This window comes from Gambusia affinis, linkage group LG05, assembly GCF_019740435.1.
Source record: "Gambusia affinis linkage group LG05, SWU_Gaff_1.0, whole genome shotgun sequence".
In the NCBI taxonomy this organism is placed as follows: Eukaryota; Metazoa; Chordata; class Actinopteri; order Cyprinodontiformes; family Poeciliidae; genus Gambusia; species Gambusia affinis.
Window position 1 is genome coordinate 25,699,075 of NC_057872.1, and position 142,046 is coordinate 25,841,120.

The following is a 142,046-nucleotide window of genomic DNA, read 5'->3' on the forward strand; positions in this document are numbered from 1 at the left end:
GGCACTGCAAAAACACAAAAACTCACCAAGTATTTTGTCTGGTTTCAAGTGCAAATTATCTTGGTACACTTGAAGTAAGATAAGCTAACTCAAAAGAAACTTTTAAGCAAGACACAGAAGCTTGCTTCAGCTTTTTTTAGTTAACATTAAGGAATTATTGACTTAATACTAGTTCATGTATCTTGCTGAAAAGTTACTTATAAGTTAGTTTTGTCTTATTTCAAGTGTACTAAGACATTTGCATAGAAACTTAAAAACTAAACTAAAAATATGTCTTGTGTTTTTGCAATGCATCATTACCTGATGAAACCCATTTGTGATTTCATCAAATGCAGTGAAAAACATCTTGTACATTTACTGCTGTTTATTTATGATACAATTTGACAACATAAAAAGCAACTCCATGACCCAAGCAAGTCTGTTTGGATGACAAAAAAAAAAAAAGATCTTTCAGAATATCCCATAAATTGGATTACCATATGGTTTCTCTTGTGAGCTGCATATAATGTCAAGGCTATTGAAAATACAGGACCTGGTTCAGAATTTCACAACAGGATGAATCCATGTCAAATCCCACATTAGTTCTAAACTCAGTTGTACCTCAGTCTGCATGTACATCAAAACCTGTAAATCACCCTCCATCTCCTGCAAAACTCATTTTCAGTTATGCTTGTTTTGGGTTAAAAGGTCCACTGAAAAAGGCTGGACCTCCTCTAAAAGAAAAAGAGAGAAAAACTTGCTTTTTAATTTTTTGTGAAAGAGTTCTGGAGTTCAAATGTGAATCACTATTTGGATCTACCACTGTTTGGATCTACTTGAGACAGCAGTGGAGTATGTTTCTAAGCAAATGTCCAAATATAAACAGTAAAAAATCTGAATTAAATGTCATTTGAAAATAATGCACAGTATGTTTTGATGGAAAAACATTTTTTATGTTTAGTAATAGTCCATTCTCTAGAATACTGTCTTCTAAGATTTTCTGTCTTCGATCTGTTTAAAAAAAAAATGTCCATTGACTTTTATTCTGAGAACTCCTCTTAAGAGTATTTTGGAGAAATCCAACCACTAATGAACAATTTTTTTCTTTTTATAAGCAAAGGTAAAAAATTATAATACAGCAAAAATACAAAATACCTTTTCTTATAAAATGTTTTGTTATTGTTTCTGTACTCTTCTGCAGCCGTATCCAAAATATTAAAAACCCATGACTTTCAGGCACTGTTGTGAAAATAATTGACATTAGAAAAATGAATTATTCAAAGATACTGATTTGCATGGAAATCGATATAAACTGAAACCTTCACATTTGCCCAAATTATCGCCTTTTCTCTGACAGCAACACTGTAATAACAGTCCCTCACATCCCTGATGACCTCTTGGTGAAAGTTTTAAACTTTGCTAACATGTTGAGAATATCCAGAACAAAACAGATGCAACCTGTTTTAATCAACAAGCAACAGAAAGGAAATACAGGAAGGCACCAAAGGATTTCACTTGCTAGCTGCAGTATTCACTGGTAGCACTGGAAATAAGATGAGACTAATTTGAGAGGAACTTAAAAACGTTTGATTCCTTTAATGCTCTGTCTTGCTGCGGTGCAAGTTAACAGAGGAAATATCAGTTTACAGCCTGATGCTAAACAGGAGACAACAAAACGAACCAGTGGTAACTATCCTGCTCCTGCTGGAATTCGTCTGCCGGGAGCAGATTCTTGTTTACATCGTAAAAAAAAAAAAAAAAAGAAAAATATTTTGCATGTTCCAGATTTCTGTTTTGAAACAATTTATTCCAGTATAGAATGATCCTTTATTTGTTCTTCAGTGATAAAATTCATTTTTATTAACAGCAAATTGACAAACAAATGCAAGCACACACTAAAGATAATGAGATATAATAAAATAAAATTACTTCACGGCTGACTCACAGGTACACTCTTCTATAAAAGAAAATAGAATACAATAAAATAGAATGGAATAGAAATAGCCCAGTTGGGAAATGAAGGTGTGCCAGCAGTAGTTTGAAGATACATGGAAGCTGGCATATTAAATATAAGATTAAAACAATATAAAAACAGAATATGAGACTATGCAGTCTCACAATTTAAAACAAAAGAAAAGTAAAATTACTCAATCTTAGTTTATGTTTTCTGCAAGTGCCACAGATTCTAACAATAAAACTACCGACAGCTAAAATTTGTCTTATCCATTGATCTGTTCTGTCTCTGTCCACCCTAGGGTGACTTTTCCAAAGAGTGATAAGTGAAATCTGACATATGTAAAATTATGCAGCACCTGGCAGTAATCCCCATGTGTTGAGTGTACCTGTCTGGCACATAGCTCCATTGGATGCTCTTTGGATACTCATGCATTGCAACAGTTCTACATTTAAATGAGAGCCCTGCTTTGTACAATTTGAATTCTGCTGGCAAGTAGACAACTTCCTGTAGTGCACTGCACATTTACATGCAAGCATACACTTGCATGTAAATGCAAGTGTATAGACCACTTTTTAAGTATAGACCATTTTATATTGTGTTTAATTAGATTTTTAGGCATATATATGGCACTGATATTTAACAAAGTACTAAACTCTGTCTCACGATGTTGATTGGGACATCAAAATTGGAAGAATTTTAAGAAGAGCTAAGTGTTAGTGGATTACACTTCATCAGTTTCTTTAAGGGAAAAAGAATTTCTTTTGGCAAGTCACTGGTTGTCAGAGATCACTCAGTAAAACTGGTTAATGGAAGATTGTTTTCAGCAGCTGTAAATCCAGCTGCACTATTATACCTGTCAAATGCAAGAAGTGTTTACGGTCATTATATTTTAGGATTCAATATACAGTTCATTCTGTTACATCCTTTCTCATCCAACAATTTCCCCATATAAAGGTTCCTATTTGGCTGTAAAGTGAAAAGACGCTCGCTATGCCACCAATCTTTGCACTGTCCTGTAGAGTAACCACAAATGTCAGGTTATCGGACACCTCGGACACCTCTCCTGTGTCTCTCCCATCTTTTCCTCTTCGTTGTCAACACAGCAGACCCAACTAAGCCTGAGAAGATGAACATGTAGGCATGACAGCTGCCTGTGCCCCAGAGGGGCTCCATGACCCCTGCCTGGAACCTATTATCACCTTCTTGATGTTTCTAGTGTCAGCAAGAAGGCTAGAAAGGTGGGAACTAAAGAACATTTTGTGGATTCAGAAGATTTATCATGAACTCAAATTATGTAACAGGATGAGACGTCTTCAGTAGGAAAATGAAGAAAGATAAAAAGTTCTCAAGCATAAGCTTGGACAGTGCTTGTCTGGCGATTGCCTTCTTGCACAGTTCCGCTCGATAAAATCAGACTACCCAGCTTAGACTGGACTTGCTCCATTGTCTTGGATTGAAATTTCTACAATCAGCAAACAGACAGAAAAGGGTTGCTTTTTTTTCTGCACTGTTTTAGAACTGCAGTCCACCTGCAGTTTTAGCAATGGCAACAGAAGAAGTGAACAAAGATTTCAGTCCGTGTTGGCCACACTTACAAATATTGAATTAACATTAACAGTCACTTTGTTCAGCTTGTCGCTTCTCTCTTTGCAGTGGAGGAAGGTTGTTTAGATCAGGTAATTTCCAGTAAGCTTCATAGTGTCAAAATAGCACAATACAGAGATAATAGGCAAACATTAGTGACTGGATAAAATTTAAAACCTCAAATGCAAGCAATACCTTCTCAATAGTCAAGAGGCCAGACCAACTGAGCAAAGCAAAAAGCATAAAACAAGGCACTGGTTTTTACCAGGCTATGTCAGTGCTGAAATGGTTGAAATCTGGCCGCTCCTACATTACAGGCAGGTGCAGTAATGGTTGTAGATTTCTCCCAGTTGAAGAAATTAGGATATTTCATACAGATGCATCTAAATAAAGTAAAGTTTTAATGAAAACTGCATTTATTTCAGGAATTGAAACTAATAAATTATACAGTCCTGGGACAAAGACAGACATATTTTAACTTTGTTTCCCTTTTGCCCCACAATTTGGAAGGCTGAGGTGATTGGCCACTTTAAATTGGGGAGGCAGGCTTTAACCTGTATATAGTTGGATGCTGGATTTAGGAGGACTGATATGAGGGCTGACATTTGGGAAATTTGTTGTGTTGCACCAGACTTAATAAACCATCCTTGATTGCTGTACAGCCAAAAATTGACTGACTTCCACACCAGACCTCTCTGCATAACAACCAGGTTCACATCAGAATAGAAAAGAATAGAATAGAATAGAATAGAATAGAATAGAATAGAATAGAATAGAATAGAATAGAATAGAATAGAATAGAATAGAATAGAATAGAATAGAATAGAATAGAATAGAATAGACTTTCTTGATCCCCAAGGAAATTGCTTATTTGTTGAAACCTACTCCATCTTTGGTAATAAATACAAAGTTTGTAAAATATATATTTATATATATACCTAAGAGCGATAAGTACAAAATGACTACATATAAACAAACAAATAAATAAATAACAAGCAATCACATGTAGTATATTAATCAATAAATAACCTATAAATGAGTGCAGAAAAAAATTGAATCCATTAGCACAGACTTGGGCATTGTAAAGTTTGATATATATATATATATATATATATATATATATATATATATATATATATATATATATATATAAAGATATAAATATATATATATATATATATATACAAACTTATATATATATATATATATATATATATATATATATATATATATATATATATATATATATATATATATATATATATATATATATATATATATATATATATATATATATATATATATGCAGGCTGAAACCATCCCATTTTTTTATTCATATGAAAAAGAGCAGCAGTCTCAAAAGGAAGATGGACTCTTCCTGTCTGTTTCTCATTCATGCAGCCCAGTTGCACACTTAGATGAGGTTACATCTAAGAGCATCCTGTGTCACAAGGGAGATCATTGGTCAGGTTTCCAATAATTTGGTTTTGATGAATCAGTACCTGGGGGATTTGGAAAGTTTTGTGCTAAAAATGAGAGCCAAATGGATGAGAGGCATGAACTGCCAAACAAGCTATTTTGAAAATAGTGGGCTGGCTGGTGGTTGGTGCCAGTTTTCTATCTCTAATGGGAATTGATTTATCGCAGCTTCATTTGTAACTTAACTCCACAGCAGGGGACAGCAGGTGGTAGAGCCATGCAAACAACCAGAGGTGGCAGGAAGTAAACTGGTTTAAGGTCACATAATGCTAACACATGTCATCTTCCATAACATTTCATAGACTAGAGAACAGGATTTGAGCCAAACCTGACTGACTAAATTAACAGCAGGTTCAAATCATCAGATCAAAAACAGGATCTTATTTTCTTAACGTGGTAATGTGTTTTCTTTAATCACCTCTAAGGAATTAAAAACAGGTCCTCTACTTGCATTTTCCAGATTTGGATCTGCAAGCTCATGAATCATGCACAGGGTATTTCTGGTCCACATTAAACAAACAACCAAAAAAAAACACACACTAACCTCATTGAAGTTTCACCTTCTCAAATCCACAGGAAGTGTCCCTGAGGACAAAAAGATGCTCAAAGGATGGTTTGCATGAAAGAGAGCAGCTGAGGCTGCCACTCTCCTCTGAGCCATCTGCACCTTGGCTTGGTCCCACTGAGGGGCAGTTCGTCATGTTGTTACTTCAGAAAAAAAATAAAAATAATCCAATCTCACCTCACTCTACCTACACTCCACAAACCTGTGCATGTCAGAGGAGAAAGAAAGAAAGACTTTCATCAAATAAACGGAAAATAAAACATACTACAGGTGAAGTGTCATCACCATGCCTTCTATGTGCATTTGTAAATTTAGCATGCAGCAGTGTCTTATCTTTCTTAGATGTCACTCAGTACTACAGGCTGTTGACAGTTTTGCTTACAGTTAGCATTCCCATAGGCCATTGGAAACATAAGATCTGGGTTTCTCACTCCTGTTTATGTTCTTATTATAAAGCGTGCATACATGTGTGGTAGTATGTGCAATACTGTTTATGTTTTAGTGTTAATTTATTACCACCAGCTGTATTTCTCCTTGGGGAAAACAAACATACCCCAAGCTTTGACCTTGGTGTCCTCATGCCTTGTTCAAACCCAGCAGTAACATCTCAGGAAAGTATATCATTATTATTTATTGTGCATAGTGCATCACACTACCCAAACTGATAAATTGTGATACACAGTATCAATACATTTCTATATTTTTAAAAGAGTATGGAGGACATTTGCAGAAATTAAACTTTGGGGTTTTTTGCTAATTATTTGGAGCCAGGACAAAATAAAACAACTGGGATTGTTGTACAGAAATTAAAGCAACAGATGAAACTGACATTAAAACATTTTTTTTCCCCAAGACTTTGCTTGGTTTAAGTATGTATGTTTATTACTGACCCCTATAGCGAAATTTATTCATGCCATGTAATCCTCCTGCTGTGTTCAATTAGTAAGATCAAAGAATCTTGTAGTTGCTTTTTGCTTTTTCAAATGTTGCACAACCCACTGCATGAAAACAGCTGCCCCTCACCCTTTGGAGTTTGGAAGCAATGCAAATGAATCTTAAATCTTTCTAAACAAAGGCAGATGCTACTGGTGCAGGTCTTCACTTTAACTAGCTCCATGAAAGTACTTCGAGATGATGTAGAGGTTTTTATGAAGGACAATGGTATCAAACATCAGGCATGCAAAAACTTGACAACAAAACAAAAATGTTCACCCAATTACATAAAAAAATCTTCAGAATAAACTTGTTCCTTCTCCATTTAGCATCCCCTGCAAACAGGCTATGAGTAAGTGGAGGGATAAAAGATTGCTTTTGAACTTCCAAAATGAGTGAATTTGTGAAAAAAGAAACTAGCTTGCATGCTAATTATGTTTGTAATTATTTCATATTTCTTACACTGTTTAGCATGAAAGAACACGCTAAACAGAAAAAGCAGGTCTAACACCGGAGATGGTCATAGAGTACAATGTCTGAGCTGATGCGGTCCATTGAGTTCACCTTCAGCCCTAAAGCTGGACGTTACTTCTGGCCAAAAAATTTAGACTTTTTGACAGCGAGACATTTTTAGTAGTGTATGATTCCCCAGACTTTGTCTGGAGAATGTAGTTACTTTTGCAGGTGCAAACATCATCAGTTTTAGTGTCTGGTACTTTGGTTTCAGGACTTGAATGTTTTTCTAATACAACACGCAGTTCAGTGCTTGAAGTCTCGCTTAAGTCAATATCATCTAAACAAGTTACTTTTTCCATTTATCATCAAGACAGGAGTATTTGGTTATTAGAGCTTGTGCTAAAAAAATCCATAATGAAGAGCTGGAACATACAGACAATGTTTGCTGACAAAGAAAAACAGTTGGAAACAAAATGATAGTTTGAAGTATCTAGTTTTTCAACATTTAACAGGCATTGAAGATGTATCTTGTTAACCAATTAAAACTTACAACATTTTGTTTAGTTGATGCTTCATGTGTTTTAACAGAGAAAGAACAGTTTGACACTTGCATGCTTTTAATCCAAATCTCCTCAGAGACAGTCAAATAAGAGGGATAATTATCAAAAACACGATCATGCTCTAAAGATAATGCTGACTACATTTGTTTAAAAGGTAGGTAAAGGCACACACACACACACACACACATCCCTTCACCCCTACACGCATGCATCCACTCACGCACACAGAGAGGAGGGGAAATAAGCAATGAACATTGTAACATTCTTCTAAAAAATATACTTGTAAAAGAGGATTTGACATGAATTCATGGTTTGACATTTGTTTTGAATTGGAGCAATATAAATAAACCCAATTGAAATGACACTGAATTGAATGTTTGCTACATCCCAAAAAAATCCTTATAATTTGTACTTATAAGTTACTCTTATTAGTTAAAAGACAACAACAGTATTTCACTGTGACAGCTATGAAAACAAAGTGATGAAGTTGAATACCTCGATACAAATACATTCACAATTAAAAATGTTGATATATTCAGTGTCCTTCACCACAGACCTATGTAGATACTTTCCAATTACTTTTACTTCCCTTTGAATTTTGCTATAGTGGCTTTACAGTTTATAACTGTAAAATATAAGTATTTGCTTAAAACGCCTCTGTTTCATTTATAGATGCTGACAGATTTCCAGGTAGGTCCACCCTTAACTTAACCACTTCCCTTTTCACAGGTTAAGATTAAATTAGTTTGCTTAGTTCATCAAAGCAATATTTTAAATGGCATTCATTGTTGGAGCTCATTTTCATTTATTTGTCAATTAATATAAGAAATAAGGTGCACAATTTCCTTGACTTTCTGTTCAAAGTGCAGCCACTTTAGTGTACTGCTTTTAATAACATTCTCACCGCAGGAGCTCAAAGCGAAAGGTGTTGGTGCTCCTGGTTTGACTTTACGGAGGCCAGAAATCAAAGTCAGAAATAACAACATGTTCTCTTTTGTGCCTGCTAATATTCAGCTGGACTCACTCCCCTGCTCTCACACAGCAACAGTTGTACCAGGCTGCAAAAACAACTCGGTATAAAAGGTTTCGACAGTTAGGACACAAACCTTCAGTTTTATCTACTTGTAAAGCAAGAGAAGAGGCACATATATATTTTCACCAGCAGGTCAACAAAAAGGTAGATGTATGTGCATAATGGCCAGGACTACACCTAGATATAATGTTGCAAATTGTTTAGGCTTTAAGAAGTAAAAGTTTTTCTCAGGGTTTCTGTTTAGCGATAATAAGATCAGTGCTCGGTTAAAATTCATCATGTAAAAACTAACGTTGTCAGTTCAAACTTCTCAAAAAAAGGGTCATGGCACTAATGAAAACAATGCTATTGAACACATTTATGCACAGCAACAATTCTTACCATTGCTCTTTTACTTAAATCAGTGGCATGAACATTAGCTTTGAGGTGAGCACTTAACCTGACCACCTTTCCAGTAAATAAAACAAAATTGACATAAATAAAAAATTTACAGGTTGTAAATGCTCAGTGTGACTGATGCTTGCCGTGTTTTGAGGAAAACTTACTCTACACAGGTACTTCTTTCAATTCAAGTCCTATTTGAAAATATTTAATAATAAAATTAAAGTCAAGCTCTGTGCCACAGCCTCTGCCTTTGACAGTTTCCTGTTTAACAGCTGTGGCAGAACAGTAAAGCTCTCTTCTTAAAGGCATGTGAGCACATGTCAACAGTAGCTGGTGTAGAAACGGAAAATCTTGCTCATTCTCATTTCTTCCCAGACATTTACAGCCAATCGAAAGATCCAGCACCCAGATGCTCGCAAACCCACATGTAGGGTCTAATGGGATGGAGGGAGATCTGCTGAACTATGCAGGAGCAAAAGTTGCAACTGGGGTGAAAGTAACATCAGCTCTTATTGACTCAAAGAGTTGAAAGAGCCAGCCTCAAGACATATTTGTAAAATGGACTATAAACATCACATCAGTGCTGGAAGTTCTTCATTACTATCAAAACCTTATAAATTTGCGAAACTAATTTCTAGGTTCATTAGAAAAAGACAAAGAAAAACCACAATAAATTATTAAAAGTAGATTTTCAGTTGTGTAGGATAAAGATGTACACTCCAGACACCACTTTAGCAATAAACTGAAGATGAAGACTGGATGGAGAAACAAACAAAACAATCATCTTTTTAGTCAACATAGAAAATAAAATCTGTTCTGAATAAACTGCTTGTTTGAGGTCTGCCAGATTGGATCTTTTGTGAAAAATAAACTGCAGCATTGAATCCCCATACAGTATATTCTCAACAGTCTTTTACTCTCATAAAAATAGCATTCAATATTCTTCAGTGCCAGGAACTATTCACCTCCCTCAGTCCCTTCAGATTAGTCGTTTTGACCTCATATAGCCTCGAATTGGACGCTGATGACTGAAATCTCTGCAAGGCTTCAGCTGCAGCTTGTAGGAGTAAAACACACTTTAATTGTTGTCATATGGCTGCATGAAGCAAGCGCTGCTCTCCAGAATTTGAGGTGCTGGATCCTTTTGCTATGGAAGCATGTCAAACCATTATTTTGGTTAATTGTTTCATATTACATTCAATATGTAACTCCAAATGCTATGCATACATATTTTTCTTCTGTCTCATACAGACATAAAGCCATCTGGATTATTTCTGTGGTTATGATACCAGTTGTTAAAATGATTGTCTTTGTGTGCTGTCAATGCATAATATTAATAGGAGGCTCTTTGCTTGTGGTCCACAAGAAAACCCCACATGACAAAACACACTAAAAGTGATTCTTGTTGTTGCCAGTTTCGTAAAAGAACAAATTCTCAGAGAAACTAAAATCATTTAACTGAGCACAAAAATATTCTAATTAGTGTGTCTGTCACACGTGATAGAGTGTGGTACAAATGCGGAACGTACCTTCTGCAATGTATGTTGTGGTCATTGTTGTTTGTTCCTGTACGTTCAGGAAAGGAGAAACCTTCATACTAATTTTGACCTTTATCCTTTTTTCCCTCTTCTATTCTTTGTCTTTGTCTTTTGCAGCAGTATCTTTGTTTTGTGGATGTAATGATGGACTGATTAGTTCAGTTTCTGTCACTGTAAAGTTTTTTTCCTCTGTGTGTGACCCTTTGAGTCAAAGACTTCTCCATGCTCCTGATTACCATTACATTATGCATGTAAACAAATCAATACACAAATGCCAGTTACGACCTAACATGCATTGCCTCATTGCTCAATAATTTAGACTGTATACAACAAATTTCAATACTAAATAATTATTAAAAAGTCAGAAGGCTTGGATATTTTTCCCCCCCAACCTGTTTCTGTGATTAATCAGTCAGCTGTGTATGGGGCCTGAAAGAGGCTAAATGTGAAAACAAATATAACTTTATATTCTCCAAACAAATCCATCAGTAAAATAAAAACATACAGTCGCCATTTCACAGTTTTATGAAAATTCTGTTTTGAAGCAAACATGATTAACAACATTGTGAAAACTAGCTCATGTTTGCAGCTAACAAATATTAATGCTCATTCAAAGCTTAGTGAGCTTTGATATTTGTTAGCTGCAAGTAACAAAGCAAAGACTACTCATGTATATCATTGAGTAACCTTTGCTTTATTGTTTTTGCAAATTTGTTGCATATTTCAACTTATATAGGCACAAGTTGTCATCATGAAATAAGGAAAAAAGCACTTTACTGCTACTTTCTCTTGCACTACTTGAATAACATCATAAACGTTGATCATAGCAAAAATTGTAAGCAGTTTAAATTTCATTTTGATACAATGCAATATTTAGTTAGATGTAATTAGGACGATACTTAAAATATAAAACAAGTTAAACAAAGCTACAAAAACAACTTGCCTTTAACTCCCAACATTTAGAATGAGGAACAAAAAATTTAGCAGCTTTAAAACTTCCAGTAGTTCACAAACAGCAGCGGATTGGAAGTTGTGAGCACCAAACATAGCACTAGAACAAGAATAGACTTGCACCATTAAGTAAAGTCCCTCTAGGTGAATGACAGTGCTTAGAGCTAACTTTTAATTAGTCTGCAGGGAAATCTTTGAGTTTATCAAATTATTAGTCACACAAACATCAAGTGCATGCAACAGCAGGAAGGCTGAATTAATTACTGTGGACACTCAATGTCTCTGTTGTTTTTGGAAAATGGCTGTTTTGGTAAATGTGCTTTTTCCAGTGTTTTTGTTCTTCATAATCTTTCTTGGTTGATCTGTGTCTGGGCATGGGCAGTTTATTCATTCATCATGAGCGTGAATTTTCTATTGATTTTGAATCTTTAATGATGCATTCAGAAACTTCAATGATACTTTTTTAGATCAAGAATTGGTCATACAAACCTGCATTTTATTTTCAATAGGCTTTATCTAAACATCCTCAGTCAAAATTACATAGAGGCTGAAATTCAGAAGTACACTGCCTATATTTTTCCTTCAACAATAATTTTATCTGGAAATGTTGACCACTTTTCTTTCAGTGTCATTTGTGTTGCCTTAGCGTATAAAGTTGAAAATGTTTGCCTGCCTTAAACAAAGTGGTCAAGTGTGTGAATTGAACTCTGTCAAAATGACGGATGTCTTTCAGATTTTCTTTCAGAGTTTTAAAAAAATGTCAGAGATGGTAAGTATTCTGTTAGTGAGACCTCTTGCGATGCCAAAGAACTGGTTTTGAAATACAGCAGTTACTGCCAATTTTTTCAGACTGATCTGACATTAAATAGTATTTTGAACTGGCAAGTTTCTCATTTGAGCTTTCATCACTGTTCGGAAAATAGTAATCTCAGAATGCTTAAAATACCCAAACGTCAGACTTATCTTTTGATGCAGAGCATTAAAAGATAAGATATTTTTGGAGTCCTCTTTTTTATTTTTTTTTATTTTATGAAATAGGAAGGTTTCCAAAATGCCACAGGATTTTGGTCAAATAAGGACCGCTATTTGAATGTTTATAAAAGGAACAAATGAAACGTTTAAGAGCAAGGATGATAACAATCAGTACTTCAACCTGATAAATGGCATTAATGGAAGCTACCTCTAATTGAGAACAGGCAAAAATGTTGTGAGTTGTAAACAAAGAAAAACTCTGTTTGGTGATCACGTCTTTTTCCTGGCTTTCCTCCCATCTACATTGAATGTGCCAGAAACCCATCTGGGTTTGATTCCCACTCACTTTGCTGAGGATAATAATTTCTGAGAGATCTGCTCTTAATGCAAAGTATATTCAAATAATATTTTGCATGAGATGAGAAGGATTTCGAAAGCCTGTCTCATGTAACATCTATGAAGGTAGAATGGGATCACCAATAATTCACTTTCAAATATTACTATATTTTCTGCTCTTACTTGTTTTCTGAATACCTAAGTTGCAGGTTTATATTTCTTTATGAAATGAGAGATTTACTCTTTTATAAAAAAAAAGAAAATCATAATGTTTATTAAAGCTTTTTAAAGGATAGCCTCAAGCTAATGGTTTCCTTTCCATTTAGTTGTCTGATTAAAACATTAGGTCTTGCCTGTTTTGTTTATCCACAGTGAGCCCACATTGGTAATCTCACACTTGTGAGTTTTCATAATAAGAGAAACCTGCTGGCTCAATGTTAGCTATAACTAACCAACTAACTGTGATGCTGTATCAATATTTTTACTAGTGATTCTAATACTGCTGTATGACAGAGAAACAAAACATGGAAACTGACTTTTTGACTTTTTTTTAAGAAAGTTTCTGTAGAGAGATTATTAGCTCTCAGTGTCAAACATTTTTCACACAGCTGTCAAAATTGTTTTACAGTTAAACAAAACACAAAGCTGAGGAAAAGGTTGACAATCTGACAGAATAATCATGCAAATGCTGATAATTCCAGCTCTAAAGCCCATTTTTTTATTTTATAAAATAAGCACCTTCAGGCTTATTTATTAAGGACTGTCAGAGTGGGGTTCTTCTAAGCTTCATTGTTCCGTGACTTTAAACATGAGGTTTTACTGAAGCAAAGATAATAAACGACCCTTCTATTATAAAATGACTCACTGTAAGTCAGTCAACAATTTGTTATTCAAAGCACTGTGAGAAAATTTTTTGTTTAACCAAAATCCGACTGTTTCTAAAACTACTATCAAAGTGTGTTTGTAGTTAATATAGTGTGGTTTTCCCCAACCTCAACTTTATGTGTTTTCTTTGTACTGAAGATTTTTGCAGAATGAATTTGTTTGTTTTGTTGTTTGGGTTTTTGAAAGCAGTCCAACTCTGTCAAATATTTACATGGTCAGTACTAGAGCAAGAAACTAAATGTGACAGAAGAAAGACTGAGTTAAAAGTCTGACTTTATTCTTTCAATGTGTCTCAGGTGATGGAAACCTCACCAGTTTCCTCCAGAAATAAGACGAAGCAACTCTACTTGGAAAATCTGAGCCCCTGTCAGCTTTAATCCAAACAATTTTGCTTTTAGTACTTTATGGTAATACTATTATTTTTTTTAGAAATATCAAACTATTAGGTAAAAGGATCCTTACTGCTTTTGTTAAAAAAAAAAAAAAAAAAAGAAAATTCCATTTTCTTCTACTTTCACATTTTTGATGCAATAAATATAGTCTCATTTTACACCCTCTCTAGACACAGACAAGGAAAAAAAGGAGACTGCTTTGAATGGAACCACTGTTCTGTTCTGTTCTGTCCTGTTCAGTCTTCACAGATTCAACAATGCTGGATTCAAAGCTCGTTTTGTGCCTTTGGTGGAACTCCAAGGTTTGGTTAAGCAGTATTTCCCCCTTTCCCTCCCCTTCTCTCCTTCTGATCTGTGCTGCAGACACATGCATGGCCTGTCCCTGCACATAATGCAATGAGCAGACATGTTGTGAGACATGGTTCTGTCACTTCCTTTCATATGTACTGACACACACGCAGCATTATCCAGTTCACAAACACACAACAGAGCATTTCCTCAGTGACTGCTGCTGTAGAGTGGAGTGAAATCACTGTTGAGGGGCAGAGGAAGTGTGTGAGCGTCATGTCAGCATTGCATCCAAGGCTGTGGGGTTCAGAAAGGTTCAGGAATAGCAATAAGGAAACACAACACCTTTGTAAACTCGTGAGGCACTCTGAGATTGGTCCCCTCATAAACATCTACTAGCTCTAAACGATGAAATCAACAGATTTGTTGAAAGGACACAAACTTCTTTTTTTGTGATCTTTTTCGTGCAGCTACTTAAGGTATACAGTCAAATGTTGCTGGAGTTTCTTTAGGCTTCATAAGTAAAGTGCTTGTCCAATAGCTTTTTTTGGCTATCTCCAATAAATATTCACAGTTGGTATAATTGCATTTGGGAAAGAAGACTCATAATGTGAAACAGTAATCTCCTCTGTGAAACATCTTATAAATGTGCTGCAGTGAGAGACTGTGTCGACATTTCTGTCTTGCCATGGATGCAGATCAATAATATTCTGGTTCTCCTCCAGTTCTCAAGCGTGAACCGTTCTCCCAGGGCTCTACTGAAACCTGAGATGCTGCCCAAGTTGGACATCCTGTCTGAGCCGTTTAAAGTGTTTTGCATGATTTCTCTCCTGGAAATCGTTTTTTTATGATCAATGCGTGCAAAAAAAGCTCACCCCTTTAAGGGAACTCTGTACTAAAGAAGCACCCTGGCACTGAACCTGTAGGTTTCCGTTTCCATGATGCACTTTGCTTTTTTCATCCTCCCACGACTCCTTTGGCTTTTGGGATCTTCTTCAGACTGATGATTTAGTGCCTCTTTCACACCAGATGAAGACCACATGTTGAGGAATGTTTCTCAATTTGATTCTTCTTTTTAGTAAAAAAACTGAAAATATATTTTATCCAACTATAAGCAAAAAAACAAAAAAAATTGAATTTTGATAGCTTCTTCTGTATTATTAAACAATCATGTGATGTAGTTTGTGGCTCAGAATCAGGTCCGTGGAAACTGTCTGGAAAAAGGGCAGAAACTTTCAGAAAATTCTTGGCGAGGGATTAGATGAATCATTTGTCTGCTACTGTCTTCTACCAGCCTGTTCACTTGGCAAATCATGTTTAAAGAGAATAAAAACATCTTTCCAACTCAGAACAAAAACAAGTATTATTTAACTCTCTAAGCCTGCCAGTATTGTGCAACAATCATATATTCAATCAACTCCGGTCTTGAACAAATGTAAGTTTTAATGATTACAAAATGGCTCACTGCCGAGGGCAACACATTTGAAGGGGCTGTCTTGAGTTAAAAAAGCAGTATCAAAATTAGTTTGTTTTGCAAAACTGCAATGGGAACACTTTTTTTGCATTACACAAGTCATATGATCAACAGCCAGATGTTGCCATCGGCACAAACCAACAAGGAAGAAAATGACAGGAAGTAGTTGGAGGATCAAAGAATTGCATATTTTTAATGACTTATGTGAAAAAACTTATTCATATGTAATTTTAATTGGAGTTTTTATTTAATGGAAACACCACAGTTGCAAAGTTGTGTTTTTTTGACATTAGCAAAATAATGACAACGTTTTGCATGCATTTGTACGGAAATGTAGCTACTGAGGAAGAAATAGGCACCAAAAGAGTGGGGCAAGTTGAGCAACTGCTTCCTTTAATTTCCAAAGGTTTTATAAAGACTTTAAAAAAATCTGAAAGTAGAAATTGAAAATAATTGTGTGATTTAAGGACAATCCTCATGAAGCTATTAAGTTCAACTCACTATGTGATCCACTGTCTGATTTGATTTTAGTTACATCCCCTACTTTCATTCTTCATCTTGTAACAAAAGACATGATACTAAAAGATCAAATATTGAATTACAGGATATCAAATTGCACGTGTTAAGTACTTCACAAAGTTTCACTGACTCACTGCGAGCATGAATGCAAATGTTTTTAGTGGTTTTTGTAAATGGAAATAATGTCTCAGTGTTTCACTCTGTTTAAAGCTTTACGAAAAGCTTCAACCTTATGCTTGCTTTTCTGTTCTGCAAGACATTAGTGACATATGGTAGCAAATCATGCTGCTCTAGTCTACCGTAATATGCGCAATCAACATAAAAATTGTTGACAGGCACTTTGCACATTATCTTCCTCCCCCTATTTTTTTTTTTTTTTTTGACAAACCAATTATAATTGGAATTTACCTTGGATCTGTTTCTAAGGTACATTTGAATATGTTTGTGTAGATAATGTGGGTAGAAGGAGCAGCCCATTGGCTCAAAGCAGCCTGTCTTGGCTGCATGGTTGTTTTTTTTGAGTTATGCAAGTTTGCAAAGTAATTCAAGACCAGCGTCATTTTTCACTAACCAAGACCAGCTTACACATTCCATGCCAGCTTCTCTCCCTTATTAAAGCTAACCATATTTCCTTGTTTGGTAATACTAGGGCAAAAACACAAACCTCTGCAGGACTCATTAAAACTAAGCAGGCTGGGAAACCTAAGTTGGTTATGTAATATACTACTTCAGTTTGCTTTGTTTTACAGCTTAAGCAGAATGCTGAAGGTTTAAAAGTGATGGAGTAGAGGAGACAGACTTTTTAAGGCATTGGGTCAGCTGCCATACTGATGAGCCTTTGAAATGAGAATCTTCACAGGAAGACGGGATGACAGAAGCAGGGAGCAAATAGATGACCTGGTCAGGAGCCTGCTGTGAGGCTCCATCCATGGAGATACTGTTCTTTACCGAATTACTTTCAAATGCAAAAAGAGGTTGAAACCGATCTTGTAACCATGAGAGTGTATGCAGCTGTAGCTTATTTTTAAATTAGTGCTGGTCTGAAGGGACGAAGAGGAAAATACTCTGGGTTTTAGCAGGTTTTTTAGCCCACCTGAGAGTTTTTCACAGAAGCAGATGGTGAGCTCCCTAAAAAGATTGTTTCTAAGGTTTGTCAGAAAATAAAACGATAACCAGAACACTTTGTTATTTCTCAGTGATGGTAAATACGGACTTTCAAAAGTGAAACTTAAAGCTGAAGTATGGAACTCTTTCTTTTTACAGACTTATAATTTTCACTATGTTGTGAGAGTATGACATGAGACGCTTTGAAAAAATTAAGCTCCCCTGCTTCCTCTTAGTGGCTCTACTGCTGTCTGCAGAAATGCACCGCTCCCAGTCAGAAACAACCAGTCAGAGCCGGGAGGAAGGTCTTGGTTCTGTCAATCATGCTTGAGTACGTGCTGCTTAATATGCTAATGGTGGAAAAAACTACTTACCCTCACCAGAAAAACTGCTTACCCATCGTCATCAGTGGCCATGCTAATTTGCCCGAGGTTGGTTTCATTGTGGTGAATCAGCTGCTGCCTACCAACGATGATTCACTAGTACGATGATTTTTTAATTAAGACCAGTTTGGAGCTGCAGGTTCTGCAAACCTTGAAGTCATTGTGCTGATCATGACCATCTACCTTTGAAGTGTGAATACATCAGCTGACAGTTTGCTTTAAAAAAAAAGTACTTCTGACCATAATCATACATACAACAGAATAACAAAGAAAAGAATTAAGTTGTGGCAATAACTCAGCCAAAATCCAGAATTTATTGAAATCTGGCATCTGGGCTTCAAGACAACTGCACACAAAACAAATGCCTTCAAACCTCAATAAACTCAGAATATGCAGAAGGTCAGAATGTCTCCTCCGTGATGTGTGAAAGTAATTGCATACAGAAGATAATTGAAAGTTCTTGCTTTTTAATGTGGTTGTCTGCTGCTGAATCACTGGGTGGTCTCACAAGTGACCATGGTTCTTGCTTTAGTTTTTGATCATTTTAAGACACAGACAAGATATGATCTTTTTTTTTTTTTTTTTTTCTGTAGAAGCCTTTGACTTAAAGTCAGCCTTTTAAATTTTCATGCCTCTTTATATCTGTTGCCCAGCTAAAATGAATGGAGAAAGCAAGCACTCTAAAGGGTTCTGTTTTTCTAAAAGAGCCCTTGACAACCAGGAAATAAAACACACACAAAGGACTCTTGGCAGAAAAAATGAAGCCACATCACACCCAGCAGCGCCAAACTGAGGACCAAGACAGCTGACACTGACTTCAAGCTCACTTCCTCTTTGCTAATGGGGGAAAAGGGAGGGAGAAACTAAAAACTAAAAGATGAGCACAAAAAAGCTCATACAGTGATTTTCCATTTTCTCTGGATGAGATCCAGCTTGACCCCAGGACTCTACTAGTTAAATTATAACTTCTTAGATCAGTCAGCTATAGAAAATTCAAACACCAATCTCTTTTCCTTTATAATTAATGTCACAGACAATTTTAACACTAAATATGTTCAATAAGTCCTTTGCATCGTCTTGTTTGTTGTTTTTTATGGAAATGTAGGACGATTTGTCTAAGTGCCTTTCCAAATGTTAGCGCTTAATATACAAATGATAATAAACACCAATAAAGAACAAAGCAGATGGGATTGTAGTGTGAATGTTCTACAAAATGTGCATCCATTTTTATCAGTATTACAATTCCTGTTATTTTCTTTTAAAGTTGGTTTGAAGGATGACTTCTTTACCCCTTCCACTGAACTATCCCAGTCTGAGGTCAAGCTTGTTTGGAGCAAGCTTTCATTCAGGACAATTCTGCATATTGTTGAATTCATTTTTCCCTCTGTCATGCCTAATCTGCCACTTCCTGCTGTTGCAAAACATTCCCATAGCATGATGTTGCCACCACCATGCTTCTCTGTAGGGATGGTATTTGCCTGACTATGGTCCATGATTGGTTTCCTCTTAACATGACACCTGGTATTCAAACCCAAGGTTTGAACTTGTTTTAGGATTCTTTAGTTAACTCTATGGTCTGTCTCATCAAATCAGATCCTTTTGTTTCTTTTCATCTGATAATCCTCCAGGTGCCTTCTTGGTGAACTCCAGATGGGTTGCCCTGTGCCTTTTATTAAGGAGTTGATTTCATCTGGCCACTCTTCCATACAAGCCTGATTAGGTGATTACTGCAGGGATGTTTGTCCTTCTATAAGATTGTCTTCTCTCCACAAACATATGTTGAAGCTATGACAGAGAAGCAGTTGGGTTTTTGGTCATCTCCCTGACTAAAGCCCATCTCCCTGATTGTTCAGTTTAGACATTTGACAAGATCTACAACAAACCCTATTGGTTCCAAATTTCTACATTTACCAATGATGGAGCCCATTGAGCTCATTCCTTCTAAACAGCTGACATTCTTCTGGATCCTTCCCTAGATTTGTGTCTCAAGGCAATTCTGTCTCTGAGGTCTGCAGAGAATTTCTCTGTGTTTGACCTCTGACATGCACTGGCAACTGCAGGGCCTGACATAGACAGGTGTGTGGCTTTCCAAATCAAGTAAAATCAACTGAATTTAAAACAGATGGACTCTATTTGAGTTGCAGAAACATCTCAAGGACGATAAGTGGAAGCAGATAATTTTTTTAGCGCCATAGCGAAGGCTGTGAATACTATTGTAAATGTGATTTTTTGGTTTTCTATTTTTAATACATTTGCGAAAGTCTCAAAAACAATTTTCCACATTGTGATAATCGGATATTTGTGTGTAGAATTTTGGGGGGATTAATTTACAACAATTTTGAATAAGACTGTAACATGAAGTGCTCTGACTTCTTTCTGGACAGACAATGTGCAAATATGCATGATATGAATTTACGCACACTGACTTCTAAATATTCATCAGAGAGACAGACTGGAGGAAGAAGCTGCTTCTGTGGCAGATGGTTCCTGTAAATAGCGCTCTGTGGCTCCGACCTGAAGGTGAAGATTCTAACCGCTCATGTCTAGGATGTGTGAGGTCTGCAAAGATCTGTGCAAGTCCTAGATGGAGAGAATGTCACCCTTGATGATCCTCTCAGTAGACTTGATTGTTTGATGTCATGAGAGCCAAACCACACAAACTCAGAACAGACTGAGTAACTGGAACATAGATGATGACCAGCGGCTTCTGTAGCAGGACGTTCTTGAGTTGATGCTGGAAGTGCTGTCTACTGTGTTTGAAGGAACCAGAAGTGATCCACAGTAGATACAATGTTGCTGAGGATGATGAGGGAAGGCAGGAGTGGGTGTGATCTCCAAAGGTCCACCATCATCTCCACAGTCTTGAGCTGGTTTTGACCCCAACAGTGGACCAGCTGATCCTCCTCCAGTCTGCATGCAGACTGTCCTTAACCAGACCAGTGACACCAGGTTCATCTGCAAACCTCAGGAGTTTCACAGTCTGATTCCCTGAAGTGCAGTCATGAGTGCACAGCGTTTACAGTAAACAGATGGAAATAATTTTGGTAATCCTAACTGGCCAAAACCATAAAGTTTAGTTTAGTCAAAAACATGAACAAAGAAAATTAAAAGGTTGTCTTTTTACAGAGTGTATGCATATATCTGGTTTCAACTGCATTTTGCAAGATACAAAAAATCACAGTGGTGCAGTAGCTCAAGGATTATTGTTACTGATCATTTTAACAGCAGTAATTCACGAATATTGTGAAGTGATATCTAGTTTCACCCAGATGTACTTTAGTTACCTACCAGTAATAATGAGAACAAACAACATAAGTCTAGCAGGAATGATACTAAGCCACCATTCATGACTGAAACCCAAGTGTTTTATGTAAATATCTCAACATTTCAGTCTCTGTTTCATGTACTGCCTCACACCAGGTATGAGTGTGCTTGACATTTTTCCCTTGTGAAATGCATCAGATGTTTTTCTTTCCCTCCTCTACCTGAAGGCTCTCTCTCTCTCTCTCTTTCTCTGACTGACTGCGCTGACATCTCAGGGTCATTGTTGCATGGCAGACAGCAGTTTCGCACCCCCACTCCCTCACCTACTTTTTTTTTCTCAGCTCACTCTCTGTTCTCCAGGGTCCCAACGGCTGTTCTCATATATCACACAAACACAACGCTTCTTTTTTTTTATGCCCGTCCATGTTTAACGTCCCTAAAGTTCAGCAAGAATGCAAAAAGCTAGGAATGCATTTGTATTTCATTCATTTCCTCTTTTTTTTTTCTTTTCCAAATGTACATATACCCTAAATATTATAAGAGTGCTCAAGCAGTACAACATAAATTTGACTTAACTTTGCCTCATGTATAGCCGTGTTGTGATTTTAAAACAACCTTATGTTCTTTTTATGGCGTCATAAATTTGTACACAACAGGAAAATATTTGCCTGGGATTTGAACATCATGCTGTGATATTCCAGTGAGTTTCAGCCATCAAGGAATGACATATAAGCACAGTGAGGGGCTACTTACCTACAGTCGGTCCAAGATTGAAAGAACGTATGCAGCCATCAAGCATTGCTGAGTCAATAACATAATGTATTGAAAAAAAGTTAAGCTGAAACTTCAGATGTACTTTCATCTGGCATTTTCTTTTACCTTCTAAGGGCTCCATTTTTGGAGTTTTCTTTGAAACGGAACAAGAAAAGTGAGCGATCCAAATGGTTGTAAGGAAGCTGGCAGGGTGCAACCATCAGGGTCTCATTTCCAGTTACCCCTCCACCCCAACTAAAATAGCCAAGCTTGTGAGCTGGAAGCAAATTAGGCTGCGTTGAAATCCACAGGTGTGTTGACGATGGCAGCATTCCTAATGGAGGAAAGTATTTCTGTTGTGCGGCCTGCATCATTGTCACAGTGTATGGTTGCACTAAAAGAAACCACTGTGATCCTGTTCACCAGAAATCTGCTGTTCTGTGCCAAGTCAAGTATTTCTTCAGTAAAAAGCATCTGAGAATTTTTAATAGCTTCTTATTTTTGTTTTTATTTTAACCCAAGTGCTCTGATCATTTTTTATGTGGTCTATTGGCATGCATGTAATTTCTGATACGGTACTTAAAAAAAGATGCTGTAACATACAAAACTGCTGAGTCATGCCCCTAATTCTCAATTTTCCAAGGAGACTGACTTTTTTACAACATTTTAAAGTATGAAGTGGTTTCTATGTGATTTCTTAAAGATTTTCCAACTCATGGAGATGTAGAAGTGCAGTGTGTACTTATAACAGATAACAGAGAAAGAGTTACACCAAAAGGCTCTAGCAACCTTGTAACAGACATGCAACTTGCTTTAGGATTCTTTAGTTAACTCTATGAAATGCAGCACAGATGATGCAATAGCCTATAACAAACTGAACATTATGTCTTAGTGTCCACAAAGTAATGCTTAAAGAATCATAAGCAAAAACAATGCAAATGCTGTTTTATTTCATACCACAGCAATGGTTTAATACTGTTTTCCATTCCTTTTTATTCAACAAGGACATTCAAACAAAAGCAAGAAATCTAAATCATATTTCTGCCCTATTCTGATGCTTCATTAGATTTCCAACAAGTTGTCGTTATAACAAATCATTTTGAATACATTGAATTCCTGCCATGTTAATGTTTGGTTTGACATTTCTGTTAACCACAAATTAAATATGTGCACTTAGTAAAGTAGCTAGTGTGTGCAAAGAGAAATGTCAAATTTCTCTTGTCCAGCAGATATCAAGGCACAAATATCTTCCTTTGGGTGTATGAGATCAAACGGCAGTATGGAGTTGAGCAACACCTTTTGGTGGCCAAGCAATGAGGGAATTTGCTCAGGAAATTCTTAACCATCAATGTCAGCCTGCTGGGCTAAAACAGTGCTTTCAAATTGGAGTCCTCGAGGGCCAGCGTACCGCAACTACACGCTTGAATTGAATGGCTAAACTGCCTCATTAACAAACAGTTAAGCTTTGCTAATGAGCTAATATTGGAGCCAGGTGTGCTGAAGCAGAGAGACAACTAAAAGTTGCAAGACTTTTAAGTCTGAAATTTAAGACCACTGGCCTAAAACCAGTGTCTCTATGGTAATCAACTGTGTTCTGGCTAATGGCACCAGTGGGGCCCAGCACTTTGCCTTTAACACTGTTAACCTCTTTTCACTCAGATATGCTCAACAGCATCAGGATCTAGAAGCATGTTAGCTGCCATAACTGCCCCCTCAGTTGGAGTCAGAGCCGTTGCTATGGCGAGGTTTCAACACACAGCACACTTTTATTTGAGGGTGTATGTGTAATCCATCTTCTTTCCAGGGGATGAATATCAGTAGTAAATATTTCATATGGGTCAGCTTTAATCTGTATTTGACTATCGGCTGTTCTGCCTCCAAGAACACTGTACTCTGTGCAACCTTACTTAGTCAGATCCAAGCTCACAGATACTCTTTCCTTTCATTTTTTTTCCATAACAACTCTATGTTCACTGATATTTTTAATGCCATGATTTGTAAGTCATTTGCAATTGCATTGAACAGACTTATACCCAGGATGTCCCAATTCCAAAATAATGTTTCAGAATGAATGCTGGCTAACTTGTTATGTGTAGTATCATAAATAAATAAATCCTGGACAATTTGAGGTTTTTTGCTTTTGAAAAGTCAGTAAAAACTTATATGCACTGCTTTTAGATTAGATGATTCTTTTTTTTTTTATAGCAATGCACAAATCAGGTTTAAAGGGATGATGCTAATTTTCAGTTTTAAAGTCTGGATTCAAATTCAATTAAAAAAAAGGTAGCAAATACTGACGATTAGAGCATCAAGTTTCATGACATTTCAAAAGGATCTGTATCCATTAGTATCTATTTATGCATCAAGGAGTATACCCTCAACCTTTAAGTGCCTCCACAAATATAATGTTGGTTGCAAAGGTGCTTATAGACCTGTGGCTCGCTAGTAGCAGGTATCCATAAAAAGAATTGATTTCAACAAATGGCCAGTTGATTAGTCCATTGCTAACTTCAAAGGACTTTAACAGCATCAACTGTTGACTGTTAGCATCACAGATATTTGGACATGTGCTTTATTAGCTGTTAAGAATCTCAGACAGTGAGGATGAAAAGCAAATGCACTCATAAACTAAATTAACTGTCCAATAAATGTCTTTCCTCTTTATCTATGCTTGTTTTAATTTACATTAAATACCATCAGTTTACAATGAGAAGAGTGTGGAAAGCATAAGAGAGGCCACCAACTCCTTAAATACTCAAGGTTTAGTGAAACATTATACACTCCAGGGAAAGGCTTAGTAAAAGAGCAGCTGTATCCAGTAGATGGTATAAATAATCTAACCTGAGGGGTTTCTGGTCACTCTCTAATCAGGCCATCTCTTGTCACAATAGCTGAGAGGTTGCCTTGCTTAGATAGCGTACCAGGATTTACTGAGCGTGCCGTCCATTCTCTGGCCTTTCATTAACGCGCTGCCATCTGAGAGTAGCTTTGACAAGAGCCTGTTGCTGAGCAGATAAAGACGGGAGTGAGACTAAACACTGAGCAGAGGTCGAGCTTTGATGGCTGTGATAGAGGCTCAATTGTAGCAGTGTTGGTCTTATCTGGAGTGGGAGGTTTGACCCCCACATGTTGGTCCCCTTAGTTGTGTTTTAAAAGGTAGCTGATCAGACACTGCTGCTGCTTTTCTGAAACATTTGCAGGATTTCTCATAGTCCTCACATGCAGAGATTTATGACAGGAATGGCACTGAGCACGTGTTCCAGAGGAGGCTGGCTGGAAATACAAAAGCACAGTTCTGACATTCAGAGAAGTAAAAGAAATTATTTCCCTTTCTTTGTGTCATTTTATTTCAACTTCAACAGGCAAATCTTCTCCTGGTGTGGGGTGAAGTAAAAATGGAGAACCTTCTTGGTTCTTTGCATGCTGAGGACAGAATGCACACATAAATCAAAGCAGAGGGAACACAGCAGGCGATGTTAATGGGAGAAGACTAGGGAGGCAAGAATACCAGGGAGTCTGGCCACTCCTAACCAGCATAAATCTCCTTTATTTAGTTAGCATTGGTGTGTTTTGGATCTCTTTTCCGGCCTACTTTTGATTTCACCTCTTTTTGTGAGAACTTATTTTAAAACCCTGGCACTACTCGACCTGTAATTGTGCACTGCCATGCAACACTTCCCTAAAAATAGTGTCCACTAATCCCTTAACCCCCTCTGAGAAGTGCTACACATTACCAGGGATTGACAAGAACCCTCTTCTAGCAAAGAAGAAGGTTCACCTTTTTTTTTATGAATTATTTCAATGAATTATGTAAATTCTGTGACGTGGACAATTAAACGTGTGCACATATCAGATGCAAAGAACTTTAGAGGTATAATCCAGAAAAGTTCAACTACATCCCCTGCATTGATGCAGTGCAACACCCTCTTGTGGGGTGAAGCTGATAGATCACGTTGTTGAAACTCTCTTGTCAGTAAGAGCTTACATCATGCTCAAGGAAATTGCTTTCTATAATTAGCTGTCTTTTAATCTTTCAATGAAACTGATCATTGTACACAAAGATTTCAGATCATATTTCACCAGAAAAACTTAATTCATTTAAATGCACTTATTTGCAACAAATTCTCCTCAAATCTGCCAAATTTGGGCTAATTTCGCTACATCTGATATTACCAAGTTATTCCATTTAAAAATGATCTAGTTAGACAGCATTTAGCAAAAGGATTCGCACTGTTTGGCTGTTTTCATATTTTGTTATATTATAACCAAAATGCACTGTATGTTATTGAGCCTTTATAATGGATTGACACAAAGTGGTAAAAAGTGTAAGGAAAATGATTTGTTTTTCAAATATTTTATTAGTCAAGTCTTTTAAAAATAAAAACCAGAAAGGTGTGAAAGCCATTAATTCAGCTACTTTTAGCCTAATACTCTTAAGTAAACTCCAGTGCAACCCGTTGAATTATTCAACAGTATAGTATAGTAGGTGAGATTCTAAAATAATATCCCAAACCTTAGACATCATATGGATAATTTCAAAGCCAACAATGGAAAAAGTTTAGACCTACCTAGCAGATCTACCAAGATAAAGTCCCCATAAACAAAAAAGATGAGTAGGATGTGCATTAATGAAAAAAACAGCCAAGAGGCCCACTGCAACTCTGGAGAAGCTGGGGAGATTAACAAGGTAGGTGGGAGAATCTGTCAAGAAGAGAACTAAACGCTGTGCTCAAAATAAATGTGGCCTTTATGAAGGAGTGGCAGGAAAAAGGCTTTTTGTGAAGGGCAAGAATTTTAAAATTTGGCACAAGCCATGAAGGCAGCAGAGCAAATGTGGAAGAACAGACTGTTCAGAAAAGAGCAGAACGAAATAAAAACATATTCATTAGATTCATTACTTTTTTTTTCAGGTTTTTTTCAGTTTTATTTGTAATATCAACTGATGTTCAAATCAAATGAGAAAGGAAAACAAAAGGAGCTGATCAGAGTTGGATGGAGCTAAATATGGCATAATGCAGGAAAAAAGGAAAAAACTGAGGGAACAAAGAGAAGTTTCACCTTCCAGCAGGAAAACAGTCCTAAACATACCAATGTGGTTCTTCTAAAACATTCAATGTCCAGTTTTAAAACCAACTCAGAATCTGTGGCATGATATTCACAGACACTCTCCATCTAACGTGACTGAGCTTGATCTACTTTGAATAGAAGAATGACGTAAAGCAAACAACTTGCAGTTTTCATAACAGCAACATGTGGATCTCCTGGGGCACCAAAGAGAAATTAATGCCATAGTTTCTGGATTTTTATTTATTCAGTAATTTAAACCCACATATTGTGCAACATTTTGTGCTTTTCTATAAACTCAAATCCCAGTAATGTCACGTTTTTGATTAGGAAAATGTCCTAGGGATATGAATATTTTAGCAAGGCATTGAAAAAGGAGTTAAGGCACCATCCTCACATGACAAACTGTGAACAAGCTTTGGTCCTCTAATCGAGTGGGCAACACCACGGTGATATTTCACAGCCGCTTTAAGACATTCAAATCATGTGAGTTCTACATGATTATCAGCGTGAGATGTGTTCGCGATTGCATGAAGGGGAACATAAATCATGTCGTCAGCTGTCTAGCAAGCTGGAAGCTTTGTGCCAGGCTTGCCAGTGGCCACAAAAATAAAGTGGAATGGGAAGGGCAGAGCTGCAGCACCACATTCCCCCGTGAAGATTTTGAAAAAGGAGACCCAAAGTGAAATGAACAGCTGAGCCAATGCACTTACAATGTTCATGAAGTTTAGCAGCATTTGATTTTGTGTGGTGTTCAAGGTCCCTCCGCAATGAATCCAAGTGGTAACTCTTCAAATACAAACTACTCACTGATCAGAAATAGACCAAAGTACACCAATACCTCTGTCAAATTGGTAACACATGATCCATGTCAGCTTGTTTTCCAAATTGCTCAATTTCAGAAACAGTCAACAGCAGAATATTTTTAGTTCACACAACTAATCCTTCAGGCATCAGAAGCATATTTTAGAATAAAGCTCAAACTTTCCAGGCCACCAACCCAGTTGAGATTGTTATTCATCAGACATCAATCTCCCTTATTTACAAACTATGTGGAGAAATTTCAGTTTTTCCGACACAAAAAATGTCTAAATGGGGAAAACGGCAAACTGTTTCATTTCGTGCGCTGTTTGAGATCTAGTCCTTAATTTGGGATAATTCGTTATTTTGTAATTACAATTCCTAATACTTAAGCTTTTAGTTTAAACTCAAATTTGCTTGGATCTTGGCTGTGGCAGTAATGAGGCCAGTCTTACTCAAATGTTCTGGTCGTGGTTTTGAAAGGTGGTTTCCACACCTAAAACCAATCTTACAAATATGGAAATGTTACGTTACAGTTTACAAAAGTAGAGAATAAGCCACAAAAGGCCATTCAAAAACATAGTGGCTCTTCAGGGGGCTGTTTTGAATCATTAAGGAAAAGTTGAATGGGAGGAAAAGGCTTGACAGAAAAAGTTGCACAGGCAACAGGGATTAGTGGAGTATTTCATTTCCTTGTGGATGACCCCAGTGGGCTGTCGGCTGAACAGCTGACCAGTCAGCAGTCTTTTTAATGACAAGGTGATAATATAGGTGCAACATGTTATACCTATATTTATCAGTAAATAAAACATTTATGTCTAAATTTCCAAAATGTTTTATTTATGACATTTATGATTTATTATCTTTTCAATATTAATGCCTTTGGTTTTCCGTTTGTCCTCTCGGAATCAGATTGGTTCTTTCGCGACATTTTTCAAATCTTAAGCTCAGCAGCATTTGATTTTTTTTCCCACATGGGCTTCATCATCTGGCTTCCTTCAGTCATGTCCAAGTGGCTGGGGAGAGTGAAACCCAGGCTTCTCTGCTGCCTATGCAGAAGATAAATGGATGGAGTTTCGGATCCCTTTTGGATGCAGATGAGGGCTTATTTTATTTTTGTTGCAAGTTTAATAGTTAACCAGAAAAATAGCAGAAAAGAAAGATGAGACTCCAGAGTAGACTGTCTGTCTTTATTAAGACTTCGGATACTCCCACTGACCTTACAACACGGCAAAATCAGAGCGTTTACAGATTTCAAAAACACCTACAAGTTCAGTGAATCTCAATGCAAATGAGAGAAAACTGTCATGCTTGAACAAGTGTGGGAGGACACAAAACTACAGCAGGAGAAACTCCTTCTGTAGGAAAACAACTGTTTTACAGCAACAGAGATGGATACTTCATTAGTACATCCAGGGTTTGCATACAATCATTGAAAGCTAGTAGACAGTGAGAAGCAGTTTCTCATCAGCTTGCGCTTGAAAATGTTTTTCCTTTTAACGTTACAAAACTGTTACATGTAGCTTTATAAAAACCAGGCTGCAGAACAGCTGGGTTTTAATGAGACTCCCTTTTGTAGAGCTTTAAAATCCTCTGTGGTTCCTCCTTCCTCTGACACAAAGTTCATGTACAGTATTCACAAAGACATGGCCAGTCCTTTATATACTTCTTTCAGTTAAATATCTAGAGAACAAATAAAACATTATTCTGTAAAATAATTAGTCAGCTGGAAGGATGATGCTGAATGCTGAAAAGTCCTAAATCAGTGGCATGAGGATCTGATGCATCATGCGATGCTTCATCCCGTGTCATCTTTGTTCCCCTGATGGGTTATCATCTGTGGTACCCTTCATCTTCACAGAGGCATGTTTACGTTTGAGAGCTGGATGAAGATTTATGATTGGCACAGGTCACAGGGCTCGCTGTGCGAGCGTTGGCAGGGTTCAGGACAATCTTAGGCGTCATGATCACTCCAACAGGGAGAAGTCACAGGACCTCTGGAAGAGAGGAATAAAAAAAGCTATTCTGTAAATACCAATGTCTAAAACATAGGATATCATGGGAAAGCTGGTTTCAGTTATTCGATTCAAATGTGAAACTCATTAAGACTCAGCACATAGTGACATTTCAAGTGTTTATGTCTTATATTTCAAGATTATAAAGTACAACTAAAAATCTAATATAGTTTAATTTAGAATATTTCAAAAGTAAGTAAAATATATTTTTTACTTCGAAAAGGTTATGTTACAGTGTTGGCCTGACGGCTACACTTGAGGATAGTTGTAGCAAAGCATTTTAGTGGAAAGGTAAGTAGAAGGAAAATGTAGAAAAAAGTGGAGAATTATCACAGATAACCACAACTTCAAAAGAAATTTAAGGATTTTATCCAAGCTAAGATGATCTCTGGAGTAATTTTACAAGGAATCAAACATTTTTGCACAAACTTCAGCTGCAGCTCTCGGCTGGTAAATCTTCTCCTAATTCTTGAAAATGAACAGAAATAGGTGCTTGAGACATTCAACTCTACGTCTAGTGGATATGCTTCACTTTTTAACCTACTAAAATAAATGATTATATTTGTTGATGATACTTAAGTTCGTTTAGATGCAACTTTTTATCATCATATTAACAGAAAAGAGATTCCAATCGGTAGCCACTGTTCAGTGATACTCTGTTGGTATCACTGAACAGGGTAACGATGTGGTGCACAAACCTCTGACCCATTGACAATACTAACTGCAAAAGGATGCTAACCATGCCGCAGGGGGCAGGTTCCCAATAAATCTTTACTGTCTTGTTTACAAGGATCAAATGAAAAGGCAGCAGGACTCCAAACTTAGACACATTACAGAGAAAAGCAACCAACATGTGAAACACAGGACACATTGTTTTAGAGATATTTAAGACGTGGGGTCAAGATCTGGTCAGATTTAAACCTTCACTTTAAGTTCAGGTCTGAATATAAACTGCCCTCATGTAGTGTTACATTGTGGCTTTAGATCAGCCTGGTGCATTAGTCCTGCTAAGACAGTCATCTCACATATCCAGATTTACGAGTGAAGACGAGAAGCCAAATATGTTTAGGTTTTATGACGGAGTTAACAGAAAGAGATATGCGGGACCGAGAATGAGAGAACGGGAACTGATTGAGATGGTACCAAAGAAAGTCATGATCCATTTTCCAATTATGATTTCTGGCTTGTACTTTGGTAACAGGTGAGAGTTAAAATTCAGGAGATATATGGGGGGGAGGAGGCTGCTGACGTTCCTCCTGGGAGGGAAACGAGCGCAGCATTGCACGGTGCTTAATTGCTACGGAGTCGTGTTTCTAACTACCGGTGGCGCAGCACTTGTGGATTGGGGCTCCTCGTCGCCTCTGGAATTCCTTTCTGGGCCCCGGTCCGAGTCAGTCGAGCTGGTGAATAAAAGCTGTCAACGGGATAAAGATACCCCCACTTCTCTTCGACTTTTCCTTCAGCACTGCTTCCATATCCCATCTCCACCTTTTTTTAGTGTAAGTGAACTCTTCGTGCCACACCTTCCTTTTCTCGGGGGTCTTCTCGCTTTCACTGGGGTGATGAACTGCATGTTTGATTGAGAGCAGTTTCACTGCAGGGACAGTTCACTCATTTCAAATACAAATCAGTCAAGCTACAATGGGTTTTCTAGAACAACTGAATTCTACGTTAATATTCTACATAATATCTTGTAGAAAGAGTGAGCTAGTTCTACTGAATCCTGCTTTTCGGGGCCAAATATTTATACATTGGAGACTGCTTCCACTGATAAGAAGTGAAGGAGCGGCTGTTCCACATCATTACACTGCCTCCACCGTGCTCAACTCGCATGTTGGTTTCCCTTTCCAAAATGGCACTAATTGAGAAAAAATATCCAGGCTTTAAAACTACGTCACCTGTTCATTTTTTGTCTGTGTGTCGTAAAACGTTTTCCAAACTGTGTACCTGCAACATGCTGCGGTTTCATGGGGCCGGCTTTCTTCATGAAAGACTCCTCGCTTTCGAAAGCGAGGATGGGCTCAGCGGACGTGCCGGTCTCGGAGTTGTCCCGGGCTCCATTGGACGCGTTGTCCTGGTTTGTGAGGTGGATGAAGTCTTCGAAGTGGCCAGCGTCTCCTTTAGAGGACAGACCGTTTTCGTGCCTCACCGGCTGGAGCCCATTAACCACTGGGAGGCTACGGAGAGGGAAACATGGAGAACAGCTCGGTTAGCCAACATGACTCAGATCAGAGTGAGTCATTTTGCCATTGCTGAAGAAAACGAGGAAATCAGTTCATTCTTCAACTATTAACACTGTTTACTGACAGCCTGATCCTTGTGGCTTTCTGCTTACCAATAAAACCAACAAATTTCCTGCAAGTGTTTGGTAGTAACGTTCCACCTTTGTTTCCTGGCAAGCTCCGCTCGTGGTGCTTTGCAAGCAAAAAGAATTGAGCCTTACCTTTCTTTGAAGTTACTCTGTCCATTCTCTGCCTTGTTATTGGGCAGGCTTTCCTCCAGTTTCGCCTGATTGTCAGCAGATACTAAAGTGACACAAAGTAAATAGTAGTGGTTACAGCTGACCCACATTTTCTACTGAAGTTCAACATAAAACAACAGATTTTAGGTTCATTTCAAGCCGTGCTGTTATTTTGGTTCTTGTTGCTTGTTTTGCTCAATGTTCTTCTGAGACTGTGTACATTGTTTTCCTACGTGTTACAGAACCTTTTTACCATTACCATTTTAATAACATGGATTAAACCATGTTATTAAAATTGTTTAATAACTTGCGGTAAAAATTTTACAAATTATTTTATAGTACATCATAAATTTCCACTATTAAGGTACATCTACGCAAGTTGAAATATATATTTCAAGTGTTTATTTCCAGTAATTTAGATGTCTATGGCTAACAGTTTATAAAAAGGACAATCTGTGTTTCATAAAATTATATTAATATATCAGACAAGTAAAGAATCAGCCTGTGGTTCAGCTGAAGCGTTTAGCAAGTCCAGGATGCTTTAGCAGCCTTCACCATTTCTACATTAGGTCCAGTAAAAGCCAGCACACCAGCCTCATCCCACACCTGGTAAAGCTTTTTCCTACCACACTTTTTCCTTCTGTTCAACTTTCCATTAGTATGCTTTGGTGGAGCACTGAGCAGTCATGTTTTTAGTCATGACCTTTTATAGCAGTCTATTGGATAACTGTAGAATGAGCTATCTTACAAATGATTGTGTGTAGACCATAACATTACAATTTTGGTTTTTAAAATCTTTTTTATTAGTCCTGTGTAATTGTAATATTGTAATATTTTAATTGATTGAAAAACAGAAGTTGGTTTTTTCCCATTATCAGCATCAAAATTAATTGAATATCTTGAAATATAACATGAATGTAATATGTTGCTATGAACTAAAATGTTTTAATTTCTGAACCATACTCAATGGTATTCTAATTTACTTTAATAATAGAACTTCAGAACAAATACCATTATAAACATAAGTAAATAATGAAAGGCTTAATTTTGTTCAGGCATCTTTCGTAAGGACTCAGGGACCCCCCAATCTGAGCTTCTTAAGCATTTGGTTGTGGCCAACACAAAGCATCAGCCAACCCTGATTAAAGTGGATCCCTGCTTGCCAGACCTCCAACCACATCAGTTCCTGGCTAACGATTTCCTCATTCAGACAAGACTGGAACCAGCAGCCTTTCTCTGATAACTCACCGCATCCAACTCAATTCTTACATAACAGAAGCTGCTAATAATACTTTCAGATAACGTTTATCAAGAACACATTTTTCCACCTTAGATCATGATTGACACAAAAATGTCATGCATCAAAAATAGGTGTAAAACTGCAGCAGGTTGTTGCCATTAGCCCACTCTTACTCCTATCCCTCAGGCTAAGGGATTCAACAAGCAGTGAGCACACATGGGTCCCATTGTGCTGGGTAAAACAAGCCCGACTGCAGCTGCACAGGATATGAGGCAGAGATATCATCTAAAAATCCTTTAATACGACAAGCTTCACGGTGAATCCGACTCAGATGGGAGTACACACTGAAGATGCAGGAGATATTTGTGCTTTTGTTTAGTGACACACAAAGAGGAAAGGAACATCTGTTCAAGGGTACTGCTTAATAAAAAAAATAATAAAATCAGTTAACTTGCAATAAGAGGAGTCAGAGAACATTTTACTGGAATTAACTGAGGTCGTAAACATCTTCTAGTGGACTCTGAAAACCATCCCAAAGTGTTCACTTAAATTTAAGTCTTTGTCTTAATGTTACGTCCAAAAGGATCTGAAAGGTTGATGGGGAAGCAATGTTTTATTTTAAATGATAAATGACCGTCTTTAAAAGTCAGAGTAATCCAATTCAATGTTCTGCTTACCTTTGCTGGTCTCTCCCTGCACGTCATTGGAGAAACCGACTGTAGCGGACTTGGTCTCTTTCTGCAAAGGAGGAACTTGCTCACTTACTGGACACCAAGGGTTTTTGCTTCTTGTTTTAGTAAAAAAAGTTAAAGTTTACATCTACCTTTTCACCCCCATCAGTCTTGCGTGTCCTCTTCATGATCTCTTCCAGACGCTGACAAAAAAAAACAAAAAACAGAAGGAATAACTCCGGGAAAATTTACATTTTGATCCAGTTTTTTAATTTGCAGAATATTCTTTACTTTAACATTTTGTATTTTACAGCAATGCATAACAGTATAGAAATAGTTGTCCTTGTATAGCTGGGATACCAGTTTCAGTTCTATGAATAGTCTGATGTAGGCAAGTTAATAATCAACACTAGCAAAGATTTCCTGTCATTCTGATAAGATGGCTAAGTGATATATTTTGATTTTTTCTGGCTGGTGAACTGGTTGAAACAAAGTGCTTACACATTTCCTCAGCTTAAAAACACAAAAAGGCAAGTTCAACTGTTTGGAAGTAAGTCTGGCAGTGAAACACTCAGACAATCATGGCATGGAAACAAAGGGTGCCACCCATCACTGTTTTTACAGTGAAACCGTTTCCACAGCAGGTCGTCTACTGGAGTAGACTGACTATTACACCAGCTAATATCAGCTTATTTTTATGCCACTCTCTGTAGCAACTGATTAAAAAAAATCTGTCATTTTAAATATAAGACCAAAAAATGCTTTAACTTGTCAAATAGTAATAAAGTTTTTGAACACCATAAAACTTATCACAAGTACATGACCACTGTTCTCTCTGAACAGTACTACAATTCTCCAATATTACAAATCCAGAAATAGTGCAACAAATAATAAAAATGACAAATTTGCCATTCATTATACCAGGAAACTGCACTAACAGCTTCTTTCCCAATACAGTTCTAAATATGATTTGTTTTGCCGGCGTGATTACATTGTTAAAGATTTTATTTTGAATGCTGGTTATGCTTGTTTGGCATTTAAAATGTCAAAAATGATTACAGTATTGGCTGTTACACTCTGAATAGAAGAATGACAAAATGGCACAAAAACAAATTGAAAGCTAAACTTTGTGTTTATTTTGCATTTATGCTTATGCATCAAAGTAACATTTTTTTCATGGATAATTTTAGAACAGTCAACATGATGTTACTTCAGCAGGAGCAAAACAAGAATAATTGTTGCTTTTCTGCTTTAATGAACATATAAAACTGGCTGCTACGCTCTGACCAGAAGAATGAAAGCATTGTACAAACAGCTTGAAAGCTAGTAAACTTTATAGCGAGGCATCAAAGTAAAATTTATAGCTAATTTTAGAATAGTCAATATGATGTTCTTTCAGCAGGAGCAACACGCGAGTAATTTTGCTTTTCCGCTTTAAAGAAAACATGACTGCTACACTCTGAACAGAATGATAGCATGGTACAAAAACACCCTGAAAGCTAGTAAACTGTGTGTTCTACAATTATAGTTATGTAAAGTAACTAATTTTGTCAAAGAAATGTTACTTCAGTAGAGGCAAAATTGTTGCTTTTCTTGTTTAAAGAAATTACCATTATGCATTTTTGTTTCAGGGTTTTGCGTAAATACCCCGAGTCTGATGATGGTTCCTACCTTAGTGTCTAGTACTTGGTTGGAAACTTGACAAGAATAGTCTACAAAACTCAAGCAATCAGAGCTTTGGACTGTTCAATTTACAATTTCCGTGTCCCATTTCATTTTCTATTTATTATTTCTATGTCATAATAGTTATCTAATTGTGTAACTTTAATACTTAACTAGTAATTAGTAAGACAACTTATTAATAGATTGTCCTATTGTCACTCGGTTTTGAGTGATGATGAGGTGTAACTTGTGTAATTAGCAAAAAATAAAACAAGTATTGGTTGAATTTTGCACAGTGGGGTGATGGTGTGGCTGTGCTTTAACCCGTCTGCTTTTCACATATATATGCACTGAAGTTAGACACAAGATCTGACCTTCATCTGACGTAGTTAGACCATAACTGCAGCTGCCGCTCATAAACGATAGGCATTTTTAAGATCCGGGATTATTTCACACACAGCTCAGACACTCATAGCTTTGGTATCTAGTTTAGCTGCAAAACGTGCTTCCACACGGTAGATTTCTGATGTCCCAATAAGTTGCTGATGCTGTTGTGTGAACCCCCAGGGTATTTCAACCACCTGTGTGTTTTATGAAGCCAGTCTAAACAGAGCGGATAAGGACAGCATCTTTGTTATGGAGGACGAGATGTTCCTGTGGGCTCAGTCCTGTTGATTTAGTAACGCCTGGCAGAACTAGGTCTGCTGAGAAGAGGCAGCATGCTTACAAAACTCTTTTGAGATAATGGAGGAGGAACTATTAAGACCAAACAAATATAAATATGTCGTATAAGGGATGACATTGTCTTGTGTCAGCTTTGCAAAAGTATGGATACATTTCAAGCTTTACTACATTTTTCACATCACAATCAGATTTTTTCAATGAATTTAAGAACTTCAAAATTTTTTAAAATATAAAACATCGGATTTTTGTTTCTTGAAGACGTTGACTGTTCTCATCCAAAGGGTTTCTCCAGGTTCGAACATGGATGGGATATGTCACGCTTCTACAGTCAGATCATAAATGCAGACATTAAGGTCACTTGTTTGATCCTTTATCCTATTCAATGTTTAGGGTAATGAGTAGTGTTGGTTCCGATCCACACAAATCTGACCTTTTGTCGTCTCAGTGGGACTAAAATTATGTTCTCTTTGATCAGAGAGCCATATAACTGCTGGTCTTTACCCTGTAGTCTTTTCATTGTTGTTTTTTTTTTTTTATTGCCCTTATTGTGGTCTGAACAGTGTGTTTATTTTTATTTATCCTCATGTTTTGTATATATATATTACATGTTGGATTTAATATTACTGTATGTTTCTGGGACTATAGGTGTAAATCAGCATTTGTAGCTATAACCTAGTACAGCACATCTCTCCTTCAGTGGCTGATGTATGTTGTACACTGTCCCATTTTAAATAAATTTATTTCACATGTTGGATGTGCTTCCTATATGACATGTTGAAAGCTATAAGAACGATTCTTATACATTTTCCTCTAAAACGGCTCCTCTTTTGGCACTCTTCCGTAAAAGCAACATTATTGGAGTGCACCACTAATAGTAGACATATCAACACATTCTCCTTCCATAGTTATAGATCTCTGGAGATTTTCAAAACCGCCATGGGGCTCATGGTTGTCTTAATTAATGGTTTCCTTTGCCAGCTTTTAAATTTTGGCAAATCCCCATCTACATAGGTTTGAAGTTGTGCCATATCTTCTAAATTTTCAAGTTTAAATGAAAAGGGTCCAGTAAAATCTTTAAAGCTGGAAACACACACTGTTTTATTTATGGACACTCTGGTGTGTTCCTTTGTTCTTCAAGAGGCTGTTTGATCACTTATGTTGACTAAAAACCTGTTGGATCAGAAGTGGGGTTGTACTGCACACAGGTGGGCTCTATAAAGTAAATTGGTGCTTTCTGAAAGGCAGTTTGCCACACCGGGGTTGAATAAAAATGGACGCCATGCTTTTTTAGATTTGTGAACAGGTTTGAAAACATCTTTCACTTCATAATTTATACCCATATTTTCCTTTACGCTGTTTTGTACTGCAGCAGTAACAAGCAAAAAAAAAAAAAAACACTGTTAAGAGAGGAATTTGTGTTTGTTGTCCCCAAATGCTTCACTTTAATTACCATTCCGTCCTCCCTCTGGTCTTACGGTTGAGGGCTGTTGAGCAGCTATCCTGCCAATATTAGGACTTATATATAGAAACGCACTCTAAAACACAGAGGCACTCCAAGGCCTATTAAATCATGGCATTCAGACAGCCCCTCCAGGAGAAGCCAAAAACATCATTCGTATTGGTTTCAGGGACTCGGCTTTCCAGCCTGATTTTTGTTGTGTCAGAGGCCAGGCCTCAGAGCGAACATAACCCAAAATATAATTGCACTACTCATGGGGGAGTGAAGGAGATTTTGCATCAGCTAATTTGTTTCTTAACTTGTACTATCTTTTGCTTCAATGAATAATGGATTTGGATGCATGCTTGCCTTTAAAGCCATAATGGAGAATATCTTGTTTGAACTTGAGTTATAATCCAGTGGAGAGAACAGCGGTGGGAGAGTAGATGTACAGCCCTACCTTTTTCCTCTCCAGTCTCTCCTGCTCCTCCTTCTGGAAGTGTTTCTCCCTTTCGAGACGCTGCTTCTCCGCCTCCTCCCGAGCTCTCGCCTCAGTCTCTTCTTTCTGAAACACAAACACATGAAAATCCAACCACAACTTCTTTGCAGGCAAATGAAGGGGGGAAAAAAACACTGCAGCCAAAAAAACATGGCTTTTTTTTTCTTGACGCAACAAGGGTGTGGTTGTTCCCTACTGTTACTGTTTACAACCACAAACGGGATATTTTCCTGTACAAAAAAAAAAAAAAAAAGAGATCCTTTTTGGACTTTTCCTGTCCTCATGAGGACAATACAGTCAAAAAAAAAAGAAAAAAAAAAAGAAAGAAGTTATCAAAACAATGGGCTCTGTGTTTGAATGCTGGATCATGTTGGAAATGACCACAAGAGGGCAGTAAAGTGTTAGAGCTCATGACACCACAGTGGAATCATGTTATGTGTCTACAAAATATAAAAATCAATTGAGAAGTGCATTTTCTGGCTGATTTCAGTTTGTTTCTAGCTGAACACACTTCCTCTCTAGCTTCAGCCACACAAACTCCAGCAGGGTCCTTCTAACCAGTTTATCCAAATGACCTGTTTCTGTAAGCGCAGGTTCTCCTCCTGCTCAGCCTTGGCTTTCTCCTCCGCCTCCCTCTCCTCCTGCAGCCGCTTCTCTTCGTCCCTCCTCCGCTGCTCCTCGGCCATGGCTCTCGCCTCCTCTTCCCTGCGCTGTCTCTCCTCTGCCTCTCTTGCTATTCGCTCCTCTCTCAGGATCCTGGATCATATCAGGACAAAACAGGACTTAAAATTACATCAGTACTTTCCCTCTTAAATATGTTTGATCACAACTCTGACTGATCCACATGGAAGCTTTAAATCAGTTTCAGAGATACAAATGACTTTAGATCTGTAATTTGACAGGGCTGTCCTAACACAAATATATTTTTAACTAAATTATGTTGTAGTCCTTTCTGTTCCTGCTGAAATAAAAACATCCCCACATCTCGGTGCTGCCACTACCATGTGTCACTGCGAGGACGGTATGTTCAGAGGGATTTGCAGTGTTTCTGGTTTATTAGTCTTGCACATGAACCAAAAAGTTCTATTTTTATGCCTTATCTGATTAGTGTAAATTCTAATTTATATTGCATGTGGCAAATAGAAAACAGAACATCTTATCTTATTGTTTCAACATTGTCTTCTTCTGAGTCTTTTTTAAAAGGTCACACTTGGGGAGTATATGGCTAATAGGCACTGCAACAACACAATACCTTACCAAATATTTTTAGTCTGGTTTCTCATACAAAAATCTAAGCACTTATAAGAAACTTTTCAGCAAGATGCATGTGTCAAGTCAATTATCTAATAATATTGATGAAGAAGAACTAACTCGATTGGCAGATTATTTTACTTGTGACATGGGAAAAAAGTCTTGTTATAAAGAAAATAATCTGCCAGTGGAACTGATACTTTTTAATCAACATTTAGGAAATTGTGACTTAAAACAAGCGCATATTTGTTGCTAAAGAGTTACTTGTAAGTTAGCTGCGTGCCATTTCCAGTGTACCAAGATATTTGCACTACAAATTAGACCAAGAAAACTTGGTAAGATTTTGTGTTTTTGCAGGGCTATACTGACATTAAATACCACACAGAGGGAATGTGTTAACTAATTATTTGTCTTCTAAAGGCAATCTGGTTGCAGTGCATTTTAAAGTACATATTTGACAGATGTGTCAAATCCATAAAAAAACAAAAAAACAAAAGTAAAGGCTTACTACCATTCTATAAATCAAACCATTTGCACATCTACTCTCCTCAGACCGACTGACCTCTCTTTCTCCTCTTGTTCGCGCCGCTCTTGCTCCTCCCTCTCTCTCTGCTCCCGGGCCTGGCGGCGTTTTTCTGCCAGGATGCGGGCCGCCTCTTCAGGGTCGTTGGTGCCAGCCATGGGCTTGGCTGACGGAGAAGGTGAAGGCGACACAGCGCGGGCAGACTGGGTCGAAGCCGCTGGCTCAGGCTGGGAAGGAGTGGAAGCGGGACTGGGCATCCTTGGAGTTTGAGGCGTGGAAGCAGCAGAAGAAACTGTGATGGCAGGAGCCACAGGAGAACCTGAAACACAAGTATTTTAAAACGAGAACCATCAGTTTTAATTGTGTAATCTTTGGATATTTTCAGCTACTTTTTCTTCCAAAAAATATTTTTAAACATTTTTGCATAAAAATGGACTGAATGGCCAGGTTAATCAGCAGTCTATCTTAAGAAATGCAGCATTTTTCCAGCTTTAGTTACTCACTCCTCCGTCTCTCTGGAGTGGTGGGCCTGCGTGGCTCCTTCACTCTCTCCAGTGGAGCAGGGGAAGCGGTCCGGTGGTCTATCCTGGCCGGGGTGCTGGCTCGTTTCGGCCGGGCTTTGGGAGTGGCTGGGGTGCCACGGGTTGACGGGGGCTTTGGGGAGGCAGCAGGGCTTGGAGAGGCATTTCTGCCCTTAGGTGTGGCTGGGGACGCTGGTCGCTGTCTAGATAAAGGACTTGGACTGGAAGAGAGAGACGAGGGGGAAAATATGAAACATGAAGGAAATTATTGCAACACAGAAAACTAAAAACACAAAATAGCTTGTTTAGATAAAAATTATTCTGAATAAATGAAGTCTCACTGCAAAACAAACACTTGGCAGTGAACCATTCCTGTCCTTAAAATGTTTGCCCCCTCCAAGCTTGTGCTCAAGGATTTTGATTTATTTTCCCCTTTTACTCCATCCATCCGTTATAGAAGTGACTTATTGTGTGGTCTGGGGAAATGGAGAGGAATCTCTGAATGTCCCTCATAATGCAACGCCATCAGTTATGAAAGCAGGTTAATGAAAGGTCAGACCAGCACAGACACAAAAACTCAGTCAGTATGCAGAAACAAGCCGGAGGGCATCATGGTTCAATTATTCTAGAGTACAGCATCATTGAATGTTTCTTTAAAGGTTTTAAAAGAGCAGATTATTGTTCCAGCTCGGAAAGCTTATTGGTTTTTGGTCTCACTCTGGCAGTCAGGTAAAGTTTAAACAGAACAATTTTTTTTTTTTTGTATGAAGAAATATTCTATTTTAACAGTCATAACCACATATTTTAAGCTGAGAATATTACAAATACATCACATACCTTGGATCAGGTCGGTGTCTCATGCTGGGTAGGGATTGCCTCTTCTTCAGCACCTTCTCTTTACTGATGGCCTTTTTCTCCTTCTCATTCTCCCGTTCTTTGTCTCTTTTTTCCTTCTTGTTTTTATCCATCTGAAATAAAAAGATTTTTAATCAAAATTAGCATTCATTTTGCTTAAAAAAAATTTTTTATTATAGAAATAAAGCTGAAAAGTTTAGAAAAAACTGTTTGCAGATCAGGATACATTTTAATTCAAAGTGTGTTAAAAATCCCAAACACTGGATCTAAGCCACAATTGAGGCTTTTCCAGCTGCATTCATCAGCCCCCCTGACTAAACTTGATTCCAGATACTCAGCACTTGTCAGCTTTCTGGGATTTTATGTCAGCTGCAACTCTATAAACAAACATGAGCGTGTTTGTATAGCCAGATGCTATATTGTCTGCTGCAAAAAAACAAACTGTCACATCACCTGGTCTTTGTTCTCAAAAATCCTCTCAACAGAACTGGGGCACGTCCAGAGAAGTTGAAACACTACTCATACGATTTATGAAGTTCAAAGTAATAGGAAACCATTTTATGTTTTGTCAGCACTTGATTAACTGAGTCCCATCAAAGCAGATGACAAAGATGTTTGATTTAGCAAAGCACTTCAGTAACAAAATCCTGACAAAGAGTTCTTGGTAGTTTCAATTTCACCTATTATTTATTTATCAGGTCTAGTAAAATGTGTCTACTGCTTTTAACTTACAGGTGTGGAGCTTCGTCTGTGCTGCCGCTGAGTGATGTCTGGTGTGCTAGATGTCACCCTCCAGCGGTCAGAGCAGCGGTGGTGTGGCTGGTGGGCGCACAGGGTGAGGGGGCTGGCTGAAGCCGAACGAGGGCACAGAGAAGAGTCTATGGATGAGAGTTAAGAGATTTATGAATTTATAAAAACTCATGTGTTCTAATGAAACCCAACTTACGTCCATCTTTTCCATTACTCAGGACACTAGCAGCACTGCGGCTGCGAGCGAGGAATGACAGGGTGGGCGTCATCAGTCGGTCGACTATACTGCTCTCCCATGGAGTCAGTGCAAGGCTACGAGCTGCAAGAAAAACAATATATAAGTTTGGTTCACAATGAGCCTCAGAACTACATCTTTCCTTAACCCAACACAACAGAGATCCCACAATTATGAAATAAAGGATTCAGCTGGAAAATACTTTAAAAGATGTATTATACAATCAATCAGTGTAATTACTTATTCATTTGAAAGGTATTGTGTTTGCTATTGATCACTCTTTGTTGGGGTAAAATGGAAAGATAGGATTTTTTTTCCATGAACACTGAAGAGGAATATTTCTGATAAGATGAACAATAAAAAAATTACTGAAACATTTTGCTTTTAACATTTTGCATCACTTCTTAAACCTCAGCAGATCTTTTAAACATCAATAAAAAGAATTTTTCTTTTAATTCCACAAATTTGATGTCATTAGTAAATGTCATAATCAAAGATGTCCCTCATCCAGTGAATCATGATCAGAAGGAACATAAAAGAACCAATAAGGTCAGTGCAAAACCCACCAGGAATGTAATGATCATCACCAGACAATGAAAGAACCAAAATAACAATAAAAAAAAAGTCCCATAAAACATATAAGCATGCAGAACAATTTAAAGAAAAAAAAAACCAAGTCTGGAGTGTCAAAAAACAAAAATAATAGTTGTGGTTTTGAAGGATGGAAATGGGTCAACTGTCAACCATCAGGGTCAGGAGAGGTGCTGAAATCAGACACTGAAAGGGAGCGACTGCGAGGGAGGAATAAAAAAAAAGAAAAAAAAAAGGACAAAGATGGAAGGACTCGTGGGTGTCGCCAGTGGCTGAATAATGGAGCGGTTTAAACAGGCGCTGGCCATTCCAGATGTAGCCTTACTTCTGCTGGGGGAGTTCCAGAGTGTAGCCGAGGACTTGGAGAGTCGCTTGTTTATAACAGAGTCCACATGTTTGGGCAGGTTGACCGCAGAGACAGAGCATCTGCCTAAGAAGCCAAAAGAGCGCCACAGATGTTCACCAAGGTCACATAGTTGAGAGGAACAGACGGGAGCAGCTGAGGCGTCATGAGTTAAGCTAGGACACATCGACTCTTTGAAGGAGCAGCTGCATTAGTTTTGCTATAGTCATTTCTTCTTTATTCAAACAAGTAAAAGGTCACTGAGACACAAAGTCCCATTTTCAAGAGGAACCTGTTTTAAATACAGGAGCAACAATGTTAAATAGAAACAATTTGTACAACACACTCACCCAGTGGAAAGACACCAGCAACAAAACATTAACAGCATTTCACTAGTATTTTATTAATCAGCAGTCTGTCCCAAATTAATGGATCATTGTAAAAAAAAAAAAAAAAAAAAAAAAAAAAAATCTGTACAATGAAGGAACACTGAATGTAATAAAAGAATCAGTAAATGTAATAATTTACTAATTTGTAAATTAGTTAATGCATATGGAATCTGAGAAACAGCCATTGAAAGAGAATGTTAATGTCTATGGACACTAGACAGAGCAGGTTTCAAGCAGGATTAGGTGGTTAATAAAAACTGAAATTTAGATATTTTCAGTATCAGTGAGGTGAACAGAAGGACAGATTAGCTGCAAGAAGCTACTTTAAAAAGAAAACCTTTCTTTGTCAGCCATTCGTTCAGGCAGCTCTTTCTCCATTTTAACTTTTGGAGCTTTCAATCTCCTACAGTCATGAAGTATGCTAGATTTGGAAATGTTGGCAGAGTTTTGGAAATCTCACAAGAAAAGGTTTACAATCTTTAAAAAAAACAAAAAACAAACAAAAATCACAGAATACTCTTTAGATTTACTAATGCTAATGAGTCCAATATTATTTTTTCTGTTTTAATAGCAAAACAATATGAAAGTAGCAAAAATTCTAACTTTCATTTTACTCAAAAGTGAGCAAAAAGGTAATATTCCTTGACAATTTCATTTTATCAAAACATTTTTGTATTTTTGGCAACAAAACTGCTTACAGTACTTTTCAAAAATAGTGACATGTTCATCCTACGAGGTTTCTATTTCTGAAAATATCAATGCCTCATTTAGGTCCCCATAAAAATATTATTTGGTAAACATTAGAAAAGTTTAAATAGTTTGGTACGTTATAGGTTAAATCAGTATTTGTTTTGTCAAAAGGCTGCTTGTGGATAAGGAATGCAAATCACAGCCTTGGAAAACAGTAATACGAGGAAACACCATCATCACTCAGAATCTGCAGCTAGTCTAAACAACTAAATATTTCTCTTGATGTTGAACCAACAATTGCACAGGAAGTTGTTCATATAATTAATTTCATCTCATTCAGACTGAATTATAATGTTGATCCAGATGTGCAGCATGAACTCACTCTCTTTCTGGCTCGAGTTTGGGGATCCCGTGCCAACCCATGACCCTCTCTGCTGGCGGATTTCCGCCCACGTCTTCTTAGTTGATCTGTGTATAGCTGCCTCGTAGCGTTCCTGGGAAACGTGTGGAAACATGGAAGCTGTTAGAACTTATTTTGTTGGACATCAGTCAGATGAACAGTCCAGATTCAAGCACTACATCTGACTCGGACACTAAAATGTGTCCGAGTAAAACTAAATCCTTCCATCTGCAGCTGACTCACTTCATGCTCCAATACAGCAAAAAAGAGTTTTGACTTCTCACTCCTCAATGAACTATTGTCTCAACTATTAGATGACTGGTGATGCAACACTTTCTAAATGTGCTACTTTAAACAAACATCGCCTCCGTTTCCACTGAAACACACTTTATTCTTTTCCAGTTTCTGTTTCTGCCTCTCTTCCAAGGCGGCGCGCCGTTTCTCGGCTTTGACGCGCTGCTCCTCGAGCTTCCTGCGCCGTTCCTCTAGCTGCTGCTCCCTCAGCTGCCGCGCCTTCTCCTCCTTCTCCAACCACTGGTTCTTTTTGGTCGCTATAATCAGGCAGAGGGCATGGTTAGGGGAGGAAAAGTTTCTCAAAGGTTACCCGTTTCTCGCCCCTTGTCAAGTAGGAAAACTGTTCCATGTGTGCTCCGTGAATTTTGGCTTTTGTTTTAAGAAATCTTAAATATACTACGAGTTTTATGCCTGCGGTAAAAACGACATTTTCTACATGTTGTGTTTTGTTTCTTTCACACCTGCAGTTTGGCTTTATAAAGTTCTAAATTTGTATGACTCACTTTGTTTCTGGGTTTGTTCAAATAATTAAAACTTTTTTTTAAAAATATGTCAGAGTGCTGCAAAATGGCAAGTTAGGCCAAATGAATTACATCTGAGGCTTGGCAATCCCTTCAAGCATCACTAAAACTGCACTTTGATATGGAAATCATTTATTTGTTGAGCAAATAGATGACTTAAGAATCGTGACTTAAGAAGACTTCTTTCCTGTGTGCACACATCAGCATTTTTTATTAAACCGCTAGAGTAAGCCTCCATAAAAAATAATCAGTGCTGCTTAGTCCTAATAAAACAAAACAAAAAAAACAAGTTGTTTGCAGAAGACTGTGATGAATAACTGCAGTGATGGTGGAAGCCAAAGGGTTTAAAGACACATAGTGTATCTTTCATGCAAGACTGGAACAAAAAAGCTGAGTTATACGCAGGCTCTGCTTGCCAGCACTGTGAAGAAACGAAAATGACAGCTGCAGTGCAGATCTGTTCATTGCTGCTCGACATTGAAGAGACATCAGCTCTTCCTCTCAAGAAAATCTGGAATGCAGAAAAACTGCCCCAAGGAATAACCTTAAACGCCACCCAAAATATTCAAGACATCCTTTTATGATCGAATAACCTTCACTCTCGTTAACATGGACACTTTAAAATGAAGACGACAAAATTGGTTGCAAGTTGCATACAAGCAAAACTAGTTAATACAAAATGTGAGGGAATTCTGATTTGAATATTTGAATTTAACTTCCTTCTGTCATCAAAACAAAGATTCTGGATACAAGAAGGGATAAGCAGCAAATTAGCTTCAGTCTTCAGCCAAACACTACCTGAAGTTAGTCTGATGGCAGCTAAGTACTATTGATATTTAGCCACTTAGATTCTGGGGCTTTAAATTTTAAACAGATGTCTAAATCTGAAACTGCAAGCTGGTGCACAGTAAACACATTTTCTAACAGAAATCAACATTGATTCAGACTGTACATTAAGGTCATTAAAAAGCCAGAGAAGAGCTTTGACCTGGAACTTTAAATATTTATATCTACAGCAAAAGACAGTTCAACTTGCAAGATAACATACGTAAAATAATTTTTAAAACTATCTATTTTTCACCCTTATTGCCACTCAGTTTCTCAACTGGTCATAGTTGGAAAAGAGTTTGGTATTGTGATGCATAGGTTCATTTTATTTGGCAGACTGGGATGATTTTCAGTCACAGTAATAAAAAAAAACTGGGTGAATCAAATTTGAGGTTCCTCAAGGCTTTGTTCTCTGAACACTTCTAATAAATATCTATAACATGTTTCACCTACTTCAGATTATATAAAGCATTACAATGATACACAACTTTTAATCTGTGTCAATACATTACTGGCGCCCCCTGCTGTTAAAGAGTAAGGTTGTTTGTAATAGAGTAAGGTTGTTTGTAATATCAGTGATTAGAAGGGTGAGAATTTTTGCATACAAAGTCAGAGATCATGAATCCACTCGACTCAATAAGCCTAAATACCAGACAGTTAAGTAAAGTTCTCAGATGGCAATTTTATTGAAACTCTGTCAGCTATGTTCTTCAAATGATTAGCAGGATGAAGGAAAAAAGAGCAAAAAACAAAAGGTTTTCATTAGATTTGATGTTTATGATGGCATCTATAAAATTGAAAATCATTTTGCTATTATTCTTTAATGCCTTCTTTGATTTAAGTATTTCCCCCCCCCCTTTTCTTCATTTTAAAATCATGGGAAAAATAATTGTGAATAAACAGCGAAACACAAGTAAACTTGCTGTTTGCGTTTTGTTACTAGAAACACCATCATTTGTGCGGCTGAACCGATACCTCCCTTTAAGCCGACGGTGTAAACAAGAGCTTTGGCTGGAGTTCTTCTGTTATCCTAGTCTGACAGTGAATTAGATAAGACCCATACCATCTGGCATGCCCATTGTGATTGCCCAAATTACACTGATCCACAGCATCAACTGTGTCAAACACATCTTACAACATTCAAACACTAAGACGGATTAGACGAGGATAACACACTACTGCAAGTAAAATGATGACCTGTTTTGGAGGAAACCTACAATGCGGAAGAATACAAATCAGTATTATGTATTTATGTTGCACAGTCTATGAGCCATTCAGTTATGCAGCTAAATGTTTACTTTGAATGCTATAGCTCTTTTTTTTTTTTTATGAATTGAATGTTACGTCCTATCTGGGAACGCTGCGCTGTTTAACTATAATTTCACAGCCAAGCCAAAAGAAACTGCAGGTGTCTCAAAAAACCTTCAATTTCTCCAGGAAGATGGCAATCAGTGGTTCTGTGGTTCTAACATGTTATCTTCTGTAACTGGAACCGAACGATGTCCAAAGTTCACACGAAGGGCAAGTTACTCTGCAACCTCTGTGCATTAAATTAAATCCATTCATATGGACGATGGTTAAATGATCACTTTATGATTATTTTAAAAGAAGATGAGGATGTTCACAGAGACATTTAGTAGGGTTTGACATGTAAAACAAAAAAAGATGACAAAAATGTTTTCAAAACAGGACCATTAGATTAAAAATGGAAGAAAAAAATACCCCAGGGCTGGGCAAGATCACCAACATATACATGTACAACAGCTTGTTAAATTTAAAATCACATTTTTTTGTGCCAAAATATATAAACATATATATATTTAGAATAATCAAATACATTTTAGGTACAAGCTGATGCGTTAAGTCTTCCAACCTTCCATCTCTTACAGTCGGTGTTAACTGGAGCTGCACAATATATTGAAATACTATCAATGTAAGCAAAATTTCAGCTGCAAAGAACGGCTTTCAATATCTGGTTGACTATGCACCTTTTACTATGCTTGTTAATAGCTTATTTGGCCATTTAGATGGACGTCACCCTCTTGAATACCCGCATCTGACGACAGCTGTTTGTGAACAAGTAGCTAAATATTAAGGAAAATACTGACCCATGTCATAATAAAACATTTTCAACAATAAACTATAATTTCATGGGGGTTTTTAATACTGTGCAGCCCTAGTGTCAATTGTTCTTATTGATGTATTACCCAGCTCTAGATAATACAGATGAAAATCATAAGTGAAAACTTCCAGCATAAACTGAATGATTAAAAAAAATAAAAGAGAGAAAGCGAAAGGAGGCCATCACCACCACCACAGAAACGCAGGTGAGTGGCTTACCTTGCAACTTGCTGAGCTCTTCTGCAGGAGGAAAGAAAACAGGAGCAACTGTCAATCATGCAAAGCAGTGAGAGGCTGAGTGGAGCTGGGTGAAAAAATGCATCAGCCAAAAGTAAAACTCTAGCTAAATAAATAGCAGAGCTGTGTCTTTCAAAGATGTGAAACTTCCATATATAATGACTAAAGAGAATCTGTCCTTTTATTGTCAAGTTATTTTTTTTAACATCATGCATGTGAAGAATCTTTTTATATGACTTGGTTGAGACACACAGTCGGTTGAGCAGCTAAGTAGCAATCTCAGCTAATGCTGCTTGCAGAAACATGCAGAACGAAGACCCACTTGGTTGGTTTTCTATAGTCGATATTTTCTGCTTCTGCAGAAGCTCCACCTGCTCTCAATTTCTCACAGCGTCTGTGAGGCATGTGCATGTATTCCGCAGCCAGACCAGTGCAGAAAAACAAACCGAACGACCTCCATGCCAACACAAGGGGGAGCTCTCATCACATGTAACAAACAAATTTGTGTGCCCACTCAATTGTTTCTACTTACCCAGATACCTGGCCTTTTCCTCCCGCCATTCTTTTGCAAGCTTCTGTCTCTCCTCTGACTTTGTAACATCTGAGATAAGAATGATTAACGAGAAAGAGAAGGCAGTGTGAAGGAGAGGAACAACCCTGAATTACACCAGGTTTACTCAACATTAATAAAATAAATTGTTTTTAACTCTTGATGTACTTTGGTTTGCAATAATATTTATACTCCTTGTCATATCACAGCTACCAATTTCAATATATTTCAAGGAATATGTGTAATAAGCCAAAGGTTGTGTACCATTACAATAGAGGGAATAAAAAAAGATACATGGCCTTATTTATTTTTTTAATTTGAAAAGTGTGACATGCATTTGTTTACAGCCCCACCCTTAATTCAAAGTTATTACTTTGTGGAACCACCTTTTGTCATAAATACAGCTTCAAGTCTTTTGAGGAATGTCTCAACCACATGATTGTAGCGTCCTGTACATGAAAAACATGACTTCTTATGCCTTCCATTAAACAATGACCTCCTTTAACTGCACATCCAAACAGGCCAGATTGATTGTTCTTTGATTAGTATGTTCTCCTTGCCTGATCTGTCAGGCTAGGCGGACGACCACGCTTTGGTAGGTTTGCTGTTAAGCCACACTCTTTCAAATTTCTTTTCATGTTCAAAGCTGGGGCTGTTGTTTATATTCTATCCGAGGTTTAAACACTACCAAAACTTCAGCCCCAACTTGTCTGGACTGTTTCTTGGTTTCTATGCTGCTGTTTGATCAATCATGTTGTCTCAAACATTTGAGGACTTTAGAGAACAGCAGAGATTAAATTTCACACAGGATCAAAGTTGGACTATATAGAAAAACGCAGCATGTTACCTTTTTTCAAAAGGTAACATGCTTTTTTCACTTCAAGAATATGCACTACTTATGCTGGTCTTTAACAGAAAATGCTAATAAAATATACTGTGCGCACTCCAAAGGATTGTGTACAGAGAGCATCAAATTAACAGCTGCAAATCCAACACTCAACTAAAACTCAAACTAGCAAGCTAAAGTACTTTAGCCAAAAAACAAAGCTTATCGGTCATTTGCTTCATTTAGAAAACGCATAGCTTAGTCAACTCTGCATTTATATTGTCCAGTATCTACTAAATAGCTGCTACATTTGTGTCCTTGTTTAATTGAGGACTGACCTTGGCAATAACAAAGCACAAGGAGTCTGATGAACACAAACACTTTTTTTTTCCTGCATCTGAACAATCAAAACCAAGAATATATGTCTCCACAAGGAAATCCATGTAGAAAACAGGCAACATGCCATAAAATTTTATGATCCATTTAAGCATTCATTTCAAATGCCTATTCTTGATAATAAAAAAACAAAAAAAACAAAAACATCATTCCAGTGAATGGTGCAGAGTAGGCAGAGAGGAGAAGAAGAGAGGAGGAAGGTACAGCAAATCTATGTCACCTTCATGTGGGCAGACTTTTGAATTTAATATTTAATGCCTGGACGAAGACACACTCATCTCCGACCGATCCTCACATAAAATTCCATATACCTCAGCGAACGCACTCAGTTCAGGGCGATTGCGGAGAAAAGCAACAAAAGACACTGAACTATTTCAAGAATTCAAACCACAAACTAACAGGAACTTTCCAGAGAAAACATGTGGCTAATGCTGTATTTAATCAAAGCCACACTTTCAAGTTCAACACCCATGCAAAGCTTAGCTGAAAATGTAAGGGCTACATCAGTTTATTTTATAAGAAATTTTATAAAGTCAAAAAAATAAAAGCAACACAAGCTTTGCAAACTGATTAACGCCATTCTATATGATTCAACAATTTTCTGAAGTATTCAGTCTATTTTGGTGCCACTCTCAACAGAAATACAGACATTCTCTACAGATTTACAACAAATATTGCTATTAACCCCAGAACTAGATGAAAAGTTTGTAGATGAAAGGAAGAATGGAGAAACAGATTGAAGACCATTTAGATGGAACAACAAAACAAATGGATTGACTTAAATGAACAAAAACAAATGGATGGACGGACAGAGACTTAACTGAGAAAAAGATGTAGACAGAAGAACATTTAGATGTTTCTCATCTGTCATAACCCTGGAAACCTTCATCAAGGCTGTCGTTGTACATTTTTGTTCTATTGCAGCTTTAAAGTTTAACAGAATCTGAGCACTCACTCTAAAAATCTTTCCTGTTGTAATTAAATCCCTCACATAAAAATATAGGTCACCTATTTTCCAACTCAATGAGGTCATTTGAAATCACCACTTTATAAAACAGCAATGTAAAACCAGACTCCGTATTACAGAAAAGGCTAATGTGATGACTGTAAATAACATGGTCCATTGGGAAACACCGGCACAGATAACGTTCTTGACCTGGTTTGAGTCGTAATGCTGCATCATCTCCCTCGGTCTTCATAGACCAGATGTTGAGAGTCTTCGAAGTGGGAACTCCTGTAATAGGGTGAGGCATGAATCTTGAAATGCAGAAACTATCTGCTCTGCAGCCTCTCAACAACAACCGCTGACCCACTTTGATATTTATAGCAAGATGGAAAGTCCATGTGTGCAGCCTTGGTGGGAGTGATGTGGCGCTGTTAGCACCTCTTAGCCACTTTAATCATAACAATCCTGAGTATAAAGCTTCAGAGACAAAAACAGACTGGCCTATAAAATTTGGCAGGGTAGAATATGGGTTTTAAATGACAGATGCATGCCTTTCTAAAAATGGAAACTGTCTTCTTTTTTTTTTGCCTCGACTTATGGGGGACAACACAACTATGCAATGTAGTGTTACGGAGTTTTATTTTGATATTTTAGAAAAATGCTTCTAATGGTTTAAAATTTGTGTAAGCACACCATGGCTGAAACACAAGTCTTATCCTTTTATTTCACTAATTATGGGCTCAGAAAGAGCTTTAATTTCCAAACAGGTCAAAGTTCAAATCTCCAAAGAAAGGAGCTTTACAGAACAACTGGGGGAAAAACAAAATTTGCCCAGTAAAAAGAATTAAAAGAAAGACGAGGGGGCAATTTTTGGAAATCTGGAAACTCTCAGATTATGTTAAATTGGATCAAACCTGTCTTGAATTAAAACAAAGGCATCTGCATAAAAGAATTACGAGTAAATAAATAAAAAAAACCAGCAACAAATCAAGTGGTTACTAACATTTTTAAAGCACTTAAAACTAAAGTTTGGTGGCTGAAAAGTGAAACAAAGACAATAATAATTAATGGTAATTGAGGAGATAAAAGAGGCTTACACGTCAAAAACCCTGAAACTCAAGTGGAGCCATTAAGGAAACAACTCTGAGGAAGCCGCCAGGTCAAACTGACTGAAATGGGACTCCTTATGCCACGAATTGTTATAGAAAAAGCACATGGCATCTACCCATATTAACCATCCACTTCCAAACAGAGAAAAGTTTTTTATATTAGAGAGACATTTTCTTTACCAACTTGATTTAACCTGGAAAAGTTGAGCCACTTGATTCTCTGACAACATGATTAAAGTTTGTTCTGCCTCCTGAAAATTATTATTGGATTCACTCTTTTGTCTGAGAGCCTGCTGTCAGTTTTAATCTGGAGACTGCCTCAAAAGAGCCGAATCAACTCCAGCAGAGCGCAGATGGAAGTGCATCTCCATCAAAACTGTGCCTCAAGTCAAAGCAAAATCATCTTACAAAATATTTAACTCAAGCCAACAGACCTCTAAAAAGACCAACCGATTTCTCCGGGGTGTCTAACTTTTCCAGATAGCAGCGCTACCACACCTGCATATTTTCACTGCTCCTTTACTATAACAGCATTTACATTTTTTATTTAAAATTTTCCAAAACTTCTGCCAAGTTTGAAAATTTTCAAACTTGAAAGTTTGAAAGTTTGGCCAAATTGTGAATTATTGTGTCACCTTTAATGAACTTCATATTTCATTATTTCTCTCCATCTTTAGCGATGCGTTCCCTTTTTCTATCTTTTTGCGCCACATTCAAAATGCATGTTGATCATCTTACTTTTAATCATTCAATATGTCAGCAGCGCAGTTACATAATCCATCTGGAACTAAAAAAATTAGCATAAAAATGTGGTCATTTGAAGTTTTGAAGGGAGCCGTGCATCAGGTCAAGGAACCCATGTTTTTCACTTCCGATATCAATACAGATATCTAAGGTTTTGCATCGGTCAATATGGATCCGATACAGAACGTTTCTTTATTTAAACACAGACATAAATGTGCTGAATTACAAAGTTACTTATCAACTCTGCTTCACAAACAATCTGTGTTTTACAAACATGCAAAACCAACACAACTCTAACATTTTTCAGTCAGTGCAATTATAGGTATACAGTCAATGTAAAATAAATAATAAAAACAATAGGTTGATTACTTTGGTCAAATGTAAAAAATAAACATCAAAGCTTCTTTCAAATGGTGCAGAAAGTGCAATTAGGAATTTTAAACATAATGTAAAATAAATAATTAAGCATGAAGTCGCTCGAATTAGACTGAATAGGTCTGCTCTTATGGATTGGGCACATTATCACTGATACTCAATCTAGAATTCTTTTTCAATATCAGCGCCGATATACATATTAACACCGAATTGATACATCTCTAGTCAGGTCTGTTGTATTGAAGCTTTTGACAAAAACAGTTGAATTGCTTGGAAAAAAAGACTTTGTATCAATATTTTGGCAGATCCTGGACTATGACTCAACTAGTCAAACAAATCCGACAAGCTGGTAACAAACATACCAGTCTGAAGTGCAAGAAAGACAGATTTTAAGACATTTTATCGCCGAGATACCATCAATAAGATCCCTTGCTCGTTTACCTCTTTTTGACCTGGACACCGGTGAAGCAGGAGAGCTGGGTGATCGAGAGATGTCGGGTTTCACAGGGGTCATCGGTCTTCGATCGCTGTCCTTTTTGACCGGAGACTCCATCCGCTGGGTGTTGTCCATCTTCAGGGGGCAGCTTTCTCCCTCTGGTTCAGGCCTCAGAGAGCTGGTTTTTAGGGCAGAGCAGGGAGCTGGTCGAAAAGAAACACACAAAGAAATAACAGGTGAGTGACTGAGGGTGACAAAGCCAACCTGAGTAACAGATCTCGACTTGTTTCTCTTCATTCCTTTCGCAGCCGAGTCCATGAGGCAGATCGGCGTGGGTGACGTCAGCGGTGCGGTGATTAGGTGGAGCTCATGGCTCAGAGGACAGAAATCCCCTCTTTTCGAAATGTTGATTTCAGCGCTTTTAACAGAATAATGGAACAAAAACACAATCGAAATAGTCTATTTGAGTAACAGCAGATTATCACCCAATAGCAAAAGCAGAAGGTTCATCTTGTTATTCAGAAATTTAATGAACAGATTAAAAGGGAGAAACAGCAACTCAACATAAAAGACAAATGTTTGATTTAGTAACAGTCACCGTTCTTTTTGATGACAAATATCTAAAGTATTTTGTAGATAACTGGCACCGAGGCAGGTTATTTGGGACTTTAGCTACATCATGACTCACTTTTGACAGTCTGCTGAACTTTTATCTCCGTCTCAAACATTAGTTTGTCTCGGCCTGGACTGCCAAAGAAAGACGGTCCCGGCAGGGACACTTGGCTCCGTCCGAACACTACTGTATTCCCTTCACTCCCCGTGGAACCACGTTGGGGCACATTCACTTTTGTATAGTCTGAGGGTAAACACTGGGGCAACATGCTATACATTATTCAGACTTCGCCTTAAATGATTTGGACAGTAGGGGGCTGTCACACTGGAACACTAAAGATTTACTTTGCAGATGCCGTGCTGTTCAAACGCTTGTGTAGAAAACAAATGAGCAGCCAATTCAGGGAACTTCAAAGGGAGCTGATTTTTCTTTGACTGTTTCTTCTGTCCATCTGGACAGTTTGGACCCTGGATCTACACATGCTCATTGTCACTTCAGAGACAGTCTGTGGTCCCTAGACAGGTATGGAAATAATAAATCATTAGTGTGGGATGTGGAAAAGTTGCTGATGACCATGAGCTTCAGCAATCCCTCTCAGAGTCTATAAAGGATTTCAGGTGGGAGATGAGACATTATGTTTCCATTGTCCAAGTTTGCCACAATTGAATAAGCATTCCCAGGCAGAGAGGGGCCATTGTTGAGGTCTCTGCATGGCAACGGGACAGCAGCCAAAACACTGCAATGACAGCAAGAAGAGAGAGGAAGCAGAGGGGGATGGTAATGAGATAAACTGCAAGCAGAAGATGAACACTGGAATTAGTTCAGGACAACAAAAGGAAGCTCTAAAAACATAAGCTAATAATTTAAACTGTGGGAACCAAGAATGCAGTAAAAGAATAAGGGAAAGCAACAGCTTTGACCTTTTTCCAGCTGCATTTGTGTGTGTCAGAACTTTTCACATGTTAGCACAGTTACATCCCTGAAATGTTTATGCAAATGAGTGATGCAACAGAGCTGCAGGCATTCATCTACTGCAACACCTTTGGTGGTGAACCATAGGAGCTTTGTGCTGGAATTTAGAACCATTTCCTCACCGTTCCCGAGGGGCAAATCTGGCATCAAGGGTAACAAGAGCTACAGGAACCAGAGCAATCATTGCAAACATTTATTTTTCAGACACTTGGGAACTGTACTTGTATTTACTGGTCATACTATATTGCCAATAATGACAAGAGTGAAAATGCAACACAATCTCTGGAATGCAGGTGCTGCTGACAATGAATACCGATGAAATCTGATGCACTCTGGGAGTAAGACGCAATGGGATCAGAGGGAGGACTGCCTCTGCAGAGCTGGAGACTAAAACAAGGGCTGATTGATGCCAGCTCCTGCCTGTACAGCCACATAACTGGGAGGAGAGAGTTTATGGTAGATGACTTGACTAAGAGATTTTGTTACTTCCAGCAGTGTCTGTGAAAATATTGCATAAGCATTCTCCTCAGTGCACATAAAGGCTGGTTAAGCTGATGTAAGACAGAGAGGCGAGAGAAAATCTGAAACTAAATAATAGATATTTAAAATGTTGTTTTATGTACTTTTGCATAACATCAGTTTAAAACAAAAAATAATAAGAATAATCAACCAAATTTTAGTGTTCTTATTACACTAGAGCAGTCTCTGATCTTTGTAACTCAGCCAGTTTTATCCTCAAGCTTCCCAAAGAAACTGCAACCACAGGAGAACTACAGCCAAAAACCATTAGTCCACTCCCCTGTGACATCATTTTATATTATTTAGATCTATGAATCAATGCACATCTACTTCTTCAAACAAGCTGAACTCTACAGCCTGTGCGCAGAAAAGGAATCTAATGCAGATTATTGAAAAACCTGTATGGAAGAAACAAGTCACATACAGTCTGAAGGATCTGACCTGTGCAGTAATAATAGTAGATCAGTGTTCTTAAATAAAGGGTTTATTTAAAGAAAATTTTAGATTTTTTCTTAGGTGCACTTGAAATAAGTTTCCTTCAAGATTATTTTTCAAAGAGGTGCAAAAATGTTTGTACCGCTTAAAAGTACTTATATAAACAACATCTGTTTAGACAACAAACAGACTGCAAGAAAACAAAACTTAGGTTTAAGAAGATCAGGGAAACTGCTTCATTGAACATCACCTTTAACAGTGGCTCAAGCTCTCCTTTTCTCTGTAGTTACCACCCTGTGGGTATCAGGCAAGGAAGCATACAAATGAGTCCATTAGAGTGTAAAAGTGACACTCAAGTCGAGTCAAGGAGCAAAGGAACTCATGCAGAGGTGTGTGGATGTCATGCATGCCTGAGCACAGCAAGCCAGCAAAGTGACAGGTTGGGAATCAGCAGGTAATTAGCACAAGTCAGCGGCATTTTCATCCTGTAAAGTGGACCAGTGGAAAATCATAAAATAATGTCAGGGAAATTGCGAATTTAATTTCATTGTTTTAATTTAACAGTGTTTGCTGATGATGGTTCAAAAGTGCAGCACTTTGCAGTTTAGCTGAGGAGATTTGGGGTAAAAATGCCAAATTAAAACTGGGGCGACTAGAAATCCTGCGACACAAAACGGGCTCCAGCCGAAATCCAATTTCACGCTTTAATAATTCTTTGAGCTGTTTTATAAATATCTACTTATGTGAGTCTTCTTTTCCACGTAGTATCCCTTGCCATTTATTACTTTCCTAAGTGCAGTCAATAAGTGGCCTTCAAGTTTGTTTGCTTTTTGTAACAAAGGGGTATGAATGTGTTTATAAGTGCTGTGCTCATGTTTGGAGCACAGAACAGTTCTGTAAATTTAACTGCACACAGATTTTCTGGAGCATTATCTGCATTTTGAGCAGGTCGATCTGTTATTTGTGTGCTTAGAGACCAAAGGCCTTACGACAACACAATGACATAATCTGAAGCAATTTACTGCACTGATCTAATTTGTGTTAGTCTGATTACAGATATTACCAGTACTGTATTCACTTTAAGTGTTTCAGCAGAAAATTCCCCAGTTGTGAGAAATCCCTTTAGACAACAGTGATGCTGTTTTACGAAAAAACTCAGAAGGAAATTATCCATCCTGTTCAAATTTTGCTTTGAACTATTGTAACATATTTCTATGAATATGTGTTTATGCTGATAAAATGTATAGATGTCATGGACATGGACCATGTCATGTCTTTCTATCTTTAATATGTGTTGTCTTAACTTGTCTCGTTTCCAGGAAGGCATGAAATAATGTTGATTTAAAATATTTTAGCAACAATAGTTTTGCATTATTCATATAAAACTTTGGATAAAAATATATCATGAGCCAATTGCTTTTATTTAAAAACAGAGGCGGGGGTCATTGTTACAGCAAGGAGCACAAGGCACTGGTTAATAGAGCTGAAACCATAAATATATTTTATAGACATGTACAGACTCAGGCAAACATTAAGAATAAACAACGGCTAAAGTTAAAAGCAGATTTCAAGAAAACCTGAAGATTATTGTGTTATGCGGCTGTTCTGATCTTAATGGAGTAACACACTGAATCTAAAGAAGTGATATCAGACGCTTTAATATTAAAACTATCTGATCAACAGGTGGTGAACGGGTAGCCATGTACCACTCTGCGCTCCATGAAGATAAACAAAAACCCTGGAGAGTCTGGCTCTTTCTCCTGCATCTTAAAAAAGGGACTTTAAACAGATGAAATGGCAAGATGTACATTTATTTTTAAACAATAGCTGTTCAAAATCTTTGTCTAGCTTGATACCAGCAACAGCCTGATGGCTGTTTTATCCAGTAACAGACCTACCGTTGTGCTGTTGGAGCTGATGTTCATTTCACAGCATCCAGAGAGTTGCCACTGCCGTGCCAAGATACAGGGCAAAGTAAAAATATAGGGCATCAGTTGTAATATTTATGAAGCCACAAGCTCTTCTGTGAAGCAGCTCTATTCAAGCCAAACATCAGTTAGTAGAAAAGAAGTAAATGCAGCAGGAAAATACTTATGAAATAGACTACAACATGAAAGAAAGGATTGCTATAAAGGATTCTAAGTCAAACAAACTGCATAACGAAACATATTTGAAACATATTGAAGATACCGTCTAGGAGTAAAATACTGCAAAGGAAACAGGAAAGAGTGCAACTGATTAGGAAGAAAAGAGGAACTCAGGGAAACACACATAACGGATCTGCATCTCATTTGGGATGGAGCATGAGACAAATGAACTACCTCATCGCTTACTCCCAACACATCACCCCTCGCACTTGGTTGTGTCCATTAGTTTCCAAAAGAATGATGCAAGAGAGCCAGGGCCCCAGACACGCATAGGAAGTGCAGAGTAAACAAGCAGCAGTACTGAACCACACTGCACTCTGAGCCACTGCTTTCAGGCCAAGGGTTTGAGTAGCAATTAGAAGTGGAAACAGCATTAAAAGGTAGGAATTGAAAGGACTCATCACTGACAGAAGAAAGGTACAAACTGTCCTAGTTTGACACTGTGGTACACAACTAACACTAATGCTGGAAGTCCCCCGTTCTCCATGATGTTCCCATGTTACCACACACCTGCATTACTGCCTCAGAATAACATCAAACTCTGAGAAGGTTAGTTAATCAGGGCTGGGCAAAAAATCTATTTTATTGATCAAATTTTTGGTTCTTTAAGATTTAATTAATGGAAAATTTTGAATTATTTTCCACCGTTGCACTTTGTTGATTTCCTTTGTACAGAGTGATGTCAGCAAGCCAAAGTCTCACCACCTGAATTGACAAGCATTTATTTTTTTTTATATTTTTTTACAGCTTCTATTTTATTTGGACTTTGATTGCAGGTGAACTCTATAATGAAAATCAAGGGTTAAGTTTTTAGGTTTTTTTCCACCCAAGAATAAAGTCACATGACATTAAAATCGAAATAATGTGAGAATAAAGTCTTAATAGTACCAGAATAAAGTCATGATATTGAGATGGAAGTAGTAATTTAATTAGTACTCCAACACACAAAAAAGCAGAAAACAAATGATTCTTGTTTTTTTTTATATCATTAATACAATTTTTTCATAATTGTAAAATGTTCTAGTAAAATTATATCTTTATTCTGCTAATAGTATGACTACTTTCTCGTAATCGCCACAGAGATCAATTTAAATGGCATCTGGCATAAAAATAATCGGATTTTCTTTTTAGCAATATCACCTAGCCCTACTGTCAATAAACCATTATTTAAAATATCTTAATAAGTAAAGACCTATAACAGTTTTAATAAACTGCTTATGTCAGTGTATGATCAAAAATATACAAGATTAACATTTATCAATTACTACCTAGGTAAGACCAATTAAACACAGAAAACAATCCCTACTATAGGGCAGTAGCTTGTTCTTCTTTCAGTAATCAGACTGATCCATTCAGGTAGGTGTGCATCCTGACCGACAGGGCTAGGATTCCTCCACTGCTGTCCACCAGACCTGTGAATACTAATGTTTTGACCAATGGCTGCAGCAGCTTTCTTCTCATCACCTGGCCCGGACTCATGACAATGCAGAGCATTTAGCCACTGCTCTCCTCTGAGCCTGTGTGTGTGTGTGTGTGCATGCGCCAAAGCCACAGCGCTGATGAAAGGATCCGCTTATCTAAACTAGCAGCAGCTCCCTACAGACCCAGCATCTGCTGCTGCTGCCAGGGAACATGCCCCAACAAACACCAAGACCCAACCTAGATGGCATGTCTAGAGGTAGGGGAGGAAAACTGAGTCAAGCTGCAGAAAATACAAGCTGTGCTCAATGACATCAGAAGACGAGGGGGATTTCTAGGTCACCGATGCTGCCACATTAACTGGAAGTAATGTAAATGTTATTTTAAGAGGCTTGGAAGACTCTGGTTTGTGTTTTACTGGATTTCTCCTCAGATAAAGTATGGGACAACTCAGTTTCATTCATCCTGCTTGGTCTTTATGCAACTTGGCTTACTTTGGCCCAAATCAAAACACCAATCTGAATTAAAATACCAAAGGTTTAAAGCACCTTCACTATGGTGCTGTGACAAAACAGAAACCTTTAACCCAACAGTGCTTTTCTTAGAAACGTAAAATATAGCTACTCAAGTAAATGTTACTGAGATTTCAGGCCAGTTACATGGTTTTATTCCACATCAGGACTTTGCATCATTTCATTTAAACTGTCAAGTTTGGTTTACTGTGCGATTCCCCACTTGAAAGTGATAGTCTCTACTATGAAAATTAACTGGATTATTCCAGTTAATCCAAAGAGCCTTCAATTTAGCTGATCCATGGTCACCATAATTTTTAGCCTTCCAGCCACATAGGTGAAAAACCTCAGAAGAAACAGAAACACATCTACGCTATTTTATTTTGAAATTAACAAGATACATACATTGTGAAATAATCAAACAGATTTCCCCCCTTTTAAACCAATTATTCCAAAAGTATAATAAATAGCAAACATTTTATAGTAAAATTCAACACCAATAAATAAATTAGCATATTCCTCAACATTTTGTTAAATATATTTTTAGTCAAAATTCTATTCAACATTTATTCATTTTCACTTTCTACCATAAACAATAAACACCAAGTGTATTTATTTATTTTTTTTAAGTTACTCACTTGATTTTAATATTAAAACTGTTCAGTACAACAACCAGAGTCCATGTGCTGCTCCAATGAGATTCAGGAAATGAGTAACAGCATTGTGAGGCTTACAGGCTGTTCTTTACAGTTTGTAGAAAACATTTGCACAGTTCTGAATTTACATGTGCTACCAGCACTGTTTGCTTCTCATGCTGTGGTATTTCTTCAAACAGGAGTGACAGGTTAGTCACACCTAAAGTACCTGCACTCTCTGATTGCTAGGAGATTGAGTCCACCTGGTTCTCATCACTAACAAGTAGAGAGGCTGCAGAAAGATGCATCAGAGGGGAGTAGCTACCTGGCAGTTCACCAGAACATAAACCTTACCTATGATAGATGAGAAAGTTCACACAAGGTTGGAAGTTGTCAATGCAACGCCTACATTTACTCAATAAAAATTAGAAATGCTTCTCCTGTGGCCATTTAATTTGCGTTTCTTTTATAGTGCCCAAACTTGCTGAGCTTCCTGTTTTTTTTTCACCTCTGTCCAATGTCCTTAATGATCGCCACATTTAGAATCCGAAAAGTTTAATTCAATGAAAAAAGATGGCATCTCATCATCTTTAATCATACCATTTTATCATCTTGGCTAACACTTTCTCCTGTTTTACTGAACTAAAAGTGTTGCCTAGCAAACAGTTTTACTATTTTATTTCATTTTATTAATTTAACAGAATATTGAGAGATTGGAGCTAGGAATTTGGAAGGATGGGTGGATGTGTGTTTTTTTCCTGTTTGCATGCAAAAGTGTGTATCGTCTGTCTGTTATATTTCTGTGCAATTATCCAAACATAATATTTAATATGGCAGCCTGGTGTAAAACATTAGCATCTTAAATGAATATATCCACTTTTGAAATTATTTTGAATAAGATAAGTATTTTTGAAGTAACAAATCCCCCCCCCCAAAAAAAAAAAAAATAGTTTCATTCAAAAATGGAAACTAAAATATTTTCTGAATCAAACACATCTCAAGCTGAAGTGATCCAAATAGTTAAACTCTTTGATTCAACCAAAACCTAGTATTGTTTTCCATGCAACTAAAAACATACATAGCTTTGTTTTTGTTTTCCTGCTTGCCATTATTGATCTGGAATATCTGGAGTGATATTAGCTCACCATAATTGACACTAAAACAAATAGATTCAAATGCTGTAGCTTATACTCGTTTCTTTGAAGTTGATAAAACATTGTGTATCAAAGCTGTGTGGTATCCAGAGCATGAATATATAGCACATCAATTATAATATATTACCAATAATTTCATTTGGGTATCTCATTGCATAGTATATTGGTAAAAAATATTAATCCAAATCCATACACTGAGCAGTTCTTTCATGTAAAAATGTATTATTTTTACATGCATCCAACACAATAGCGTGTGAAGGACACAGAACTGAAAAGATTTTTACCATACCTAGTCAAGCATTGGCAAATAACCTGTGCATTACTTATGGACTACAAACAAGCCATCATAAGCACAAAGATGGCAGCATGCTTGTCTCAGACTCTTTCTGGCCATAAATACACTAAAGCATCACCTGCTCTGTGACAACGTGGATATTTTCACAAACTTACTTCAAGCTTCAATCTAAGCAGAACTCTTAACACCATACAATTACAACCAAAAACCATCATTTGGAAGATTTTTGTCTACCCACATAAAAACCCAGAGCTTATTTACAGACAGCAACGTCACCTCATGTTTCTTTTTGTCAGCTAGCTCCAGTAATAGAAGATAAAAATCAACTCCTGCAAAGTTGTAATTTTTTAAAACATTTACTTTAAAGAAGCACAACATGTGCAAGAGATGATCTGTTTACATGGTCGTAACATCGGATGTTTGGCCTTTAACTGAGGAGGAAGTGGTCTAATATTAGCAGATAGATCTGGTGACTGGAGAGAGAAGAAGAGGAACATCTTGGATATTTTTCACCTCAATGGAGGTGGCAGAAACAAGCAACATCAATCCAAATCAAGACTTCCTCTTTGTTCCAAGGAGGCAGCAAGGCAGCTTTGGCACAGCTGAATCAGCAACACCATCAACAAAAAAGATAAGGGGTGACCACAAAGATGCCTGCCAAAAACTGCATGTGCCTTTTTTCCATTTCAACAACAACTTGCTCATTTAACTTTGAATAACCTTCCAATTACCAAGTGCATGTTTTAATGATATTTCTAAAACATTTTTAGCAGCTTTGACTAGTCAATCACTAGTAAAGTTTAAATGTGAGCGCAAAGAGAAAGGTTATATTTCTTCTCTTCAGCTCAGTGAATGAACAAACGTTCACAGTGTTTGTCTTTCTGATTACATTATGCTCTGCTGCATTGAATAAATATTGGCAGAATATGCCTACAGTCTGGTGGCCTCTGATATCATTGCAAGAATCTGTGACATTTGGCTTAATAAGCTTGCTAGTCAGAGAGCTTGCCAAGAGTGAAATAAGAAATAAATTTCTCATCATAAGTGAAATAAAAAAATCTAACCACTGGCCTGTTACAGTGTTGGTTACAGGCCAACACTGTAACCTGTATATTTCAGAAGGATTAACAGCGACATATAGACTACTGAAGGGTTTATTTGCAGAGTCCATGTTGAATTTGAGTTGCCAAGGTTAAAGTTCAAATGTGCTACCCTTTAAAGTGATTCATGTTTCCAACATAAAAGCATTCATATATGCCTCCTTTTTAAACTTAGGTTCAAACTTCTTCATATCTTTCAGCAGGTATCACAATAGGACCACTTTAAGTTTTAATAGAAACCACTTGCTACACTGTTTGCCTTTCCGGCAGGCAGGGATCCACCTTCTATCCTCCTATGATAGGTCAACATCAGGGTGGTGTGATTTACACCAGTTGGGTGTTACAGAATGGACTAGAACTGACCTGACTCTTCGTCTATGTGGGGAGTTGTACTTCAGACATAGTTTGCTCCTCCTTAAAGCATTTTTTATCCTCTAGATAAATTTGTTTTGGTGCAACTGTCTTAAATCTGGGTTATGTCATATTGGCTTGAGTCTTTGTTTAAAAACTCTACACAGTAGTTTCTCTTTTAGAAAGAGAAAATCATATAGAAAAAAATGGATAAAAAGGAATCATGATATAACAGACAATCTGAATTAAATATTTTTGGAAGACAGGGTTTACTGAACAAATCTTTTTGTTATTTAGATAACTTTTGGCTCTGAAAAAGAAAGTTATGACAATGTATTTACTCTCTTGACTTTTCAATCGGTTAAAGCCACAGCATCTAGATTTTGTAAACAATGTCTATTACATATTTGTTAAAACTGCCACTGTGCCTTGAGAGTATGAGGCATATAATCCATAAAAATAAAAAAATATAAAAAAATAAAAACAGAGCTGCTGCTGGTCCCTCACACGCACACACAGCGTGACATCATTTATGCTTCTAAAACAAGGTGATTACATCTAGGTGCAAACAAGTCTTTTTTTTGTCATTTGAAACTTGAATTGACCAAAATCCTTAAAACTGGTCAAAGCTTAAAAAAAATAAATAAATAAATAAAAAAATAGAGACCATAAAGCTGTGGTTGTTGTATTTCAAAATTTTTCTTAACATATTCAAGTGTGACACAGTACAATGCAGCATAAACAACTACGAGTATGTCACAGTCCACAAACTGTGCTGTGGATTCAAACCAAGGGCTCACTGCTACAGAGTTGGAGTGACTTCAACCGGTTTCTTTGCGACTGATGTTTCTGATCTTCTCATGTCTGTTTCTGTACAGCTTATATGGCTGAGCCCCACTTTGAAATCTGCTGAATCTGGGCTTTGCATCCATCTTGCACAGCTAGGAACTAGAAACCCTTTTGCAGATGAACACCACACTATAGCTACAGTAACAATATGTAGGTTTTACAGGTACTTTATGAGCAGTTGTGAGGTGTTCAAAGTTAATCTAACCAACCATATACACATGGGAGTCAAAACCTTTTTGATTGTGCATGAAATGTGTTACATGTCATCCAGAAACAGATTTCATCTTCTACACTTTAAGATGTAGAAGATGAATATGAAAAAAAAAAACTTATTTTATGTATTTTTATTCACATCATTAATAACCCAAAGTCAAGCAATGGTAATGCTACATGCCCAATGGCTTAAACCATACAATTCATATACACTGTCAAAGTTGAATCTAGCATGCATCAAACTGCTAGTTTTAGCTGATTTTTTAAGCCCCACTGCTAAACAAAGACTCATTTCTGTTGCTATAAGGATTTATAATTACACCGTAAAACTAGGAGGGTCTGTGGGATCCAGACTATTATTCCTTTACAAAGAGATTCAAAGCTGCTCCAAAAATGGGACAATGTTGTATGCTTCTCCCCTCCCCAAATTACATAACTCCTGTGGCTGAAAAAGCATAGTTGACTGATCCTGTTTACAGCTAAAGCAGTTCTGACTGCTAAAGCTGGTGGATTCCACCTCATTACAAAACAGACAAGGATTACACTATTATCCCTTTCTTTACTCTTCACAGTAAGTGTGGCGATGCAGGTTCAAAATCAAGTGAATCATTTTTTAACTAAAGCACAAATTTCTCAGAGGATGCTAAATACATAAAAGGAAAAAGTAAAGTCCCTCCTTATCTTTGCTTGTCATGCCTTGGTTGCTCAGGTGCTACACTTAAAAAGAGCAGGTTGTCATAAAAGCAGCAGAAAAAAACATTTAGGGAAAAAAAGAGAATAGAAAAAAAAAGAGGGATTAGAAGATTTTGGGAAAAAATCCTGACAGCACATTTTCTCAGGGCTGGTGATGGAGCTTTCAACAGCTCAGGTCCAAGGATAAGCCTTTCAAAGGAGGAGATAAAATGAACAATCTTGTGGCTAGGGAGGCCTAGCCCAACTATTTGGAAGAATCCAGGTGTTCTTGCTCAAGCATGTTTTACGTGGGCAACACACAGCGAAGACAAGGCTTCAGAAGATTATTCTTAAATATTCTTACCATTTTTTTAAACGGTTTTTAGAAAACACATCTATGCTTTCATTTGTTAAAGGCTTAATGCCATACCTGATAAAGCGTCAAAAGGTTAACAAGAAAATAAATCTACAAAGTAAAATCAACAGTATGTCATTGTATTGATACAAAATCAGATCTCTTTCACATTTCCTTACATTAGAACCACAAACTTTACTGTTTATTTTGCTTTTATGTGACTTAACATATCTCATTGATAAGACAGCATTATCAAAGTGGTAGGAAAAGGATAAAATGTTAGTTTTCAAGTTTTATCTCAAAGTCTTAATGTGGTTTATGTCTGAACTTGGACTGGGCGATTCTCTAGCATGAATATGCTTTCTAAACTACTCCATGATTCTTCCACGACTGATCTGTTTTCAGCTCAGTCCATCTTCATACCAACTCTAACCAGGTAGCCCATCTTTAAAGAAATGAAGAAAAACATATCTTCAGTGTGATGCTACCACTACCATGTTTCACTATGGGGGATCAAATAAGTCAAGATTTGTACAACTCATAACAGGTCTGTCAACAGATTCTCAGTTTGCAGCTTCACTTCAGTGAGCAAAGTGCACAGTGAGATATTAAAAGCATAAAATTTGTTTTGTAACCTAACATTAATTTAAACTTTTCCACAACTTAATCTCGACAATGTCTAATGTGTTACTTACATTCTATGAAGATGTTTTGTTTTTGTTTTTTGCTACAATTCTCTAACAAACCTCTCAGGCCTTCACAGAACAATTACACAAAGCTGGGTTGTATTTTCCAAGTTGGTCACTTCTGGAGAAAACAGGCTGCAATGCATTTCATTAAAGGATACCAGAGTAAATGAAACTGATAAATGCATGCCAAACTGTTATCTGTGCATTTTGAAAACAATGGGGGTTTTTTCCCACTACACAAGTTTTCACAATTTGTGTTGGGCTTCCATAAAGACATTTAAATTTAGGGTTGTAATCTAACTAAATGTGAACAAGTTCAATAGGTAAAAAGTTTTCTTTTAATACACTGCATCTTAAAACCTGGAAAACACCTTGAACATTGATAAACATGACTGGCAATTACTCTATTACATGAAACTGAAGAGTTAAAGTATCCTTTTCTCTGCTGTGAGTCAGATGACAAGACAAATTACCTTTGAGACTTTTAAGGTTTTATGTCTATTCAGAACGTTCAGGATTCCCACATAACAGGGTGGAACACATCTAACCTCCCACTTGATGCAAAGCCAAAACAAGCTAGCCTCCCTCCATGAAGCCCCCCGTCAGCAGGAAGGAAGTCTTCTTGTTGTTTGAAGGAGGAGGTTGCATTGTGCTATTTCCAGAAACAGGCAGCATCTCAATGCTCAAATGCTTTAATGTAGAGATTCAAACATCTGATGCCACCAAAAGAGCAGTTGTACAACAAAGAAAGAGTTCAAACTGGCAAGTATTCAGGGAATTTGCAACAGCTGAATGAGGAGCATGGCACTGGCCTGGGCTGATGAAGTTATCAAGAATTCAGAAACGCATTAAGGTAAAAGTTGGGGTCTACTTGGCAAGTTATAATGGTCTCTTAAATTAATTTGCAGAGTACTGCAGCACACTAAAACAGTGAAATAAAAAAAAAATATGTTAAAAAAATAAAGAATTTTAATATACAATATCTTCACATTTTATGTAATAAATTCCAGATTATATAAATGCATTTGTTTACATTTTTAATTTAAACATTATACACGAAATACGTCATTGTGGCACTTCTGGCACTCCATACCTCTGTCTCCACCTGTGCACTACTGAATATCCTCTGCACAGAGATGGACCCCAGTCTGTAACTGCATCGTGTTAGTGGGGATCTAATCCTAACATAAGGAGGGGGATGGGATAGTACTGGTGAGATTACCTCATCTACAGCAAATTGTGTTATTATAACCTCAATGGCTTTCTGCGCAATGAATGGAGAACGACACAAAGCGGTTAAAGGGTGAGAAGGACGGTGTCTTGCTTAGGGTAATTGCTGTTTTGTATTAAAAAGTATCACTGTTAAAACATTTTTGCTCAAAAATTTTGGTACTCATGTTGTGCTAGCATGACATCCCAATGAATTAGCATTTATGAATGACGTTAACAGGTTTATTTTCGATCAAGGCGTTTTGCTAATCTTATTTCTGAACCTCTGTAGGACGTAACTTTAAATTTTCTGAGTGTGAAAATGTGGGTGACTGACAAAGCAGTCGCCAAATCGTTCAAACTGACCAAATTTCAGCCCGTGAGTAAAGACTTACGTGTTGCTCCAGGGAGAGTCTTTTCCTCCATTTTCAGTAGCAGTTCCCTCCGTTTCTGTCCGTTTGTTCGCTCAGACCTGAGAATTACGGCTCTTCCTCCCCGGCAATCCTCTCATTCCTCAGGCAGAAACCGGGAGAAACTTGGTCGAGTCTCTCCACTTGTTAAAAAAAAAAGCCAGGAAATCCTCTCCCAATGAGTCCAGAAAGATGATAAACACTCTGAACGCGTCTGTAGTTGAACACACTGGTAATTGAGTATGCTGCTGGGAATTAAAATAGCGTTGTCCGAGGGAATTTGGGGGAATAAAAAGCGGAGGCGGTGAGAGAAGATCCCCAGTCCAAGACAACCGCACAGCTGATGCGCCGCTCACTGTGATCTCTCTGCGCTTCACATCGGACTTTACCATTATGAAACAGAGGGGAGTCCGCAGCTTTTAAATGACGTTTAGTAAACACATCTCATGTTTTCTTTTCTTTGAAAAACACAAATCGCACACATATTCGTTATAGGTGGCCTAAATATTGCACATAGGCATATCAAAATGAGAATAACTCCATTGCTTTCTAATTTAAGGAAACATCACATCCCCTATGGTTCAGTTTGGTCTTTTCGCCTGCAAAACTTCTGGGGCCTCATTTGTGAAGACTGGGAGTATTTTTCTACTAAATTCTTGCGTTTAGTGAATTATTTGCGTACGCACAAAAAACAGATGAAACTGTGAAGCTGCACATGTGGAATTTACCAGACACATACCGCTATGCAAATTAGGCCCACCACTTATATAACTGTAAATTCATAAATAAATGAGGAGAAAGAGCAAAGCTGCAACATGTCCTGTTAGATGTGTTTATTCACATAATACCAGCAAATAGATGCTTAAGAGTTTAACAGAATACTGAAACTCCAATCAACAAAAATATGAAGCCACTGTCCAGTCAAAGTCCAGACCTAATTTGTATAGAGAATAAGTGTTAAGACTTGAAAATGGAATTTCCAATCTGAGTCAGACCTATTTTACAAAGAAGAATTGGCATACATTTCAGTTTCTAAATTTAGCAAGGGTATCAGGAATTTTTTATTTGTAAAAAATGTTTGAAAACCATGCACTTCACAATTACACACTATGCTGTGCTGGTCTAGCACAGAAAATCCCAGTTAAAAACATCAAAGTGTGTGAGTTCGTTGGAAAATTTTGTTGCGAAGTACAACAATGGGAAAACTGAAACTGGAACCTGGTTGAAATTAAAAGGAAGCACATTGAAGGAATTTTATGGGCTACATGAATCACTGCATTCTGCTTGTCAGGGTTTTGTTGTTTGATGTGTTTTCTACACCTGGTGCTCATGTTGTGTTGGCTCATTAAGTCTTTTTCTCTATTAAGATGAATAAAATCATTTACAAAAAGGTCTACCCTTTCAACTGATCTGTGTTACGTAACAATAGAAGTCCAGCGTCTCCTCTCATCTGCCACCTGTGGATCGCTCATAGCATCTGCCCGGGTGAATGGGGGCAGGGCCAGAGGCGCCTCGGCACGCTTGAGAGGGGAGACCCTATCTAAAGGGTCCTGGTTGGGTCCTTTTGTGCAGCTGCTGAGTTGCACTCACCCAAACCCCCACGAGCCACCTGTTGTTGCAACTGGACTGTGGAAGATGGCTGAGGTTTCTGGGGGGTTGGGTGAGTTTTGGGGTGGGTATCTGACTGAGTTTAAAGTAAAAAATCTTTTTAAGCATGTTTTTGTCTCATGGTTTTCCTCAACTTGCATTCGCATGTCTGTGAATTGATTCAGAAAAGCACATTATAATTAAACAAGATTTTCATGGAAGATTCTAGTGTCATTTATATATTATTATATTTAGTAATAGAGGAATAAAGTATGGAAATACAAACACGCATAAATAATTTGTTCTTTCCCCATGATTATCTAGACCAGAAAAATACTTTAATTATTTTTCCTTCTTTTCAAAAATTCATAGAAACACTGTGGTATACACTGGCCCTGAACATTCAACAGTAAAACCTTCTATTATCAGGTTGATAGTAAAATGAAAGGGCACAGGATGAAAGCATGCCTAAGAGTCAGGAAGCATGCCCTAGGTTATCACACAGTGGTGTACTTTACTGTGTTAATGAGCCATCCAAAGTGAGATGCATGCAAAACAGCAGATGTAGTTCTGTGGGTCCCTAATAATTTCTCTTTAGATGTGTAGAAATGTTTCATGATCTTAGAAAATTTAATAGACTGGTATTACCACAGGTCACTGAGCCTTTATGCTCTTTCCTCTACTGGCTTTTACTAAATTTGGTGTTTTCGATTCTTAAAAGCACTGTGTATCTGGGGTTTTTCATTGCACATTGTTGAAAGAGCCTCTCCATCTCTTCCTAATCAAGATAAGACTTTGATCACCTAGAGCAGCTCATTCGCTGACACATGGTCTCTAAAAAGAAGCGAGTAAACAGAAAACATCAAAGAGGGAAAAAAGGAGCAAAGTGCATCAATGTCCACAAGATATCCTGAAAACAAGGGAAAAGGCTGAAGAGTCAGTGAAAGGAGCCTGGAGAAGATTTAAGCAACTGAATGAGAGGATTAAGATATTGTTGAGAAAGCAAGATATTTTCCACCTGTTGCTCGTTGTTGTCTCGTCTCCCCAGGTCCGTTAATGTCGTATGTAAAATTGAAACCATGAAGACAGCAGTCACTGTTCAACTTCACAATCAACCAGAATTTTATTCAAACAATCCAGTGCATAAAATCACACCAACAGCTCATCGTAATCATCAGAAACCAAAGCCACATAGAAGAAATTAATTACCTTAGAAAAAATACAAAAATACGAAGACGAGCCTTCAGAGACCACTGCATGTGGCAGTTAAGACAATTCCTCCACAGTGATCTGACTATCTTTTTTAGCTCATTTACTTTTATATCAATGTGCACGGGCTATACATGTCATTACATGCTGAATTCAAGGGATGAATTCACGGCTGTCTGAGCTATCCTCCCTACACACTTTCCCAGGGTACGAACAATAGATGTGTACATTTCATACAGAAACATTTCACTCAAGAAAGCAGGACCAAAGTTTATCAGCTATCTGTGTTTTTCATCCCTTCAAACTGCCTCAAACTGGTTCTTGAAGCACGCAGAGCTCTCCTGACCTCTCCTCTGACCCAGTGCATCAAACAGGAGATTCTATTACAAAAATGAGCACGCTTCAAATAATGTCTTCAAACTCTTATAAAACAGACATGAGCAGTTTCAATACCAAAACATCGGTTACACTCAATATTTTTTGATTAGTTCTCAGTTGCCCTGCGACAGACTGGCGACCTGTCCAGAGTAAACCCCGCCTCTCGCCCAGAACGTTAGCTGGAGATAGGAACCAGCACCTCCCGACCCCACTAGGGACCAGGGTGTAAGAAAATGGATGGATGGATAGATTTCAACCTCTTTGGTTATAATAAACTAAAACAATTTCTAAATCAATATATGACTTATACACTCTTAAGAATGTGATCTAATATAAAAAAAAACTACTGATTAAAATAATTTTAATCAAATCGTGATCATTATATCTAAGAAAAATGGTCTACTGATTAAGTTATGTTGATTAAACCATGAATCTATATCTAACTTAAATTGAGGCCTACTCAAAACAGTCATGATCCGTCACATATTTAAACATGTGCTAAAGTCAAAGCTAGCATTAAAACTAGCATAATTAAACTAATATTGTTATAACTAATAAACTTTCATGCAAAAACAAATACTTCAAACTATTTTTTTTTAAAGTTAAACTTTAAAACGTGTCAATTTGGCCTGCAACATAAAAGTGGGGTTAAGCTTATAATTAGAGTGGCTTAGGTTTTTCTGAGCCATCTCCATTCTGCTCTGAGTTTTGACAGCTGGACCACTTTTTCTTCCTACACCACATTCTCATACTACTCTCCATTTCTTCATTTCTTTGTAATAATTGCTGCCATTAACTTCATCTTCTTCTGGCTCATTTTTTCTGGTATCTAAAAGTTAATTTCTTCCAATATGTTACTCAAGAAGATGCAGCTGAGTGAGTGTAATTAATTACTACCCGCCTCTGACAATCAATCGAAAAACAACAGACTTATCTCGGGCCATTGCCAGTAGTGCCCTCACCAGTTAGTTTGCAGGTCAGCTGCTGTGAATGGCGAGGCTGACGCTCATCCTGGTAATGAAATAACAAAAGCTGGAATGTTTAGAATCTCCCTGGACCACTGACCCAGACTATCGTATAGATAACTGAACACACAATCTTTTCCCTTGAGCAAATTTTGCATGTTAAGCAGCATGAACAGGGTAGTGGATAAGGAAAGAATGAACAAAAAATGAATCTATTATTTTCGGTTCTTGGCTGAAATGTTTGTGTGCACTTGCTAGGGCCATCATTCCTCGCTGCAAATTACAGAACAGTCATAGGGTGTTTTTGCTATCAGCTTTCACTGTCTTTGTGACAGCAGCACTGGCTTCTGTCAACAAGGCAACAAGTCGTCAACAGCCACTGTAGAAAAGCCCAAAGAGTCACATCATTTTTTGACTGTAATATTATTAGTTTCCTGATGTTATTTAAGTTTCATAATCCAAGTCCTGTTTCATATTTCCTGCCTATTATTGTGTCTGTAAGTGCTAGTGCAAAGATGGGTGGAGAATAATGTGGGATAGAGGTGTGTTTCTGTGCTGGCTGAACAAATTAAATACCAATAAAATACATTGAAAATGTTGGTCATGATGTGGCAAAAAGTGAAACAGTCCAAGCATGTCCAACACCATTGATGATTAGATTTGATTGTTTTGACTGAAGAAATCGGAGTAAGAAATAGAAATCTTTTCATCTTCAGGATATGATGATTTGGAACTAATTTATGTATCATCAAGGAATAAAGCAAATGAGTTTCAGGGAAAAGCAAGTAAACTGTATTCCAAACAAAAGCAGCATTCCATAGCACTGCAAAATCAAAATTTTCCTTTAGTCTTAAGGGCAAGATTCTGTTATTTTCATTTATTAAATCATCCCCCCAAAAATCTATACTGGCATTATTACTGGCAATTCTAGTTTCAAAATAGAATTGCATGAATGATGACTAATGTTTACACGGTATTAAAAAAAAAGAAAGACTTTTCTACAACAGGTGGCATTACCAGGAGTTCATTTTGCAGTCAGCAATGAAGAGAGTGATTCCTCTGCAGTCTGTCTCAAATAGCAGTCTTGTAAGCCATGATGTAATCTTTCTGAAACGTGCTATCAGTAAGAAAACAGGGCCAAAAACACGTGGCGTTGGTTCCTATCGCCGCTAACCCCCCAGGGCCTCTCACTATTTAGCTTTTTCCCTGGACTCTTTCTCCCTCTTCCGCCCCCAACCCATCCACCTCCCTTCTGCTCTGTCGCACTCTCTGTTTATAAGTGCATGAATTGCTCTGTTTTTACAACTCCCAGCCCACTATCAACCCCACTACTGCCTCAAGAATAGATGCCCCCCCAACCCCCACTCTATCCGTATGGGCTTTCATTTCCATGACAACTCACAATAAAAGGAGAGGGAAATAGCAGAGACAGAAAAAATAGAATGAGAGGGTGGTAGTGCTATGCCTGGACCTTTCTTTGAATATGTAAAAAGGGAACCCTTCACTTCATGTCATTAAGTTTTACTGAGCTTAAACTGACCAGTCACAAGAGCATCAGCAGCAGGAATCCAGACTTGTCAATGGGAAGTGGAAAATGAACAACACTAATTAATCTGACTGAAGGAAAAAATTGGCAGAAATAATAAAAGCAGAAATGTCAAAGATTTGGATTTTGTTTCATTAGTTTCAATTGAATTAATGCTGCATGAATTGGTTTGATTTCTGGTCTAGGTCCCTTTTCCATTTTCTCCCAGTCAATATATGAGCTCCCTCTGTGTATTCCAGCTTCCATTCAGAGTCCAAAAATATACATGTTAATTTCTTAATCTAAATTGTAATAAGGACTGAGTGTGTGTGCATTGTTGTATTTTCTGTTATGTCTGTGAAGACACAGCCTCTTAAAAGAACATATATGTATCCGTTTTCTTAATCATGTCTGGTGAGGTCTAAAGGTTGATTTCTCTGCTGCAGAAATCATTGATTTTGTGGCACATGACAACAGAGATTACAGCTTCACAACAACAGAGATTACAGCTAAAAAGGCTTTTTGGTCAAACACCAGTCTCTTTGTAACACATAAACATGGCAATATAAAGACAAATACTGTACAAGGAACAATTTTTTTTTAATGCAATATCATAGATTACATTTGGAATTAATTCTATGTAAAACTGGAGAAATTCTGTCCCACTGGAATAGTCGTACAACATAAAAGGTAGACAGCAGTTATGCTAATTCTTTAAGCGACACAATTTACGGTAGTTAGTATTGCTAAAAGAAATAGTAGCTTCTCAGAAAATATAGTTTTGCAAGCCAAATGAGACTGGGTAAATAACACAATTGCCTTTCAGTTAATTGGTTGGGTTAATTTGTTCCCCAAAGTCAATAAAGATAACTTATAAACTCTTCTGTGAAATCCAAATAGCACAACACAACTTAACCCTGATGAAACATGACAACATGAGAATAACAATTAAAAAAATAATAATTTAAAAAGTATTTCAAAAATTGTCTTTAGATACAGATCTACTTTCAATACATTGATGTATTGAAAGTAGCAATTAACAGCAACTAGTTATGTAACAACAATTGTACTCATAACGTGTCATGTGATCATATTGCTTTTGTTTATGTCTCTGTAAAAAAAAAGAATGGCAGGAATGTCTGACCTGCAAAAGCTCTGCAAGGTAACAATTGTATTTGAACTCCTGCAGTGCTGGCCCAAGAAATGCAGTAGGCAAACTGAAGTGCTGCAGAGTGACCCCAAACCACCGGGGGACTCCCATAAGCACATAAATTCTCAGACACATTAAACTGTGGTCAAAATTATTATGTCTGTGAAATATTTATGAATGGGCTTCAAACATTATTTGTTTACAAGTTATAAGAAAATCTGAATTAATTACAATTTATTGACATTCATTTAGGATTTTAAAGAACTGATACATGTAAATAAATGCGTAGAGGAAAATATTAATAGCTGTACAGACTCAATTTAAAATCATTACTTTAATTATGTCTGTGTTGGAGTACTAGTACTGGGGTACCTAGTTATTAATCTATAGAAAAATAGCAAGGATTCTCCCTTTATGGACTCACACTGAAATGTTATACTTCAGACCAATTGAAAAGGTAAGTAAACTAGTCTTGTCTCTAACTCAAAGGTTATGCAAGAAAAAAGCAGTGAGTCTCCAGCTTTATTATTATTTTATGGTAATTTGCAATGTCTAGAGAGGAGAGGAGAGGAAGTTGTCTGAGAGCAGTACCGGGAGATCAAACAGACCGGTGGCATATCCAGGAGTTTTATTATACTCTGTGCTGGGTTCCCTTGGCTGTTATTTAGGAAATGGGTATCTGGCAACTTGTGATGCAACTATGACTTAGTATATTGCTGAAAATGGGGCAGCATTTAAGTAGACATCATAATTCAGGTTTAATTCCAGCCAACATTGTTACCATTTTGTCCACTTGCATAGGGACTTTCTTTTCTCAGAACAACTGTGGGACTAGAATATGCTATGTTTGCAAACTAGGCAGTTAGTGTTAGAAGCATAGCAACAGTGAATGGGAGCCATTAAAAGTCTCACTTTTCTACACATAATCAGTCATTCTAAAAGCAAGAGAGAAAAACATGGCATGTAAGGAAATCTCCAATACTAAGTCTTCACACAAAGAAAATATTAAAAAGAGTCTAACCATGACTACATATCTGCTTTAAATGTTCACTAGCTCAGTACAGAATCAGGATTGAGCCTTTGTTAATGCTGTTGTGCTATAAAGCTTATTAAAATAGACTATATAAAACAGGATGTATTCATATTAAATTAAGCCAAAGCACTTATAACAAGAAACAAATATGAGTTGACAGCTCTTTCCAGCATTACTGCAATAGGCTCAGTGACTTAGTTATTTTTGTACACTGGCATCAGCAGCTAATTTAGTCACCCTACCTCATAGAAACCTCTTCCAAAAAAGACCCTACAGACAAAATAATTCATTCTAATTTCAACATGTAGATACTGAAGACGATTAGGGCCACCGAGAAAAAACAAAAAAAAAACAAAAAGAATTCTGACTTTAATCTCAGAATTCTGACTTTAATCTCAGAATTCTGACTTTAAAGTCAGAATTCTTTTTTTTTTTTCCGATGGCTCTAATCTTTTTCCATATGTAGAAATCTGAAAACAGAGTGTGTTTTATGTTGCTTTTAGCCATAAGCAGCAAGAACTTATATTTGTTCATTTTCCATTTTACTTATCAAACATAAAGCAGATAAGGAGTGACTGCAGTGAGTGGAGTTGATGATTCCAAACTGAATTTTAATGGCAGCATCTAAGGTTTAGTTTTTCTCCCTCCAAGGACACAAGGGGCATGATGTCTGACATGATTTATGGAGACACCTCCTGATTCATTCAGCATCATAAACTACTAAATGTGAGAATTAAAGCTGTGCTTCAAGGTGAAGGTGAGACAGGATTTCTTTTAGATGTTTTGCAGATAAATCAGCAAAGCATGACTAACCTCTGAAGGAAAAACAGCTTACCGTAAATACATTTTAAATACTTTTAAAGGCCTTTGCTACAATCATGTAAGGAATCCTGCTTGACAATATAGTGTCTAATTAGCTTGATTACTTTGGATCGGTATCAGATTATTCTTGTCATATTTTCCCACCAACCTATGACTATCTTAAGTATTTCAAAATCTTGAGTATGTATCCAGATAAAGAGCTCTCCATTTACTCCTTCATCTAGGTTTTCAACCTCATATAGTGTGTTGCTCAGTAGACAGTCGACATGCCAGATAAAATTAGCTGGAATTAGCTTTCTCCATAGGGTGAGCAATTTCTGTCTTTGATGTGTCCTTGCCCCACCTCATCTTAGTTAACTATCTAAATAGTCTCTTTGGCTTCCTACTAATTTTTGCAATAATATGCCAATGACCAATTCATTCAAATCAGGTGTTTTCATGCAGGAAGACATCTAAAACAAGCAGAGCAGCAGCCCTCAAGGACTGGAGTGACTCACCCTTGAGACTGTGTAATAAGAACCGTCATCTTGCAGGCAGTTTGGAGTAGAGCCCTGATTCTCCCTGCAAATGCTGCCAGATTACTTTTCAATAAACCAAAGATGACTGGCGACACTGAAGTTGGTCTCTGACTCCTGGCTTGGTCTGAATTAAAGGTTTAATTTAATGTTTTTAGGAGTCTTGACTGTATTTTATTATATGTGCTCTTCAAAACTGCACGTAGCTGGTCATAGGGGGTTATTCTCTAAAAACAGATAAAAAAAAAGAAACTTTGAAACAGAAACAATACACTCTTCTTAGCATGAAGACCACCTTAGTTAGACAAGCATGAAAAGAGCAACATATCATTAGTCAGACGCAGAATTAGTTATTCTACTATGACAAAATACTTTAATCTATTTTTGGTAACACTTTAGTTGACGGGGTGTGAATAAGACCGACATGACACTGACATAAACGTGACAACATCTGTCATGAACATGAAGGAGTCTTTATGAATGTCTATGACTGTTGTCATGAAGTGTCATTTGATAAATAATGACGCTTTTAATGCAAAGTTGCTTTAAAAGTCCCAACTTTGCATAACTTTGTAAATAATCAATCAATCAAATTTTATTTGTATAGCACATTTCAGCAGCAAGGCCTTTCAAAGGGCTTTACATCATACACAAAAACACATATAAACAAATAATGATAATTTAATGCAAAGTTAGCCCTTTTAATGGACTTTTAATGCAACTTTGCAATTTCTTTTCTTTTGTTTTGGAGAAGCAACATTATAAAATGTTGTCTTCTTTTGCAATCTAAGTCATATTAACCTCCCTCAGCCAACTTTGCTTCAGTGTCCTTTTTTTCTACAACACTTTTCATTCCACTCATTTTTCCATTAATCATCTTGGATGCAGCACATTGTGAATATTCAGCAGTGGGCTTTTGTGGTTTGCCCTCCATGTAGAGGGCGTCAAAGATTGTCTCCTGGAGGAATGCAAAGTCTGAAGTCTTCCCCATGGTTGAGTAAGCTATTTCATTCTATTTAATTTATGTAAAAAGAAAATGTTGTGTTTTTTGCTAGAAAAGGAACAAAGTGCATAGATGGCAGTCACTGAAGCATTGTATAAGAAAACAGATGCTTTGTTTGGTTTATTCTTCAGTTTTTGAGACAAAAACCTTTTGGTTATGCAAAGGTTTCCAGCAGCTATAAACTACTAAAATTCTCAAACTGCTCTTTTGCATCGTAGAGGTCTCATAAATATGTTGCGCTGTTCTCCCAATAATGCAGAAACCATACTTTCCAAACAATCCAAGGTTTTGAATGCCAGTTAGAAACATTGTTCACACAAGCAAACCCCATGGAGCCAAACCCACATCCTCAATGAAGTGATCTTCCTATGGACAAAGACTGGAGCCTACATGCATGTGGCCAAACATTAGCTTATCAGTTTAAGGTCTCTGAGGGCATTTGTCAGTGAGAATACACTGGGGAACAAAACATCCTTATTGCACAAAATGGATGCAATAAGGTCTCTTACAGTTTTAAGAGACCTAAAATACCAAATGTTCTGACTGTGTTCAACACTCAGTTATTAATGGCAATTATATAAAATCTATAAACTTCTGTATTGTTCTACAACACATTTACCCGTCATGTTGAAACAGAAAGACCTACTGCACACAGGAGATGACATGCATATGACTACACATTGGTTTCAACTGAAACACAAAGTTCATGTGGCTGTTTCTAAGGAGATGTCAACATTGGAAAACAGATGAGGACACACACATGGAATGTCATGACTGTTCACTGCTTCAGTTCTTCCATCCAACATCACTCACAGAAAAGAACCAAATCAACAGCTGCATGCAGGCAAAACAGTAAGAGATGCTCCTGTTTATTTTCCAATTTCATTTTTATATCCTGTTAAATTCAAATAAAGAGCATTTGTCTTGAAAGCGTTCATAACTTAAACAAGTTTCTGTAAAACAGTAAAATACGTCTGAAAAAGTTAAAAAATAAGTTTGCCTGTTTCCCTACTGCTCCTCTAGGCTACATTTTCTTCAAAATAAATCCCTTGCACCAAAGCCCTGAGAGAATGTATAAAACATAAGAGGATATTAGATTCTACTAACAGGCACAAAGACACATTATCAGTGTATTTACAAGATAAATTCACAGTAACTAAAATCTGTTTACATCAGCAGCTTGTAACTCCCGGTCACACAGGGCCAGCCTGTCAGGAAAACTGTCCTTTGATGCTTAACATCAGCAGCAATTAAAGCAGAGTGTCCTCACTGTCCTTGACACTCGAGTTCAGAGGAGTCTTCCTTCGATCCGTGATGGCCGTCCAGAGTCGACACATCATTGCACCCCTGAAACAGCAACGCAGGACAAATTAGAACAGATCCAGACAAACTAAATAATCATTTTGGTACGACACTATGGCTCTCTGAGCAGGGCAGCACAGGCTAGAGAGCGTACCAGCACAAAGGAAAAAAACTAAATAAAAGAAAGATTGCATATTTTTATAAATTACATATAGTGTGCATAGTGCAATCGCTATATAATGTAACTAGAAACAACAGATGGATGATGATACCGACTTAAATACCAGGTCACCCTTATAAAAGAGACCTTGTTCTCAATGGGTTTTTACCTAGTTAAATAAAGGTAAAAAAATAACAAATAAATATGGTTTAATGTTTTAAGGAGACTGGATTGCATTTGATCATCTCTGGCTCTAGGTTTTACTTAATTTGACTGGCCAGACTGTCTTATTCTGCACTGAACAAGGATTATTTTCAAAACACATCTTTGGTTTTCTGTCCCTGAAAATACAAAACAGAAAAACTTGTTAGCATTAAGAACACCTTAGACTGAGACAAGCATGAGAATAGTAAAGCCTGCATTGGTCAAATTTTGAATAATTATCCTAATGAACTTATTAAACTCAAAGAAAAAAAACATATTTTAAATTTTCTAACGAAATAATATTGAAATCCTAATTTAAGCAAGTAACCAATATGCCTGCCCATTTGTATCTACCAATTTTTCACTTATTATGAGTTCAGTATGTTTTAGTTCCTAATGATATGGAGAAGTGAGACAAAAAAAATCCAGAACCTGCTTAGATGTGAGTGTGTGTGTGTGTATATATGGTTGTGTGCTTGTTTGTGGGCACCAGAAGTAGGCACTCGCCCAGGGCATTAATTATACAAAAACTGTTATTGTGAATGACGCATGATGTGCGCCTGTTTCTGCCTGGACAGTTTGTGTGAGGATGATGTGCGGAGACAGTTTACCTTAATCCACAGTACACTAAGTCATCCCTGGAGGCCATGTGAAGGAGACAGTCCAAGGTGAACTCATGACCAAGCAGCTAAAAAAACAAGAGCGGATAGGTGAGATTAACGAAGAGCAGATGAGTAATACTGACATGCCTTAGGACTACACCCCAAAAGTAAAACCCTAATTTAATTTACCTTATTGATGGTGTCTTGATCCACAGGGACAGTTTGGAGCCAGCAAACCAAACTTTTAGTCTCTGCATTAGAGCGTTTAGTTGAATTCAACTTGCTTTCTGTAAGGCAGAGTTTGCACCACAGTAAGATTATCAATACAACTGTCACAGACTAGATTCATGGAATATTAAGTGATGTTAATCTTACGCCTAAATATAACATTTTGGCCTTTGCAACCAGACTGTATAATCATTAGTCAAACTTCCAAATCAAGTTTGGGCATATAAGCTTCTGATCTACAGCCCACGCCTCAGAGGGAAACCAGTCCAGGCAGCAACATGCCTGAAACAGAGGCGTGGTAGAGTCTGCAGCAGTGAAGCAACACTCATGATGCCGTTTAATGTCATTCAAAAACACAATGTTGTAAACATTTGACATGCAGTACATAGTAGTGAGTCTTACTCTTTTCAAAAAAGTCCCAACTGGCCCTTTTGCTGGTTTTTCCTGTCCGAACCTAATGAGTAGATATACTTTGAAGGGCCTTGCTGAAGATGTGTTTACAAAGGCTTCATAATTTATTATATTTGTTGTTGTTTGCTTACTTATTTAGGATATTTAAAATGTTTTCCAGATCCTGTGATAAATATTCTTTAGAAATAACTTAATTGATAATTCAGGAAGTGTACTTGCATTATTATGTTTTTTAATGCTATTAGTCAACAGTGGTCTCAAAACAACAATGATATTGCTTACTGCAATAATTTCTGGACAACATGTGTTATTATGACAGTTAACTTTAGTTTGTGTGTGACAGAGAAACGAATGTGGGTAGGAAAAAAAAAAAAAAAAAAAACTAGTCCAAAGCTCCATTGATGGCTGATATTTTAAAGTTAATTTGATTTCAACTTGCGAAGCAGATTTATAATAAATTCACCTTTTACTTACACGGGTTACATTACAAGTATCTATTTGAATGCATTGGTCTCTGTAATTATAAGTTTTACCTTCGATGATGAACGTTTTCCTCAGCTCATCTATCTGCTCCTGTTTCTTCAGGACAGAGCTCCTCAGCAGCTCCTGGTACTCTCTCTCCTTCTCATTCAGCTCATTCAGCAGCCTGACACGCGACACAAAAAAAGCCATCAGCACTAAAAATATGCAACATTTTTTATGTTCCCCTCTGCCAAACTAGAAAACCTGTAAGGGTTTTTCACACTTTAAAAACAAAACCGTTGCTCTACTATATTAAAATTTTTTCTTATTTGTTTTGATAATAAAAGTGGAGAGAGCTGAAGGATACCTTCTGGTTTCTACTCTCATGTGTTTCAGTTTCTCGCTGAGCGTAGAGTTCCTGTTGAATAAGACCTCATCTGGGGGGCCGAGTCTGGCTGCTGTCCCATTCTCATTCCCGGTTTCTGCCTGCTGATTGTCTATTGGTGCCATCGGCTGGTCGGGGACAAGAACTACAGGAGTGTCTGGGTTGACAGACTGCTCCTCGGGGATGCTGTCTTCTGTCTCAAACGACAACTGCAGCTGGAGTTTCAGCTCTAAGAGGTGAGGAGATCAGAAGTGAACGCACAGGAAAGGAAATACATCAGGTGAAAGCATTAAATGCTCCTTAATGTGCATCACTGTGTGCAGAGGATGTTTGTGTCACATAAACTGATACCCATAAATGAGTAGGAGATGATCTGAGCGTCATAGCACTGCTAAATGTATCTAGTAGAAAGCATAATCACAGCAATCCTGATTTTAAAAAATGAAATAAAATTTCTTCCATGTCATTTCACGACCAGCAGATTGATTAAGAGCTCCAAGCTAGTTCTGTAGGATATTATGTAACTAAAAGAAGGGGTTACTTGAATTTTGTTGGAAGTCCATCAGTTATCAAATCTCTCCATTCCTATTATTTCTGCTACAAACATGGCATTTTCACATAAAAATCTATTTTGGAGAGTTCTCGAAACTCACAAAACAGACAGTGATGGAAGTCAACTCAGATTCAATGCATTTTCTTCTGTCTTTTTCATATTAGAGCATAAAATTAGCTTTAGTCATGTCACATTTACACCCAAGGGAAAAACAGAGCTATAGCTTTTTAATTAAAACTTCCCAGATTCTGATCAACTTAAAAATGTAAAGTATGAGGTAAAAAAATGCTCCTTATATTTATTTTATATGCAAATCTGAATAATTTAAATAACTACAGCATTATTTTTTAACATTAACCTTTTAACCCAGATGAATAAATGGTACAGAGGTCAAATTTTTCTACATTTTACTGTTTAGGTGACTTTGGATATGTGGCAGGAGAATTCATTTTACAAATGGAAAGGGGTAGGTTCGATATTTACTCCCCCTTTATCAAAAAATTATGAGCTAATTATCCCTAGGTGGCCAACTGACCTGCATATTGATGTATGAGTGTGTGAACACTGAGTGGAGATTGGAAAATGAGACTTGTAGTCGAGAAGCGCTTTGAGTGTTCAGCATGACTAGAGTTCAAGTCATCCATTGATTTCTATACACCCTTCTTCCCTAAATGGGGTCGGGAGGGTTGCTGGTGCCTATCTCCAGCTGCGTCCCGGGCGAGAGGCGGGGTACACCCTGGACAGGTCGCCAGTCTGTCACAGGGCAACACAAAGACATACAAGACAAACAACCATGCGCACACACACTCACACCTAGGGAGAATTTAGAGAAACCAATTAACCTGACAGTCATGTTTTTGGACTGTGGGAGGAAGCCGGAGAACCCGGAGAGAACCCACGCATGCACAGGGAGAACATGCAAACTCCATGCAGATAGACCCCGGGCCAGGAATCGAACCCAGGACCTTCTTGCTGCAAGGCAACAGCTCTACCAACTGCGCCACTGTGCAGCCCGAGTTCAAGTTATGTTGAAGATTTTAAAGATGAAGAACATCATCACCAGAGCTGCGAATAAATGTGTACCCAGTAGCAGTTGTATAAACACAGATAAGGAAATTAAGTGTGAAATAGACTTCTACCTGGGAGCAGGACAGTGATGGCATCCTGCACAGCCTGTCTCAGCAGATTGTCCAGAGCAAACATCCAGTGAGGTTTCACCTGTTGTTGCTTCAACACCTTCTTCACCTACACCCACAGCAAGTGGTTAAATATGAGTCCATGAAGGTACCTTTTATGTTGCATATACAAGCAGAAAAAGTGACTTACTGCATCCTGAAAGTTAAAGAGCACAGTCTGCAGGCTGTTCAGAGGTATTGCTGCTGCTAACAGAGTTGAGCGAAGCTCCAGAAGGCTGGTGGCGAGCTGCTTTCTGTCTGGGGAGCGGATGTTTTCACGAAGGCAGGCGATGAGTGTGATGATGTGGTCTTCACCAAGTGATGATCCCTCATCCAACTTTTAAAGAAGAGAAAGATTGAAACAAAAGGGGAAACTATTTCTATTGTTTATTCCCAATAATTCTAAACTATAAATCTGTGCAATTCAAAAAGAATGTCTAATAATTACGGATTTAAAAATGCACAACATTGGTTGAATAAATGTGCATTTTTTCAAAGTAACAGTTTAATAAATTACATTTTGATCCCGTTTTAGTATCTAGTCTTTTGAGTCAAAAAATGCCATTAAAGTAAATATGAACAAATAACAAAATTCAACTGTCTTACTAAGATTTTTATGACATTACCTAATTTGCAATGTTTTGCTGAAGCTCGCAGAAAGGAATTTAACTGATTTAATTCACCAAAAGAAGGGCATAAAATCACAACATTATGTATATACCATGGCACAGTAAAATCAGTTATTATCAAGTGAAGAAAACCACATTACAAAACCCGGACAACAGAAAATAGAGAGGCTGACCACATCACAATTATGACAACGTTGCATAGGATAAACATCACAATAAAAGTTAGTGAGCATACATTTAATATCAACTTCCTCTGTAAACATTTTAATCTTCTGTCTAAATTTTGCTCCACACACCTGCAGTATTGACTCGAGTAAATAAGTGACAACATAACTGATGTTATCGGTGAGGACTCTGTGGAGCGTCGCTCTCCTCTCACTGTCCTTTCGCAGCAAAAAGAGGCCGATGTTCTCCTCCGATGAGGCTGGACTGGACATGTCTGATGAAGAGTCATACGGTGTTCTGTACAGCAGAACAAAGAGTTGAGTCAGATAGATAAAGCTACATCACTGGAGTATCGTGAAAATTACAGGATGTGGTAATAATGATGATGACATTTAAAGAAATGAAAAAAAAAATAGCGGGGTTTTGAAAGTTATACACAGTTGTGACACAGTTGTGACACAGTTGTGGGATTTAAGGAAAAAGAATTCTGTATTTTTCTATTAAAAAAAAAGCAGCTTGGCCTGAACTTAAAACTAAAACCTCAGAGTGGCTCGGCACTGATCGAGCAATGTCCCACAGAAATACGGTTGCAGCTCGGATTTATCAGCTCAGCAAAAACTTCACTCACGACAGGAAGCCGCTGGTGCAGGGTGGACTCTCTGAGATCTCTGCCACTCTGAGGGGGGACAAGTGCTTCCTCATGTCCAGAGAAGACGCCAGGTCAACCGAGCCTGTGTCCGAATCAGTGTCCTCCACCAGGATGGAGACGGGCACTGATAAACTGCGATGATAATCAGCTGCAAAACCGAGTAAGGTTACATTTAAGAGAATTCACTAGTTTTCATGACAAAATAGGACAAATATGTGAAGTTCAGATAAACCCTTACTAGAATTACTTGAATCTTTCAAGTCTGGGACCTTTGAGGTTTTGATCCTCTTCCTGGAGGACAACTTGAGAAAGCAGTCATTGAGCAGCTCTGTGGCCGTGGCTCTGTCGTCCGGGTCTGGCACGAAGCAGCTCATGATGAAGTTCTTGGCCTTATTTGACATGCTCTCTGGAACCGTCGGGTGGATTTTAAACATGCCCACCTTAATAGGATAATCCCAGAGTTAATCATTCTTATAAACAATAAAATTGGATAGATGATATAAATTCAGAATATGTAAAATAATTTATTTTAGAGGTCTATTTTGATTTAAATTCAAGATTAACATGTTAAAATGCAATGATGTGAATGCCTCAAATCAGAGCAATGCGACAATGCACTGCTCTGATTTGATTTCTGTAAAAAAATAAAAATACAAGCACAGGTGACAGAAGATCATTGTCACATTTAGTCTGAAATATGCTGACAATCCAACCCTAAGCCAAATAGATAGTATCAAAATATTCAATAAATTATCAATAAATTAGTTATTATTGTTCAATATGCAGTTCACTACATGAAGCAAACTGTATTGGTTAACTACTCAGACAGTCATCTCTGCTCATTAGGATGTTTTTCTGCCTACAGCTAATAAAACCATGACATCGAGGATGAGAATATTGCTCCAGAATGATAACAAGTTTTAGATCAAAAATGCCAAATAAAAGAAAAAGGATCAATAAAAGTATCAATTTATCGATTCTCCCAATTAAAACGTTTTGTTAAACCTTTGACATCCTTTATACTTACTGTGCATCTGCTGGCATAATATAAATTTAGACATTTCTAACCTAAAGGAAATTGTCCAAGGTGTTCAGTAAATGCTTTACAAGAAGCTAAAAAGTGAAAAAATAAAACATCAATACACAAAAAGGAGCATATCTGCTTAGAGCTAAGCCTGGCTGCTTTAGTTTTCATTTGAAAACCCTGAGAACTAGAGGGCACTGAAAACTAACAACAGTCCCACCTGAAAGTTACAGAGGAGGTGAGCTGTAGCAGTAAGTGTGTATTGTAAACAAAAGCGGAAAAGCTGCTTCCCTGGGAAAAGTGAAACAGCATAACATTGTTGAACATTGAGTAAGGAGAGTAAGACAGCTGCTAATTTATCCAATTCACAAATGAATGAATCTGAAAATATTAAAATATTATGTATAATGTCTTCACAATAAACTATCACCATTAAACGCCAACAAAAACATGTTTGTTATTTACCTTAAACATGGCTGCCTGAGGACTTCCCAGCTCATGAAAAGGAGGTTTGCCTGTTGCCATTTCTATGATAGTACACCCTAGGGACCAAATATCAGCAGGCTTCCCATAACCTCGAGGTCCTTGGTCTATAATCTCTGGAGCCATGTACTGAAGTGTTCCTTTAAAAAAAATTGAAAAAGAGGTGATTCAAGCTTTCTACTTTAACCAGTTCCTAGAAAACTCACAAATCCCATGATTCTTGCCTGTAAAGGTTTCAGTGCAGGGGTTGATCCCTGCTAACCGCTTGGAGGTCCCAAAATCAGAGATCTTCAGCACGCCGCTGTAGGTGTTGATGAGCACGTTGTCACCCTGCAGCACAGGGGAAATAACTTATCAGAAAAAGCTCATGTGAAACAATCCGGTGTTGTTAGATTAACTAAACTGCCAGGGTTTTACAACCCCGAGAAAATAGTTACATTTTCATATAACAGAATTTTTTTTAATGTATTATCAATTTAAAACAGGAGTTTTTGCATCAGTTTTACCAGTCTGGCTAGGCTGGATTTTGTAATGATCAATTAAACAAAGAAAGTGAACAATACTTGGCTGCTAATTGTTTTTTAACCATTAGCAGCTGGAGTCACAAATATAAAAAATACCTTTTTTTTTAAACTAAATTAAATGTATTGTGATTGTTTTAAAAATATATCCAGGTTCTAGTTTCTCCTCCTTCAGACAGAAAAAAAACTCCATAAAAAAATAAACAAGGTTATCATGTCCCCATCTATGAAAATGTCCTGCTGTGATCTGATCAGTAGGCTTGTTTTATATGTCAACATATCTTTATGTATACATCATATTGTTTTTTTATACCAGTTTAAATATACATGCTTTTTTTTTATGATTCCTTCTGGAAATCCAGGAAAATTTCAAATACTTTCTGTACTTCACCCTTCAATGTCAGGGCAAACAATGCTTAGGTAAGGTAAGTCAAAGGAAACAACTTTTCACCTTAATGTCTCTGTGGACAATCTCGTTGTCATGAAGGTACTTCAGTCCCTCCAAGATCTGTTTGGTGTAGAAAATGATGGTAGCTTCATTGTCCTTCAGAGGACCCCACTTGGAGCGCAAGAGAGAAGATAAACTTCCTGAAGAAGTGCAAAAAATAAAATTCAATATTTGCTTTAGAGGCTAAAGTTTCCATTGAAAACTCACAAATTTAAAGATTTGAATTGTTTGTGTGTCCAATCAGACAGGTCTGATGATTAGTTTCAGTCATTACAGTTACATCATAGTCTGAAAATGCTTTCCTCTTGCAGGATATTTTTAGAATGACTAATAGCTTTAAAACAGGTTTTCTGTGAATGTTGATTCATCACATGCATTTGTTCTTTTGAACACATTATATCCCTGACAGGCACCAATCCATCAAAAAGCAACACGTTAAAGAAAGAAAAGAGTCAGAGTTGAAACAAGCACTTGGCTCTGCTTGTTTTGGAAATTCCTAAGCAGCAAGTTTCTGCTCCTCCAGAGTAGATAGTTTCCCACATTGACTAAATATTACTGTCTGACACAGTGTGCTCCATATTTTTTTTATTCCAGTAGCATAATCTCAAGCTGAAACCATTTCAAAACCCAAATGAGGGGTGGGGTACACGCTGGACAAGTCGTCACATCATTACAAGGCAACACAGGACCTATTAATCCAGCAGTTATCTTTTTAAAACCGTGAGAGAAAGCCTGTCCAGAGAGAATGCACCCATGCATGGAGAGAACATGCAAACTCCATGAAGAAAGTTCAAAGTTCCAGCTCACAATTCCAAACTGCAGCAAAGTGTCTATAAAAAAACCCATTTATTTTTATCCACATTCCAACCGGTTGTTTGGGACACATTCCAGGAAACCATCACAAACACAAACATGTAGAATTTGCAAACTCAGCTGGATATTTAGCTGACAGATTTGCTTTGGTAAGACTAAAGTTGAATGTCTCCACAACAAGCACCACAGGTAGGTTTGGCATCAAACCAAGGATGAAAGTGTGAGAAAGCCTCTCATACCCACTGTTGGCTCTGGTGGAGGATCTCTGATGCCGTGGGTTTGTTTCTCTTCCAGTAAAATAGGAATCTAGTATTTAATATCACAAATATAAGGTCTTTCACAGAGATAACTATCTAAAAAAATGATCATATGAAAAAAAAGGTTAATCGGATACAAAAATCTACCTTCTTCATGACCATTCCAGTCCCTACAACTAAATCCTACAAGCTTTCTGTAGTATTTAGGTTTTCTGTAGGGTGAGCAGAAGGAAAGAGAGCAAAAAAGATGATCCATGGCTGGAGACATTGGGATTGGTCAAAGATTCCTCCCTCTGTATGCTTCATTTTGTGAAACATAATAAGAAAAAAAAAAGTGTTGTCCTGTTCCCAGACATAGATTGTAGTGACAGTATGGACAGCAGGGGATGCCAACATACCCAGGATTATTTTGAAGGATGTCCTCAACTAATTACATTGACACAATATCAGATGAATTTATTATTATAAGGGTTTACACACAATTTAACCAGACCTGGTAGTAAGTGTGGAGGCTGCTTTGTGAGTATTATATGTTTTATCTGTGAATTTGTACCTCCTGGGACTTCTTCCATGAAGATTTTGATGAAACCGTCCTGACTGATGGAGCCGAGATACTGGACAATATTCCTGTGTTTGAGCCTTTTATGTAGAGCTATTTCCTCATGGAGCGGCTGTGAGTACCTGAGTAACACAAATTCAGCAACACATGTTACGTATTGGTTTTAGACACGCAATCAGGAAGCATATTCATTTAGAGGGATTAGGTGCTCAAAATTTCTATTCAAGTTTGTCCAAAGAAAGATTTTTGATTCACTTCTACTTCTTTCTCTCATAATTGTATCAGAATAAACATTACAATGTCTTGCACATTTAAAAATATTGTCACTTTGTGTCAGCAAAACAAGCTAACGGGACAAAAATGCTAAATGTATCAAGTGAATAAAGAAGAAAATAGATCTCCTACGTGCTGTCCTTTTCAGGAATCTCTTTGATGGCAATGCGGACTTGGTTGCTGAGGTCTCTACCAGCGTACACCATACCATACGTCCCTTTCCCAAGAACCACTCTGTTGCCATTTTCATTAGTCTCGTAGACGAACTGAAACGTTGAGAACCGAAAAGAAGCAGGATTGTGAGGAATTTCACAGTTAGAGAACGAAAATGGCAATTCAGAGAGTATTTTGACTAAAATCTTTGTTTTAACTATAACACACAAGCACAACATGTTTGGGAAAGTCCCACTGTTCATTTTTCTTGGGAAACTGCTGCTGTTTTTCTTGTTTCACTGCCAGGAAAGGCCTAAAATAGAGAGAACATTGCGTCAGAGGAAAGAAGTACAGTGACTGACCTCAAGTATCCCCTGCGTTAGAAGTTGGGGTTCCTGGGTGGGGTTTTCAGCCTGGTGAAGCAAAGAGTTTACCAACTCGCAGAAACTAGTGAGAGAACATTAAAGAAAATTGCAAATAAAGATATATCTTAATTAAATAGCTCTTATTTTTAGTTATTTTAGTCCTGATGTAAAAACAATGATCATAACCTCCAGTTTTAAAAAATGATTCCAGTTAAGGAGTGAATAAACACTTTCACTTTTTAAGCCTTTTTTTAAACACCATGTTGAATTCTTCTTCCACTTCATAGACATGTAATACTTTGCATCTGTCTGTCATATATAAATCCAACAAGATACATCACAGTTTGTTGGTTGCACAACAACTAGAGAAAAAGGATAAGGTGTCCAAGTGCATTACTAAAAAAGAGATATGCAGATGAATAAACAAATGGAAATAAATATCCATAAAGCACCTTTAAATACTTGTTTTTGTTGAGGTTTTAGATTTTATTTGAGAGGTCTGTCAGAACAGCTTGAAACATTATGCGTTAGCATTTCCTCACGCTGTATTATGATGCAGTAATGTCATATTGGACATGCTAATGTTGAAGATCCTGTCTTTTTTAACAAGCTTCAACTTCTAGCCGAGGGCAGCTGACTTGTTGTTGTCTACTTTTCACTTCTAGGAAGGAGTGCTTACTAATATAAAGGAAAGGTGAAGGTTTTGGCTTCTATTTAAAATTATTTTTAACCATTGTTATAATAACCTCCATACAAAACAAGTTTTTAAATAAAACCATTCAATCTCCATTTTGTAATTTCTCATTTCTCCTCATTTAAAAATAATAATAGAAAAGAACTCAGTTTCAATCAAAGTTTTCTGGACGCATTTCAACTCAAAGCATTCCCAAGTAACACAAGCATTAGTAAACACGGCCTTGTATTAAGGACTCTTGGGAAGACACAAACATTTTTATCTCTAACTAAAACAAAATATGTGCTCCTACATTCAAAGGGAGTTTATGCATCTGAAGCAGAACTGAAAGGATCTGTGTTTTTAAGGAGGCACAAAGGAAACATGAGTCACCCAAACTGATTTCATCACAATCGACTCCTCAGGCCACTGCCTGAACTCAGCGACGCAACACATCTCCTTACAATCCTCCTCCACATTGTGCCGGTGGCTCTGTGCATTTGCGCAGCCAGTTCAGGCAGTTTGGCAGTAAGCAAGTCACTGTTTAGCTCAAATACACAAATTACTCACCCCTTGCAGTGGATCTCTGATGGAAAACAAAGCTGGAAGTCATCAGAGTTGTAGTGCACATACAGGAAGCAGCTGCGCTCATCAATCTTTGATACACTTTAGGGAAAATAGATATGAACATATGTTCTTTATTTGTTAAATTCAAATGAATAAAAAAGATTCTTCTCATATGACACACTAATATAATTTACTTTTGGTATACTATCTAATCCCTGTTTGTAACAATGGGTAAGGTTAATATTTTGTTGTTTCAGGCAAAGCAAAAGGAGAAGGGTGGGTATTGTCATGTTCAACTCCAGTTGAAATCACCCTACATCACACTGAAACCTAATAAAATCATTACCAGCCCGGCGGCTCGCTGCCTAAAATGGCCTAAATTAGCATATAGGATAACACTGGAGAGCACTGTGACACCGATCAGTAGCCACAGGGGAAATCAACAATAAATAAGAAAGAGGTCAAACCTGAAACCATGTTGATGGAACAGAAATGTGAGGGCAAGCCAAAGTTTCCCCAGACAACCCGCATGTTATTGGTTGCCCTGACAACAACACATCCAGCTAAGAGGCGCAGCGTTCCTCCTTACCTCACTCCTCGGATTTTAGTTGCTGGGAAAGTCCACTGGTGTAAGCCTTTCTGCAGAATCAATTATAAAAAGGGAAAATATGGGGGGAATAATAAGCTGGTTGGCTGATGCAGCATGTTGCAAACCAGTTTTGTATTTGCTTGAAGGCATAAATGGAAGAAAAAGATCTGTGTGGAATACATGGCATGAGAAAAGTCATATTTTCCCTCATGTATTTGCTCGATAGGCACACACCCATGCACTGCACTAATGTCAACATTCAAGCCAACATTAATCAGCTAAATAACTTCAGTAATAAAAGCAGCACTGCATATCTTATATTGTATTCTGACGTATGAACAAACAGAAAGACATATGGAGAAGCTCCAACCTTCAAAGGTGTGACGTGTTTCAGTTGAACAGTGCGACTCTCGTCCTCTTCGCTCACACTCACAATAGACGGCTGGAAAACTTTACTGGGCTCCAGAATGAGCACCTGACACACAAATTCAAATTCAGTCAATATTCAATAATACTATGTTTATAGCTTTGAGATCATGATAAAATCTGCTGTTTATTTATTGGATTCAAACTCCTGGGAGTTTACCAGTCCTGATGTTTTTCCATTCAGTTTCTTCTTCTACTTCTACAATGTTTGTGCATTATCAACCACTCAAATATCAAAAATATTTAGTTATTTCATGCTCAACATTAATGACTATGAACTTTGCTATTAAACTACACTTTTGTAAACAGTTTTTAAATCATGTAGATTTCAATGAGATAATCGTTCAAATCATTCAACATCTTCTTCTCTCTAGTGCTTCTTTGCTTTTCCTTTATTTTCACCAAGTGAAGTCATTGAAACTTTAAATGGGCTAATAATAAATAATTCAACTTCTTAATATTTTTGCCTTTTTTTAAATAAAATTCCAGTTTAAAATTGCTAAAAGTTTTGGTTTTATACTCCTGTTTTCCACTTAAAGCTATAGCATGATCCAATCTACTGCCAGGCTTAACTCTTCGAATTCAGTTTTGAAAACAAAATCTTCCTACTTTCATACCTTTTACTTATCAATAAATCACACGTCTGTCTCACAACTGTGCTTTAAAGAATTTGAATTGCATGTCTCAGACATAAGGGGATCTTTTTATTGAGGTGGATGAGATTTTCATTAGCTAATATGCTTACAGTATGATTTTTTTTTTACTAACGGTAGCACAAAAACCACTGTCGTTACAGGTAGCTACAACTAGCTCACATACTTTTTTCTTTGTAAAGACATTTAACCCTGTAGAATTTCAGTTTTACTGCATTTCTCTTGCGTGTTCACTGCTGACTATTTAGGTCCAAAGCTACTTTCAGCAGACTGAATTGGCTGGCTTGGTTATATCGCAGCTTTCAGTGGTTTTCTGCTCAAGTTTCATCTTATACTATCTATCCCTCCCTCTCATCTACTGTAATTCTTCAGTGTGTTGTTCTGAAAATGTTTGCTCCTCTAACATTTCTGAGAATTAGCAGTCCTTAGCAAGCATTTCCACATCAGATGAGCTTTCTCCAACATATCATCTTACCAATTCACAGTGGATTTTTGGAGGAAATGCAATTTGTTTTAGGCTTATTTGATAAGATTAGGATCTGAAGAGACGTGGATGTCAGTTAAAATCCAGAGGGAATCAATTGTTTTCTTTTTTAACTTTTCCAGACTTTTCCAGTTAAAACTTTAAGATAAATAATTTTTTTTTGTTTTTTTTTTTTTTGGGGGGGGGGGGGGGGGGCAGCATAATCTTACATAGAAATATTTATGTAAACTAAATTAGTAAAGAAAATATCTTACATCAATGATAATGATAAATGGTGTAATACTTTTTGGCACATCTGTAGTTAATATATTTACAATCCCCTTTTGTCAACATAATACCTACTGGCATTGCGGTCAGTGTTCGAGTGATCTTTGTCCATCCCTTTTACATAATCTCTAAACTATTAGAGTCCTAAGCTCTTATCTCTTAAGCTATGTGATTTAGGTCTAGGAACTGACATGCCCAAAGGAAAATTTTAATTTTGTGAACCATTTCTATGTTTTTTTGACCATATATTCTGAATCACTGTCTTGATAAAAGATCAATTTTAGTTGTTTTCGATAATGGCCATCCATTTTTCAATTGCTAAATATTTTAGAGATGTTTTCTCAACACTAAGTGTTTCGGAACCCTAAGAATAAAGTTTCCACGTTACCTCATCATCTCTTCTCACACTCCTCACTGCACACCTCAGAAGATGTCCAATTTTTCTCCACATATTTGTATTTCATTCCACACTGATGCCACCTCAAGTTTTTTTAACAAAACTTTTACGCTTGTTCTATTCTAGCCAAAGCATTCATGTTCTAGTTAAAGTGCCAGTATCGTCAATACCTGCTGGGGGAAAAAAAATATAACTTTCCTTTTTTAAGTTACAGTTTTAGTAACTAAACAACAAAGATGTAAGGAATATCTAAATTTAAAATCATTTATCTTGTTATTACAGAAATGTAAAAGATGTCATTAGATGTAGTGTCAAAAATACTTCTTAACATGCAACTCTTTTAAATCTGAAAAACATTGTACTACAACAGTTTTTTAAATTGAAACAAATATGTGTGGTTTTTGTATTGCAACAAAAGGTGAATAAAATGTTTTCTAAAAGATTTTTACACATCTTTGAGAGGTATGCCAGTAAGTGTAGAGGTGTTTGTATTCTCTTACTGGGCAGTGATTTGTCAAGACAGTGGGTTTACAGGATTGAAGGAGCAGCTCCATCCAGAAGTCCATCATATCCTGTTTGGGAGACCGCACCTCAGGAGGCTTGGCAAACTGGCGGTACAGAATGTATGTCTCCATAATAGATGCCAAAAACCTAAAGGAAATGCATAACAATAATTAGTCCACATAGAGTTACAATTTAAATATTTGCTTAATGCTTTTGAAACAAAACAAAAAAAAAAAAAAACGAGCTCAAGAATTTGTGCTTAATTCTCACCAAACAGGAGCCTTGAGTCTGTAGAGCTTTTCAGAAGCTTCTATGACTTTCCTGAACTCTTTAGCGAGGATGTTTGCTCCAAGGTAGAATCCTACATCCCAGTATTCTGTCATCTTCTCCAAACTGCCCTTTCTGCCGAGCATCGTGCTGATGGTAACACCTAAATGTTTTTACGTAGAAACTTTAGGTCACTTATCATACTATATTTTCATTAAAAAAAACTTCAGAAATTCCTTAAAACAATCTTAAGAATGAGTAGATTTGCACCTATTTTGCGCAGTTCAATGGAGGTCTCAAATTCATGTCCAGCTGCCATCAGAAGGACCACACTGTTTATCCCCGAGTGGAAGGTTGGCTCTGCTTCGAAAGCTTTCCCATACCTAGGGATGAATTAAATATTTTTAATAAAGTCAGACTGGGAGTACATATTTTACTGGAAAACATTTAATAATTCAAACACTGAACTGCATCTAATTTGGATTTCTTACACATGGATCTCAAAAAGTTACAAATTTGATACATCAGATATACACCGAGTGAAATTTCAAGTGGTTTTTTTAGCTTTTTTTTTTCTTAAAATATTTAATTTTAGTTTGAATACAATAATCTAATAACTGAATTTTCTCAATAACTGAATTTTGGGTTTTCATCAGCCAAATTTATACAATGAAATATGTTACTTTCTCTTGTAGTGATTCTTTATATTAACCGAGTTAAATTTTTTATGCTTATTTTAATATCCTGAGAAGCACCAGTTCATGGCCAGATCCAAAAACGCACAAACTGGATATACCAATAACAGGCCTGGTCTCTGCTGGATACGTCAGTGAAGCCCGAGCTCATGAATGTGTCTTTGTAGATCCGTCCACACAAGCAGTAGACGTCTGATGCCACTTTGTCCCCCGACTCCACAATGGACAAGATTAATTTCAGAGCCTTTGCTCGATCGCCGGGATGATTCCTCCTAAAAATGGGATAAAGGGATTATATTTGCAGCCTGGCAGCTTTGACTAAGTCCTATAGAGGACTGAATGCAAAAAAAAAAAAAAACAAAAGCCATGTGCAAAGAATACAACAAAACACATGGCTGAAACCAGAGAGGAGGTTATTACAAATGTTTAAATTACACAAACAGGTGGGTACCTGTTCAGAGCAAAGATGTAATGAAACTTGATATTCTGATGCCTTGCTGCCTGACACATCGGCAGGTTGTTCAGAGTCTCCACCAGTTTGATCATGGCACCATAGTCCTAAAGAAAAGTAACAAAAGTAGGAACAAAAATTAAGGAGAAAATGTGTTTTTTGTCTCAATTGCATAGGAAATTTAGACACTATGTGCTCAGAACCTGTAAACCATTTCATAATAAGCCTTTTTTTTATTATTTAAGAAAAATGGTTTTATGATCAGTTAAATCTCAATATTTAATTCACACATCTTTTTACAAGACATGGTGACCTTCCTTTGTTATTATTACAGAATGGTTTTATCAATTAAAATGGTTGAACAAAATAAAACCACTTTAATTTGTTCAGATACTAAAACTAGACCAAACTCATAAAGTGATCACCTCAGCATCTCTGTAGGACAACAACAAGTTCATGACTATATCCGGCGTGAGCAGATCTACACTATCCAGGCGACTCTGGATGCGACTCAGCTCCTCGCTCAATGCTTTTCCACTGAATCGCTCCCGTGCCAAGCGGATCTCTTGCCTCAGCGACTCCCGGAAGTACTCACTGTTAGCAAAGACACAAAGGAAAGTAGGTACCGTTCCACTATTTCACAATCTTCAATAAACCAAAACAGGTGAAATTTGAAGTTTGGAAAATTGTGTTTTTGCAGGGAGTTCATACACTGTACACCCAAATTGTATTCTACATATACTATTACTAATCTTTTCATTATTTTGCAAAAAAGGCGGGATCATTACTAAACAAAATGTGAATTGTAAACTACTCAAAGTGTCTATTTGCTGTATAATTTTGGGAGGGATTTGTCAGTGAACAATGGACAGGTGAGCCAGTAGCTGGCAGTAATACACATTTGAATCGTTTGCCAACACAAAGAAGAATACCAGTGAGCCTAATGCATGTTTCATCTAACAGTTGGCTGCATGGGTTCCCTATTGATCATATTAATGTGATGAAGTGGGGAAATCAGGGTCAGTATGTTGATGTGACAGTTTAGCAACATATGGTAAGGTGCAAATTTCATTCAGTTATCATACAGATTAATGATTACTGATAAACACAAGTAAGAATTACTGACAAACATAAGTAACAAACACTGATAATCATAACAATTACTGACATATATGATTGATGGTTGAGCTAATTACTCATAAACAGTTTTGAAACCTATACTTCTTTAGTAATTCATTATCTTGGAAATAATACTTTATGTAAATAGAGCTTGATTTGTTTGGTTTTTAATTTTGCAAAACCTAGACATCCAAATGCAGTCACTTAACCATACGTGACTAGTAATGATTACTGATTTGGGTTGACAGTACATGCAGGGACATGATAAAACAAGCAATTGGAGAACTGTGACGTTTAACTGACCTGGACTGAATGTGCACATTGTTCAACAGGTGCACCAGCCTCTCCACCAACGGGGTTAGAAGGGGCTCCAGCTGCAAACTGGGCTGCATCAGCTCCTTGATGCAGGTCATCATGGAGGCATCACAGGCAAAGACTTTGCCCTGAGGTGACACCACGTACGGGATGAAGGTGTAACTCCCACACTGTTCCTAAACAAACAGAACAGACATCAGTAAGCACTGTGAGCAGCACTCGTGGCTTTGGGCAAAAGTTTCATGCATGTGCATGCTTGATGGCATTTAATTGGAACGTTTATGACAAAATAATCCCAAGTCTGAATAAAAAGAAGCCTTTTAGAAATAAACTGAAACACCCAAATATGAGATTATGCTGCGAAATAATGGACTTAACAATTTTATACAACCCAAATTTCTTGACCATAGTGTCTCTGTTTTATATTTTACAATAGCTCCATCTGAGATGTTAGAATTTCATTGAAAAGCTCATCTAGTTCAATCATTCAATTCAAAAACTGAAGCTCATATGTATTACTGAAACTTCTAAATTCAGCTTTCTATGAAATACAGAATTCTACCATAGACCAATAAGACAAAGATTTTATGTGCAGAAAAGTCTTGCAGCTACATAGACATAGTAAAGAATATTTGACAGTTCACAGTACTCTTTTCAAGTATATAAAAGGACAATTATTTTAAATAAATTAGAAAACTATAAACTCATGAAATATTTTACTCAAAATAAATATGTATGATTTTAAAAATGTATGATTTCTTTCTGGTTTAAATTACTTGAAAATAAATACACTTACTGCAACGCAAACGTACACACCTACAACACATCTAGAAAATGTGTCATGAAAGCGGCTTGCCCGACCCGCCGCTTTCATAAGAGATAATGGACATAATTGGATTTTGGACCTTCCACAAATAATGGCCAAGTAAATAATCATCATAACAATAGGGTTTTCGCAAGCACACTGCGTGTACTTGCCTGCATTCCATTAAAATCCAATCGTCATGAACTCTACAAAGTTTCTTTGACGTGCCTTGTTTGACAGTCAGCCAGCAATTTTGCAATCAGCATGCTCCAGTTAAAGTTTTACCCGGATTTCAAACCATTACATACACGTGTTACCTTCAGAGCCTGCAGATCACTGTCCTGCTTGTAACAATACAGGATAATGTTATTAGTCATGCTGAAGCTCTCTCTCACTCCCAGGTGGTAGAAAAGAGAAGGCTGGCAGAAAGAGTCGCTCATCTCCACGACAGCTACATCTGCAGAGAGATGAACAGGCAGGTTGAGTTTAACTGATGGGCATAATAACATATATTCCCTTCCAGTCTGCGTGCCTGCACTTGCCTGCATTGTAGAAACTATCCAGGATGTCTGTGGTTCCCACTAAAATTTTACCAAATGAAATTGTTCTGAAAGAGGCGTGCGCATCTGCGCAGGCTTCCTTCAAACACTTCAGCGACAGGTTCTCCTCTGTCTGCGGCACAGTCGCGTCCTCGCTGACAATATAAGCCACGCACACTGCTCTGGTCCGACTGCGCGGGGATACGAGCTGCTTGCCCGACCCGCCGTTGCTGGCTGTTAGCTCCAGCACCGAAGAGTCCTGCCACAAACTTCCCGCGGACACCCACACGGGATCCTTCCTCCTCCCGTCACGCAGGCTCATCCGCCTGCGCTCCGTCGTGTACATTTTCCAGCCGAATGTGCCTGAAAGTTAGTGCATGTTCAGATTTTGGGAGTTTTGTGGTGGAAAAGTGAAGACACTGTTTCTTGTTCCTGTAAATTCCCAGGTGTGCCACAGCCGCCTCCGCTCGTCCCACATCCCGTCAAGCACTCCTGGTGCTTCCCACCACAGGATCCGCCCTTCTACCCCGGCCTCCTCCCCTACTCCTGAGACCAAAACTGAACCGGGCACTCAGAGGCAACGACTTGAGTGGATTTGCTACTCGAAGCTGGTACCTGAAATTAAGAAAGCTACTTACGCACAAACAATCCCGGGGCCGCATGTGGAAAGAGTGAGCAAAGTGCGTAGGTTTGAAGAATTTGTGGCCCCTTTTGCGACGCCTAGTGTCTATACGAGGAAACTGCCGTGATGTGAAAACAATTATAAACATTTATGACACATCATGAACAAGTAATCTATCCACATTACATGAATGGACATTAAAATATGTTCAAAATTGGACAGAAATACAATGATGTCCTTTAATACTTTTTTGTTGTTAATCAGTAAAAGTGTGATTTATTTATAATTTTTTATTTGTCAGAAAATATTTTTTATTCAGTCAGTCTACAACTTATGTTACTGCAATATTTCTAAAGCATTGGTCGGAAGGAACTGATTAAAAAAAACAACAAAAAAAACATTTTGTGTTGACAGTCTTAATTTGTGAATATGTAAGGCATTAGGAGCAAATCCACAGGTTTTCAAACTAAAGGGCTTTATATGACCACTTTAAAATATTTACTCTGTTACCCTTAAGCAGCTTCACTTATGCACTAATTTGGTCACATATCCTTTCAAAAGGCCCATATTTTCCTAAGCTCTAATTTTCTGGAAAATATCTTGGATGTTGCTTCACCATATTTCATCATAATGTTCTTTCCTCATGACGCCATTTGTTTCCCAGTATATCCCAGCCTCCATTTTACTCAGTGATCACAGCTGATGTAATCACATCACCTGATGTGATTTGATCAGAAGCATACAAATCCATGACAGGATCAGTTGGCTTTTACTTAATTGTTAAAAGGCAATGAAAGCTCAGAATATGTATAGTTCTATTTCTCTCCCTTGTTAAATATTTGACAGGAATGTAGAGAATAAAAATAAATCACCACAAAACAATTGTGCAATCTAAATTTTTAGCTTTTATTTACAGTACAAAAATTAACACTTACTATAAATGCATCTGAACTGAAAAAAAAAAGAAATGGCAAGTCTTTGAATACACATTGCAGTGGTGCAAAAATGCACAAGTCAAATATTTTCCCTGTGCTTGCTCTACAAAAAATTTCGAAAGAAAAATAAATCTAATCTGTAGTTCAATGTTTATTTTGTCAATAAGAAATCTTTATTTAAGGATCCAGGGATCACGCCGCAGTAATGTTATGTACCCTGACATTACATGAGATCAGAAAGATCAATCATGCATCATACAAACCTGAGAAAAGGAGGTCTACTTTGAGACAACTGTGGCAGATTCAAGCAAGACTTCAATACTTACAGAAAATATACAACAATTCCACTCACTTTTGGGACATTAATTCCTGCATTTTACCAGTTTGCAAGTCCATTTTCAGCAGACACCTCTGCAATTTTAACAATTTTAGTGATCTTGCCTGAATATATGCGGACATTCGAGTATGTGGGAATAATTTACTCATCAATTCCCTCGTCATCTTCCTCTTCCTGCTTCACATCCACCTCGCTCGTGTCTGAGAACTCGTGCAGCAGCACATACTCGCGGCTGCTGAAGCCAAACTTGAGAACATCTTTTTCTTTGAGCTCATAGTATCGCTGGGACTCGATCCGCTGATTGTTCAGGTAGGTGCCGTTCCCAGAACCAAGGTCAATAATGTAAGGCCTTACCCTGCGGCCAGTGGTGCCGTCAGCTCGAGTATACTCTACCAATCTGCAAAACACAGAACAGTGTACCATTTACATTCATCATTAAAGTTAAACAGATCAGAGCAGAGGAAGAAAAAATATGACAAAAAAATCTTAAGAAAACAAAAAATAACAGTTGCTGACAGGTATTCTTCCCACCTGTACTGGAATACCGCATGTTGCTTGGAGCAGGACGGGTGGTCAATGGGGATATCAGCGATTCTTCTCTGGCGCCCCAATAGATAGGCACTCTGTCTGTGGATGTACATGACAGGAAGGGGGTCATCATTCTTAAAGGGGTACAATCTCCATCTGCGCTTTGGGATGCGAGCCTCGGGCGGCTCGTTGTACTTGATCACCACGCCCCGGAATGTGTTGGTATCTTCTGTGAGCGCGCCTGACAGTTCAAAGTTGGGCTTTTCTTTCTCAGCCGGAGGCGGTCTTGAGTCGTCACTCCCTCCATCAGAGGTTCCAAAATTATGTTCCTCGCCTTCTTCCTCATGCCGTTGACGGTTTTCCCTGCGTCGGTCATCATGCTGCCGACGCTCCTCTTGCTGAGAAGCCAGAGCTGTTCGTTCGCGATTCCTGTCTCTGTTGCGTTCTCTGTCCCGCGGCCTGTCTGATTCCCTCCTGCTCTGTCTATCCTCTGATTGCTCATTCCTTCTTCTCCGCTCATCACCACTTCCTCTTGGTCCTTCCTTTTCCTGTGGGATTTAAAAAGGAAGCATTCATAAAGCAAATATGATTGGTTGTGACATATTATCATCACCATATTGAAGAATTAAAGTGTGGTCATAATGTGTTATGGGATCTAACACAGTTTACTATCTTTTTATTAAAATACAGATACATGTAATGTAATTTAATTACATTACTATAACTAATGTAATAAATAAAACACAGTCTTGCAACACTAATTATTTAAACAACTTGTGACACCTTTACTCAAAGTTTGACTCAATAATTACAGGTGACATTCAGGAAATTATATATATATATATTCCATATTTGAATGTACCTGTCATTTGCATTTATCATTCATATATGTTGTGGCAATGCCTTGTGAAGGTATTCATACGTCTAACACATTTTCATATTATGTCTCATTGCAACAACAATATTCAATGGGTTATTAATGTTTTCTAACAAGCATCAGAGGCCCTCATAGAATAGCTTGTTTATATTGACATATCACAGAGGTGGACTCCATTTACTAATCCTACAAATTCCACTGATTAGAATGAATTTTATTGGGAGGTTTCATTTTAAATGGGGGTGAATACTTATACCTGCCACGTCTTTCAGCTTTTTAATTGCAAGACTTTTAAATACCTTAAATCCTTTTTTTTCTCTTCATTAATGCATCACTTTTTGTTGGTCTACATAAAACCCCAGTGAAATGCGTTGAAGTTTGTATTCGTTCTGTGGCATAATATGGAAGAGGTCTAAGGGTGTGAACACTTATGTGTACAACCCATCATAGTAATCAGCAAGTTTGATTATTAACTGGTTTATAAGTTTTCAAGCATAGCTCTCTCCCCATTCAGTGTTGATCTCATGATTCAAACTGAATTACCCGCTTCACTTTGGCATCACTGCCACGATGAGGACTGCGACTTCTCCTGTTTCTAGGAGATCTGTTGCTCGTTCCAACAGGAGAGGTTTCTCTTCTGTCTGGTGAGCGCTGCCTTGCCTTACCCGGTGATCTGTATGAAATGTAAAACAGACACTTGACCAAAAGTACAGAGATTTTAAAACATATGACACAAAATCCCCTCAGAAATCATGATTGTTCAATCACGAATCTGATTGGTCGCAAATATCTCCAGTATCATTCTGTACAACATTAAGATGGGCAGATAAACTTTTGTGAGCTTGAGCATCAGAACAGTAATTTTAGGGATCTGATTTTAAAGTCTTAGTTTCAGAGCGATAAGAACTTAAGTATCCGGAAATAATCGGTGTTGACAACAGGTTCAACAAACTGCAGCACACACTGTAGCAACAGGTACAGAATCGTTTCCTACAATTCTGTATACAATTACAAAAACAGCGCAACCATGATTACAGTGTTATTGATCTGTGACCAAGACAGCTGGTTTTGTGAATTATTGATCATTAACTATTGATATTGATCCGTAGTTTCATAAATGAAAGCCTGCTTCAGCAACACCAAAATACATGTCCTGATAGATCCAGGCCGATCTCCAAGTTAAAATATAGTTTAAATAAAACAAGGGAACATTGCACTTCCAATCTACTTTATACAACCAGATATGACGACTTTATTACATTCACCTGCTCGCTCTTCTTCTCGGTGGACTTGATGTCCCGGCGGATCTGGACCTCGAGCGGCGTGATCTCTGTGGCCTAGTGGGGCTCAGTTTCTCCTGTTTTATCTTTACTTCGGTCTCCCGCGTCGGAGACTCCCTTCTTCGGTGTCGTTTCTCTTTGGTCATTTTTCAGAGAAAATAAATGTACCAATTCGATTTTAACGCGACTAAATGTACATCTTTACTCAGAAGCAAATAAACAAACAAAAAACACAGCTTTAATCCCTTACGAAAGTTATGCTCTGGTGTCGTGATCGCCCTTTCCGGTTCCTCTGGTTCACAAAGAATTTATCTCGATGATGTGCTTGCCGTGTTTCTTTTTAAGTTCCGGTGTGAACGCAAAAGTGTCGGGATCGTACGTCGGCGTCTTCGCCATCTTGTGAGTGTCATTTTTTAAAGCGATAGAAGTTAAATAGCTGTACAAGTCCGTCAGTTATTTGACTATAGCCTACAGTGAATGTTCGTAACCTGTCATTACAGAGCTCTGACTTAGATTTTACAATAGGTGCCAACAAAGTACATAAATAAATCATAACCTAAAACTAAAGTACGCTCAAAAGAAAACATTATAGAAACTTATATTATTAGGACGTGAAAAACAAGATTAAACTGTTTCAATCCATTAATACTTGTACATTGACAAAACGAATGACAAAATGCAGGCTAAACATTATATCTGAAACCGAATTAACTTAATTGGTTTGGTACATTTCGTAGGTGAATTTCTTCAGAGTTAACAATTACCAATGCTAAAAGTTAACACATAATATAACCTGTACATAACATAACTAAAATTAGATCAATATTAACAGTGTTGTCTTTTTTTGATTTCCAGGGCAATTTGCCACTCACAAGATGACGAACGCGATAACGCGTTTTCTATGGACTTACGGAGTAAATCGTCTACCCATCTAAATATTTATCAAAAAAGATCCGATATTGTTTCTTTTCCAAAATACAAAATAATTGGACCGTATTGTACAAATCCGACACTTTGTAAGTTGTCTTCTTTTTTGTTACACCATTTCAAACCTATTTTGTACTTGAACAGAAAGAACACGAGGATAGTGTTACCATGACAACATGATCAACAGTTTTAACGAGCAACGATATTTCCGTGTCTGTAGGCAAAAATAACTTTATTTTTGATTTAAAAAGAAAGAGAAAAAATGATTCCGCCAGCGGATTCTCTTCTGAAATATGATACCCCTATGTTGGTCAAGACAACCTCCGGGGAGAAATCTCCAAAGGTAAGTCGCCACTGAGGTGAAAGTGGCAATTACCGAGAAAGAAAGATGAATATTTGGAAAAGCTTTGAATTATGCTCAAACAGATATTTAAGAATGATTAAATAGTGATATACTTTAAGATTTCATGTTCATTTTAGTGGTTATGGCTTACTAGCAAAAAAGTGCCTCAAACCCAACTAAATAATCAAATAAAAAAACGCTAATCTTCTCACTGTCTGCTTTAAAGAAGGGTACTATGTAAAATCTACTTTTTTCCCTTTACATCATATTATGATGTTAGTTCTTCATCAAAGATATACCTTGAGTATTGGTTTGATTCAAGGCACAGTCGGTTCATACACCCTGAATAGTTATTCAGGGTGTATGAACCGACTCAGTCTGTATGAAGCAGCAGTCTCCAAGCCCAGGTTCCCTCTGCTGATCCGCTGTTCCTTCAGACTAGCTCCAGCAGTAATGAGCAAATTTCTGGAACTGTACATCTGCTGAGCTTATCATACCAACTACTTTTCAGTGCAACACTCCTAAGAACAATGTTAAAGGCTTAATGGAGAAATGTGATGATGAGCTGAAGGCAGAGTGTCAGAAATAGTTGGAGCTTCTTGAAGAAGCAAAGGTCTAGTTTCAAGGCATTAAATTGTGAAGTCAATTTTCTTTTGCCATGTTTGATCTATATATAGCATTTGTATAGCAACTGAAGGTAACAGTTACTTGACTATGCCATAACATGGCACTATGTGCCTGGAAAATACATAATATTGTCCCTTTAAGAGTGCCTTCACACAAGGACACAACAGTAGTAGCCTCACAATTATTGCAAGGTTGTGCTTTTACATGTTATCTGTGTCTTTACCTACCACGCATTGTCCTTCCACTTAACTTCCCATGTGCTTAGCTACAACACTCTAGACCACCAGCTTGTGGAAAATATTAAAGCTAAGAATCTTTCCCATGATTGTACAAAGCACAACATAACATTACTGTTCCAAATGACATTATGTAAATGTGCTTTTTGATGACATAATTGAGATGTATATGACAAAAATGGCTTAAAACATAATTTTGAAACAATTAGGTGCTTTGGTACCCACTGTTGACTTGACTGGTGCCCATCTTTGACTTATATTACAATGTATTTAATAGGATTTTGAAAGTGAAAATTGTTACAAAGCAAGAGTGGATAGATGTCACCATAAGACAAAAGGAATATGCCTTTTATAATCCCCTGTGCTCATATATTACTTCAATACATTTCCAACAGATCTGGAATAATAAAAGTATTCTTGTATCATGAATAATGAACTCACTGCAGAATATGTCTCTTAACAGGTGCGCCAAATAAAAAGGATCCCTCTGCAGGGCCCTGATGCAGCAGTTCCACCATCTCCTAAATCAAAACCTGCAACCAGTGATGTCAGCAAAATGGAAAACGAGGAGATCCTGGATGCTATCCTTCCACCCAGGTATACCCATCCTCTTACTCAGTAAACTGATTCATTAAGTTCAACCTTCTCAACCATCAATATTGTAGGGAATGGTCAGAAGGAAACCAGCTGTGGGTGCAGAAGGTATCCAGTGTACCTTGTACAAGACCAGAAATAATCCACCTGAAGGAAGAGCTGGACACAAAGCTGGAGCAGAGACAGGCCAGACACACAGGCATCTGTCCTATCCGCAGAGAGCTTTATTCTCAGTGCTTTGGTAAGAAGGTTGTGGATGTGACACTATCATGAAACTCACTATTACAATGTTCTAATCTGAGGTTTAGATGTAGGTTGTATTAATTTTTGTCCTTTATTGGTGCAACTCAAATGATCTTCCTGGGTGGAAAAATTATGTTTTCTCTTGAATTATTTTCATATCCAGAATTAAGTGCTCAAGAAACATATAGCGCTCCACTAATAATTGGATAAATGTTGCAAGTTGTAGCTTGATCACACACATTTTAAAACCATCAAGCTTCAAGCATAATTCCAACTGGATATTTGACCAGTCCTCTGGGCAAAAACGGTAGTGTACATTTGAATGTATGTTTTCCAGGAGGGAATCAATAAAAAACAAAAAAGCTTAAAAATGTTCATTAGAGATTAGGACAGGACTTTGGAGAGGTTGTTCAGGAAGCTTAATGTTAGACTTATGAAGCTAATTTTATCAATTCAGGAACATTGTCCTGTTGGAACACCTTTGATTCTCATCTATCTGACCTTTGCTGTCAGAATAAAATAAACTGGTTTAGATATTTGGAAACCATCACAGCCAAAGCATGCTAAACTGGGAAATGATCTACACAGACCAGACAGGTCCTGATGAAAAGCAAGAGCTCGTTCCAAAATCAACACTTTGACGGATGAATGAAATATACAGATGCTCGGATGGAAAAACTAAATGCGATTTGGAGAAAATATTGCCTACATGAAGAGACAAAAACTGAGCTTTGTGGCCACAATGCTGAGGCAAATGAGGCTTTAAAATCTCAAAATACTTAACCATCTGTCAGATGGGTGAGGTAACATCATGCTGAGGCAGTGCAACCGTAACATTCTTGACATTTCTAGTAAATATATTTTTAGAGATTTACACAGCTGGATTTTAAATTTATTAGTTATGTTTTATACAGACAGGTTCTCACAAACTGATTTAAATCTGTTTTGTTTTCCAAGATGAATTAATCAGACAGGTAACCATCATCTGTGCTGAGAGGGGTCTGCTTCTGCTGCGAGTCAGAGATGAGCTTAAAATGACCATTGCCACGTACCAAACACTGTACGAAAGCAGCATCGCTTTTGGCATGAGAAAGGCACTGCAGGCTGAACACGGAAAGGCGGACATAGAAAAAAAAGTAAGGGTATCAGCTTATCTGTAGTCATTAGACTAGAAAAAACCCACTATTCAAACAGCTTTGTCCCTTTTGCTTACTGATTAAATTGTTAAATTGCACTGTTGTTACAAGTCCAGCAGAGAGTGCAATTTCTTTACAGATATTTAAAAGACTGGGAACTTCCTGCTGTGTTTTTCCATCCCATTTGTAGATTTTAGATCTGGAAAGTGAGAAGCAGGAACTCATGAGACAACTAGATGAACAGAAGGAGAGATGTGATGCAATTGAAAAGAGGGAAACTGAGAAGAGACAAGTGGAGGAAAGAAAGTTCAATGAGGAAATTCAGTTCTTGAAGAAAACCAATCAACAGCTCAAGGTGACTTTTTCTATCTATCCCTTGTAAAACAACACAAATGTGTTGGGATGTGTAGAATGTTCAAAAATTAATATTGTATAATTTTTTTGCTTTCAGACACAACTGGATGGGATGATTAATCCAAAGAAGTGAAACCTCTCACACCGGATATCAGATTTAATACAAGATGGGTTTTTTTCTCCACTTGATAAATGAATGAGTTGACAGCTGCAGGAAATTTCGCATTTTATTTGTAGAGCATGACAGCTATATTTTAAGCAGTTAACACACTGAACATTTCTCTTGAATGTCAAGAGAGCAGCTCACTTGTGAATGAGGAATTACATGGAGTTCAAGAGTTGAGAGGGCAAGGTACGACCATTTGCTTGTAGTCAAAATAAAGTATCATATTACCACTGGAAAAAAGACACGTTGATGTTTAGCTTCAGGATTTTGCTTAGCTTGTCATTTCAATAAAATGTAGCCAATTTGGCCAGTTTAAATATGTATAGTTTTGTGTTTATTCCCGGTCTAGTGCTTTGATCTTTTAGACCCACGACTTTCTGCAGGCGGTGCTGGAATCTTTCTGTTCTTGTTCTTGTTTTTCACATTGTGCGTTTCATAGTAACGCACTCCAACTTTCTTCCCCTTCTTAGCACGGTCCAGTGCTCTTCTCTGTGAACATGAAAGAAAGGAACAAAAAGGGCATCAAAAACATTAAACAGTTTTTAACATTACATATATCAGATAGACCAGCCCACAATGATACACAAAAATATTCAATATTCAAAATATTCACATTCATCAGCCCTTGTGACAGTGATACTGCAGGAATTATAAGATTGCAAAACATTGTTCTGCTTGAATCTCAACCATCTTTGCACATGTTGAGACTGAAATTCCTGCCCATTCTTCTTAGTGGAAAAACTCAAACTAATTCAGGTTAGATATTAAGCATCTGCAAGTAGGAATGTTCACGACTTGCTGCAAATTCCTTTGCACTTTGCCTACAGCTCCGTCAGATTTAGCACAGGCCTCTTGGTTACTTTCAATCAGATTGACTGAACAGCTATTTCTTTGTAAGATTGTTTCCCTACAACTTTTTCTTGTTCCGTGGTCTTCAGGATGCCGTTTGTTCACAAATCTCTTTGTTTCACATCTTTATGTTTCATAATGTGACAAAACGTAAAAAAGTTGAAGGGCTGTGACTAGTTTATCGAGACCCTTTATTTGACACAAGACAAACAAAAGCTGCAAACCTGTTTAGATGTAAGCCTGTGCTGTGGAATAGATTTATCTTCATCCTCCACACTTTTCCTCTTCTTGCTCTTCTGGTTTGTAGCTGAAATCAGTCAGATTAAAAAAAACAGCCATCAGTACTTAAATGTTAGCCTGACTCAGTCAGAGTTTCGCTGTTGAAAACATTTGGATGTCCACCACATCTGACTCAATTTCAAAATCAATCACCAAACTCAGAGTGATAAATGGTCGTACCCGTTGACGGATTCTCTCTCTTCTGTGCTTCTTTAGGTGCCTCTTGCTTGGTCTTGAGGTCTGTAAACACTTTGTCAGAAAGTGCCTTTGGTATTCTGTTCAAACAGATGAAAAATAGCAAACTACTAAATTTTCCAAGCAAAGCAAACAGTTTATTTCTTCAGGGATTTGCAGAAATAAACTAAATTGGACAAAAACTAACTGGAGAGCTTGGATATAATTTGTAATTTAATCTGTGGGCTCAAATTGATTGAAAAAAAAATAACAAAACTTGATGAAATACATTTTAGGACAGGCTACCGATTAGTCAAAATGACAGCTGTTAGTCCTTAAAGCTTGATTTCCATGGACCTCCTTGATGCGCCTGGCATTTCTCTGTCTGCCAACATCTCATTAACTAACAAAAGAATAAAACAAGGTCCAGTCCAAGACCAAGAAAATATGCAGTAAGAAATTTGGACACCAAAACTTACCGTATTGCAGAGAAGCGCTTGGATTTGGCTCGGTCCAGGAACTGCTTGTACTTCGCAATTTTCTCATCGTGCTCATGGATTACCTCCCGTAAACTCTTTTTGCCTTTGGTAGCGTCAGTCTGAGATGGTGTCTCCTCAGAGACCTCAGCATCTCCATCAGCTGGCTCTGCATTGGGCTTGTCTTCCTGCCCTCCCTCATCTTCGTCAACGTCCTCATCAACGTCAGAGCCAGAAAAATCAGACAAGTCTAAGTCTGGCATCTCCACAGGGATCAAATCTTCTTCAGTGAACTCAGGCGCCACGTTGATCTTGCCAAAGTTCTGTCGGACATTAGCAAGGATCTTCTGGACCTGCTCCTTCTGCCGCTGCTGCTGTTCCTCCTGTTCTCCGGACGCGCTGTCCGGATTATCCGCCTGTTCCTCCTGAACGTTCTCCTCTGCAGCCGGTGGTCCTTCCAGGGCCAATGGTTTTTCATCCTACAGAAGTCACAGTAACTTACGTAAAAAGAACAGGCTGGAGAAGGAGAAAGAAAAGACTTTGCAAACTCTTACTTCTGGATCTCCCTCTGGTCCAGGAGGCTTCACAAAGAAGGGGATCCGTCCCCTCTGCCAGTCATTTAAAACCATTTTGGAGACCGTACTGAGATCGGGCTCACCTCCCTGTAAAATGCAGATAAGAAAAAAGTTTTTATAGTTCAAATATTAAAATTTGACGGCTCTTTTAATGTGCAAAGGTGATCTTTACTGAATAGTATAGAGAGAATAAAATATCCTTAAAGGGTTCATACACTTTTTAAATTCAAGCACTTTTCAAGCAGTTTGAAGATAAAATTCCAAACTTTTCCAGCACCACACGTAGATAAAAATAAAAAAATTTTGGTGGTATTATTCTGCATTCTACAGCAAAGTAAATTAAAACATAGAAAATTTGTGTGTTTTGCAATGTCTCTCTCTCTTACATACACAATACACCAGACACATTTAACACAAAATCCACCAATGTCAATAACTTTAACATATAAAATATAAGATGATTAATAAGTCACCGAACTGATAACAATAATAAATAGTCATTACAGTGAGACAATCCAAGCAAACTGTGTTGAGGTGAATTAATTTCTTAAACACAACATACAAAAAAAGTCATTAAAAAAAATCAAAAAATGTTCTTGTAAAATTTTCTGGCATTTTGCAAATAGAAATAATTTTGGTAATTCTGACTTAACTTCAGACAGTGAGAAAAAATTTGCATCTTTTTATTATGTGTATGACAATATTTGGTTTCAACTGTAAATGTAGGCTTTAGTCACGATAGGTTGCATTTTATTACAAAACTGTGCAGTTTGACTATCAAGCACTTTCAAGAACATTATACAAAAATCATCCACAAACCTTCAAAACACCTAATTGAAATTTAAGCATTTTCAAGGGTTTTAGGCACTTGTAACCCTGTGTTTAAATCTCATAAGAAATGAAGAATCAAACCTTTAGAAGCTTCCCAGTACGAAATGCCAGCTTCTCAAGGAAGTCATCAGCAGAACTCCATGTTGGGATTCGGTAAGTCTTCTGGATGTACTCGGGTTTGGCTCGTTCCAGTACCGCACCAATGTGCTCTTCTGGGTTTTTGATCTTCTCCACTTGAACCTTACCAAGGAAGAGGAAAAGAAGAAATGTAAAATATGAAGGTACAAACTTTAAGTTATAGTGACTTCAATGCAAATTGCAAATATTTTCCTTGAGACAAAGAAAATTGAGACAGGTGGTTGTTTTTTCCTGCAAATATATTTGCTGGGTTTAATTATCTGTACGTTTAACCAATCTTGAAACACACTGCTGAGGATGAGTTCTCATTAGTCTATGTAATAAAGAGATTTTTCCCCACATATGTGTGATCTGCATTGCTCCATTTTAAAAAATAAAAGCAGAGGTGCAGAGAAAAAAAACTAAACAGACAGAACATTTCCGCCTTCACTCTCCCTGACAGTGAACAGACAGGACGGAAATTGTCTGTTTTAGGATCAGTAAACACAACAACAAAAAGAGTTACCAACAACACCGTTTGCTGTGAAAGAACATCATAAAAAAGACTAAAGGTTATTTTCCTCAGTGAGAAATGTCTTCACATTAAAGTAAAAAAAAAAACAAAAAAAAAACCCAGATACATTTAAAAAGCTATTCAAAAGGAGACCTTTTGTGATCTATGTCTGTGAGTAAACACCAAAGCTGGTGTTTACTGCAACAGGTTGTTCTGTTTTATCCATCCCAACTTTTATGGATCATTATGTTGCGGGACGTCTTGTACTTTAAAAATATTTCTGGATGTCTCAAAGTTAAGTTAGTCATCTTACTGAAACTGCTAATTAAATTTATTGATTTCTATAACGTGGTGAATTACTAATAATAAATTTATATTTACAATAACGACCTGGCAGGGAGGGAAGAACACACACAGGAAGATCCAGCATCACACTATTTTAGTAAACAAACCTTAAGAAGATTGTTGAGGTTATAAAACAATAAAAACAATACTGAAACAAAGGTGGAGGCTAAAACTGACATTAAATATCTGAGATGAAGCATGTGCAGGTTTCCAACTGATACAATGGTGTTCTGCTTTTATACATTTTGAAGCTCATTTCAGTTTTTTACTGCAACATAATGAAAAAAATTGTTCTACATATTTTGAGAACATAGATTTTTTTTTTAGTCAATATGAATCCACTTGTAGGCTCTGTCTGTAACCAAAATTAATTACATTTAAATTTTCTAGAATTCATAGGAATCTTGTGTATACTTAAGACTATTCTAAATAAATCTGTCATTTGTGTGTAAGATTTTTATTTTTTCAGCATTACTCAGAATACAGACAAATTCATTTTCTCACAGAACTACAGAAAAAAAAAAATCACTTACCACTCCCTTTAAGACTATATCAGACTCGCTGTCCTCTGATGGGTAAACGACACCAGGGCAGTCGATGAGGAAGATGCGCCTCATTAGTGTGATGTACTGCCACACCTGTGGGAGGTATGGGTTAAATGCTGACTTTGATGAGTAAGAAGAAACACTAATGAAACATGCACGATCAAATGTCGACTCTACCTTTGTTTCTCCAGCGATGGGTGCCACGTTGCAGACCTTCTTTGAGCGCAGAGTGTTGATAACTGAACTCTTTCCCACATTTGGGTAGCCAATGAAACCCACACTTATCTGTTTCTTGTCTGTGTGGAGCTGCACATGAAGGAAAACACAACAAATCTCACAATGTCATACAGAGGCATTTCAACACCAAGCTTTATACAGACTTAAAAGTGAGTTCAATTTAGTAAACAATTTTCTTCATTTTGATTCCAATATAAACAAAGCAGGCTTAGCTCAAATACAAAATATCCATAAAAAACATGGGCTTGAAAATGTTTATAAAAGATCAGGTCTCTGGAACTAAAATCTTTAGACAGCAAAACAGCTCATAATTTAAAGCATCCCACTTCATCTATCAAACATGTTGGAAGCAGAGCCGAGGCGGGGGCAGGTAAAATGCCAGACGAATGAGGAGTTATTGATACGGTGATTTAAACTAAAAGAAAAGATTTTCTGAAGTGTATTATACTGCTTTCCAAGTTTTTGTAAACACTACTGATGACTCATGCGGTATTTATTTAAGTGTTTTAACTGTCAATGCCTTCAAATTGCAATAAGGAACAAACGTTACTGGAAAAACAATGTGAGATGTATAATAATATATATGTTATATTATATTATTCAAAACTGGGCATTTGGATACAACTACATCAACAAAACACCCTCTCTGAGGCAATGCTTGCTCCAATAAAGCCCTCCCTTGTTGAACAGTCATCTTAAAAACCTGGCATCTGAAATAATTGATGTTTTAAAATACAAACTTTAAATAAAGTATTTTTTGAATCTGGAATTTAACAATCAAGATTAGAATTCTTAAGCTTAATAATATATTAAGTTTAAATAATTGTATTCACTACAGTTATTTAGCTGTATTGCTGTGACTAGATTATTCAAACCAGTTGTTGAAGTAAATGCAGATTTTAGCTTCATTTTACACTTTTATTTGAGCTTTATGCATCAAAAGAAAAGTCAAGAAGATTTCCATTTGGAAGCATTAGCTTACCTTCCCAAACTGCCTGAGAAGCTGGATGAGAGAACCTTTACCAAATGAGTTGGTCAGGCTGGCATGGAAAGCTAGAGTTGGATACTCTTGGGACAGAACGGCAACCCATCGTTTCTGATTTGTGGGGAAAAGGCAGTAAAGAAGACAAATTACTTAAGAGCAATTTAAAGCAGTTAAAGCAACCCATAAAACAAAGTGAAAATGCTCTAAACATCTCACCGTGACCCAAGTAGGGATAAGATCACACTTGTTTAATACAAAGATGAGATGTTTCCAAGGTTTCTCTTTCTTCAGATATGTCTCAATGCTTTTGGAGCGGGTTCCCATTGGATCACGGGCGTCCAGCACTTGGATTATGAAATCAGACGAGTCGATCACCTTTAAAACACGAATCCAGAATGAATCCAATTAACTGTAGACCACTGACTTTGAAACTCAAACAGCTTGCCATTCCGTTTTAATGACCTCAGACTATGAGGATATAAACCCTGAAGTTTATATCAGATGGCTTATGACGATGCTGCCAGAGGATAGATTATTTTTTTTTATCCATGTCAGACTGATTAACCTATAGGCTAATGAGCAATATGTTCTAAAGCACGTAAAGCCTCCACCTGTTATTTTTGTTTTTCCGTTTTCAAGGAACATTTAAACATGTTTAATTTTTTTTTCAGCATTTGGAGACAAAACAGTACCTGGGCATAGAAAAACAGAAAAGTTACATGAAAAGTCCAAGATGGTGAAAAGACATTTACATAGCAACCACTTTTTTGGGGGAGGGAGTTTTTTTTTCTTTAAATTACTTGTCAATATTTTAATACTGGGACTAAATAATCAAGTATACAGGAGTGTTACCTTGTAGAGTTCTCCCCAGATCCTCTTCGATTGACCCTTTTTGAAAATCTCCTCACGTACTTCCTCCCTGTTGCAAAAGTCTGTCACTATCTTTAAATGTAACTATACATAGACTTTAAAAAAGTTCTATTTTGTCATTAGGATAAGTAAAAATCCTACCGGACACCCGTATCCTCCGTCACCAGGTTTGTGTCTTTCTCGGCACTGTAGTTCAACGCTGAAGCCTCTGCTCTCTCTACAAGATCCTTCACATCTCCAACCAGGAGATTGGGCCGCTTCCTCTGAGCCTTAGGACCAAATGTGGTCTCAAATCCCTCAGTGTCTAGAATGTGTACCTTAGAGTTCTACAGGAATATAGAAAAACACATTAAGACCACTGATTGTTCTGAACTTAAGACTCACAATCTTGCTTTTCCAAACATAATAGTGTGCATACATGATATTAATCCTTAAACTCTTACAACCACTTTGGTGTATGGCTGTGTATTTATAGTTGTTTTGTACAATGAACAAAATGCATGGCACATAGCTGTAAAATAAAAAGTAGATATCTGATAAGACACAATAAAGGAAAGTTTTTGCTGTTGGTGAAAGATATTTTCTCCCTGTTCCCCGATTTAAATAAATTTTCAATACAGCCCTCCAAGACACAACACAGAACAAAAGTATACAGTAAACAGAACACCCAAATATGTAACAAAAAAAGCCAACAAAACACCCTGAGACCATGCCAGTGCTAATCAAATCTTCCAGTGATCCTGAAACAAAAGCCATGCCTCTATTGCAACATTTCTTTAGAAGGATAGGGCTACAGAGGTTGTCAGAAAATACTCATGCCAAGATCCCAAACAAAGACCCTTAAAAGAAATCAGAAAGCTCCTTTAATTTGTGATATTTTTCTGGAACAAGTTAGTTCATCTAAGCAGTCAAATATTGGACTTTATGCAAGAATGGAAACAAAAAAGCTTCCAGGAAAGTCCCAGCATTTGAAAGAAAAATCCATACAGCACTTTGACCCAGTAGGATTTTCACATTTTAATCACATTAGAGTCATGAAAGACAACACAAAGTAGTTCATAATTCCAAAGTGGAAGACCAAGAAACACATCATAAAGTTGTAGAGAAATTTAAAAAATGGTTACTTAGTTTATAACACAATATTGCTGACAGTTTGGTGCTGTTCTAAAATCAAGTTTGGACCTCTTTTCTTATTGTACTACTTTTACTAAGTGTTTCTTTACTTGTTTCAGTATGTTTTAAAGCACTTTGATTCAGCTAGTGTGGTTTTAAATGTGCAAATGGAGCCAAATAAAGGACAATGCTCTTAATAAAACTCTTATGGGCTGCAAAAGACTTTAGATTGGGGTTGAGGATGAAGCCAGAGCTACAGTGGTTTAAATCAAAGCTTGAGGTTTTTTGTAAAGAGTTTCTTTAAATGCCAAAAGCCTATGTTTCATCTGTTGTCATTAATGAATACATGATGCATTTTTCTTATTACTCTTTTGGAAAACATAAAACAATTGAAAAGCGTGCATCTTTTTTTCCACTTTGAAAATGAAATGTGACTCTGTGTTCATCCCAAAACCCCCATGAAAAGCAACAATATTTGTGGTTCTAATGTGAAAAAGTTTCAGGGGTATGAATACTTCCTTAAGATGATGTAAAGGTATCTTTAGTGGATTATAAAAGATGTCTGTTTTTTATAAGAGATTATACTAAATGTTACAACAACTAAAACAACTTGGTGTTTTTTGGATTTTGTGTAATTGCTATGCTACTTTACTCACATGAGCTTTGGCTCTGTCATGCAAAAGAGACATGGGCAGTTTGCTTTGCCTCATCACCATACGGTATGGATCCTTCTGTACTGCTCCCATCTCCTCTTGAAACTTCTGGAGGGCTGACTGCTTTATCACTCGAGTGTTTGCTGAAACACGTAAGACCCAAACATGAGTCAAGGCTCAATTGGTTCAAATATTTTGCAATTAATCACATTTACGGAGGCATTTGCATCCGACTTTATCTAAAGCAACCAAACACATAAAATTTATTCCTGTCAGAAATTAAAACATTGCCTATAACTTTGCAACCGTTACGTATTTGACAGAAACTCTCCCCCTTATTATTTCCATCATCATCATCATATCACTAAAGTTCCATAAAGGAAAGAAAGTAAATCTTATCTATACCTGAAAATATAGGTGTATATTTACTTGTAACCATATACATTGCAACAATGAAGTTAGTCAAGTATATCTCGACTGAAATATTACTTTTTTTTTTTTTTTTGCAGCACTAGTGGCTCGTATTTTTGCGACAGTAGGCAGACAGGAAAGAGGGTGAGGAGAGGGGGGAAGACATGCGGCAAAGGTCGTCGGGACCGGGAGTCGAACCCAGGACATCCGCATCGAGGACTATGGCCTCCAAACATGGGGCGCACGCACTCTGAAATATTACTTGAATTTTTTATTTATGTTTTTGTAAAATTAAAATTAAATAAACAAAAGGACAATTCTAAATGTAACATGAAAATACATTCTGAGTTTAATATCAATCACAAATGCAAATAAATGATATTCAGAATAAAATGGTGCCAGAACAAATAATAATCTCTCCATCATTAGCAGCAATAGAAAGAAAACATACTCACTAAACCATTTGATGTTGGGTTCAACTCTGGCAACTGTTCCTGGTGCTACTGTAGACTGGTACTGTAAAGGTTTGATAACTTTCCCTCGGTTGTTACTGTAGACAGAACCAAGGCATCAGTGTTAATACAGCACTTACGTTTATATTTCAGCTGAAAGCTACAAACAATCCTGTTACAAACATAGAATATGTTATCATTCATTACCATCTTTGTTTTTGTCTGTACATATTCAGACGCTTAATGGTGGCTCTGTCCCTCATGTTGTTTCCCCCTGCACCTTTGACTCGATCTGGGGAACCAATGGTCAAGACAGTTTTGTTATGCAGATTAAAACTTTACATATACAAAGATATTATAGACAATAAGTGTAATACATTTAAATAAAATAAAAAAATAAAAAACATAAGATAAAATAAAAATAACGCCATCGCAATAAAAAATAACATCGCAACTGCTTGTATTCATTCTTTCCAACTTTATAATGAAGAACTTTAATAAACTATATCTTAATGTAAATACCTGGGCCTTTCGAGGGGAATGTTTAATGAATAACTCTCTGCAAATACATCTGTATAAATTATATGTTGTTGCTCTGTACATGTGAATCTAATGGGAGAAACTGCGAGGTTGCAACTTGGAATAAATTACTTCAATGAAACAATCAAAAGGCTGCGAGGTAAAATGTTAAACTACCATAGCGAAATTTTGGGTTTAATTTTTACTTTAAGTAATCAGCAGCATTTATATCCAGGATACAGTGAGTAGAAGAGCACGCTAGAGCTATTAGCTGCAGTTAGCTACAGGTGTAAACAAACTGTCTAGCTTACCGGGGTTCGTGCTGGACGAAGAAGGGTTTATCGAGTTATTCCCCTTAAACTGAGGCTTTACCATGTTGACTGCTTATTCGGTAAAGCCTTTCACAAGAAAATCAAAACTGTACACCTATCGGGACAGTATAAAAGCTGAAGTTTGAAGCCTTTCCCCTCGACTCAGATATTAGAACTTGCACGTGTCCCTCTGGTAAAGCAGGAAGGACGTCATGAACAGAGGAAGTGGTGGAACAAGCCAATCAGAAAACTGTAAATTTAAAAGAAACGGTTTAGAACGCTTATTAACAATATTAAAAATATGTACGGTTGTATTTAATCAATAATAAATTATTAGGATGCGTATTTCCTTTTTGCACTTCTTCCATTAGCAGGATTTGGCTGTTCTATTTTTTCTCCAGAAGAGGGCGCAATGCCATTTATGTCAGAGCATTTTACTTGGCATTTCATGCCGGCTTAAAGGGTGGACAGTTTGACTATTTCACAAATTTGAATTTTATTGTTTGAATAAATTAATGTTTCATCTTCAGGCGTCTGAAAAATATATGCAATTTGCTTTCTTCCGGATTTTTTTTTTTGTCTAGATGGAGCCATCAGCTGATCCTTCTTTCCAATTGGCAAACAAAAACCTCACCAGTCTTTACAGCTTGTAATCAAAATGTTGAGCTTATTGGAGGAAGCGGAATATCTGCTTTTTTACAGATTGATAACCTAAGCATATGGCTAAAAAAATCCTTTGAATTTAGTGAGGGATTACATTTTTACTGTGAAAATATACTAGTTTGAAATAAGACCAAAGAAGAAACCAATGAAGAGACATTTGACAATTCATCAACTCTAAATCAGAGAACAAATTTGCAGCAACTTTTTCAAGTCTGTTGCAGTTGAACATTTAGTTTATCAAAGTAAATTTATCAGCAAACAAACTTATTATATTTTCATTTAGAATAAGGAGATGTGAGAAGAGCTAAAAATTGTGAATACAACTTTACGAAAACCAGAAGAAAAACATCTTACAACAGAAGCCAATTTGCTGTTGGTAGTAAAACTAAAGCACCCAAAAAGAACACAGTTTCACTTTAAACAATACAATCAGGTCATTATTTCCTCACAGCAAGGATTTAATATGCTGTGACAGAAATTACGAGCTAATTTTCTCCATGAGAAATACCAGATGAAAAAGATTTTTAGTGGTAAAAGTTACTTAGGGATTCAGCAAGACAGAAATCAGTTAAAGGAGATTAAGTATGATAAATGCTATTTCACAGCTCAACGATAAAGCATTAAAGCTTATATATAAGCTTTAATGCTTATATATAGTTGCTTATATATAAATATACATGAACTTGTATATTTGTGAATAATATGTCAGTGTGGCTTACTCAAGAGCAGAAATGGTAAGTCAAAGCTAGAACACAGGAACTAAATGATGGAGTGCAGATGCCCATGGGCTTGACTAAACAAAAACAGAGAAATTGATGAAGGCCTAAAGGGTGCTCCTGTTTATAGCCTCACTGTTGATAATGTTCTGCTTAGAGTGTTTCATGGCTCAAAGGAGGGCTACTAACCATTGCTGTGTCATGAGCTGCTCTTTAGTTAGACCTGAGGAACTGCAGAAAACAGGCTGCACCAAAGTCCAAAGACGAGTTTGAATGCATGTGCTTTTAAAGCAACACTTATGTGCCAAAGTAATTTATTCAACACTGACCTACATTCTAATATATGCTAGTTCTTTAGGCTACACAAAAATATCAGTAAAAAAAACAACTTCCTTGGTGGCAACTTGATCTAGTGGCAGTACACAATGCTGAGGAAGAAATCCAGTGGATTCATTGTAAATATTACTGAAGACAATACGAGAGCCTATTTCTTTTATTCTATACTGGCAGATAAATTTCCTTGGTCAGCTAAATATTCACAAGTCAAGGCATTTTTCAAAACATTTAAGAAGCACTTAAGAAATTTAAAAAGCATTTTCAGAAACATTTAAGGAGGAGTTGAAACAAAAAGCCTCAAGAGCATCCTCTAAGACCATTTTCACACATTTAATACTCAAAAGGGTGGAAATAATCTAAACCGAAATGTAATGCAGTCCCGATTGGATTCCACACATTTCACTTAAGTAAATATACCTCAAACTCAATATATAAATATGGCTGATTGTAATAACTCTTATATGGTACAACTATTGAAGGGTAGAAAATATTCCTATTTAAGTCACATGCAGGTCGCAGTCACAGACTCATTTGTCTTAATAAGCAATAGTGTGTAGTAAAAAGTAAAAAAGAGAATTTTATTGCTATTCTGCAACATTGTGCTATATTGTAGTTAGTTAATTAAAAAAATTGTGCTACAATACAAGCACTTATTTAAACAAACTCTGTCATCTTTGTCTTTTATCATAATCATAATCAATTAAATGAAGTAAAATCACCAAATTATCAAATAACAATATTTCAAGACAGCAGTAATAATTAGTATTGGTACTGGGACGAAATTCCAAGGAGGCAAGCATTTCTCAATAACTGATAATACCTCTGTATGAAGTAAAGTGGAGTTCAAAGGGCTGATTTTTACTAGGCTAGTACCAGCCTCCTTAATCAGTTAGCTCAGCTTTTTAAAAAAATGTAATGCCTTTGATGCTGCTTCTGCAACAGATGAGTGCAGATCTGATTGCACTATTCACAATAGAAATAGCAGATATTGAACGGCTTGCTGCAAAGCAACTCAACTGCACTATCAGTCATCTAAATCCATTCAAATAAATCCTTTCTTGGCCACTTGCAGTTTTGCTTGATATTCTTAAAAACAAATAAAGGGGGCGTGCTCCGGGGGCGTAGAGGTTAGCGCACCCCACTCTTGGAGGCCCTCAGTCCTCGACGCGGCCGTCGCGGGTTCAATTCCCGAACCCGACGACATTTGCCGCATGTCTTCCCCCCTCTCCTTCCCCCTTTCCTGTCAGCCTACTATGAAAAAAGGGACACTAGAGCCCACAAAAAGGACCACCTGGTGGGGAAAAAACCCCCAAAACAAAACAAAAAAAAAGACAAAGTGAGCAACATTTAATTAAGGGGTTTACATAAAGGAAGATATTATATTTCTCTGTTCAATGTTATGAATTGCTAAAAAATAGCACTGTAGCTTTAATTTTCATCAACTTCCTTTTTTCTACTTAAATTTTTATGTTAACAAATTAACCACGATTTGTTATTCTCAAAGGTCATTTTGCATTAACCCCAGGTTAATACGTCATTCATGTGTTCTAATTTAAATTCTCCATCTTTGTTTTTACATGCGTTTGAGGCTCTGCTCAACTTTTGTAGTTTGAATGCATGTGTAATCCATTCAAACTCAGTGGATGGAACTGCAATGACAATCTGCCTGTATTCAGCAGAAGAGGAGTCTAAAGGGGAAGTGCATTGGGGAAGTGATTGTGGGGTCAATCACAAAGACTGACCCCACAGAGATAACTTAACACCATAGGACCAGTCCACATGTGTTGCCTTGGATATGGAGAGAAACGGCAACGATAAATTTGCCTGCCGTTGTCTTTTACTTTAATGACACATCTTTTAACACAAAGCGTAGTGACAAGGGTGCAGTATGACAGCATAAGTCTTTGTGCACCACTTTAACGTTTTCCCAGAAACTTTCTCCCACTTATTGATGCTAGTCATGACCAGAAATTTTCTAACATTTCTTTCCTGGTGAAAGATTTTGTCTCTGATGATCATTGATTGAACCATATGAACCTGACTTTACTCAACATCATGGAGCCATTCTGGTCTGACCCCCACTTAAGTTAATTTGTTTTCAGTCAGTGGTGAAAAGTTGTGTGATGCAACAAACCACCCTGCTTAACTTTTCAAAAATGATGTCTGTGGTCAGACTCAATCTAAAAACCGTGGTTCCTACCATTTTTAAAAGCAGTGAAACTTTCAAAATTTCTAAATATTAGTTTTGTATGAAACCTAAACACACAGAGAAATGACATTTTTAAATATGAACGGCTTAATGCCAAAGCTTTGACTCCTAAAGCCAAAGCACTCCTTTTAAGGGGAATCTTGTCATCACAAAACATCCACACTTCATTTAGACACAGATATGCTTTTGCCAGTTTTAGAAAATTTACATGGCAAAGAAAATAATAATAATATAAGAGAGAGCCAAGGCAGAACAGATAAATGACATTGTTAGAAGAACTGAGCCAGAGATGAAATGATGAAATTTGTTGCTTTTTAACAAAATATGCTTCACTAATGCGTAATCTCCTCTGTTTATTTTTACCAAGCCTAAATCGTTCACTTGTTTTGTTCACAGCTTGTCGTAGCCACAAGTTTCACACCACATTAATCATGCATAATCTGTTGGCAGCGACCTGAGGGAGGAGCGCTCTAATGAATGGTGTTTATGAGTGCTAATCTGTGGCATGTAAACCAGCGTTTTTGGTAGAGATAACCTGGAAGAAGGTGAAAATGGATCTCTCACTGTTCTGAGCAGGCATCCTCAGTGAATCTGGCTTCCTGGTAACTTTTAGTAAAAAGCTAAAGGAGAAATCGACCTACTTACAGTTTATTGATGTTCTTGGGAAGCTCTGAAAAACAATAATTATTACAGGACAAAAGTATATCAAAGTTTATGTTTAACTTTAAATCATCTCTGCTGTGAATAAAATAAAAAAAGTAATCTGTGTGCCAGACCTTCAGGTGAAGCTGGCCATTTGATGAGGTCCTTGGAAAAACTGGATTTTCTTCCTTAAAAAATAACAAAAATACTCTAGCATAGTCGTTTTTTTTTTTTTTTTGTTTTTTTTTTTTTCCACTTATAAGGTTTGGATCTCTATTAAACAGATAGGAACTTTCACTGGCGCACAGTAATTAAAAGTCTAAGTAACCACTCCTTGAAACAAAATTTATTAGAAAGATGTTAAAAGCTTCTACAATGGAAAACCATTACACATGGTTTACTCAGGAGCAGGTTTATATCTCATCGTTTCCAGTAAATGTGTCTGCGAAAGGAACATCAAAGCTAAATATGGACATATAATGGAATTGCACTTAAAGGTCAGGAATCCAAGTAATTACATAATGTTGAATGGAACAATGAGCCTGGTGTTAATCAGAAATGTTCTAGTCTCACAGTTGCATCATTAAAATATACCTGAATTCAATATTTCTATGATTTTAAAACCGTTCAGAGGAATTGACTATTTTTAAGGTAGGATATTCCATTATAGTTTGAGAATGTGGAGAGATCAGAATATTGTGTGCTGATTAGTTGATGTTTATCATAAAATAATGTACCTATATATTAGTTGTAATTTCTCAAACCTAATAACATACCTGTTGTTCTTTTAGCAAGGCTGTTAATTCTTTTCAAAAGTCAATGTTTCATCTGAGGAGAATAATAGCAACATAAAACATAACAGGGTTAATCTTAGTCAAACAGATGTCTGTAGGTAGACACTAGCATTACAATCCCCTCTGCTACTGGTCCTGTTTTACAGAATGAACTAAGAATGAACTAAGACTCAAAAATACGGTGTGCATGAAAAGGTTAAAATAAAGCACAAGGGTGCTGTGATGTCAGTACTTGTTTTACTACAAGCATTAGTAAATAAGTACTAATGCTTGATAATTGCAATTATCAAGTGCAATTGTTCCAAATGTGAAACTTAATCTTGCGCCATTTCTGCATAATTTACTGCTGTTACATTCTCAATGATGCATACTGCTTAACTGTAGTATGTCTCATTAAGATGCATAAATATAGACTCTGATTTGATGGCTTATTAATTTGTGACATTGACAGTGTTTTTGAATTGTTGATCAGATCAGCATATATTTGTTACAACACACCTTTCACCTTCTTGGAGGGTTACAACTAAGTTTTTCTGTGTCGATTGACTAATCAAAATCCCTTTCACTGCAGAGGATGAAATCAACACGAATGGGTACATCCGTGCATAAATGGCCCTTAGCTTAACAAAGCTGTTTGTTGCCAACAATATAAACCTACAGGGTCAGCTAAAAATAAATGCTGCATGGCAAGTTTTGGTTAGGCTGTGTGCCAATGTTTTCTCTGCCATAATGTTCCTTATTTCAATTGAAATAGTGTTCACTGGAGGTAGGCAGCACCATCCCTCTCTCTGTAGTTTTTCATGTGGCTCACTGAAGCCACTTGTCTCTTGTGTTTTATCTGCTGTTCTGTCAATTAGATAGGGACAACAGAGAAACCTATTTGGACAGAGGTCTGTATCACCTCAAGACTGTGGCTGCCACTGTTGAGGTCATGCTATGAAAGGGAAATGGAGCACTACTGTTTCCCCTGAGCACTCTGAAACACAAGTGATTACATTGACTGATGTGTTCAAGGGACCCTGGTTAGTGGGGGATCAAAGGCAGCCTGGAGACCACCTGGATCTCCTCAGTGGACTTGGCCTGTAAAAGTAAGAACTACTCTGGGAAAAAAGAGTGGAAGCACTGCTTCTCTCATTCCCATCCTGAACTTCGTGAGAAAAGTGGCTGTATTAGTGAAGAGCTTCCTTCACTATCAGTCTGATTCCTCTAGGCTTTTAGTGAGACGTTTCAATATAAGTAGATGAGGAGCTGGGAAAGTAGAGGAGGCTTTGGTTCAAAACCAAATCGTATAACAAAACACTGAAAGGTTGGCCTCACTAATAGTTAGCTTTACGCTACCATAGCCCCCGCAGACAAGTGATAAATTGAGTGGATGGCCACAGTTTAACAATTGGACTCTTTTGTCTTAACATCCTGGTAGGTCCTCTTAAGACCGCCCTGAAAGCTGGATAAAGTAGTTTTTTCACCCACATAAACAATCAGCATATTCACTGTGTATAATCATTGTTCATAGAATTAAAAATATTTTTTAAAATTGGTGACAGAAGAAACAGTTGCTGTCCTGTTCAATTTATGAAGAGTTTGTAAGACTTTTCCAAGACAATCTAAATGCCATCATTCAACAGCAAGAAAGATTACGGTATTTACAAAGTTAACCATTATTAAAAAGTTGGCAGTCTCTCCTGGAGTCTAATTCTCATATTCAATAAAATTAATTCTGTAAGTCTACCAGAAGTATTTTCAAAAGTGAAGATGTCTGTTCATACTTCACACTCTTGGTAAAAACTAAATACATCACATTCAGCACAGACAACCTGCAGCCACATGACCAGAGGATCTTCCAGTCATTGTGTGTAGACCATAAAATCCTAGAGGCAAAAACATAAGGTCATCTGTCAAATCAGATCAAATCAGGGCCCCTCCCTGAGCAAATCTTCAACAGAGTCACTAACATATAAGTTAAAGAACCAGGTTGTTGCAAGAGCCCAGACCTCAAGAGAGTTGATCTTAGATAAATTCCCATAAACCCCCCAAAACCAAAGCGATTATAAAAGGGCTGGCGGGTCATAGTTCCTCTACATCTTTGCGACTGATAAAGTTATGTTGATCACAGCAAACATGAAGTTTCTAAAACCTGTTGAATCATAACATATGCTTAGGTTTTCATAAAAGACTTTTCCTTTCTGGATTAATCCTTTTTGGAAAAATAATGTTAATGTTATCATGATGTGGAGTGTGACTGGCCATTATTTTTAGGCAGCTGCTTGCTCTCATACTTGAGAACAATATCCTCAATACCCTGGCAGGGGCTCCTTATGAATCCCTGCCAGGTTTCATAAGGAGCTTTGTGATGACCACTCTTGGTGCCAGATGGACAACTTTTTCTAGAATCAAGCCAAACATTGCCTCTCCATGTTTCCTTTGACTTATGTCTTCTTTGTTTCCTCAGATCATGAAGAACATCTTATCCAGTCTATCTACTGAATCCTCACGCCATTAGATTTGTTTCTAGCAAGTCTCCTTTCTCTGCTCCAATCCAACTTGAAGCTCTCCATTACTCCCCAGAAAAACATTAGTTTGAAGATTTCATTCACTGTTCCTGTACCTCTGAGTTCCTTTGCCTGTCCACTTTCCAGTTTATCAACAAGCCCTGACACGATACTATTCTTCTCAGGATCAAAAACTGAGGATTCTCAGTTTTTGATCAGGATCCTCGGAATCAAGGTGATATTCCACTTCTGCCAGCTCTACTTTCATTCTTAGAACATTAACTTCATTATCCCAGCCATCTTGCATCTCTTCCTTCTCTTCTCTCAAACAATCTGGCCTTGTCCAAACATATCTCCATTGTTATGCCAACCCTTTCTGTGGTCCCCCAAATATGAAAAATGTGGAAGTTTTGTGCACTTAAATCATTTTAAAAGCTGCTACAAAATCTGATTATTTTAACACATCTGTGGGCACTTCCATTGACAATGTATGGTATTGTTTTTGAGTATTTGGTGGATTGTATTGTTGTTGTCTGTACCTTATTTTTGCTAATGTATTTACAAAAGTCTCTCTTGTATATGAAACCATAAGTCTCAAGAGGTTTTCTTGTATAATTAAAGGAATACTAATAGGAATACTAATCTTGGTGTACTTACACTTGAAATAAAATAGGGGTTAGTTGTTTTTTTTACCATGACTCCTCTATCTTTGTTAAGAACTGTTCCAGAAACACAATGTTTTTCATCTTTAGTCTGCTGTTTTGAAGCCTTGCTGTTTATACCCCAACCAACAAAACAATGGCTAGTAATTTTGCAGAAAGATTTATTGTAAGTCTCTTGGGATCACTGGCTATGACAAATTCAAATAAATGCTTTAGCTGTTCAAATGTCACAATTTGGGAAATTCTGCAAATCAAAGAGGGTTATGGCAATAATAAGTAAAATATTTGAGTTGAATTTCTGTCTATGAGCCAATGGTGTGGCTTGGGAGATACAGTACCCCTCTTCTGTACAAAACCAGATATTTACAAAAGAGACATTTGTGGTAAAACACAGTTTGGCTGGGTCCCAATGTCAAAAGAGAATTTTTCATGTACAAGTTAATTCAGGGCTCTTGGAACTAGAGAAAACATTTCAGTGCATACCAATATATGATGGAAATGTGCTTCATCAAACTGAGCTCAGTACTCAGTCTATTCATATACTGGACGTTATGCTTTAGGCATTTTTTTCTACCTCCACTCCAGTTTTTTCTCCCTGGATCACAACATGTTACATCTCAGTTGTACTCTCCAGTCTAGATAAAAGACTTGTTAATAGTTTGTATAAAATCTTCCCACAGTAGTTTCTAATCAAAAGAAATAAAAGAGTAGTTGGAAATTTACTAAACCTTAATGGTTAATCGCTTATATCTAGGAAAAAGTCAGTGTACCTAAACTCTATCAAGGTAAGATTGTTCAGACCTAATCATTTTGTTTGTTCCTTTTTCCATTGCTTCCAACCGTGACACCTTGGCAAAATGAAGCTGTGTTTGTTTTACAGCACACTACTGGAACTTATTTCCTAATACCCTCTTGAGATTCCAATGGAAAAAGACATTAACGTCTGTCTCCCACCAGCTCAAGTCTTAATAATCTTTGTCCCTAGTAGTTGCTAGATTTGTCTATGGAAGTGTCCCTTTGATTAAAAGTGTCCCTTTAAAGGAACAATCTGCCTGAATGAGCATTAGAGTCAAGTTTCCACTCCACATTACTTGCATTTTATTTATGGGGACTGCGCAAGATAAAAAAATTGTTTCATTTGTAACTCTAATGCTTGTTGATTTTAGTGAGATCTGAGTCCTGTTCTTCACCTTTTAATGAACAGGGAATTGTCCTCTATTATTTAAATATGTACAATCTCGATCATAAACTTGAGTTGCTTTTTCAGTCATTTATCAAAAACCCATCTTTTGTTTCTGCACCATGATTTACAAGACATAGCCATACAAGTAGGTAATTTAAATTTTATAATAAGATTGGAGTACATATGGAAAGCAAAACAAAATATCAAATCTTAACACTCAAAGAGACATTTTTTTTTGAAAAATATTAAGCCTCTCTTTCTTGACAAACCAAGTCAAGTGGAGAAAGCCCAAAGTATGCTGTAAGTGAGATTCTTTTTTTAAGCAAAGTGGCACAGGAAGTCAATGGCCAGGATAGAATTTACATCAATCAAAAGATTTGAAGCAGTATCTTAAATATATTTTGTTTAAATTAAAATGTAAAAAAATAAAATGCAAAACATGTCAAACTAACTGTGTCAATCTGACAAAATGCTGACTGTTTCTTGTTTCATTATTGCAAACCCATTCTTAAAAGAGATGTGGTCCAAAATCACTTCAAAAGTTGACACAAGTCAAGATTAAACTCATAATCATGATCTGATCGCAGACAACAAGTCTGCCAGTATATTGCAATGCTACTAGTTAATCACTGCTAATCATTTGTTGATTGGTCTGTGATTGGCATCACTGCCAATCACAGACCAATCAAGGACTGGAGTCTGCTCTCAGTCTACTGTAACCTCTACTGCTTGTAAAACCCCTGAAATGGTCAAAACTGTGTAATGTAACACCACATCATAGGACTTTGCCATTATTTTCATAAATAAAAGTTATAACTACAAGGTCTATGTAACTGTATAAATATAATAGGATACATTCAGCATGGTTTTGGAGGGTATTTTTGTGTTTTTTACTTTACTTACATTAAAGGAATGGCTATCAAACACACAAAATCATCAAACTTTCTTTAGACATGGGGCTAGAAAATTCATACAGCTCAGTGGATTGGAAAGGCTGTCTTCCCAGAGACAATCCTTTGATATTATTTACATCTTAATTACTCCTTTTAGTGGAAATCCCTGAAATTTCAAAGTTGTCTAGACATTAAAAGCTGTTAGTCTGTCAGCCCCCTGCCATGTACTATATGAGATCTGAAATACTGGCTTTGACAAGGGTCTTAGGAGAAACAGCCAACCTGCTTCTGTCTCCAGGAGGAACTAAACCGGTGTCTCTAGGAATGTCCAAGATATTAGAGAGATTCTGTGGTGCAGATCGGAACCCACATGGATAGACCATTGTGAGGGGATTATTAGTTCCCATGTAGTCCTCATGCCTTTCAGGCCCTCTTTTTTTCCACCTCCATGTTTGCCTTTGTGTTTGATTCTGCTCCCTGGGTCCACTGAATTGGGCAAATTAGGTTTTACTCTTTAAAGATTCATGTTCATTACCTACCTGACCGAGCATCTCTTGGTTTGATTTATTCAGAGGATGGTAAAAAAATATGTTTCCATGACATTGACCTGGACATGCTTGAGAATGTCAGATTTTCCAAGAATACCTTGGACGTCAATTGTTTGTGTGCCTTGTATTTCCTCTTGAATGGTTTCCATTTGACCTGACCGAAAAAGACTGGAACAATTCACCACTGGGTGCAAATTTGGCATTGAGGCCCAGAGGATCTGTAAAGTACCACCCCACCTCATCACAAAATGTCGATATGTTTGTTCAAATTGTTAGAACAAGGCCAAAAAATGTGAGATGGTCTCATGGCATAATCTCTGCAATGAGAGATTTGTTAATACTTACGAATGGCTGAAAAACCAAGTTAATAAATCTTTCTTTCTTCTTGAAAATCACCATTGTCACATGTGTTTACACCTTTGCTGGCATTTCTGTGTACAACACCCTCTTACTAATAGAAGAGCACTTAGCATCTTACTGTGACTTTCCTTGGCAACATTTAAAAATTCTTAAGATTTTAAATAGTTCATGATACCAAGCATTTGAAAGGGCAAAAAATCTGTCATGTTTTGTGGTGGTGGAGGTGAGGCAGAAACACAGATGGACCGGATTGAATGTAAAATAATGAATTTAATGACAAACCAGGATACAACAAGGGAACAGGACGACGAAGTGTGATGTGAGACGAGACGTAGACGTAGACGAGGATCCGACAAGACACAGGTGACACTAAATACACATAAGGTAATCAGGGAACGAGACACACCTGGGAACTAATCAAGGGGAGACAGGACAACACAGAGACTCAGACACACAGGAAACTAGAAATAAATACACCAAAAAAACATAGAACCTGACAAAATCTTAGAGTGAGCCTGAGGTGCCTCTTTTGATCTGACCAGACCACACAGTTACAGCTAATTTAGCAGACTCCACAGTTGTCTGGCATACCTCCTAAAAAAAAATCTGTTGACTTGTCAATAACATCTTATATTTTTTATGGAGCTTTAGTGACCCTGAAAATCTGTTGTTTATTGAAGTTATGCAATAGAATGTAATATATCTGTGGATTTTATACACCACTTACTATACTGCTCCCTCTGTCTGGTCAAAAGATAAACATAGTTGTTGGTTTACAGAAAATAGTTCAAAAAAGGGAAGAGATCACATGAAAAGCAGTCAGCTGGATAAAAATAACTTGTTGATTTCAGAGGTCAGAGGAGAATGGACAAGCTTATCTCAGATGATAGAAAGACAAAAATAGCTAAGTCATAACTAATGCCATCTCTAAACAGGTCAGAATCCTTCCAGTGGATGGGCTACAGCAGTAGAAGTTCACACTAGGTGCCACATCTGTGGTTGTGAATCATTTTATAACTTGGTACAAATTGAGCTTCATTTAAAAATTACAGCCCACAAAACAGACCTTTTGATTACCATTTTCCTGTTTTATGAGCATGATGTATTCATCCCCTAATGCACCCTTGAAGCAGTATAATCAGTTCTAATGCTCAAATCATTCCTTGAACATAACAATAAACTTCTTTAACTGCTTTCCTAGACACCATTTTAGCTCCAGTAAAATGTTGTTGGGAAATGATGAATCAAGATAGTTCACAACTGTCATGATAATATGGACCAAAATATCTGCAGAATGTTGACGATCTTTTGTTGAATTTATGCCATTAAGAACTGATGGAGCTGTGATGGAAAAAAGTAATCCAACTTTGAAATAGAAAGGTGCATCTAATAGAGAACTCAGTGAATGCATCCATCTTCCATATATGTAAACCCATATTACTTTAATGCATTTTAGAGTACTGTTACAACTTTGAGAAGCTCATTCAAGTCTACTAATTTTAAATGAACTGGCTTAGCTTTTAACATTTTTGTCAGAAGCGGCAGTATTGACATCAAGCGTAAGGTCCCAACTCAGCTTGATCTGCCTTTTCCTCACCGTGTCTGTTGCGCTCAACCTTTTTGCAAATCCTGTGCCTGATGGCCTATTTATGGTCTCTTTCATGCCTCAGCTGCTTTCAAAAACATTCCATCCTTTGTGCACCATTGAGTTTGCTGTCGATAGATGTGAGATTGCTTTGACCACTCTTTCCACTCTCTCAATTCTGGATGCTGTTTTGAAATGTTTCCCCTTCGTGGTAAGACACTGATGTGAACTGAACATCAAAGAAAAATAAAGACTTATGTGGACAGTAGTTAATCTCACATGAAAAGCACTATCTACTCATAATCATTTTTATGACAGTAGGCTGAGAGGAGAGGGGGGAAGACATGTGGCAAATGTCAGTCGGGTCCGGGAATTGAGCCCGCGATGGCCGCGCCGAAGGCTCAGGGCCTCCAAGTGTGGGTTGCGCTATCCCCTATGCCACCACAGCATGCCCCATTTTATTATCTTTTAAATAAATACTTAATTATATGAATGTTGAGAATTTATCTGAAACCAGAGATTTTCAAAAATCTGGAAAATAATCTAGTTTTGAAAATTTTAACTCAAAATGGACACACAAAGAGACACAAACAAGTGCAGCAGAATCTTTTTGCTGTTTAATATTGAGTTATGCTAAAACTCGCAGCAAGGGTCAATAACAATAATTACTAACAATTGTTACTGATGTGATAATTACTAAATGGCCTGTACTTGTATTGGGCTTTATCTAGGCCAGAAAAGTTTATACCTGGAAGTATTTTGTGTCCATTCCTGTACTCATCTATTTCTCTTCATGTTGTCAGAGCCCGATTATACCTTGCTACATCAATAGACAAAAAAGGGAGTACAATCTGACCACTCCATTATATGTGCTGTTTGTTTAACAACAAAACATTTTTCAGTGAAAGGAATTTTAAAAACAAATCCTCAGGCAGAATATTTTAAGACTATTTTCCTATAGCCATGTGTTTTCCCTATCCCAATTTTAGGTTGACTTTCCTACTATTCATTTGATTGGGAGCCTGCTGAAATAGAATGTTTTCAAGAATGCCGCAGTAAGCCCAGACGTTTTCTGTAAACGATCAAAAAAGGGCCTGTAACTATTGTTCATGACAGTGATTATGCAGGCCGCACAGACTGTGGTTAGTCAGTTGCTGCAGGGATATGTCCTTCTATTTTTTATTTCTTTGAAAACAAGTTAACTGCTCTTTTCACAGTATTTTAGAAAAACAATGAAATGAAATGTAATTCACTTGGCTTTTTTTTCTAGCAGAAAAAGGTAATTGCTACTTCCTCACTCAGCTCGCACACAATGCACATCTGGAAAGGATCAGCTGGAAGGGTTGAAAATGGTAAAAAATGAAGGAGCACTTTAAATGGAGCAAAAATATTTAAATTGCACGACTAGTTAGCATGTGCAATCTACACGTCTGCGCACTGCAGGAGCTTGGAAATTGTTGGCACTGATTCCTATATGGTTTGAGCAATGGAATTATGCTTTTCTAATGGGAAATTAACTAATACTGTATGATGTTTTGTAGTGATACTATCTAATAAAAAATTATTTTACCTTAGTCTTATTCATCCAGCTGCACTTAGAAGCCTCACACATCAATGCACAGAGCAACCAATTATTTTTGTTCACATGTCCGCCTTTTGGTATATTTCCAATTGTGCTTTTGAAACATGATCAATGAAACATTTTGACATGTAGCGATGGCACTTGACAAATTGTGTTTAATGATGGAACTTGACTATTGTTGACTGTGTGTTCTACAACTTTGTACTTTTGTTTGTGTGTGTATGTGTGTGTGTTTTGGTGATGTAGAGCACTTTGAGCTGTGGTGTTGCTGAAATCTGCTATACAAAAAAAAAAAAAATTTACTGATTGATATTATTTCCATTTTTAGACTATGGGTTTTACCGTGCTCCATGAGCTGGCCAAATCTTAAGATATTTTTTTATAACCTCACCCTGCTTTAAACTTCTCTACAGCTTCATCCTTATCAGACTTACCTGTCTTGTCTTCATAATGGAGTTTTCTCACTACTGCTCTCTCACAAACATCTGAGGCCTTCACACTACAGCAGTACTCATATTGGGAATAAATTACACAGAGGGGAACACCGTTCTCAGCTCAGACTTTTACATACTACCGGTTGCATTGGATTTTTTTCAGAATCATCACAGTAAAAGGGAAGAAATATGAAAAACAAACTACAACTATCATTATTTTTCCACTACTTGGGCCACTTAGTCTATCACAGAAAATCCAAAAAATATAAGCACAGGTTTCAGACTGCTACTATATTTGTAGTTATGAAAATGTCTTATTTTTTCCATATAAAAATAGGAATTTATTAAAATACAGTAAGCAGCATGAATACAGATCTTTGTTTGTGATGTGTAAGAGGTCTTTATGGTCTTCAAGTCTTCTTGATATAATAAATTTTGGCTTTAGAAGCAAAATATGCGGCCCCCCCAAATAACAGCTGGAAAGAATTTAGAGAAAACAAAGATCCATGAACTGTTTATTGTTCTTCTTTTGTGTCAAAGTCTGGGATTTCTCAGACGTTCCAACTCTCTGTTTAAGTTCCTTTAATATCCGTCTCTCCATTGATGGTATCTGCTCAGCTCTGTCACTCAAACAAGAAAACCTCTGTAGGCAGTTCTTGGCCCACCAAAATAAATATGTAAGTTTTTGTATTTTCACAAATCCCCAAGATGTATTTTGATAAAAACATTGTGTTTTGCAAAAGCACAAATAATTTATGCTGCATGTGTTATGGTTAGTTCAAGTAACATTATGTGTAAGCCACATACTGATTACATGTAGACTGGTGCTAGAACCAATACACTAAGAAGACACTGAGCTGACAGCAAAGCTGATAGTGATCATTAAGCGATTAATCTTACAGAAAAAGCGATTAATCTTACAGAAAAAATTCTGTAATTGTTGAGAAAATATTAACATTTAATCAGTGTTGCACCTTCTTTTCTTATCACAGATCTTAAACCTTCATTAAATATAAGATCATTCAGATATGATGCTGAACTATGGGGAAATTTAACTGCCAAAAATCAATAACCTTTGGCAGTTAAATTCCCTCATCCAAGACTTATTTGAACATAGCTATTTTTATGTGAAGGAAAACATAACCTAATTGTGTATAGTGCCTGCTCTATATTTTTTCTCGTTTGCTTTTCTGACCGCCCTATAATTACATATCATGCCTGCTATAGCTTTTCTTCTCAGACTGTCTGTATCTATGGAACATGTTTACACTTAGTTTCAGGTATAGACATCGTTAGGGTCATCTTAGAGGCAGGTTCAGCCTGCATTCACTTCTCTGCACCTGGGAGCCATATGGGGAGAGCAGCATACAGTCATATTCAATAAATTACATACATCTTGATGAGTCAAGTTAAAAGTTTTGAAAATAACCTTTAAGCAGGCGTTAAACATTTTTCATAAAATCCACATTTTGGTTTTAAAAAATATTTTTTTATCGGTCTGATGTAATGCTCTAATTTTAAATGCCAAGTAGTGGTTGTAAGTGGAAAATCCTCATAATTAACAGAAATAAAGGCTTGGAATCCATCTGTTTGAAAAAATATTCCTCAAATAAATGAACTTTTCAATAATATTCTATTGAATATTATTCAATAGAATATTGAATAATATTCAATATTCTATTGAATATTGAACAGATAAATCATGGATTTTTTTTGTTTTTGAGCTGCTTGATGAGAATCTTGTTCCTAAACTCAGGGGATACCATGTGCATAGCAACCCCAGAGTTAAAAGCACTGCTGGAAGTTTTTTAGAGTACTGGTTGTTCCCCATTCTTATATCATCTACATCATCTGCTGAAAGGCCTTCCTGATCCCATTATCATCTCAAAACATTTCTGTGGTCAACAAGAACCAAAGAAGAATGAACACTTTAGTGAGCACAGACATAAATATTGATCTTCTTGGGACAGGGGATGGCTTTTAAGATTGCAAAAGATTTGTTTTTCAGCTTGACAGGCAAACACTGTTCTTTGGCATAATTTGAAGAACAGTGGTGAGTTTGATGTGTCTAGATTTATATGATATTTTTATGTTTTAATTTGTGTGCGTTGTAGGATTTTGTCATCAACTCAGAGCTTAATCAGTTTTAAATGTGCTTTGCGGTTCCAGAGTTGCTGCATATGTTCAGATCAGTGGATTTGGCCACTGACGTTAAAACTTCAGTTCAGATGACCTTGGGGGAAAAAATAGGTTGTGCAAGTCCAAATGAAAAATGTCTTCATTAAATCTAGCCCTTTGTGTTTTCCTGCATATTACTAAACTGCTGCAAGAAAAAAGTATTGCAGTGATGGATTTTTATCACTTTTTCTTTTCATCTATAAATCAGCTTTTATGCATTGATTATCATCAGTTTTTCTGGTTTCTAAGATCGTATTTGTTATACTTTGAAAATACAAAAGAAATATTTAATTCAAATAAATTCAGCTCACTTTATGTACATGTTGCCAATTTACAACAAATATCTCAGTGCATTTCAAAAGACAATGTGAGCAATCAAATTGGTATTAAATTTCATTCCAGTTCATTACAATACAATCCAATTATTCAGATTCAGATCCAGTAACATATTGTCCAATTCAGCCCAAATTCAAAATAAAATATCATAAAATTCTGTTGCCCATATGGAACCAATTAGTAAAAAGTTGTCTATTGAAAACTGAATACAGTTTGAGAGTACAGTGATGCTGCACGTTTAGGTGTAAGGTGTATATCAGTTTTCATCTTTAATATCCATTGGACACAAATGTTTTGCCAAAGCTATTTAATCATCTGCTCTATATGGTCTGATAAAATGTTGGCCACCATTTGTAACACCCCCCACTCTTTCTTTCAGGTTTTCCACAAGGTTTTTTTGGGTCTTCCAGAAGTGCGTTTGTGAGGTCAGATAACAATGCTGGTCAGGAAGGCCTCACTCACAGTCTGCATTCTGTTTCATTCAAAGGGCTCCTGGAAGTCAGGACCCATGGCATCCATTAACATCTTAATCATAAGAAAACGTCAATGTTAGAGCAAAAATATAGCTGGAATCCTACTGGACCAACCTCATATCAGGAGTAAAGAGATGAAATAGGAGAGAAAGAATTATCTTCTACTACCAAGAATACCAAGAAGGTATAATAGAAAGCAGAAACACAAATGTGGAAGTACATTCTATGGGAAAAATTAAACAAAGAGGGCACATGGTTAGTGGCAGTAATGACTTTGCCTGGGAAAGAGACATAGTCAAGTGGCGTGGCTTTGAGCCAGGGTTACTTTCACTCGGGAATTAAAATAACAAGAGTACACAGTTAAAGGTAACAATAGCTATGTTCAGCAAAGAGACACAGTTAAATACAGAAGCACTGGGTAAGGTGGCCTTTCCACATGTCAGAAGAATTTTGTCTAAAAAGGTTATGTTTGTAACAGAGGTAAAAAACTGACTAAATGTAGTCAGGCTGTTTGTTTTCTCTACTGTTCCTCTAAAGTTGTGTAAGTAAAATCGGGATCACAATGATGTTATCTATCATCCAATGTTTTCCAAACCTTCATTTAAGACAAAGAATTTGTTTAACAAAATGTCCATCCTTTCCATGTGTTCTGTTAGAAATTATGTTTTTTTTTTCAGTTCTTCAACAAAGGTTACTTGCCATGCTTAATTTCTTTTTCTAGATATCAGTTTTTTGATCATCCACGGGGCCTGTCTCCTGGTGAAACACTTGCACTCAATTGTTGGGCTGTGAACAATTTGTAGGAACTCTAACTGACTTCTAGACTCCTGGGACACATGAATATTGTCAGATCTTTTTCCCCTCTTTTATTTTCTTTCCCTTCTCTTACAAAATCACATACAAATCCAATCAGAGTCATTTTTCCAAGGTCAGTTAGGAGTTGTCATGACTCATGTGGCGTGTTTGTTAAAACTCAGTTTTGGCTTCATATGTCTGTATTGGTTATGAGAAAAAGTTTCTGAACAGCAGGAGTTCATGGAGGATTTATAGTCATTGCTTTTGGAGCATACGTAATGATTTAATGACTGACACATTTAGATAGCCAACATGCAGCTCCCATTAATAATTTCTTCAAATAGATTGAAGACATTTTTTTTCTACCAATAATCATATTTGTGATTTAGGTATTTTGTTTTTCTTAAAATCACTACACTGGTAATATATATTAATATATTTTTTTAATAATAATAATAATAAAAAACCTTACATACTTAATTATTCTTTTTTGATATTGTTTTCTCCAAACAGAAAAGTTGTGAATTCTAAATTTTGCCTTTTTCAGTTATGAGCATTGGTAAATAAATAAAACATGTGTTCGATAACTTCAAGAAGGAGTGAAGTGAAGCTAAGTAACTTTTTACTGGCAGCAGTGCAACACAGAAATGTGTCAATAAAAGGGCATCTTTCATTGTCACCTAATCACAAAGTAACTAATAGACTTTGTTGTCTAATCCAGTTTCTGTTAACAATTTTTATCAAGTTTGGGGAAGATTTTTAATGACCAGTTGAAAAACTGCTAAAATTGTTAGTCATACTGCTCCTAACGCTTAAACTAATTCAATGAGTGGATAGAAGAAAGCATGTAGCGACCAGATCTTTTTGTAGCGCCATCCCTCCCGCATCTACTGTTAAGGTTTTTTTCCCCCACATTTTTTCACTGCTTACAAAAAATATGACATTTCACCATTTAGAAATATTTCTGGTTGTGAAACAGAAATATTCATGGCATTTAAACTAAAGGGGTACAATTCATAACTATGTTTTTAATGCTGTAGTTTGGCAAGGTACAAATGCCATTTATGTTAATTGAAGAGTCTAATCAAGAAGATAGTTCAGCTTTCCATTTTGGATTTGAATATGGTGTTCAAATTTAGCTGGTAGATGCTATTAATCAGTCTTATATGATGTAATTTGAAATTTTAAAGAATTTCTTAAGCAGGTGAATGAATGAATTCTTCTAAGCAAATAAAAATAAAATACAACTCCCATTAATCCTAATATGCATGGTTTGTCAATCAAGCTTCACTATAATTACTCTGGGGCAAATAGTTCATGACAAGTACATGAATAGCGTTAAAGCCTGCACTTAGGTGTTTCTGCTGTGAAAGTGTTGAAATGTGTATTTATTGAACAAACTCTAAGAGAGTTGTTTCAGATGTTTGCAATTCATCAAGCCAACTGGACATCTGTTTTTGGCTGAAGGAAGAGAAGGACTTAACTCACAAAAATGTGTTTATTTTGGACCAAGTTCTCAATGGCCTTTCCAATCCTAACAAATTGTCAAGTATCTGAAGAAGGCAGGTAATATCCACGGCACTGACGTCAGACCAGTTTAATTCTGCGATTGCAATTTTGAGAAAGAAACTTTATTTCACTTTGATTAAACACAGAAACATATGAACTCTTAATCTTTTCTCAAGATTTAGATCTCCTGAAAAAAGTTCTATACCATAAAGAAATCACAAAGGGTTCTTTCCTGTAGCTTAATAATGAGCAAAGTGCACATGTTGTCATCTTTTTAAAGCACAAATAGGCAGCATGTGGTTGTCAAATATTTTTTTTATGGTTCATAAACTGTTTTGTACTGGTTTTGAAACTGGTAACATTTGAAGATTGACCCAGCAGCTCTAAAATCTGGCATTCTATTATAATAGCTTTATAACTTAATTATGCTCAAATTACCAGAAACCTAAAACTACTGCCTAGCAATGCTAAATTTATAGATCATGGTCCAAAAAGGACCTCAGTGTGTTTGCTCTAATGATCAATGGGCACAGAAAACCAGAGAAATAGACAGGAAGTGTCAAATATTGAACTGAGATTCGGGGTCACAGTCAAAATTAGGTAAACAAATTAGACTGAGTTGCAGTTTCCTTAGTTTTTGTGGTTCATAAGTAATTGTTACAAGCAAAACAAATTTTCAAAAAACTGTTGTCCATTTCCTTTCCCAACATTATCAACAAATGTGATTCTTGAGAAGAGGTGACAAAACAGGTGGTAATCTGGCATTATTGGGGGGCATCAGAACTTCTGAGGACCCCATGACCTCTTCCTTTCTCTTCCTTTTCTAAGAGGGCGAAGCAGCTCTGTTTAGATTATTTTTATTCTTTCTTTTTTTTCTTCTGTTTTATTCCCAAATGTCTCATCACAACCATGATGTGTCAACTCCATAACTTGTTCCAGAGTTCAGTTGCCCTTTCCATTATTAAAACCGCCTCCTTTTTTCAAATCACAAAATTTTTATTGTGATTTTGAGGTCACAATAAAACTTCACTGCAGCTTCTGGTCATGTGCAAAATCCAGTTTAAAATGCTGTTGGACACTTTTAAAGCCATCCATAACATTTCCCCTCCCTATCTGTCCAATTTAAGCTCTCTTCATTCCTTCTCTTCTATTCATCTCACTGCTCTGTCCGTCCACCGCTGCACCATGAGGAGCAGAGTCGTTTTTCACTCTGCTCCCCAACTCTGGATCCCTCTGCCCAAATATCTGCAATATTGATGTTCTTCTTTCTTTCAAAGCACAACCAAAAATGCACTTGTTCAAGCTGATCTTTTAATTGTAATCTCTTGTTTGTTATGTTTTTCATTCTACATCTGTTAACTTTTTTAGTGTATGCTTGTTTTTGTCTTGTAAAGTGTCTTTTGGTGTCCTGAAAGGCACTATGCATTGCAACTACTATTATTATCATTACTACTACAGGGCATCTGATGGTAAACTAATTACTTAAATTAGTGTTGCATCTAGGAAAGTACACACTAAAATATGAAATTGTGTCTGAATGATGCTCAGCCTTTTCAATTATTTTTCCGGGTGTGTGAATTTAACAGATCAGTTTTGAAGAGAATAAGTTGACTGAAACCCTACAAATGCTTTTATGCCTGTGTTAGCATGGAGTAACTGAGAGGTTATTTCATTTATATATATATATATATATATATATATATATATATATATATATATATATATATATATATATAGTACAAACCAAAAGTTTGGACACACCTTCTCATTGAATTCAATTAGAAAGTGTGTCCAAACGTTTGGTCTGTACTGTATATATCATGTGGTGAGGGCGACTAAGATGCAGCTATTTTAATTTGTTAATTTGTTTTTCTGAAAACCTTTTGGTTTTCATTTAGTTTTGTCTTGGAAACTATGGCTTTCGTCCAGTTTGAATCCTGTCTGACAACATAATTTATTTTGTTTTGCTTCCGCACAAAGTTTGGATAGGTCTAAATACAAACCCCATATGGTTAGAGTAATCATAATGTTTTTCTCTGCCCCTCAGAATTGCTTCACTTCTGTTCAAAAATAGCAGCATTTTGTTTAAAAGAATAGATCGTATTCATACATGTGTATGTTGTAGAATGCCATTCATAATATTAGTGAATATGAAACTGCAGCAAGGTCCTTTAAACTAAGACAAGTCAAATGAGTTCTTGACTCAAACAACTTTCATTTTGAGAGAGTACAGCTGTCCTGAATTTAAAGCCCTGCACACAACCATAAAAATAGAGCCTCTTAGAAGAACAAGGACAGCGCTGAAGCATTAACAAGAATAATTTACAGAAGCTCATTCCTCTGGTTCTCTGGGTTCATGTTCATTTTTCAAAGTGAGAAATTACTTGGGATGCACACTTCAAGTTTGAACGCTCTGTGAAAAAGTGCTTGCTGCTTATAGATTTCTTAAAACCTTAATGTTTCACCATCAAACAAATGTTAATATGAAACATTTATATCAATTAGCATTAACTTATGATTTAATTTGTTAGGGAAAACTGCTGTTTAAATTAACTGGGGCTTTTGAGAAAATGTAATTGCTCTTAACCCTGATGACTGATTGTGCCAGCAACTGCTATCAGGTGTTTGTGATAAT

The 142,046-nt window shown here is 37.1% G+C and overlaps 5 protein-coding genes across 9 annotated transcripts; 1 reads left to right on the forward strand and 4 right to left on the reverse strand.

Annotated features, from left to right (window-relative positions):
• Positions 1–28,830: 28,830 nt before the first annotated feature.
• On the reverse strand, positions 28,831–69,158 carry map7d1a (MAP7 domain containing 1a). 4 transcript variants are annotated; one of them, XM_044118060.1, is made up of 19 exons: positions 68,790–69,158; positions 54,261–54,458; positions 49,406–49,474; positions 48,856–48,876; positions 45,260–45,423; positions 44,855–44,966; positions 43,376–43,480; positions 42,421–42,543; positions 42,207–42,352; positions 41,457–41,587; positions 40,602–40,840; positions 40,138–40,417; positions 38,900–39,080; positions 38,286–38,390; positions 34,194–34,244; positions 34,048–34,108; positions 32,113–32,194; positions 31,617–31,846; positions 28,831–29,651 (listed from the first exon to the last, which is right to left on the reverse strand). In XM_044118060.1, the coding sequence occupies exons 1-19, from the start codon at positions 68,818–68,820 to the stop codon at positions 29,641–29,643; spliced, it is 2,340 nt and encodes a 779-aa protein (XP_043973995.1). In that variant the 5' UTR covers positions 68,821–69,158; the 3' UTR covers positions 28,831–29,640. The 4 variants fall into 4 exon arrangements, with proteins under 4 accessions (XP_043973995.1, XP_043973996.1, XP_043973997.1 ...); XM_044118061.1 differs by lacking the exon at positions 48,856–48,876; XM_044118062.1 differs by lacking the exon at positions 43,376–43,480.
• Positions 69,159–79,092: 9,934 nt separating this feature from the next.
• On the reverse strand, positions 79,093–100,238 carry si:ch211-1i11.3 (mitogen-activated protein kinase kinase kinase 5). 2 transcript variants are annotated; one of them, XM_044118064.1, is made up of 29 exons: positions 100,202–100,238; positions 99,567–99,926; positions 99,333–99,481; positions 98,208–98,395; positions 97,211–97,379; positions 96,786–96,892; positions 96,436–96,606; positions 95,910–96,022; positions 95,643–95,802; positions 95,369–95,519; positions 93,012–93,116; positions 92,642–92,691; positions 92,056–92,151; positions 90,810–90,894; positions 90,427–90,560; positions 90,016–90,143; positions 88,396–88,532; positions 87,648–87,753; positions 87,406–87,563; positions 86,155–86,356; positions 85,896–86,064; positions 85,399–85,564; positions 84,625–84,810; positions 84,438–84,543; positions 82,728–82,974; positions 82,432–82,544; positions 81,449–81,546; positions 81,269–81,345; positions 79,093–80,338 (listed from the first exon to the last, which is right to left on the reverse strand). In XM_044118064.1, the coding sequence occupies exons 2-29, from the start codon at positions 99,907–99,909 to the stop codon at positions 80,242–80,244; spliced, it is 4,011 nt and encodes a 1,336-aa protein (XP_043973999.1). In that variant the 5' UTR covers positions 99,910–99,926; positions 100,202–100,238; the 3' UTR covers positions 79,093–80,241. The 2 variants fall into 2 exon arrangements, with proteins under 2 accessions (XP_043973999.1, XP_043974000.1); XM_044118065.1 differs by lacking the exon at positions 100,202–100,238 and having other exon boundaries at positions 99,342–99,481; positions 99,567–100,182.
• Positions 100,239–101,070: 832 nt separating this feature from the next.
• snip1 (Smad nuclear interacting protein) lies at positions 101,071–104,469 on the reverse strand. Its single transcript, XM_044118067.1, has 4 exons — positions 104,128–104,469; positions 103,406–103,535; positions 101,989–102,533; positions 101,071–101,854 (listed from the first exon to the last, which is right to left on the reverse strand). The coding sequence occupies exons 1-4, from the start codon at positions 104,286–104,288 to the stop codon at positions 101,599–101,601; spliced, it is 1,092 nt and encodes a 363-aa protein (XP_043974002.1). The 5' UTR covers positions 104,289–104,469; the 3' UTR covers positions 101,071–101,598.
• Positions 104,470–105,210: 741 nt separating this feature from the next.
• On the forward strand, positions 105,211–108,831 carry dnali1 (dynein, axonemal, light intermediate chain 1). The gene is made up of 6 exons (XM_044118068.1): positions 105,211–105,412; positions 106,739–106,872; positions 106,941–107,110; positions 108,070–108,248; positions 108,439–108,603; positions 108,700–108,831. The coding sequence occupies exons 1-6, from the start codon at positions 105,332–105,334 to the stop codon at positions 108,733–108,735; spliced, it is 765 nt and encodes a 254-aa protein (XP_043974003.1). The 5' UTR covers positions 105,211–105,331; the 3' UTR covers positions 108,736–108,831.
• Positions 108,812–119,256, reverse strand: gnl2 (guanine nucleotide binding protein-like 2 (nucleolar)). Its single transcript, XM_044118066.1, has 16 exons — positions 119,025–119,256; positions 118,402–118,486; positions 118,198–118,292; positions 117,335–117,474; positions 115,707–115,891; positions 115,548–115,614; positions 114,912–115,070; positions 114,693–114,806; positions 113,651–113,779; positions 113,462–113,566; positions 112,034–112,192; positions 111,101–111,208; positions 110,550–111,025; positions 110,077–110,171; positions 109,842–109,924; positions 108,812–109,257 (listed from the first exon to the last, which is right to left on the reverse strand). Exons 1-16 carry the CDS (start codon positions 119,086–119,088, stop codon positions 109,114–109,116), a joined length of 2,208 nt encoding a protein of 735 aa, XP_043974001.1. The 5' UTR covers positions 119,089–119,256; the 3' UTR covers positions 108,812–109,113.
• Positions 119,257–142,046: the final 22,790 nt, after the last annotated feature.

Excerpts from the sequence above, each read along its gene's own strand:
- dnali1 (XM_044118068.1), top strand. The coding sequence starts at position 105,332 with ATGATTCCGCCAGCGGATTCTCTTCTGAAATATGATACCCCTATGTTG. Across the intron at positions 105,413-106,738 it reads CCGGGGAGAAATCTCCAAAG|GTGCGCCAAATAAAAAGGAT; the intron begins GTAAGTCGCCAC and ends GTCTCTTAACAG. Across the intron at positions 108,249-108,438 it reads AGGCGGACATAGAAAAAAAA|ATTTTAGATCTGGAAAGTGA; the intron begins GTAAGGGTATCA and ends TCCCATTTGTAG.
- gnl2 (XM_044118066.1), bottom strand. The coding sequence starts at position 119,088 with ATGGTAAAGCCTCAGTTTAAGGGGAATAACTCGATAAACCCTTCTTCG. Across the intron at positions 114,807-114,911 it reads TTATCCCTACTTGGGTCACG|AAACGATGGGTTGCCGTTCT; the intron begins GTGAGATGTTTA and ends CCCACAAATCAG. Across the intron at positions 109,925-110,076 it reads GAGAGAGAATCCGTCAACGG|CTACAAACCAGAAGAGCAAG; the intron begins GTACGACCATTT and ends GACTGATTTCAG.
- si:ch211-1i11.3 (XM_044118064.1), bottom strand. The coding sequence starts at position 99,909 with ATGTACACGACGGAGCGCAGGCGGATGAGCCTGCGTGACGGGAGGAGG. Across the intron at positions 88,533-90,015 it reads CATGGAAGAAGTCCCAGGAG|GAAGTTTATCTTCTCTCTTG; the intron begins GTACAAATTCAC and ends GCACTTCTTCAG. Across the intron at positions 84,811-85,398 it reads TACTCGAGTCAATACTGCAG|TTGGATGAGGGATCATCACT; the intron begins GTGTGTGGAGCA and ends CTTCTTTAAAAG.
- snip1 (XM_044118067.1), bottom strand. The coding sequence starts at position 104,288 with ATGACCAAAGAGAAACGACACCGAAGAAGGGAGTCTCCGACGCGGGAG. Across the intron at positions 103,536-104,127 it reads CCGAGAAGAAGAGCGAGCAG|ATCACCGGGTAAGGCAAGGC; the intron begins GTGAATGTAATA and ends CATTTCATACAG. Across the intron at positions 102,534-103,405 it reads GTGATGCCAAAGTGAAGCGG|GAAAAGGAAGGACCAAGAGG; the intron begins GTAATTCAGTTT and ends TAAATCCCACAG.
- map7d1a (XM_044118060.1), bottom strand. The coding sequence starts at position 68,820 with ATGGAGGAAAAGACTCTCCCTGGAGCAACAC. Across the intron at positions 42,544-43,375 it reads CTGGAACTCCCCCAGCAGAA|CTCGTAGCCTTGCACTGACT; the intron begins GTAAGGCTACAT and ends TTTTTCTTGCAG. Across the intron at positions 40,841-41,456 it reads AGACACCGACCTGATCCAAG|TCCAAGTCCTTTATCTAGAC; the intron begins GTATGTGATGTA and ends TCTCTCTTCCAG.